The 111,107-nt window shown below is 38.6% G+C and overlaps 3 protein-coding genes, 2 non-coding genes and 1 pseudogene across 22 annotated transcripts; 3 read left to right on the forward strand and 3 right to left on the reverse strand.

Moving 5' to 3' along the window:
• The first annotated feature begins 20,689 nt into the window (after positions 1-20,689).
• On the forward strand, positions 20,690-20,878 carry LOC131508274 (U2 spliceosomal RNA). Its single transcript, XR_009259970.1, has one exon. It is a non-coding gene; the product is annotated as a U2 spliceosomal RNA (small nuclear RNA).
• A 2,046-nt stretch (positions 20,879-22,924) lies between these two features.
• Positions 22,925-24,340, reverse strand: LOC131506172 (vascular endothelial zinc finger 1-like; annotated as a pseudogene).
• Positions 24,341-25,835: 1,495 nt separating this feature from the next.
• LOC131508161 (U6 spliceosomal RNA) lies at positions 25,836-25,942 on the reverse strand. The gene has a single exon (XR_009259872.1). It is a non-coding gene; the product is annotated as a U6 spliceosomal RNA (small nuclear RNA).
• Positions 25,943-37,155: 11,213 nt separating this feature from the next.
• Positions 37,156-57,501, forward strand: ABRAXAS1 (abraxas 1, BRCA1 A complex subunit). Of its 5 annotated transcripts, none has more exons than XM_058722025.1 (9): positions 37,156-37,342; positions 39,528-39,618; positions 43,772-43,808; positions 44,894-44,960; positions 46,480-46,673; positions 48,034-48,153; positions 49,102-49,186; positions 51,800-51,914; positions 52,303-57,501. In XM_058722025.1, the coding sequence occupies exons 1-9, from the start codon at positions 37,256-37,258 to the stop codon at positions 52,734-52,736; spliced, it is 1,230 nt and encodes a 409-aa protein (XP_058578008.1). In that variant the 5' UTR covers positions 37,156-37,255; the 3' UTR covers positions 52,737-57,501. The 5 variants fall into 5 exon arrangements, with proteins under 5 accessions (XP_058578008.1, XP_058578012.1, XP_058578010.1 ...); XM_058722026.1 differs by lacking the exon at positions 37,156-37,342 and adding an exon at positions 37,490-37,508; XM_058722027.1 differs by lacking the exon at positions 39,528-39,618 and having other exon boundaries at positions 37,199-37,342.
• On the reverse strand, positions 56,488-61,425 carry MRPS18C (mitochondrial ribosomal protein S18C). 3 transcript variants are annotated; one of them, XM_058722030.1, is made up of 6 exons: positions 61,293-61,425; positions 60,002-60,054; positions 58,613-58,696; positions 57,287-57,344; positions 56,707-56,766; positions 56,488-56,621 (listed from the first exon to the last, which is right to left on the reverse strand). In XM_058722030.1, exons 1-6 carry the CDS (start codon positions 61,390-61,392, stop codon positions 56,545-56,547), a joined length of 432 nt encoding a protein of 143 aa, XP_058578013.1. In that variant the 5' UTR covers positions 61,393-61,425; the 3' UTR covers positions 56,488-56,544. The 3 variants fall into 3 exon arrangements, with proteins under 3 accessions (XP_058578013.1, XP_058578014.1, XP_058578015.1); XM_058722031.1 differs by lacking the exon at positions 58,613-58,696; XM_058722032.1 differs by lacking the exons at positions 57,287-57,344; positions 58,613-58,696.
• Positions 61,426-61,580: 155 nt separating this feature from the next.
• On the forward strand, positions 61,581-105,140 carry HELQ (helicase, POLQ like). 12 transcript variants are annotated; one of them, XR_009259471.1, is made up of 19 exons: positions 61,581-62,006; positions 63,740-64,454; positions 68,436-68,614; positions 69,653-69,853; positions 70,317-70,389; positions 72,862-72,959; positions 74,665-74,763; positions 76,042-76,187; positions 78,503-78,742; positions 83,131-83,272; positions 83,712-83,816; positions 89,915-90,137; positions 91,646-91,803; positions 93,015-93,113; positions 97,278-97,451; positions 100,264-100,377; positions 101,541-101,675; positions 101,939-102,116; positions 104,870-105,140. XR_009259471.1 is itself a non-coding variant. In XM_058722016.1 (18 exons), the coding sequence occupies exons 1-18, from the start codon at positions 61,584-61,586 to the stop codon at positions 104,972-104,974; spliced, it is 3,429 nt and encodes a 1,142-aa protein (XP_058577999.1). In that variant the 5' UTR covers positions 61,581-61,583; the 3' UTR covers positions 104,975-105,140. The 12 variants fall into 12 exon arrangements, 8 of the variants coding, with proteins under 8 accessions (XP_058577999.1, XP_058578000.1, XP_058578002.1 ...); XR_009259473.1 differs by lacking the exon at positions 100,264-100,377 and having other exon boundaries at positions 97,342-97,451; XM_058722016.1 differs by lacking the exon at positions 101,939-102,116.
• The last annotated feature ends 5,967 nt before the right edge of the window (positions 105,141-111,107 follow it).

Genomic DNA, 111,107 nt, shown 5'->3' on the forward strand with positions numbered 1-111,107 from the left:
GGTCACGTTTGTGTGGTTGTAAAACAACCTCTTTAGAAGAGCTTTCAAGAAGAGGGAAAGGCACAGAGCGCCGCTGAGCCGCGTTTTGTGCCGCTTTTGCAGGTCTCCCACGCCTCTCTGCCCTCTCCACTGAGCGGCTGTGCGGCTCTCTCTTGCTCCCCGGGAGAGGGGAAAGCTCTCTCCACGAGTCTCCTACTCCACTCAGCCGCCATCTCCCTGGCACAGGAATCCTTGGGCTGGGGGGTCCCTCTCTTCCTGGGGGAAGATTCCAACCAGTTTGCCCAACCGTTCACCCAACACCCTGAGCGCACAGAAGCTGCAGAAAAATGCCAGGCCGGCTCAAATCTTCACCACGCTGACGCGCGCCTCCTGGGCGTTCTGTTCCCCTCCGTACAGCCGCCTTGCTAGCCCTTACTGGAACAATGAAGGGCAAAACCCTATGTGGCTGTTTGCTTCACTGCAGCTCATGTCTCTTGGGGACCTACTCTGTTTTTAAGAACGAACCTGAGATGGGATGTCCAGACTGTAGGAGACAGAAAATCAGGCTGCCCAGGGCTTCCAGATCATTACCGAATGAGACCAAAGTCTCCTACAGACGGGTCTCTTTCAGGTGTTATTTCAAGCTGGAAAAACTGGGAGGGCAAGCGAACTGAATTGAAGCAGTATTGATAGCAAATACTGTAAAGAGAGCTGCCCTTGCCTAGGGTGTGGAGGAAGTGGGGTGCAGAAAGATGCAGAGAAGCCCCAAACCAAAGAATGTAAATGTTTGCCCTCTGCACCTTCTGCCAGGTGTGTATCACAACCTCCTCCCCAGCTAAGAAAGAAAAAAAAAATTATGATTTGGTCATGAGAACCAAGTTATGAATAAAGAAGTTTTAGGGGCTTGGCTTCTCTGTATGTTCTGCCAGTTTTCAAAAACAAGGAAGACACAATTGCCAAAATCTGTCCAGAGTCCTTGCTGAAAATAAACATATATTTAGCATAAAACCTCAAAGATTATTCTGAGGTGCCTGGGTGGCTCAGTCGATTGAGCATCGACTTGGGCTCAGGTCATGATCTCATGGTTAGTGAGTTCAAGCCCCATAATGGGGGGGGGGGGGGGGGGGGCTCTGTGCTGACAGCTCAGAACCTGGAGCCTGCCTTCCATTCTGTGTGTATGTCTCTCTCTCTCTCTGCCTCTACCCCACTCATACTTTGTGTGTGTGTGTGTGTGTGTGTGTGTGTGTGTGTGTGTGTGTGTGTCTCAAAAATATATTCTATTAACTCATTTAACAAAGATTCTATTAACTCATTTAACACTCCAGGCAAAATCCTTACTCTCCTTATATTTCCTCCAAGGAAGGTGACTAAGGAATGCTGAATGTTTATACCAAAGTTTACCCAACAAAGTCCCAGTGCAGGCAACTCAGTGTAAGGATGGCTTTTTCTACCCACCCACACACAGGTGCTGACTGCCTTCAATCCCTAATAATTTCTGCTGCTCATGACCAAACTCCATGAACTGGTTTGGGTTTTTTGTTCTTGGGTTTGTTTTTTTTTTTTTCACTATTGTGGAGGAATTACTGTCCCCCAACGGCATGGTCGAATCATAATAACATGGGATTTGTAGTTTTAGGTTGAGTGTCCTTCTGTGTTTCCGCTTTCTCATCAGTAAAATGGATCATTTTTAGGGTCAAACATGATTATGAGCCTGAAACTACTTTTTTAACCACAAAGCTCTGTGCAGAGATCAGATGGCAAGTTGGTGCAAGTGCAAAAGCTCTCCATTGTTTTCTTGCCTAAAACACACAAGAGCCAAGATAGGCTCGCCTTTGCAAGTGATGAGGAGAAGGAGAGAAGGGAAGAATGGGTGAATGGTTCCAACGTTCCCTTTCACTCCCTTCCTCGCACTCACCTCACCTCTCCCCTCTCCTGCAGCCCTTGAGTCGCTTTCAATAAAACCTAAGTAGGACCCTTCTCCCTTTCATGCATTTAGGACTCCTTCACTTACTCCATTCGTTTCCTGAGCCTGCCTTAACAAATGATCACAGACTTAGTGATTTAAAACAATAAAAATTTATTTTCTCAGTCTTGGAGGCCAGAAGTCTGAAGCGAAGGTGTCTGAAGGGCCAAGCTCCTTCCACTGGCTCTAGGGGATGATCTTTCCTCATTTCCTCTAGCTTCTGGTGGCTCCCAGCATTTGCTGGTTTGTGGCAGCACGACTACACTCATAGCCTCTGTCTACACATGGCCTTCTTCCTAAATCTCTTCTTGCCTTCTCCTCTGTGATAAAGACACTTGTCATCCTGGATTTAGGACCCCACCCTAATCCAGGGTGATCTCATCTCCGAGATACTTCATGTAATTATACTCAATCGGCAAAGACCTTCTTTCTAAATAAGGTCACATTCACAGGTTAGGACTTGGGTATGTCTTTGGGGAGGCTACACTTCAATTCATGACACTTATCATCTCTGTAAACTGGGGATAATGACACCCATTTGGAGAGGTTGGTATTGGGATTTGAGATTGTATTTTTAAAATTTAGCCAATAGTAAAATGCTCAATAATGAGGTTTTTCAGGACAATCCTTTTTCACCTTTTGTCCTGGCACATATTTTAATAATGCTTCCTCTTACTCTCAAAAATATCCTGGCTTGAATGGTAAATCACATGGTTTCCTTTACATAATTTCTAAGAGCCTTCCCAGTTCTAAAATATTAGATTCTTTGACAAAAATCACTGTCGTGTCCATGCTTGACCCCTTGTCAACAACGGAGGCCAAATGAAATTGTGCTGGTGGATGAAGAAAAGGGATTGCCATCTCATTCAGATTTTCTCACCTGTTAATGTGGGTAGAAATCCCTGGGGCTCTTGTTAAAATGTAGGTTCTTAGTCAGTAGGGTTGGGATGGGGCCTGAGATGCTGCATTTCAGTGTGTTCCTAGGTGATGGTAATGTTGTTGGCCTCGGACCACACTTGAGTGGCAAGCCCTTAGAGTATAGACAAAGGATGAGTTTCACATTTGACAGATAATAAAAGATTGCAAGGGTTCAGGTAAGTCTTTGGGATCCAACACAAAAAAGAACTGATTCTGGGGGCACCTGTGTGGCTCAGTTGGTTGAGCATCCAACTCTTGACTTCAGCTCTGGTCATGATCCCAGGGTCAGCTCGCTCTCTCTCTCTCTCTCTCTCTCAAATAAAATTTAAAAATACATATATATTAAAGAAAAAAAAGAATTGATTCTGAAGAGCTGGCCCTTATCTAAGAACTCCTTTTGTGATTTTGCATCTTCTTTATACCCTTGCTTTGACAGCAAATGGATAATGTGAACAGAGGAGTTTATGCTAAAAAACTTTGACCAATTGTCAATACTCTCATGAATAGATGCCTACAGCAAATAAGATGCCATAGTTGAAGCCAAATGATGAACATTGGTTTAATATAAGAGGTAGGATAGAACAGAGAAACCTGGGGATGAAGCAGATTGCTGAAGCATTTTATTAAACAGACAAGTTTTGTATTTCTCATCTCCAGTCAGTATGAGACTTCTCTTTTCTCAGATTTCACACCTTTCTTGGGCCTTCATCATCTCCTGCCTTGATTCATGTATTTGCTTTATTGTCCCACTGTAAACTGTTTCCTGTCAGGGATTTTTTCCTTCTTCTGTATTACTCCCTGCCCTCTGTTATCCACTCCTCCACCTGCACAGAATTTTATTTCATGGCACACTGTTAGTCAATGCCAGCAGTGTGACCCTAATGGTCACAAAGTTCAAATATCTTTGGCTAGTTCTTGAAGCACTCTAACTTTAACTCCCATTATGTTCTAACAAAACTTTCTCATCTTCCTCTGGTTTCTGCAGGGTTGCTTCTTCTCTGGGTCTTTGATCACATCACAGTTCCCCCTCCCTGTGCCCCCCACCAATATCCCTGTCCAACTCCCACCCCACACCCCTCTTCTGATCTCTCATCCAAATCCCTCACTTCATAGGTTAGGGATCCAACATGGGGATCCCACCAGTTGCTGAGTATTCTATTGCAATTATGCATTTCAAAACTGGGGAAATACCCACAGGATGGATTTGAGGACTTATTGGGCTCACTGTTTGATGGACCTGCCCTAAAACTCCATCATTCACCTGACCTCCATAAACTCCTAGTTTCACTGATAAACCAAAGTAATGTTCTAGGTCTCCAGGAGTTAGTGTCAATTCAGAAACAGCCTCCAGTATTCCCTGGGAGTCTGATTACTACCCTTTTTTCAATGGACAATCACCCTGATAAGTGGCCATAGGTCTTTTGGGGGAAGACAGATGAACAGTTTAACACTTGTCGGTCTTTAAGAGGACTCAGTCTCCCCTTCTTTGAAGTGATTCAGGGTCTGTAATCTGGCTCAAGTTGAGGAATTCATTGAGGGACTAAGATTATCTCTCTGTGATTCAAAGTAGACTTCTATTGACTAAACCTAGAACATCTTCCACTTCTACAGAATACAAGTGAGAATCCAGTAGAAAGCCCATCTGGTTTTTTTTGTTTTTTTGTTTTCATTTTTGTTTTTTTTGTTTTTGTTTTTTTTTTTTTTTTGGTCAACTGGTCAACACCAGAGGTTTACTAGATTCAAACTATTCTGATAACTACTCTGATTTTGCTCCCACTATAGTCATCATACTCACCATCTGTGGCAATTAAGTGCAGCCCCTGTGTTCCTAGTGTCCCATGATCCCCATTACACTTATGGACCCCAGTTCCCACTGTAAATTCTAACCTACAGAGAAAAGCAACCACCAACCTCTTTGAGAATGCTGGGGACCACTTTCACAAATTTATTTCTCCCAGTTGAAGTGAGGGGTACATCTTTGGATCTTCCTAAGATGAGTGACCTTACATGACAAATCCGCTCTAACATTCCAGTCTCCCTAAGCCTTTGGATACTTTCCTCATACTACACCAAGGTAGTTCTGCCTTTTCAACTTCTTTCATGGAGACCATCTTTGGATTCATGTTTCAAGCCACCAATCATACTGTTAGAGTCCTTTCTGACCCCTTGAGCTGAAACACCAAATCTGTAATTTCTGCTTAGCGGGCTCATTTCAATAGATTTCACCTGATCCATACTCTTATAATCCTTCCTTATATTCCTTATATAAATATAAATTCCTTATATTTATATTCCTTCCGCCATACTCTTACACCCTTAATATCCATTCCCACACATAGTCCACAGATTTCTGCCCATCTAAGTTTTAAAACTCATGAAGTTCTTTTGGAGTATAGCACATTTCCTCATGGCATATACTTTGTACTTTACCTTCCAGGGCTGCTAAGACTTGAGTGTAGTTACAGGTCTAGAAGCCAAGAGTGATGGAGAGTCATCATTGTCTTTCAAGGCAAGTACCTCAGGGGAGGCCATTACAGGTCTTTCAGGCAAAGGAGGACTGAGTTCTTCAGGCAGAGGTAGAAAACTGCTTCCTCTGGCAAAGATGACTCAGCAGAATTTAAGGGCTCAATGTGTCCTGGCTTTGTCAAATATGCCCATATATCCACTTTTCAGTTTTCAGGATCCTGTTTGTTCCCAATCAATGCCATAGCTTTCATGTTGCAATTCAGTCACTCACAGAATGAGGCTCTAGGTTTGCTTTTCAGACATATTGGCCCATGGGTCAGGTTAGGGTTCCTTTCAGGGCACATACAGAAGAAGCTGTCAAGTCATCTATTTGGAGTGCCACCCAAGAATTTGAAACCCTAAGCTCACCCTTTTCTTTCCCTACTACTCAAGTATAGTTAGGAACGAATACCAACCTCATAATATTCCTTAGTTTAACTAAAATGATCGAAAATAGTAAATATAGGGTCACCCAAAATCTTGCCTTATATTAATATTGATTAGGAATATCCCATGGCCATATTTTGCATGTCTCCTACCGTATCTTGAGGTGGACCACCAGTGTCCTCTTTATCCCTGAAAATAGAGGCATTGGTGCATTTAAATCTAATCAGATTAGAAAAACTACTCCAGAAACTCATCCTTAAGATTCTGAATGAGTAAGTCGTGGGAATAAAAGGCATGGCATAGGAATATAGTCAATAATATTGTAATAGCCTTGTGTGGTGACAGATGATAGTTACACTTGTGGGAAGCCACAGCATAATGTATAGACTTGTCAAATCACTATGTTATACACCTGAAATTAATGTAACATTGTGAGTCAACTCTACTCAAATTAAAAAAAAAAAAAAATTTAAAAACCATCAATCACACTTATGTGAAAATAAGGGGAAAAAGGAAAACTAATGCCTTACTATTACCATAAAAATAGTTGTGACTTCATGTACCCCTGACAGCCTCTCAAGGACCTCCAGGAGTCCCTGGGCTATGCTTTGCAAACTACTGAAGTATACACAAGTATTTGTCCAACAAAAAAAAATAATAGTGCGGGGCGCCTGGGTGGCGCAGTCGGTTAGGTGTCCGACTTCAGCCAGGTCACGATCTCGCGGTCCGTGAGTTCGAGCCCCGCGTCAGGCTCTGGGCTGATGGCTCAGAGTCTGGAGCCTGTTTCCGATTCTGTGTCTCCCTCTCTCTCTGCCCCTCCCCTGTTCATGCTCTGTCTCTCTCTCTCCCAAAAATAAAATAAAAAACGTTTAAAAAAATTAAAAAAAAAAATAATAATAATAGTGCATGGAGGTACATTATTTATGCCAGAGTTGCCTAATACCTCATGCCTCATTTTTACTTATGTGAATTAAATTATATGACTAAAAAATGAAAAGAGAAAAAAATTAAATGATGGCCATTCCACTCAGGTAGCATTTTGAGATGGGGAGCATAAATCTTTTCCTTCTCAAGGTGTCAGTTCCTGGATGGGGGATGAGGGTCTCTCAAAGTGTGAACATTTCCCTTGCTGGGTATGATTCTAGTGTTAAAAACTAGAATGCACATTTTTCAAACTGCTTAGCCCTAAAAGCCAAGCAATTTCTTCATCTGTGCTCAGTCCAAGGAACAATGAATCTATTCCAATATTGGAAGGAAAACTGACATGGTAAGAGGTAGTCTCTCAGTTTCCATGATGGAGAATTTCTAGTGAACTCTTCAAGGATGATTTTGACATACTCAACTTCTTTTCTTTTTTCTTTTTTAAATGTTTATTTATTTATTTTGAGAGAGAGGGAGAGCACATATGAGAGAGAGGGGCAGAGGGACAGAGGGAGAGAGAGAATCCTAAGCAGGATCTGCCCTGTTAGCCCAGAGCCTGACTTGGGGCTTCATCTCATGAACTGTGAGATCATGATCCGAGCCAAACTCGAGAGCTGGACACTTACCTGACTGAGCCACCCAGGTGCCCCTCAACTTTTTCTTTTGTGGGTGGGCTAAGAAACTAACTCTTGGATCTAGAATGTGACCCCACAGATTATAATCTACAATCTGATTGGGAACCACTATCATAGGACCTGATAGCTGAACCTACTATGTTTAGTCTCCAAATGTAGGAGCAACAACTAGCAGTTAAAATTTTTCATGCCATGGAAAACTGTTATGATATAGTGATATACTCAGTGCACGTTTGCTGAATTGAACAGAATGTCCCAAAAGGGCAAGAATGTAGCTTCAAGGAGTATGTACATAGGGAGAAGGGAAGTCTCTGCCTAAAAAGTCCAAGCTCCCCTTTTCCCAAGCCATTTATTCATTGATTTTATGTAAATTAGCCATCAGAAATTACAGCGCCTTTATAAGACCCATTCAATGCTTTTTTAGAAAATTTGAATTGATAATCCACGTATTAAAATATTCACGCTAAAATTAAAATTTCTAGACTCTTATAATCAGGCAACACTGAGCTCTTTAGAAAGCTTTTAGAAAATTTTAGAAAATTTGAATTGATAATCCACGCATTAAAATATTCACGCTAAAATTAAAATTTCTAGACTCTTATAATCAGGCAACACTGAGCATGCTTCCTATAGGCAGAACCTCTCCATCTTCATCCCTCTCATGGTCTTTTGTCATAGAATGCCATTGATGTGTTTCTTACAGTAGAACAATGACTTGTACTTTGTACCTAGGGAGTTAGCAAAACTTGTCTTAACCTCAGCCTATTTCTTCATTTTCATTACCTACCCAGCCTCTTCCAGTAGGTATTTGAATTTGAAAGTAGACAAACCTCAGTTAGCCCCGTTTGTCAGAATTTCTTCCACAGGGAATTTTATTACCCCATTGCTAGCAAAGCTTTAGAGTTTCAGTACTCCTAAGAGCTGGATATCATGAAGAAATAACTTTCTTTTTATTTTCTTTTTCTTTCCTTCTTTTGTTATTTCCTTCCCTCTTTTAAATTTTTGTTGTTATTGCTGTTGTTGTTGTTCAAAGATTAGAGATCTTTGTTCAAGATTAGAGAAGGAGGGGGTCACCTGGGTGGCTCAGCTGGTTAAGTGTTGACTTAGGCTCAGGTCATGATCTTGCTGTTTGTGGGTTCAAGCCCCGCATCGGGCTCAGCACTGACTGTTCAGAGCCTGGAGCCTGCTTTGGATTCTGTGTCTCCCTCTCTCTCTGCCCCTCCCCAACTTGTGCTCTGTGTCTCTCTCAAAAATAAATAAACATTAAAAATACATTTTTTTAATTAAAAAAGAAAAAGATTAGAGAAGGACTTTGATGGTCAAGTGCCCTGTGTCCCCAAGAGACAGAAGACCCCACTCTAGAATCTGGCCAACATTTTTATTATCTTCCAATTTTATTCTCCTTTGTCATCATCTCTCTTCCTTTCCCCAGAAATTTAGGGAGAGATGATGACAAAGGAGTATAAAATTGGGGGATAATAAACATTTGGGCAAAAGTTTCCATTAAGGAACTGGTCACTTAGGGAAGATCTTCTTCCTCAGGCAGCTGTAATCACTTTATACCCAGTAATATCCACATTTACATAATTTACCAATATTCCAGGGGCACCTGGGTGGTTCATTCGGCTAAACATCTGACTCTTGATTTCAGCTCAGGTCATGATCTCACGGTTTCATGAGTTTGAGCTGCGCACTAGGCTCTGCACACTGACCTTGAGGAGCCTGTTTGGGATTCTCTGTTGCTTTCCCTCTCTGCCCCTCTCCTTCTCACACTCTCTCTGTCTCTCTCTCAAAAAAAAATTTTTTTACCAATATTCCCAAAATATTTCCCCAATTTTGGAAGAATCAAGACATTATTATAATAACCAGTAAAACCTTTAAAAGATTTTGTTTATTTTTCTTTAACAGATTTTAAAAATTGACTTTATATTCAAAATTTCTGGATAATAGCAACAATTTGATGAGATGCTAATACTACATCTAGCCATCTGAACTTACCTGAGAGTAAGTAAAATCCTCATCTCTCCGGTGAAGTATTATACCATACCTGCACACACATGTGCACATACATAGTTGCATGTACATAGGTCTTGGTGGTTTGGTGAGTATAGGCATGATTTCGTGATTTACCGTTCTCTGATGACGTAGTCAGGGACTGAAATTCATTCATGACTGGAAAACTTGTCATGGAGATTGATTTTCTGTCTTTTGTCCTTAAAATATTCACATTTCAGGGAAAATTAAGAACTTACAGATAAAAATTTTCAAAGACCAAATGCAGTTCTAAATTATATATTTGGACAAGTGGTAATAAATAGAAACTGGTATTTTAAATATTATTTAGATGCATACCTTCCCTTTTCTAGGGCGGAATAAAAATAAGTAGATTAGTAGTTAAGAAGAACAGTCAAATTTATCCCAGGATTAGTCCTAGAGTCTTTCATTCTGCAAGTTCATAAGTTAAAAACGTTTTCAAATCACGAGAGTTGCCTTTAATTAATGGCTTGTTGTCGCCGCCCTATAATATATAGTGCTAAAGTTCACTTCTGCATTTTGAGCAGAAAGCAACTAGCTGATAACAATTAAAAAGAAAATAATTTGCTGACTAATTAGTAGCTTCAAATGCACTCTGACCTCTTAAAAATAAAATCTCTTCAACTATCGTGATGACTGTTATAACACACTCCTGTTATTTATAATACTTCACCCATTTCTCTTTATTTGTCTCCTCCTGGTGTCTCCTCCCTGAAGTTGGAGGAAAACCACTCTTGTCATCAAAACAGAGTTTAGTTGAGCAAAGCTTAAAATGAGGTAATGATGCCAAGCACATTCCAGTGTGATTTCTATGCTTCAATTATTTCCACCATTCTTTTTTGTTATTTTAACAAATGAAAACTTTTTTTGTTTTACTTACTTTAAAGCTATCAGGTATTGCTTTCACTAGAAAATGACTAACAATGTTTTGGGCAGGACCTCAACATCAATGCAAAGAAAACTGGTTAACCCAACATTGTCCACGAGTAAGTCAGGTGAAGACAATCATCCCTCCAGTTCCTCTCAAAATGGGGTTCCTGGAGCCACAGGGACACAGACATAGTCTGGGGGATCCATAAGTCTTCTGTGAGTAAGTAGTGACCATCTACTCTTTCAATTCAGTATTTCTTAACTTAGAGCATACAAACACATTAGAGATCTGAGAATACTCTGGTTTGAGCATCCCAGGAAGATGGTGATATGATTCTGAATCTGATGAACTTAAATCTGTAGGAAATGTTCTTTCTTTGGAACCACGAAAATCCCAGCCTATGGCTCTGTTTCCAAAGACCTTAAAAAACAGATGGTTCATCCACACGTTGGTGTTGAATGAATTAAGGAAAACATCAGCTTCTTCACTGTTGACTAAAGTCTCAGCCTCAAACTCTCCTATTGACCTGCCTTTACAAAAGTATGTTGGGGGCATTTTCTTGGTGACTCCTACCTGGAAAATACCATGACCCAATCTCCCCAGCACTCCTAAAGCCAAATGCAAATGACTCCACAGCAGAGATTTTGCAAGATTGCCTAGGAATGAACTACCCTGAGTTGGCAGGTTCTTCCCGTAAAACTCCTCTGGGATTAGAGAGGGTGAAACAGAATATCAAAAATGGGGACTCACAACTACCTTAGTGTAATCATCTCCACTTGAGATAGCTAAAATAGCCCTTGGGTTTAAGATCTAAAACTTGGTTTAGTCAAGCTTTTGTGGCCGATTCATAATAATCAAATTCAGAGGAGACTGAGTTATGAATCATGGTGCTTAATACCATATATATGGTGCTGTATATATTTTTCTAGTAGCCAGAATATCTTCAAAATATAGTACCTCCTCCTTCACTCTGTCAAAGGGATGAAAGGCAAAATTCACAAGCAAAAGAAATGAGAGCAGGAGAGTTGTAGTTAGTGTCAAGGGTTCTTTCATCCATGGCCCAATTCTACCCGGACTCTCATCTTCTTTAAATGGGTTTCTTGATCGTCAGTGAAGTCATGGTTCCTTTTGGGTTAGTCATATTCTGGTGGTTCTTCTGGGAAATGTACTCTAGTCACTTTCATGGGTATTTCCCACATCTCTTCCACAACACATTTGCCAGTTTTTTCTGATTTTTTTTTTTTTGCTACAAATGACTCATTATGCATAGTTGCATTCATCCTCTTAAATAAGTAATCCTTAAGAAATAAAGAAATTAAAAGTGATGAACAATAAATGTAAAGATAATAAATGTATACCTTATTTTAATTCTCAATGGATGTTCTTATTTCCAAATTCTGGTGATCCAGGGATATCTTACTCCATTCTCTATATAATGACTTTTTTTAGTAACTCCTAATGAAAAAGTCCATTCATTCAATAAGTAAATATGGAGGACATACATTTGTAAGCCAGATATTGTGATAATCTCAGAGGTTTGAAGAAAAATAAAATTGTCCAGTGCATGTGAAGAAATTAAGTAAGAGGGTTCATAAATACAGAATAATCTAGAATGAATCCACTTTTACCCCTTCTAATACATTTTCCACTATGCTATTTGAGCAGTCATTTTGAAAGCAAGCATCAGCATGTTTTAGCTTATTTGGTCTTACAGCCATGTATAAGATATCAACAATCCAGCATAGATTGGGTTTTCCAAGCCCAGTCCTATTCCTCATTACTCTCTTCTAGTAGAGGTAAGGACCCTGGGTTCTTTGCACTAATGCAAGAGCTCTGGAGCTCTGCAAGCAATTCTTAAATAATCCCACATCTGCCTCCCCAAGGATAAGCCTCCTTTGCTGTATGTAGCAGGAACTGTAGGCATAAATAAAGCCAAGAAACATTTCCCACCACAGAAGCAACTGAGTCCCAGTGTAGTAATAACTCAAGCTGTGAAAATTAACAAAAGGAATCCTCACTAAAATAGAGTCAGGAGGCCAGAAGGGGGAGCTCTCATGCTGTGACACTCAACATCAATTAACTCAAGAATTGCCAATTAATTAGCTATAGACCCCCAACAGAGGAACCGTCAACAGGAGAGAATCATCAGTTATAGGCCCCAACAGGAAAAGATGTACATTGCATCTCCGACATAAGAAATCAACTTACCCCAGCCACTCATCCAGATGAGAAACCATCATCATCCTGAACTCTTGCTTTTCTCCAATGGACTTTCATTCAGAACCACCCCTCCCAACATCCTCCTTCTTCTCCACAAAATAACATTTCTCTCTTTTGTTTGTTGGACTTGCCTATGGTTTTTGCTGTAGCTTGTTTGCCCCAAATTTCAATCCTCTGCTATTCCCAAATAAACCCATTTTTTTGCTGGTAAAATAAAGGTTTTAACCTTAAGGTCAACAAAGCATGTACAACTATTTACAATCCAAACATGGCATTGATTAAGACTTAATGTCCAAAACATCTCCATTCCTATTTTCCTTTCAGATTTCTCCTAAAAACAAAGCATAAGCACTTGCTTTACGTTTGTATAATTAAAGAGTCTATTTACAGTTGACTCAAAATAAGATTGCAAAATGTATTCTAATTTTCTCTCTCAGCTGAGGTAACGCTTTCCTCAGGTTTCAGTCCTGTCTTCCACACCTGGTGTTCCTTTCCACCCCTTCCTCCCTGGCGGTGTTTAGGTCCTTAAACAGACATTTCCTGATCCCAACACTAGGGGGGGTTAGGTACCTTAATTATCCTTGCTTCTAGCTTTCTATCTTTCCTACGAAGTGTTTATCAGCATTGTGTAATTATGTCATCACATAAGAGATTATGTCTTTAATGTTTTTGTCTCACATTAGATTATAAATTCCGTTAAGGCAGGCACTGACTAGCCTGATTTAAAGTACATATTCACGAGTTGTGAATTCATGAATATGAGGAAAGTATAAGGCCAGGATTCCTGTCTTCTAAGAATTTAGAATAATATTGAGGGGGAAAAAAATCCAAGAAACACTATATCCAGAAGTTAAAAAAATTAAGAACCAGGGGCTCCTGGGTGGCTCAGTCGGTTAAGCAGCCATCTCTTGATTTTGGCTCAGGTCATGATCTCACCACTTGTGGGTTTGACTCTAAATCTCTATTCATATGAAGCTCACATTCTAACAAAATAATTGATGTTGGTTAGAAAAATTCCATAGGAGTAAAACTAACTTTGTACAATGGTGAAGGATTTAAGGAGAAAGTGGAACTCTAACAGGCGAGATGCAGATTTGTAGAAAAGAAAGAAGGAATGAAAGGTCTGAATGCTTGTGTCTCCCCCTCCCCCACTCATATTTTAAAATCCTAAGCCCCAGGTGATGGTTGTAAGAGGTGGGGCCTTTGGATGCTAATTAAGTCATGAGAGCAAAGCCCTCAAGATTGGACTTAGCGCCCTTGTAAAAGAGACCCCAGAAAGTCAACTGCCATTGAGGCTACTATGAGAAGCCCTCATCAAACACCAAATATGCCAGCACCATGATCTTGAACTTTTCTAGCCTCCAGAACTGTGAACAATAAGTGTTTGCTGTGAATAGACCACCTAGTTCATGATATTTTTGTTGGAGCAGCCCAAAGAGACAAAGACAGAGCTATAAGAAAGTAAAATTCAGTAGAGAAAGCATGATTTTAGTGGGGAGTGGGGAAAAGGCTTAGGGCAGTGGAAGATTAGGTGGATCAGACAGTGACTTAGCAGCAAAGCAATCTGCTATTTTAGGAAATGCATTAATTTGCTTCAGCTGCCTTAACAAAGTACCACAAACTGGGTGACTTCACAGAAAGTCATTGTCTCACAGTCCTGGAGGCTGAAGTCCACGCTCGGGAGGGCAGGAATGGATTTCTGAGGGCTGGGAGGAAGAATCTGCTTCTTTCCTCTCTCCTAGCTTCTTATGGTTTGCCTGCAGTCTGGCATTCCTTGGCTTGTAGACACATCACAACATCTCTGCCCTCATGTTCACATGGTGTTCTCCCTGCATGCACGTCTGTCTCTTTACATGGTGGTCTTGTTACAAGAATACCAGTCATACTGGAGTAGGGGCCCACCCTATGATGTAAGCAATGTCCTTATCTCTAAAAGTTGGTAATAAAAGCATTTACAATCTTCTGTAAAGTAGTGGTTTACAACCCTGACAGCTATCATAACTACATTTTTCAGAAATGACAATAGCTGGGCCCTACCAGCCTTCCTAGCATTTTTGGAGGATTTTCCAAAGTCTAATGGCCTTATATGTGAGGGTACCTCTTCTCACTCAATCACCTCTTCATTCTTTTTGGTCTAGTAAGAAGGGTATACATAGCACTGGGAATCAGGACCCCAAAGTTCCGGTTCCGACTCTGCTTCAGATTAGTATTTACAGTTCGTTGCAGCATTATTAATTAATAGTTAAGATATGGAAATAACCTAATTATCCATCAAAGGGTGATTGGATAAAGAAAATGTGAAATGTATAGGAATATTATTCACCTTTTTAAAAAGGAGGAAATCCTGCCATTTGTGACAACATGGACGAAACTGAAAACACCATGGCAAGTGAGATAAGCCAGACATAGAAAGACAAATACTTCATGATCTAAATAATCATAATCATAGAGACACAGAGTACAATGGTGATTGACAGGGGTTAGGGAGTGGAGAAAATGGGGAGATGTTGATCAAAGAGTACAAACTTATAGTTATTCAAGCTGAGTAAGGTCTGTGGATCTAACATACAGCACAGTGACTATAGTTAATAATGCTGTATTGTATACTTCAAAATTTGCTAAGAAGGTAAATCCTAACTATTCTCACCACACACACGAAAAAGGTAACTATGCGGGGTGATGGACATGTTAACCAGCCTGATTGTGGTGATCATTTCACAAAGTGTACAGATATCAAAACATCAAGTTACATACCTTAAATATATACAATATCTTTCTGTCAATTATACTCCAATAAAGCTAAAAAGAGAATGAATCTAAATAAATATTAACCATATAAAATAGTTTGTAGAAAATAACTATTTATGAATTTGGATGATTTGATTAATTGCTCTGGGCTTTTAGTTTCTGCATCAATAAAATGAGAAGGGACTAAATAATCTCTGAAGTTCCCTTTAATACTTGTATTATTTGATGCCTGCAACCAAGGAGAATGTTCAGTAAATCTGCATAAAATAAATAAGGTGAAGTGCTTTAGAACATGCCAACCCAAAATATACTGCTTTAGCATATTGATTATTTTGAGCTGAAGACATCTGAAAAACAGCAGAGGCAGAAAGAGCACTCGAACCTACTGTTTCTACCAAAAAATAGGTCATAAAATTTCTCATGAGAGGGGCGCCTGGGTGGCTCAGTTGGTTGAGCATCAAACTTTTTTTATTTGAGCATTCAACTCTTTTTTTTTTAAGTTTTATTTATTTATTAGAGATGGAGAGAGCACAGGTGCAGCAGGGGCAGAGAGAGAGAGAGAGAGGGAGAGACAGAATCGGAAGCAGGCTCCAAGCTGTCAGCACGGAGCCCAACACAGGGCTTGAACTCACAAACCGTGATCATGACCTGAGCTGAAGTCAGACGCTTAACCTACTGAGCCACTCAGGCACCCCTGAGCATTCAACTCTTAATTGGAGTGTCCAACTCTCACCCTGGGGTTATGATCCCAGGGTAGTGGATTGAGCCCATGTCAGGCTCCACACTGCTTAGGATTTGCTCTATCTCTCCCTCACTCCCTCTCTCCTACTCATGTTCTTGCTATCTCTCACTCTAAAATTAAAAAAAAAAAAAATTTTTTTTTTTTTAAATTTCTCATGGGAAAAAGGGCCTCCTTGACCAGGAAGAGAACGAACTTTTTTCAATAATTTTTTTTTCCATTGTTTTTCTATTTTCTATTTCATTTATTGCTCTAGTTTTTATTATTTCATTCTTTCTACTAGCTTTGGGTTTAGTGTGTTCTTCTTCCTCTACTTCTTTAAGTTGTGAATTAGGTTGTTGATTTCAGATCCTTCTTGTCTTTGAATGTAAGTATTTATAGCTATAAATTTCCCCCTTAGCACTATTTTCAATGTGACCCATAGCGATGTTATGTCATGTTTTCATTTTCTTTTTTTTAAACACTGATTTATTTTTTGAGAGACAGAGAGAGACAGAGCACGAGCAGGGGAGAGGCAGAGAGAGGGGGAGACACAGAATCTGAAGCAGGATCCAGACTCTGAGCTGTCAGCACAGAGCCCGATGTGGGGTTCAAACCACGAGATTATGATCTGAGCTGAAGTCAGACTGAACCACCCAGTCGCCCCTCATTTTTTTTTTAAATGTTTATTTGGTGGGGGGGAGGGGCAGAGAGAGAGGGAGAGAGAATCCCAAGCAGGATCCCCACAGCCAGCACACAGCCTGACACAGGGCTTCATCCCACGAACCTGTGAGACCATGACCTGAGCCAAAATCAAGAGTCAGACACTTAACTGACAGAGCCATCCAGGCAGCCCCATGTTTTCATTGTCATCTCTAAGTATTTTCTAATTTCCCTTGTGATATCTTTCTCTGATTCATTGATTGTTTAAAAGCATGCTGTTTAATTTCCATAATTTTGTGAATTTTCGACTTTTCCTTCTGTTATGGATGTCTCTAACTGCATCCCACTGTGGTTGGAGAAGATACTTTGGTACTTACCTTTTTAAATCTCTTGATTTTTAAGTGTGGCCTAACACATGGTCTTTCCTGGAAAATGTCCCGTGTGCACTTGAGCAGAATGTGCACACTGTAGTTACTGGGTGAAGCGTTCTGTACATGTCTGCTGGATCTACTTGGTTTATTGTGTGGTTTAAATCCTCTATTACCTCACTTATCTTTCGTCTGGCTGTTTCATCCATTATTGTGAGAGGGTGTTGAAGTCTCCAGCTATTATTGTAGAACTGTCGATTTTTCAGCAGTTAATTTCTTGAATTAAAAAATTCAACTCTATCCGTTTTTGCTTCTTGTGTTTTGCTGGTCTGTCATTGGGTATGTAAACATTTATAATTGTTATATCTTCCTGCTGTGTTGAATTTCAATTCATATATGGGATTCTTCCTTGACTGTTGTAAACTTTTTTCATTTAAAGTCTATTTTGTCTGGTATTTACACAGCCACCCCTGCTCTCTTTTGGTAACTATTTGCATCGAATATCTTTTTTCCCTCCTAGCTCATGCAAGCTGTGTGTAAGCTGCTCCAGGAACATATGTCTATCTGGCTACTATGGGGCTGGGAATGGGACAGGGTAGCTGCCACTGTGCTAAGAGCCGAAATTGACTGATTACTCCAGGTAGATGCTATCAGAACTGAATTAAATTGTAGGACATCTGGCTGGTTTCAGAGAATTGCCTGATATGTGGAAAATCCACACATCTGGTAACAAAAGCATTACGTATCAATAGTGAGAGTAAATGAGAAACACACAGGATGAGCGTATTTTACCTATCCATGTGAGTGTTATGGGTTGAATTTTGTCCCCCAAATTCATGTGTTAAAGTCCTAAGCTCCAGTATCTCAAAATGTGACTATATTTTGAAATAGGGAATTTAAAGAGGTAATTAAGGTTAAATGGGGTCATCAGGATAGACCTTAATCTAATATGAAAAGGAAATTTAAATGCAGACACACACAGAGGAAGGACCAGGTGAAGACACAGGGAGAGGGTGGCCATCTGCAAACCAAGGAGAGAGGCCTCAGATGAAACCAGTCTTACCAACACCTTGATCTTAGACTTCCAGCCTCCAGAATTGTGAAGAAATATATTTCTGTGTTTAAGCCACCAAGTCTAGTATTTTGTTCTGGCAGGCCCTAACAAACTAGCACTGTAAGCACAGACCATTTTGAAAATTTGGGAAACAGTCATAGAAAATAGCATAATTATGGCAAAATTCTTTGAGCCTACCAATAAAATTCAACAATATATTGTAAGCTAATAACAGTCTATACTTGCGTGTGATTAAAACTTTTTTCTGATACATTGTTTAGATATTTTATAATTCCATTTCCATATTGTACTGTATTCTATGTAGTGACTTTATCTAAAGAAAATTTAGTGTAGGGGGTGCCTGAGTGGCTCAGCCCGTTAAGCGTCTGACTTCAGCTCAGGTCATGATCTCACAGTTCATGGGTTTGAGCCCCAGGTCTAGCTCTGCGCTGACAGCTCGGAGCCTGGAGCCTGCTTTGGGTCTCTCTCTTCTGCCCCTCCCCACCTCTCAAAAATAAATAAACATTAAAAATTTTTAAACAAAGAAAAGAAAATTTAGTGTATATTCAGAATGGAATATTATTCAGCCATAAAAAAGCAAATGAAGTTCTACCATTTGCAGCAATATGGATTAATCTTGAGGGCATTATGCTAAGCGAAACAAGACAGACAGAGAAAGATAAATGCCATCTGATCTCACTTTTTGGAGCACCTAGAAACGTTGAGCTCATAGAAACAGAAAATAGAATGGTGGTTGCTGGGCCTGGGCAGTGGGGGAAATGGGGTGATGTCAGTCAAAGGGTACAAACTTTCACAGTTATAAGATGAATAAATTCTAGGAATCTCATGTATGACATCATGACTATAGTTAACAATACTGTATTGAATACTTGAGACTTGCTAAGAGAGAAGATCTTAAATGTTCTCACCACACACACATACAAAAAGTCAAATATGTGAGGTTACGGATGTGTTAATTAACTTTATTGTGGTAATCATTTTACAATATACATGTACATGAAATCACATTATATACCTTAAATTTATACAATTATATTTTCGATTATACTTCAGTAAAGCTGGGGACAAAAAGAATGACTTTGTTTTGACCTGTAATTGTCAACATGAATATTTATATTGGATCACTGATGGGAATTTTAAAATAAAAAAGATTGGGGTGCCTGGGGTAACCCAGTGACTTGACTGGATAAACAACCAACTCTTGATCTCAGCTCAGGTCATGATCTCACAGTTCGTGAGTTCGAGCCCCGCATCAGGCTCTGTGCTGACAGTGCAGAGCCTGCTTGGGATTCTATCTCTCCCTCTGACCCTCCTCCATTCCCGCTGTCTCTCTCTCAAAATAAATAAATAAATAATTTAAAAAAAAAGATTGGGGTGCTTGGGTGGCTCGGTTGGTTAAGTGTCCAACTCTTGATTGGCTCAGGTCATAATTTCGTGGTTCATGGATCGAGCCCCACGTTGGGCTCTGCATTGATAGCTTGGAGCCTGCTTGGGATTCTCTCTTTCCTCTCTCTTTCTGCCCCCTGTCCCTTGCACACATTTGTGTGTGCGTGCATGCTCTCTTTCTCTCTCTCTCAAAATAAATAAATTAACATTTTTTTAATAAAATAAAAAACACTGCCACAAATTGAAAATGGGATCTTTATGGCTCAGGAAGACCTTCGTGGGTGACATGAGAAGGCAAGCACTCTGTCCATTTGGATCCTGAGAAGTAGACACAAAGACAAGGTTAGATGTTCAAGAGCCATATTGGGGGAAATATCTGTGAATGATAGGGGAAAGACAGGTGAGTAAGGAGGGAGAGGCTTCACAATGTCATGCATGTCTGACACCTGGAAAAGGATAAAGGGAAGGAAGGAGAGTTGTAGAGGAGTCTCAGACTACAAGGCAAGCTAAAAAAATCTCCGCCAGGCTGATGGAGACTCTTTGAGCAAGTCCCCTGCTAAAGGAATGTGGTTTCTCATAAGGATGGGCCTTCATTAGTACCTCCATCATGTGCACTGACTGTCTGGGAGCAGCCAGGGTGGGGGAGAGTGGTCACAGCTCTCATAGAAGCTGCAGGTGAAGGTTTTCAGCCAACTGTGTCCCCCAGTAGGTTCCCTGGAAGACCTGAGTGGAGCATATCCATGGCCATACATACTCAATTTCCTTTGAAGAAACTATAATTGGTGATAGGCTGTTAAGATAATTTATATTATCTTGGGGTACCTGTTAAGCAGTTAAGCATCTGACTCTTGGTTTTCGCTCAGGTCATGATCTTACAGTTCATGAGTTTGAGCCCCACATCGGGCTCCACGTTGACAGGGTGAGCCTGCTTGGGATTCTCTCTCTCTCCTTCTCTCTTGCCCTTCCCCTGATCATTCTCTCTCCCTCTCTCTTTCTCTCTTTCTGTCTCTCTCCCCCTCTCTCTCTCAAAATAAACTTTTTTTAAAAAGATAAACTTATATCTTCCTTTATGATACTCATTTATTTTCAGGCATATTTATTCAAAATTTGGCCCTCATCATAATTGCAATCATTGCTTTTTATATTCTTTTTATGATCTTTTTTTTTTGGTTATGATCCTTTTTATGGGAAAAATAGATATATAAAAATGCGAATAAAGAGGTAAAGAAAAAAAAAGCATGGTTTTCCTTGAAATGATTTGAGTTTGCATTAACCAACCTCTTTTAAATGCCACAACTATTGCTTCTCGGCCTTTTGGCTTAGATCAAGTGTAGTATCTGTTCTTACAGGTTTAATAAAATGTTGCAACTATTTTTTCTCTACATTTTGTTTATTGAGACACACTAATTAAAAGGCACAGAGGGCATGTTTACATGGACATTATAACAAAACATATACATTAAAAGTGTAGGAATGTGTTGCCTTCCTGCTAAACAGAATGTTCCTAAGTTTTTATATGTACAGAAGTTGTACAACTTAATGTCCTAAAGTACAAAAGATAATTTATAAAGTTATTTTACACTAAGTACTGTTTTATTTTTTACTATGTAGTTCAACCCCCTCAAACTGTTTTGTATAATGACACACAGATATCTGTCCATGATGTAGGAAGTCTGCCTCAGATGTAAGGTGTTTGATGCTTGAACTGACACAGTGGGGTATAAACTGAAGTCATCCAATTTGATAGTCAGTCCTGCCAACATTCTGCAAGATTAATACAACTAAATTTCATTTCCTTTAACTGCAAGATTAAAAAGGGGGGGGGGAACCCCAAAAACATATTGTAACTTAAAAAAAATCACAGCATCTTGGTTTTAGGAACTTTTTTTTTTAACACAATGCTTTAAAAACATTAATGTGTGGCTTAATGGTGTAAAGAGTATCTGTTTCCCTAACTTTTGGTTTCTACTTTACATACAGAGATAAAACATCCTGCTAAGAAATAAAAAGCACATGTCTTAACATGCAGAATCATTCCTGGGTTCCTACAGGAAGTACAGATAAATGCCTCCCTGAAAACACCACCAAGCTGATACAAGTGTTTTTTCAAAGAAAAAAAAAGTGATGTCCATGTTTACAAAGTTGAACAAATCTGCACAATACTTGATTAAGAAATGGAAGGAGAAATTAAAAAAAAAAAAAAGATAACACTCTGCTTGTTCTGAAGGGGCATACTACCTAGTCCTAGCTGGTGGTTAGAATACAAACTGTATACAATTTAATATAAGACATAAACTGCAGTGAGCAACTAACACATCTTTCCCTATCATAGCATCAACAGGTTCTGATTGGGAAAGAGAGGGGAGGGGCATATCACATCCCAGTGCCTCCAGCATCTTCCAATTTAAAGCAATATATTTTGGCTGTTCTAAAGTACTTCTTGGCCCCTGAATAAGAGTCCCATGGCCTCTGTTTGTTAGGGGTCTGCCTGTTCACACACTTGACGTATCCACTGTCAGTTGAGGCCTTTTCTTACCAAAACAAAATTTGTATATTTTGGTTGTTGTTGTTGTTTTTTTAAGTCAACTACAATGCTATGTTCTATCAGGATTAATATGCTGAGTGATATTTACATCTCCAAATATCAGGTCACGATCTCTATTATATGCTGAAAGTAGAATCATAAATTATTACACGCTTTGCATATCAGAGCTGCTATCACCTTTCCCATAAAGAATGCTGCCTGAAATTAACATATTCTCAAAGGTAAAATGCATATTCTCCGAAATGCATTTTATTATGACAATGCATGTATTTACCCATAAAAACAATGAGCACAGACAATTCTATACTAGCTCTCACAAATTCTAAATTTGTGGATTTAGGACTTCAGGTTAAAATCAGCCATCCACCTTGTATGGGGAGAAGAGTTCTGCTAGTGTTTAGAATAAAATGATTTCTTGGGATTAGAAACAGTAATGCTGTTTTTTTATTTTGAAATGGGTTTTGCTTTTTTATGATTGGTTTTAATTCTGGCATTTCATCTTGCCAGCTACTATCCTGTTTAAGCAATGCTGTCAGCTAAAAGGAATTTCTGATTAAACTAAAGTGGTCCAGTGATAAATTACATACACACCCTACTTTGAATAATCCCAGCCAAATTGGAGAAAAATGCTACTACACTATTATTAACTAATGTAATGAAATATCCCCATTTCATGGTTTACTTTTTACAAATTTTTTAATGTTTATTTATTTTTGAGAGAGAGAGACAGAGCACAAGCAGGGGAGGGGCAGAGAGCAAGAGACACAGAATCCAAAGCAGGCTCCAGGCTCTGAGCTGTCGGCACAGAGCCCAACGCAGAGTTTGAACTCAGGAACCGTGAGATTGTGACCTGAGCTGAAGTCAGCTGCTTAACCGACTGAGCCACCCAAGTGTCCCCATAGTTTACTCTTTGCTTTAATAAATTAAAAGTAAGTTGCTGGGAAATATTTACTTTAACCCCTTTTTTTAAATTTTATAATGCTGTCTATCAAGGTGGTGATGTGGGTAAGGCTTGGGGTAAGAAAGGCATGCCCTCTACGGGCCTCACTGCTAACGTCACAGGTGTTGGCAGGTTCACTGGAGACATGATCGTGACAGGGTGGGCTATATTCACTGGAGCAGTGACAGAGGAGAAGGTTGACTGGGGTAGTGAATGTTAAAGGAGAGGTCATGGATAATGGGCTGGTTATAGTTACAGGGTGCCCTCTGTTCGTTGGGCTGGTTATGGTAACTGCACTTGAAACATTTACTGGATGCTTCATGCTCGTTGCTGCTGCCACTGTGATTGGGTTTGACATCGCCCCAGGTGACACGCAGGACATTACATTGAACGGAGCAGTGAGAGTCACAGGTGTCATAGCAGCCACGGAGGTCTGGCACGGGTTGGCAGCTTCTTGCTTGCTTGCTTTGACAGCTTCTTCCCCCAGTTTCAGTGTCCCCACCTGCTTCCCCGGTCATCTATCACATGTTGTTGTTGCCGCTGCTGCTGCTTCTGGCTGCCGGTCTCCACTCATGCATGCATGTTCTACTGACGCCTTCTTCACATGTATTACAGCTGATACCTTGACTCTGCCCGTGTGTCTTTAAGTGGCTGGTGATGTATGCTGCACTCAGAAGCTTCCCACAGACGTTACACCATACCTTGCCTTCGTGGCGCCCCGTGCGTGTCCGCAGTCTGTCTTTGGTGGTCAAGGCAACAGGGCACGTCTCGAGAAGCCTTTCCCACAGACACTGCCAGTATGGGGTTTGGTGCTGCCTCCTTCGTGAGACCTCACATGAGAAGTCATCGGCCCTTTCTCTTGAAGCGCTGATTGCAAACAGGACACTCGAAGGGCTTTTGGTCCGAATGGGAGAGCCTGTGCCGGTTGAGGTGGTACACATCCCGGAAGGCCTTCCCACACATCTGGCAGGCATGGTTCTTGACAGGCTTACTGGGTTTCTTGACGGCCGGGGCCACGGCCATAGCTGTGCTCCTGGCACTGCCGCTGGGGTTGGTGCCCGAGGAAGACACAGTGACTGTTGATAGGATGCCAGCAATGGTAGAGACCAACGAAGTTCTGCTGCTGTCCCCGGCGATGGTGGAGATGAGGGGAACCACCGTAGTGGGAGTTTTCTTTGACCGGGACACCAGCTTGATCCCTGTGTGGCAGGACTCGTGGTGCCTCAGATGACAGCTGTCCCTGAAAGCTTTACTGCAGTTAGTGCACACAAATGAAGTTTGGGGTGTTTCTTTTTTAATCCTGATGGCATCCTTTCATGTTTCTGGTGCCACTTGAGGTTTCTGAGTTATGGAGATTGGAAGCAATGGTTTCTGATCAGGGGTCTCTGCAGCAGGGCTCTGGAGGGGCAGCAAGCCGTTCTGTGCTGCCTGCTCGTGGCGATGGGAGGCTTCATGGGCTGCCATTTTACAATTTCAGATGTCTGTGGCAGCATAAAGTATTTTTACAGAATTGCTGAAGCTCACTCTCACACACGGGTCACACCAGGTCTCTGCTTCTTGAGTGAAATGCTGTAGAATGCCTCGACCACCACGGGAATCACTTTCTCAGGATTCTTAGGATCCCCACATTTCTACAGGAAGCCTTCTTTTTTTTATATAGAATTTTTTTAAATGTTTATTTTTGAGAGAGAGAGAGAGCAAGAGCGGAAGAGGGACAAAGGATCTGAAGTGGGCTCTGTGCCGAGAGGCATGAGCCCGATGTGGGGCTCAAACTCACAAACCGTGAGATCATGAGCTGAGCCCAAGTAGGACATTCAACCGACTGAGCCACCCAGGCGCCCCATTACATGAAGTCTTCTAACAGGGGAACTGGGTTTCCCCAACTTGTTCTCTGAGGAAGAGACAGAGTAAAATAACAACCATCGCCTGCCTTCTGTTAAGTGATTAAAAAAAAAAAAGAACTTCTGGGGAGACTTTTGACTAGTATCATCAAACCAAAGCTTTAATTTTGTCTCCCATCTCTTTCAACTTTTTTTTTTTAAGTTTATTTATTCATTTTTGAGAGGGACAGAGAGAGTGAGCAGGGGAGGGGCAGAGAGAGAGGGAGAGAGACGATCCCAAGCGGGGTCTGCACTGTCAGCGTGGAGCCCAACGTGGGGCTTGAACTCATGAAACATGAGACCGTGACCTGAGCCAAAACGTAGAATCAGATGCTTAACCGACTGAGCCACCCAGGCACCCCCCGCCCCCCATCTTTTTCAACTTTAAGGCTTTTTTAATCCTGTGCAAGCTTTCCTTTTTCTGGGGTTGGCAAAAACAAAACAGAAATGCTATTTCATCACCCAGGGTGGTAGGATGTAGCAACGTGAAATCTCCAGTGCCAGAGGGCACAAAAAATTGTACTGAAACAAATTAGCATCAGTGAGTCATACCTTGAATGTCTTGTTAGGAGAATCCATCAAACATCTTAACAGCTGTGGCTTTTGCTTTCCACCAGGTTATCTGGAAAGCAAGCAGGTATTAAATTGTTTTAAACTATAAATTCAATAGTATGCTCTAGGAAAAAAAACAAGAGAATTTAACACTCCCATTTCTCCAGGAAAATCTACTTAAGACTGAAGCTGAGTGAGTCTACTCATACCTTTCCATAGAAAAGACTGAAATAGTCTCTTTACCCATTCAGCTATCATGGGTTCTAAATTATTTTTCCAACAATTTTCACTGCACACATCGCCAAGCCCAGGATCAAATATTAGCTTTCACACTTCTCCAGCAGGTGGAAAAAAAAGATTTTAATTGCTGAAAAAAATTAAATAATAGAAAACCTAATTAACGAGTTGATCAATAAATGCTTGGCATGTGTTTTATCCAGGAAAAGAATTAACACAAGTATTCCAAAAGATTGTTCATCTAGCTTTCCAAAAATAAGTTATAGGTTTTTCTTTTACATAAAGATCTCAAAAATATGGAACGCTTCTCGAATTTGCATGTTATCCTTGCGCAGAGGGCATGCTAATCTTCTCTGTATCATTCCAATTTTAGTATATGTGCTGCCGGAGTGAGCCCTACAACTATTTAATAGAGATGAATATTATTGGATCCCAATTTTAGTAAGCAAGTACATCCCTCTGAAGCATCAAGTCTCTAACTAACATGATTCTAATAGAGCAGCTGAACTGCTTTTCTTATACTGTTATCTTCTATATTCTGGTATTGAACTACTACGTCAGTATGCTATATTATTCACGAAATTGTTACAGTGCAGAGGGCATAAATCTTTTTCTCTTATTCAAGTAAGATACCTACTAGTTTTCACAGGAATTCCAAACATAGAATGAGACTATACCTCATTATGGGTTTATTTCCCTAGAAGAAAAACTGTAATGTTGCTGTTGATTACTTTATAGACCAATGTGTAGATGAATTCCCCCATTTCAAAAATATACATCAATATAATATTATTATTAAAATATACATCGGGGCGCCTGGGTGGCTCAGTCGGATGAGTGTCTGACTTTGGTTCAGGTCATGATCTCATGGTTGAGAGTTCGAGCCCCACGTCAGGCTCTGTGCTGACAGCTCGGAGCCTGGAGCCTGCTTCAGATTCTGTGTCTCCCTCTCTCTCTGCCCCTCCCCTGCTCAAAGTTCTGTCTCACTCTGTCTCAAAAATAAATACAAACATTTTTAAATAAAATATACATTAATCTGTTAGTTTTGTCCTTTCTGTACTCTATATTTATTTACTTGTTTTCTCATTTTCCCTGACATAATTATACATAGAGTTCAATAAAAGAAAAGTTTCAGTGTTTGCATTTCTTTTCTGGACTTCATCATTATTCATTTTATTTTGTTATCATTACTGAAAATAACTTTGTTGTATAGAAGAAAGAAGGTCAAAAAAAACCAATATGCTTGTTCCAGGTGTCAAATACACTAGACTCACCACTGGAAGGCTATACTCTGGGGTAGGTTATTTCCTCAGCCTGGCAATCCCAGACTCAAATATTAGGTCTACCAGCCTCAAAATATTAATTTCAGAAAAATTAATTTACAAATTGGCTTTGCTTAGGTCATGTCACAGAATAATTCAGAGATTTTTCACATAAGTAGCATATTAGGAATTTACTTTTGTTTACAATCAAACAAAGGTAAAAAAAAGATTTTAAAAAAAGATGATAAAACAGGAAGAAAAATGATAGTCTAGGAATAGGGGTTCTGTTTTCTTTCACTGAAGTCTCTGATTGACTGGAAGTTACCCTTGAGAGCCCATCCTGGAGTCTGCCCTAGAGCATGCTACTGGGTCCCAGGGAAAACAATTTCGGTTGCTTGCAGACTCTTTTGAACAGTGGTTCTCCAAAGTTAGCAGGTTCTAAGAGAGCTTGTTAAAACACTGAGTGTTGTACTGATTCCTTAGGTTTGAGGTGAGGCTGGAGAATTTGCATGTCTAACAGCTTCCCAGATACTCTTCCTCTGGGAACCACACTTTGAAACCATTGCTCTGGAAAGCCATGAGAGTCTTAGCTATAGTGTACCACGTCTGCCTTTGCTCTCCTGTTGACAGCTCTATCTAGTTAAACCAAAAGTGCATCATTTTCTTCATCAGAAATTCTAGTTACCCGCTTTTGGTTACTGTCAGCTCTCAAAGGAACAGAGGTGTACATAAGGGCTGCTTTTTGACACAGTATTTAGTTGGCTTTAACCTTGAGATAATGGCTGCATAGCAACACTTAAACACCTATATATCAGACAATGGGGAAAGACAAAAAGATGAATGCAATCATGAATATCATAAGAAATATTTAGAACCCACTTTTACATTCAATTCTTTAGTCAGCCTAGAACTATCCAATTTGGGTCATGGTTAAATTATGTATCACAGGGCGCCTGGGTGGCGCAGTCGGTTAAGCGTCCGACTTCAGCCAGGTCACGATCTCACGGTCCGTGAGTTCGAGCCCCGCGTCAGGCTCTGGGCTGATGGCTCGGAGCCTGGAGCCTGTTTCTGATTCTGTGTCTCCCTCTCTCTCTGCCCCTCCCCCGTTCATGCTCTGTCTCTCTCTGTCCCAAAAATAAAAAAATAAATAAAAAATACATATTTAAATTATGTATCACAGATTTTTGTTCAAGAACTTGCAGTTAGGTGAAACAAAAAATCCTTGTATAAACCAGTGACATGCAGCGTCTCAGACCATTCCTGGTAATTTATCATCCTAATAAAATAAAGAAACTGGTGGGTTTGTTTTTGAGTATTTGGAATCTAACTGATCACTGATGTGTGTTGGGTTCGCTGAAAGCCAACACTGGGATGGAATTTTGCCTATAGGGCATTTATTAGGGATGAACACTTGGGAGGTAGATAGGAGTAGGATTAAGCAGAAGGTGAAAACAAATGGTCATGCAGACCTTGCAAATCCTTGGCCAAACCACAGGGAGCTCTGGGGCATATAGGACTCATCAAACTTAACCTTCTTTGGGCCAAAATGGCCAGGCCTTTATACCCCTGCAAGATCGGTTAGATGTTGACCATGAGGTGACTTCTGGAGCTAAGGCAAACCTTGGCAGCTGAGAGTAAATCCTGTTCACCAGAATCATGCCCAAATTACATCCTGCATTTTGATGAGGTAAACACAGGGAGAAATGTCCCAGGGATTCTCATTAAGTAGACAAATGTGCAGTTTAAGGTAACTTGAAGGTATCAGTTGCTGCTTTGATTTAGTTGGTCTGATTATTGAGGACACATGCCCTGAACGGAGTTAAACAAATCACATAATGGGTTCTATATGACTTTGGGAGAAAATAATAAGATAATAGCTTCCATTATCAGCCCCACATCTCTTTTATATTCTTGATGTCTTCTGGGTTTCTTCAGGGCCCTGGAAGATAACAGTTATAGCAGTTAATTATTGGAGGCCTAGGGTGTAATTAAGGCATGTAGATGTATTGGGACTGATAATATTCTAGAGGGTTCCAGTGTCAATTAATCCAACAGTTGGAAAGTCCAATGGTTAGAAAGTCCAGTGGTTGGAAAGAATTGCAGTCATTCAATTATTTGAGAATGATATTTAGGGATTTTAAAGCTCATTGCCAGATCATGGATCTTGATCCATAGAGGATGGGAGAAAGATGTTTATACCAAGGACTATAAAAACTCTCAGCACAAATGATTCCAATCCAAACTCATACACTAAGAGCCTTGACCAAACTTTAACATGGTTCTGAGCAGACTAAGGCCATGTCCCTGGGATGACTGCCCCTCCCCCTACCTTGCATTTCTGAGGGGAAGAGCTCAAGACTGCCAAAAGAACTTGCTATTTGTTTCAGTCAATATCTGATGATAGGCCCCTGACCTTCCTTTCTTAGAGCACTTACTAAAAAGGGCTTACAATCATAAATCCTTCCTCTGCCCCTTTGAGATATATTTGTATTTCCTATGACCAAGAGTGTCTTTCCCAAGGACCAAAAAGCCATACCTTTGAAATGTAATAATGAGAAAGGATAGGGTCTTTGCCTCCAGTCTTTTGGGGGAGGGTAGAAGCCTAATTTTGATAGATGCTAGTTAGCAGAAACAGATGGTCTAATCACATTTACGTCGACCAACTCTCTTGCCCTTTTTATGTAATTTTTCACTTCCCTGACTCTGCTTAAGCCTATGCTTGCTCCCCCCTCTCTCATCCCTCATACTCCCTTTAATATGCCCTATCATCTCTGCACAAATTGGAATGGATTTCACTTCTTTCCCCTATGGCAGTAGTTACTAAATAAAAGCTGCTTTTACCACTTTATCAAATGTCCAGCTTTGTTTATCTTTGACAATACCCAATGGTATCTGATTGATATATTGATCGTTTGGAGATAGCTTTCTACTTTTGGAAGCCTTCTTCTTAGGGAGACCACTTAATGAACCTCAGCATCAGATCTCCAGTGGAACTGGATGTCTGGAATCCCAAACACATCACGCTGGTGGTGTGGACTGAATTGTGTCCATCCAAAATGCTTATGTTGAAGCCCTTACCAACAGAACCTCAAACTGTGACTATATTTGCAGGTAGGGTCTTTAAAGAGGTAATTAAGTTAAAATGAGGTCATTAGGGTGGGTCCTAACCCAAGCAACTGATGTCTTTGTAAGAAGAGGAAATTTTGATATACAAGAAGATATCAGGGATACTTATGCACAGAGGAAAGACCACGTGAAGACACAGAGACACAGCGAGAAGGAAGCCATCTGCAAGCCAAGGAGAGAGGTCTCAAAAAAAAAAAAAAAATCTTGCTGGTACCTTGATCTTGAACTTGTAGCCTTCAGAACTGTGAGAAATAAATTTCTGTTATTTAAGCCACCAGGTCTGTGGTGTTTTGATATGGTAGTCCTAGAAAACTAATACAGCTGGAAAGCATATTTCCACAAGAGTATGCATTGGAACTTAGGAAACCTATTTAAGGTTGAAATTTCCTTTCTAGTATGTTCTAAGGCTGACTTCTATTGGTGTCTCTTCTTATATCTTATGATGGTACATGAGGGAGGAGTATGTCTAGAAATGCTCCTTTTGGAAATGTATCTCATACATGTTGGACATATACTGTGAAAATGGTATTTTGAAAATACTTGACAATATTAGAAATGTACCAGGAGGAATCTGTCATAGTAGGAGTCAAGCCAAGCTTCATGAGAACTTCCTATAAAATTTTCATATGGTGACAGTTTATGAGTATTTTGAGGTAAAGATTGTATTATTATTATTATGCTGGAGTAAAACTTTAAATTAAGGAAGATTATGATTTTTGAAAAATTCAGACTATTCTCTTATAATAGATCATCTCATTTTATTTTCTTAGAGTTTGGGGAATGATATGCACAGTGACATTTCTGAAAGTCTCTTCCTCAGTTCCTTAAGTATTTCACCTGTAGAATAGGGTGTTTAATAATTATTATTAATAGACTATATTAAAGGAATTCCTTATGTTGGAAAAACAAATGTGTGTGCGTATATATATATATATATATATATATACAGAAATGTTTCATATATATATATATGCATATATATATATATGCAGAAAAGTTTCAATATGACCAGAAAATTTACAAACTATTATTTAAACATACTCAAAGATTTGCAATTTGGGTAACTGGAGGAGGTCTTTCTATAAATTTTTAAAATAGTTCTTAAAGTGGAGATTCCAGGGGCGCCTGGGTGGCTCAGTCGGTTAAGCGTCCGACTTCGGCCCAGGTCATGATCTTGCGGTCTGTGAGTTCGAGCCCCGCGTCGGGCTCTGTGCTGACTGCTCAGAGCCTGGAGCGTTTCAGATTCTGTGTCTCCCTCTCTCTCTGACCCTCCCCCGTTCATGCTCTGTCTCTCTCTGTCTAAAATAAATAAATGTTAAAAAAAAATTTTTTTTTTAAAAAGTGGAGGTTCCAAAGTTGCTCTATTTTTCAGGTTTTCCTGAGTTATCATATGCTAATGATGGAAAAAAGCAAAGAAAAATCAGGTAAAAGTAGTTTTCAACAATAGCTCAATATTGTTTGAACCAATTTGTCCCTGCCATTGTGGGTTATTTCTTATAGCATTTAGTTGTCCTGTTTTTTAAGTTTTCTTTAATCTAGAACAGTTTCTCAAACTTTGTGTTCCATGCCTTTGACATTTATGAAGAGTACAGGTCAGTTATTTTATAAAATGTTCTTCAATTTGAGTTTGTCTGATGTTTCCTCATGGTAAAATTCAGATTATGCACTTTTGGCAAGAATATCACAGACAGGATGTTCTCTTCTCGGAGCATCATGTCATGAGGCATCTGATCTTGATTTGTCTCTTTATTGATGATGTTAACTTTCATTTTTTGGTTAAGGTGATGTTTGTGAAGGTATATTTCCTCCAGCCATTCATAAAAATCTTTGGGGAAGATACTTGGAGATTACATTAATAGCCTATTACTCAAACATTGCCCAGTGGTGGTATCAGTTGCCAGTAATTGCTTTTTTTTTTTTTTTTTTTTTGAGAGAGAGAGAGAGAGCATGTGAGCAGGGGAGGGGCAAAGGGAGAGGGAGAGAGAGAATCTTTAAACAGGCTTCACACCCAGAGCAGAACCCAACAGGGAGCCTCATCTCACTACCCTGAGATCATGGCATGAGCAGAAATCAAGAGACCGAGGCTTAAGCAACTGAGCCAGTCAGGCCCCCCTGTTGCCTGTATTGATGATGAGGAGGAGGAGGAGAGAGTTCCCAAAAGAGATTTTCTAATTTCATAATTTCTTCTACATTTATTAGTTGATATTTTACTGAAAGTAAGAGTTCCTCTTACCCTAATTATTTATTCATTCATTCATTTACATCAGTATGAACTCAAATATTCTTACTTTATTTAGTGGGACATAATCCATTATTATTGTTATTTTAATACTCAAATTGCCTCAGATTTGGTTAGTATCACCCTTTTCCACCTGACTCTTAGGCCAAGGTGACATGTTTACATCATTCTTTGAGCCCATCTTTACTATCTGGCACCCCCCCAAAAAAATTAGTGAAGAAAGGCAACAATTATCATTTTTTAAAGTCTTTTAAAAACAGTACTATTGTTTGTGTGAATCTAGTGTTTAAACTTTTGGTAAATGATCTCTATTATGGTTCCATGCGGCCAATGCCATTAGTGATTAGTCATAACTAATAATTGCCTCTAATTCCAAATAATGTTTTTTTATCATAACATAGGGAGGTGTTCCTAAACATGATACCTTAGAAAGATTAAAGACATGAATGGAAGTTTTAAATACAAAGCTTTCAATTTTCTGTATTAAAATTAAAAATTAAAAACCATCTGAGAAGAAAACACTTTCAACATTTGACAGACAAAACTTAATATCTTTAATGTATAAACACTCTTTTAAAAATTTTTTTTAATGTTTATTCATTTTTGAGAGACAGAGAGAGACAGAGAATGAGCGGGGAAGGAGCAGAGAGAGAGGGAGACACAGAATCTGAAGCAGGCTCCAGGCTCTGAGCTGTCAGCACAGAGACCGATGCTGGGCTCAAAAACACAAACTGCGAGATCATGACCTGAGCCAAAGTCGGATGTTCAACCGACTGAGCCACCCAGGAGCCCCTATAAATGCTCTTTTAAATCAATAAGATGTAAGCAACAATAGATAAAGAGCAAATATACATTGATGTAATTCATGAGAGAACAAGTAAAAATGGCCAAATAATGTCTCAACTTCATGAGCAAGCAAACTACCTATCATAACAACTGAAACTACCTAAGAGAAAATTTTTGACATATAACCTTGGCAAAGATTCCAGTTAGTGACAATTTATTTTTTCAAGGTAGTCATTTCTCATGGAATTATCAATTACAACAGTTTTACTCTAGGACAATTTGATGGTGTAAAGCAAAAACCTTAGCAGATTTTTGGTTTTACAGTACTAAGTTTAGAGGCCTCTTTTAGGCAACCAACCTGAGCAATGAAAACCTGAGTGAAGTAAAAGTGCCCACAGTGACCCCCAGGCTGAATACAAACAAGCCATTAGGCAACCCACCTCAAAATGTCCATAAACCCTAGCTGACCAAAAAAGGAAAATTCTATTCGTTCCCATACCTCCCATCCTTCCCCTGTTAACTATAGCCCTGCACCACTGCCTCCTGGCAGACAGTCTCTTTGCTGCCCTGCCCACTGCTTCCTTGCAGTGTATTCAATAAACTTCTATCTCCTTTGTTCTGCCTTGGGTGAACTCTTTCATCTCCTGGACGACTGCCTCCACCCAACTGGATTGCCCCACACTAAGTAGGAAAAGTGTTCCCTAGTCAGTTATAATATAGTTAGAAAACAAAATTCAACAGAGTAAATTTTATTTTATTTTTTAAAATTTTTTTTAACGTTTATTTATTTTTGAGACAGAGAGAGACAGAGCATGAATGGGGGGAGGGTCAGAGAGAGAGGGACCACAGAATCGGAAGCAGGCTCCAAGCTGTCAGCCTGGAGCCCTACGCGGGGCTCAAACCCGTGAACCATGAGATCATGACCTGAGCCGAAGTCGGACACTCATCCGACTGAGCCACCCAGGCGCCCCTCAACAGAGTAAATTTTAAAGATTTTATTGGCTTTATTCAAAGATGCATAAATCGGGCAGCATTCAATCTAGCAGACAGAAAGGAGATCCAAGGAGCTGTACAGAATGAAAGACTTTTATAGGCAGAAGGGAGCAGAAACAAGGAAGTTATACTAGACAAAAAAAAGGTTGATTATTGCCAGATTGCTTTCCTTTAGGGGGATGGCAGAGCTCTATCAGGCAGATTACCTAACTAGAGCTAATTAGGCACTAATGTAAGATTCCATCTCTGGGAGAGAAGAAACTCTAAGTTAAGTCTCAGTTTGGTGGCATGGGACTTTGCAGAAGTGACTCCACTTTAGGCCTGTTGTCCTGTTTTTACCAGTATCTATCCCTCTAAAGCATTCAGATAAAGGAGACAAAACCTCTTCACATAAAGCCTGTTTGAACATTACAATTTTCACTCAAACTTTCACCTTAAGCCTATCAACTCTTACATTTCTATATTCTCTCAATCTAATTGTAGCCCCTGGTAGGGCTTCACCAACAGTTGTTGATACCACCAGGCATGCATCTCCTGTGTCCAGAAATCTTGGAAACTTCTTTTCTTCATCCTCTGACCATTCTACCTACTCCTGAGTGTTAGGCTTTGGGTCCCCAGCCAAGGGACCCTGCCCTTTTGTCAAATTTTATTTTGCTTAATCTGCCTATTGCCCCGGGTGATCACAGGCTAGGTTTCTCATTGTATTCTTTGCCTTCCAACTTTTTTAATTCCTCCAAGTTGGGGTAAATAGAGCAAACTCATTTGGGGCATTTTAATGTTGGGGAACCAGCAGGGGGTTCACTTGGTCCACCCAAACTTCAATAGTGCTGTAGTAAGTACACTTTTCAACCCCATCAATGTCCGTTTTATTTATCTTATTTGTTAATAACCATCTAAAGATTTCCGCCTTACTGGGAGAGTTCTTTGACTCTTCTCTGTTCCCTTCCCCATTTCCTTGTCAGCTAATTTAATTTTTTTTTTTTTTTAATTAGTCTCTGGAAGACCCATGAGAGGAAGCCCAGGAAACAAATTTGGTAAGACTTCTCAGACATTTGCTTGCTTTTGCCCAGGGAAATCCCATTCTTCAGGAGTTTTAGTGGAGGTTTCATTACTTAGGCAAGATTGATCAAATCATTGGCCGTTCACAGTTAATCTCTAGTTAATCTCTAGTTCCTGTCACCTAAGAGGTCTGGAGTGGAGCTAAAAATTCCAATCTAATTAAGGCTTGGTCTTTCTGGCAACTAGTTCCCATCCTTGTGCTATCCAGCTCCCCCAACCCTAGAGCACATTAGCAAAAAGATACTTTTATCACTTTGGAGACTCCAAGAGTTATAGGAGCATTGTTCCTGGATGCAGGGACAAAGACCAAACGTATTTTTTATTATACCGTTGCCATCCTGATGCATGTGAAGTAATATCTCTTTGTGGTTTTGATTTTCATTTCTCTAACGACTAGTGGTGGTAAGCATTTTTTGTGTGCCTATTGGTCATCTGTATATCTTATTTGGAAATGTTTATTCAAGTTCTTTGCTCATTTTTTAATTGGGTTATTTTACTGTTGTTGAGTTGTTCCTTATATATATTGAGGATACTAATCTCTTATTACATATATGGTTTCCAAATATTTCTCCCATTCTGTGGGTTGCCTTTTCACTCTCTTGATAGTGTTCTTTTTTTTTTTTTTTTTTTTTTTTTTTTTTTTTTTTACATTTATTCAGTTTTGAAAGACAGCGTGAGCAGGTAAGGGGCAGAGAGAGAGAGGGAGACACAGAATCAGAAGCAGGCTCCAGGCTCTGAGCTATATCAGCGCAGAGCCTGATGCAGGACTCGAATTCACAAACCATGAGATCATGACCCAAGCCAAAGTAGGATGCTTAAACGACTGAGCCCCCAGGCACCCCTTGATAGCGTTCTTTGATGGACAAATGTTTTTAATTTGATGAAATGCAATTTCTATATTTTTTCCTTTAGTGTCTGTGCCTTTGGTATCATCCACAGCATCATTGCTGAATCCGACATCATGAAGCTTTCCCCCTATGTTTTCTTCTAAGAGTTTCATAGTTTCAGGTGTTACTGTGACATCTTTGATCCGTTTTGAGCTAATTATTGTCTGTGGTATAGGGAAAGGGCCTAACTTAATTCTTTTGCATTTGTTGAAAAGACTGTCCTTTCCCTAATGAACAGTCTTGGCAAACTTACTGAAAATTACTCGACTTTATATTGAGGGTTTATTTCTGATCTCTTGGAATAGTGTTGCATTTTATTTTTTAATCCTTTAGATTATTACCATTCACAAAACAGAGATTATGTGACAAATCTTTTCGTATTAACTGATTTTGCTAAACTGAAGGCAAGAAACTTAATTTTAGGTAATAAACATATAATTCTACACATCTGTCTTCAACGTGTTACTCAGCCAAACACAGCCGCCACATAACAAAACCCAGCAATATGCAACAGTAACTCAATTCAGTAGTCTGATATCTTGCTGACTTAATAATTTAAGAAACATAGCTTTACATATTGTGTGTGGAATATCGTCAAGCCCTGGTCTTCCCACTCCCCTTACCATTTATATCAAGTGACTCAACACAACACGGTTATACATATCATTAAACAATATTTATAATCAGCATATTCTTTAACCTGATTCTTTAGTTTTCTAAAAGATAGCAAATCCTCAAAGAAACCGAAGCGGCCACCCCACCACACAGACACGCGCGCGCACACACACACACACACACACACACACACACACACGATGTAACATCACCGAAGAGTTCTAGAAGAGACTATGAAAAGGGTGCCAGTATGCTAGAGGTCTCAATGGGTAAATGGCAGTATCACGCACTTTGAAATCCATACCCAGGGTATTTCCATTGTGCTATTACAGCGACATAAGCACTGTTTCTATTCTGTCAGCATTGTTCATTTATTATAGTTTGCATATACGCCACAGGGCCCTTGGCAGCAGCTGGCCACCCAAACGCACTTCGTGGTGGCCAACAACCAGCCGCCTTTACTGCGAAGCCGTCAGCGGAAGCCACGATGCTACCGGGACCGCGCCCCAGGTGAAAAACCCACAGCGCCCCGGCCCCGCCCTCCACAGCCGCCTGGCCGCGCCCTCCTCCACCGGGAGCTCCCTCGCCTCCCCGGGCCCGCCCCCTCGGCGGAGCGCGCAGAGGCCAGTGCGCCGGCGCAGGCACCACCTCCTCGCTCGGCCCCGCCTCACCGCCGCGACGCTCAAGGAGCCGGGCCCGGGCCGCTTCTCCCGATCCCCCCTGCGCGTTGAGCCTGCGGAAGCATGGAGGGGGAGAGTACGTCGGCGGTGCTCTCCGGCTTTGTGCTCGGCGCGCTCGCTTTCCAGCACCTCAACACCGACTCGGACACGGTGAGCCCGAGGGGCGAGGCGGGCTCCAGCGTCGCCTCGGGAGAGGCCCCGAGCGCGGGCACCCTTCGCCACCGTTACCCCGGCCCCCGCCCATGAGCTTCCCGACGGCGCCGCGCTGGTTCTCTGCCCTGGGGCTTTGCCTTGTCCTTCTCCCGGGCGGTCGTAGGTGTGTCTCCCGTCCGGCAAGTCTCCAGGAGTAGCCATTCCTTTTCTAACCAGTGTTTATTTCTTCGCCCGGACCGGAGTGTCCCACACACACGCGTTTCTTTTTCAGCAGCCCCCCTTTTTTTCTGATTAAACTTAGTTGTGAAAGGATGGAGAGTTCACATAGCGTTCTCCCACTACGGTAGGAAAGGTGTTGCGGGTTAACTTTACGTTCCTCCTAACTACCGATAGTGGTTTTCAAAGGCCGCTGAATTTTTTCGTGCAGAGCAGCTGCTGTGCGCGTTTGTTGAAATTGTAGGCCAGTGAAGGAATAGAAGATGCATCCAGTGGCTGTTCTGGGGCAAAGCTTAGTGGATGGGAAAGCCTAATTTGGAGTATGTGATACCTGATTTTTGTTTGCATTGGTGTCAAGTTTATGAAATTGTAAGGCCTCAGCTAGTTCCTTTTTGATGCTTTCAGTTACAATAGAAACATTTAAATTTGTCCTCAAATTTAGATATTATTATTTCATACTTCTGCCAGGTTCAAAAATCTCCGGATGAAGTAGTGAGGTAGTTTTTTAAATACAATACACGTTTTGAAAAACTTACGAAATCAGAAAAATACTATAAAACTTTGAGCCCAAGAAATACTGGCTTAGATTTAAGAGCTTAGTATGCTAGTACAGTTTAGAGAATACCATACTGAACACAGCCTACTGATTTCTGCTAAATATTGTGTATTTCATTTCATGTTGTTTCCAAAATTGTTTTTTGTCACAATCCTAATAAGGTTGGAGTTGATACCTTTCATGTATACAGTTTTAAAGTGGGGGGGGGGGGGGTTCTTTCTTTATTTTGAGAGAGAGAGCACAAGCAGGGGAGGGGGAGAGAGAAAGACCAAATCCCAAGCAGGCTGGGTGCCATCAGCTCTGGAACTCAGGAACAGTGAGATTGAGTTGGACACTTAACTGACTGTGCCACCCAGGCACCCCTACAATTTTAAATAACTTTGTAGATTAATACCTAGCTAAGAGCAAATATATGACAATTTATAATGTGTGTGGCTGTGGAAATTATTTTGGAAAGTCTTTGTGTGAATATAAACAAAATGGGTCCTTAAGTCTCTGTAGGATTAGCCCTTGGGAAATAGCATCGTGTTAGAGAGGCCATTACTCTTACATCTTTTTCCTAACATCTTTAAAAGGTGATTTTCTGGATAGCTATTCTTGCATTGACACTGCTTCCTTTCCCAGGGTTTGTCTAAAAAACTGGACTATAGAGTTCTGGATTGTTCCCCCTAGATTCCAGTAAAGATTCACATTATTGAAACATTTTTTTTTTTTTTTTTGGTCATTTTTTTTTAATGGAATGGGAGGGGGCATTCTTACCTAATTATAAAGAAGATAAAATCTTTGTCCATCAAGCATATTGGGTCTTTAAATGTGCCAAATGAAAATATTGAATTCTCTGAAATTCAAAGACATCACTGCTGTTGTGGCAAAATGCCTGCATTTTAAAACAATTAGGGCTCCTAGATCCCCTTTTAGAAATTAGACTTTGATACTGAATTCCAAATCTTTAATATTTTTGTATAACTTTTAGTCTAAAGCCACTGATAATTGTGTCATTTCATAGCTCAGAAGCACCCACTGGCTCCCAGAAGCATGTGCCATTAATCCAGAGTCCTTGGCTAGTTATTTGGGATGTTTCATTATTGGCGCTATTCCCATCTATCCATAATTTCATTACTCAGAAAGGGGAGCCTTCTGTTCCAAGACAAACTACCCTGCTCTTCCTTCTTCAGACATTATCTACTCATTTCTGGCTTTAAGCCTTTTATGTTCTAGGTGTGCTAAAATCACAGCAGTATTTACAATCTCTTCTATTCATTTTTATTGAACTGTTCATATTTCCCAACTAAACTGAAAGTGTACCTGGTCCCTCACCAGGGACCCTCACCTGATCTTGGGATATATTGGTTAAGTGATTGAGTAGTAATTCTATCATGATATTCCATAGATTGCTTTTTACCTTTATAGGAAGGTTTTCTTCTTGGGGAAGTGAAAGGTGAAGCCAAGAATAGTATTACTGATTCCCAAATGGATGATGTTGAAGTTATTTATACAATTGGTGAGTCACTCAATTTCTTTTTTTTCCTTAAACTTTCTTTATACATTTAAAAAAAATTTTATTTTTACATTTATTTATTTTTGAGAGACAGAGACAGAGCACAAGTGGGGAAGGGGCAGAGAGAGAATAAGACACAGAATCCAAAGCAGTCTCCAGGCTCTGAGCTCTCAGCACAGAGCCCGATGTGCGGCTCAAACTCAACCCCTGAGATCATGACCTGACCTGAAGTCGGACGCTTAACTGACTGAGCCACCCAGGCGCCCCTTAACTTTCTTTATATATTTTGAGAGAGAGTGAGAGCGCAGGGGAGGGGCAGAAAGAGAGAATCCCAAGCAGACTCCACGCTGTCAGCATGGAGCCCAATGTGGGGCTCAGTCTCACAAACCGCAAGAGTATGCCCTGAGCAGAAACCAAGAATCAGATGCTCAACCGAGTGAGCTACCTAGGCGCCCCTGTGATCACTTATTTCTGTGTCTACTATAGTTGATGGTTTATACTAAATGGGATCAGCATAAATTAGTTTGTAAATTGTTTTAAAAAATAGATAAAACCTTTTAATGCAGATCTTAAAAGATGCATTGTATTCATTTCTCAATTAAAATCATGGCTCTGGCCTAAAGCAAGAGTGTGGAACATAAGATGCCGTAAGATTACTGTGGGGAAACGCGGCTGAACTAGCTCCTGCATGTATTTAAGTGGTAGGAAGGTGGCCTAACAAAAGGAGAAGGAACCAGTAAGCAAGACCACTAAAAAAGATAAAACAGTTTGGACAGAAACACTAAGTGCTACAGAAAAATTGGCAGATGAGAACTGAAAAACTCCGTTTTTTCGACTCCGTTTTAGATCATTGTAAGTAACTTCTGGAGTGTGATGTGGAAAAGGCAAGACTGAAGGGTTTGACGAGTGGGTGGTGAAACACCTGCAGCAGATGGCAGCTGTTCTTTCAGGGAAGAAAGGGAAAAGGGAGCTTTAAAATATATGGGGGGTGAGGGGGAGGCTCTGATTACCTAACAGAGTTTTATCTAAGTATATTTCTAAAAACAAAATTGGTAGTATGCTGTATAAAAAATGTGGCATCATGACATCATACTGTGTCATGACCACTTCCGTATGTTAAACAATCCTCTAAATATCATTTTTTATAACTGCAGTGTATTCTGTTAGGTTTCTTACTCTTAATGGCTCTATGTGATTTCAGCAGTCCTTTAAATTATAATCAGTAGTTTCCAGTTTTTCATTATTATAAATTATATTCTGTGACCATCCTTGTACATAAATATTTTCCTACATTTATTATGGATAGATTCTTGGGGGTGGTATTATAGTGTCAAAGGGTATGAACATTTTTAAGGTTCTTTTTTTTAAAAATTTTTTTTTTTCAACGTTTTTAATTTATTTTTGGGACAGAGAGAGACAGAGCATAAACGGGGGAGGGGCAGAGAGAGAGGGAGACATAGAATCGGAAACAGGCTCCAGGCTCCGAGCCATCAGCCCAGAGCCTGACGCGGGGCTCGAACTCACGGACCGCGAGATCGTGACCTGGCTGAAGTCGGACGCTTAACCGACTGCGCCACCCAGGCACCCCGAACATTTTTAAGGTTCTTGATCTGTATTAGCAAATTGCTTTCCAGAAATACTTTACCAGTTTATATTCCTACTGTATGTCATTTTTTGTTTGCCACTTTAAAAGGTTAAAAATGGAAGTATATATGTAGATTTATATATGTATTTAAATGTAGTATATATGTGTAAATATATTAAGTAAATTTAAATTCACTCTCAATAGAGTCTTCTCTGGTCACCACTGTTTTATGAGTATTTTTTTGCTCATTAATAATACACATGTATATAAATGTGTATTTTTATTTACACGAAAGGGATTATACTATAAATGGGTAAATATCTTCAAGATAAATATCTCCATTGATACTGTTCTGTTAGTGTAGAATAGTATCGATGTGTATAGTTTGCCATTCTTTCTAATGGCTTTATATTCCCACTGTATCTACTTACCAGTTACGAATGACTTTGTTTTTTTTTAATACAAAACAATATAATAACACTTTGTAGTGCATGTATCTCTATGACTTCGAGTCTGTTGGAAAGTCAAATTCCTAGAGGTAGACCATTGCCTTGGGAAAAGTCATGTTCTTAAGACTCTTTCATAATATGTAAAAGTGCCTGGGTCCCCATACTGGTGCCACCACTAGGTATTTTCCAATCTTTTCATCTTTGCCAATTCGATAAATGAAAAGAAATTATATTAATTTGTATTTTTTAGCTTTTGTTTGTTGAAAAGGACAGCACTGTTGCATACTTTGACTATATTTCTACTCTGTTTTGCTTTTTCTTAATTGATTTGTAATACCAAATTACAACTTAGGGAAATTGGCCGTTTGTTATGTGTTACAGGTGTTTATACAGTTTGTAGCTTTACTTTGTTAATGTGGTTTTTTTCCTTGTCAGACAGAAGCTTTAAAAACAAACCTTTGGGGCATTCCCCCCTCCCCCCACATTGTAACTGGCATACCACCCAAAGTAAGCAAAAGTATTTTGAGGAGTTTAAGCAACCACTTACTAGCAACTCCATCGTGCTGGAACAATGCTAAGCATTAAGGTATTAGGCAAATGCTATAGGAACACTTAAGTATTTGCTCAAATTATTTTAAAATGTTGGATTATTAGATGATAACAAGTAAAATCCAGGATCTACAAATTACTACATTGCTTTGGTTAGTGAGATTTTCTTCATTTTTGTATTTTCCCATATCTACACCAGAGTATGTTTGACCAGTTATCAGTTACAAAGACTGTTTCTGTTCAGTTGTTGTGGTTTTTTAAACAGGGATTTGTCTGAGGGTAACATACATTTTCTAGAAGAAAAATGTCTCAAGAGGATGATCACTTTTCCTTTTTTAAATAGACCGAATAATGACTTTTATTAATATACACATAAAGTTATTGAAATGGTGATTTCATGTAGTTTTCTCTTTAAAGATGGCACTTGCAGGTATAAAGATGCAGAGATGTCTACAGCCTTCAGATGTTTACTTGAAGAGATTCAACAGCAGTTTGATAGTGGGTTTCCTCACCTTGCTGAAGATTCACAAATTCTCTGTAATCACACTGATGTCTTTGATTTAAGTAACTAAAAAAAATTCTAGTACTCTGGCTAGGATCTGCCCAGCTAAGAGATATGCAAAGAGGACATGTCACAGGAACTATCTGAAATAAGTGATTGCTATTACAGTAATCCAGTAAATGCTGTCTGGTAAAATTTGATTTTTGACACAAGTTACAATTAAAAGTGGGAAGCCCAGAAGGACTTGTATTCTCTTTTTCTGTAGTTGTTTTTAAAGTATTCTCTGCATCCAGTGTGGGGCTCGAATTCACAGTCCTGAGATCAAGAGTCGCATGCTCTGTCAACTGAGCCAGCCAGGTGCCCCCGGACTTGTGTGCACTGGATAAGTTTCTTTGTTATCAGATGTGGATGTTTCACTCATACTGCTCCTTGAATAATTTTGAGAGATCTGGAAGTTTGGAATAATAGAGGGGACACCATATTCATCTGGATATTTCTTACAAGACTTATAATAATGTCTTATGCAATAGAATTTATTCTGTTTTGCACAGCATCTGTAGCTACCAGAATTCAGATGTATTTTGATGTATTTCTACTGGAAAGAGAATAAAAGTTACTTCCTAAAGGATACTAGCTTTTTTTTTTTTTTGTAGTTAACATTGACAAATCCTTTATGAAGCAGCTGCTTGGAACAACAAAAGATAATCCCTTTAACAGCTGTAGTTGTCAATAGGGTAGAATTAGAGCATGACCTTTTTAGAACCCAATGAAAATATAGCAACTTTAAATTTATCTCTTGTGTTGCCATTATTAAACCTATTGAGAGTGAGTGTAGTGTTCTAGTTAAGACCGAGGCACGGGCTTTGAATTTTGGCCCCCCACTCTCTCTACCTGTTACCACATCTTTAAAATGGAAGGAACGATTGGTCTCATAGCTTTGTGGTGAGGATTAAATGAGATCATGGTAAAGTACTTCCTCCCTCAGTATATGCTGTTCATATATGAAGTGCTTGGTGTATGCTATTCAAATGATAACTTATATAATCATAGCAAAAAATTCCTTTTTTCCAGACATCCAGAAATATATTCCATGCTATCAGCTCTTTAGGTAAGTAGCAAGAGGAAGTAAATGATCTATTGTGAAAATTATTCTGTGTGAATGAAGTAAATTTTAAAACTAACAAGATATCTTAATTGTCAGTTATACATGGTGGTACTGATAAAAATGAAAAGACTTTTTAAAGAAAATTCACTTGTTCATTTCAACCCTAATAGTTCTTTCTCTGTATTTATATGCTTGCTTTCGCTGGTCTCCACTGCCTCTCCCAGGTACCAGTTTACCTAGAGGGTTTTTCTCACACCCAGTCACCTCATTGCATATTCTAAACTCAGTGACACATTCTCATATGTCAACAGCAGCCCTTTTTTCTACTCTTTCATTCCAGTTTATTTGATCATTTGTGTCCTCACTTACCATATTCTAATGTAATCTTTTGCCTGGTTAGGTTCTTTATCCAGCCTGCTTCCTATTGCCTTTCTATGGTGAAAACTTGTGTTTTTAGTCCTACAGATAGTAATAGCACTGTAGCCCTAATAGGCTATGATATTTCTTAAAACTTTTCATTCAGGTATAACATACATGTAGAAAAATACACACATAAGTTAGATACATTTTCATAAAGCAAACAATTACAACATGGTGTAGTTTTAATGAAATGGCTTTATGATTTATGTCAATTGTACTTGAAAAATTAACATTACTATCTTACAGTCACACTGTGTGTACACATAGCTAAGGTTGTATAAGAACTGCAGTGGAGCATATGGTAAAGGTGAGAAAGATCTGTGGTAGGGGATGATAGAAATAAAGGCTTTTGTTTGGTCTTAAACTGCTCTGCCAGAAAAAGCTAGAGCTTGTATAGTGTTCTACGTACAACGGACGTACAGAAATATTTGTTGAATGAAGGATCCCTGGATTCTCCACTCCTTTGCCTTTTTCATTGCTTATGGATCTCCTGTTTCTACCACTTTAAGTCTGTTAATTTGAGAACTTTATTCTTATTTTTAGAACTTCATATGACCAGCAAGTAGGTATATGGATTTTGGGTGGGTAAGGAGTAACTAAAGTTAAAAATGCTAATAAAATCCATTTTTTTAGCCTATTTGAAATGCCTTTAATTTTGGCTTTTACAGCTTTTATAATTCTTCTGGTGAACTAAATGAGCAAGCACTGAAGAAAATATTATCAAGTGTCAAAAAGGTATTCCCTGACTTGTTGGGGGTTTTTTGGTATTATATCCTAAAACTGTGTAATACTTTAACGGAAGTTTTTGGCAACATTTGTCTTCACAGTGTTCTATAAAGCAAGTGAAGAAAGAAAGGCTTTTTCCTTCCAGAAGTTCAAAGGGATTGCTCTGAGAGCAAAACCAGTCATTAAAAATATTAATCTTGTTCTCATCTTTGGCTATTCTTTTTTTTTTTAATTAAAAAAAAATTGTTTTAACTTTTATTTATTTTTGAGAGAAACAGAGCATGAGCGGGGCAGGGGCAGAGAAAGAGGGAGACACAGCATCCAAAGCAGGCTCCAGGCTCTGAGCTGTCAGCGCAGAGCCCCTGTGGGGCTTGAACCCACAGACCATTGAGCTCATGACCCGAGCTGAAGTGGGATGCTTAACCGCCTGAGCCACCCAGGCACCCCACTTTCTTGACTATTCTAATTAGCATTGATCTCTTCCTCTTCCACATTCCTATCATACCCCTTCCCATACCGTTTATTCCAGGACTTAACTCATTACTGTTCTTTTACATAGCTGCAGTTAAAGCGCTTTGCTATATAGCATCTAACCTTTACTAGTATACTTGGTGTTTAGGTAAGACTTGTTGAATGATCAAAACAGGTTTTTTTCCCCCCAGATACAAAATTGGGGGGGGGGTACTTCTTAAAACTTTTTGGTCTCTGAGTTGAGAATAAAAGTAGATTCAGTAAGTTTCTTATAAAAAACTTCCTTTGTTGAAAATGCTTTGGGCTTGCCCCTGATTATATTTGGGTATTTAAAAATGTACTTACAAAAATTTTTTAGTTTTAAAAAGAAGAAAACTTTTAATTTCCTTAGTTTAAATGTGCAGATACAAAACTTAGTTGCTGACATTGTCATACACAGACCTTTAAGCAAAGTAGTTGCTCTTTGTTATAATTACTAAACTATAATTACTAAATGAGATTTTATTTTCCAGTTTTTAAAAAAAAGTTTAGTAATACTAACAAATTTGTTCAGCAAATGTTACAGTTTGTAAAACCATTTCATATGATCCTACTCAATTTTGAAACCCACTTTCTAAAGGTGGTATCATTCCCATATACATTTCAGTTAAAAGCTATTGGGTTCAATTTATTTAGCAAACCAAATATCCATATAGGAAGTAAATTTGTTTTCATTGACATTTTCTTCATTTAAATTTTGACTAAAGACTAAGATTTTAAAATAGCAAATGATATCAAGAAACTAAAAGAAGTTAGGAATTTTTTTTCTCTATATGAGTAAAATAGTAGCTCCATAACTGAATGGAAGATAATTTGACTACACAAGTCAGTTTACATACTTGATAAATATAAAGTATATACTTAAGTATGTACTTTGTTTCTATATGCCAAAATCTTGCTAAATTTAAGAGTGCCATTTTAAAGGTTGTCAATTTTATTGCTTAATTATGACAGTAAGACAGATAATAATTGTAACCACTAAGGTCTACACCTGATATCTTTCTGTATTTTCCCTCAGGCTGTGGTTGGTTGGTACAAATTCCGACGTCATTCAGACCAGATCATGACATTTAGAGAGAGACTGCTTCATAAAAACTTACAGAAGCATCTTTCAAGCCGGGAACTGGTTTTTCTGCTGTTAACACCAAGTATAATAACAGAAAGCTGCTCTACTCATCGGCTGGAGCATGCCTTATATAAACCTCAGAAGGGGTAATGTTGGCCAGCCATTGGCTGTTTTCAGTTAATAGAAAAATATACTCAATGTTTTCATTGTACTTTTTGCAGCCTAACAAATATTTCAAATACTGTTGCATTTGTTACAGTAACTGTCTGAAGTTAGTGTACCATATTTTCTTATAGATGGGGAAGATGAAGGTTACATAAGGAAATTAGAAGCCCAGTATGGAATGATGACTTGTGTTTTTGCCACAGAGGATTTGTTATAAGGTGGAAAAAATATGTGTACTTTGGATATGATTCCTAAAGGACGTAATATAGAACTAATCCTAGGTACTTGAGCAGCTTTTCTATAACCTCTGCAAAGAAAGAAGCAAGGTTGTTCTTGGTGGTCCACCAAAATGAGTTAACAGAGACTCCCAACAGGTTATGTAAACAACATTCTCATGGGATATGAGGATTAAGTGAAAAGAGTACCAACTAAGATTAATTTTATTATTTTTTTTAAGTGAGCTTGACACCCACCCCCAGTGCATGGATTTGAACTCACCACCCTGAGATCAAGACCTGAGCTGAGATCAAGAGTCAGAGACTTAACCAACTGAGCCACTCAGGTGCCCCTAAGATTAATTTCTTTTAATGTTTACTTATTTTGGGGGGAGAGAGAGAGAGAGAGAAAGAGTATAGGAGGGGCAGAGAGAGAAACAGAGGATCTGAAGCAGGCTTTGCACTGACAGCAGAGAGCCTGATGTAAGGCTCAAACTCACGAACCGTGAGATTATGAGCTGAGCTGAAGTTGGATGTTTAACGAACTGAGCCACCCTGGTGCCAAGATTAATTTTATTATTCACGGAAGACAGGATGAATCTCAACAATACTGCCTATTTTTACATGTTAAAGTAGACATTACAGTCTTCTTTTAGGGGCGCCTGGGTGGCTCTGTCGACTGAGTGTCTAACTCTTGGTTTTGGCTCAGGTCATGATCCCGGGGTTGTTGGATTGATCCCTATGTCGGGCTACATGCTAAGCATAGAGCCTGCTTGGGATTCTCTCTCTCTCTCTCTCTCTCTTTCTCTCTCTCTCTGTCTCTGTCTCTCTCTCTGCTCCTCTCCCCAGTTCATGCTCTCTAAAATAAAAAATTTTTTTAGAAAGGTATTGTTTTCACAAAATTACCTTGCACGATGCACATTTCATCACTTTTAAATACCATTTGCTTCAAGTCAATAAATTTCATTTCAGGTAAGTAGTATGGAATGGGGTTTTTGTTTATTTTTTAATCTTGGAGGGGAAAGGTATTCTATATATAATATGTATAAGTATATATAGGTATAATAAGGAGAGGTTAATATTTTACTTTATTCTAACTTTATATTTTAAAATTTTATTATTTCAGACTTTTTCACAGGATACCATTAGTGGTGGCCAATCTAGGCATGTCTGAACAACTGGGTTATAAAACTGTATCAGGTTCCTGTGAGTCCACTGGTTTTAGCCGAGCAATAAAAACACACAGGTGAGATTCTTCAGCTGCTTTCCCACTAAATTTCTATTCATTTTTTGAAATTAATTTTTATTACACAACAAAATAAAAATTAAAGGAAAAGTAATAACCACATATTTCAAATAAACTAGACTGTTTTTTACTGTTTCCGTATTTCTTTCTAGCACTTGTCCATTTATAATACACGGAAAAGAGAAGGGTTGTTGTATATCCTGTGTATGTCAACATATATATTCTAAGAGTAAGTAGCTGGCCTGAAAATAATTTTCTAAGGCAGCAATTTAGATCATAAAGGCATAAAATTAGATTGGATATTAAGTAACAACAAAAATATGAGGCTTTAGCCAAGACTCACTCATACTATAGGCTACAGCTATATAGCTAGAACTGTTGTGTGTTCGTTAAGGGAATAATGTCAGAAATAACAACACTGGTACTACAGGGTACTTACTGGAGAATAAGAGACTAGATTTTATTTATTTTTGTGTTCCACAAGAATTAACAGTTTTAAAGAAACTGAATACATTAATTCTGAGATGCACAGTTTTACATTTATCTCTAATTGGGATAATTTACAAACTATGCCTTACCGGGTTTTTTGTTTGTTTTTGTCTTTTTGGTATATAAAATAATGTTGCCTCTTTTAATCAACGATGACTTAAATTCAGTAAAATATTTTAAAAATTGAAAACCTTTCTCCCCCTCTCTCCTTCAGTCTTTATTTTTCTTAACATCTTTTGAGTCTTGGCAGTAGTACGTAAGAGGCTTTGAAGTTCGCTAATGTGAAGATACATGAACTAAGTTTTCTGATTGGTTTTGCTGTGAACAAGTAGGTTGACAAAATGTCCCTGCAAAACCAGTAAAAAGAATCTTCTGTTGCTCCTCAACTACAAATAAGTTTTCGTCATAGTATTAAAATGACTTCTATACATTTGCTTGACAAAATGGTAATTTTTACAGCTCTGAATTTTTTAAAGAAGATGGATCTTTAAAGGAGGTACATAAAATAAATGAAATGTATGCTTCTTTACAAGAGGAATTAAAGGTAAGTTCACATATCAAACACTTTTAAAGACTACTTCTAGAGTTCATATCAAATTGAAAACAAATCTTTTAGGGATAACTTGACATTTGATTAGATTCGTATTTTTCTAATGGTTTAGTTTCAGTAACAAAGACCTCAATCTCAGTGGCCTACAAAAACAAAGGTTTAGTCTCACTCACATTATATCTTGGCTGCAGCTCTGCTCCTGTTCTAAATGTCATCTTTATTCTAGGATCCACACTGAAGGAGCAGTCCTTATATGGGACATGCTCTTCTCATGACAAAGGGAAAAGAGCAAGAGCTGGTGGAAATTCACAACAGCTTTAAAACTTCTGTTCAGGGGCACCTGAGTAGCTCATTCAGTTAAGCGTTCAACTTCGGCTCAGGTCATGATCTCACAGCTCCTGAGTTCGAGTCCCGCATCAGGCTGTGTGCTGACAGCTCAGAGCCTGGAGCCTGCTTCGGATTCTGTCTCTTGTCTCTGTCTTTCTTTGCCCCTCTCTTGCTCATGGTGTGTGTGTGTGTGTGTGTGTGTGTGTGTGTGTGTGTGTGGATGTCTCAAGTATAAGTAAACATTAAAAAAAAATTTTTTTAATTAAAAAACCAAAAAAAACCCTTCTGTTCAGAGCTTACATGACACATCCACTCACATTTCATGGGCCAGATTATATATCCCTATTTCATGGAAGTAGGCAGGGATATATAATCCTTTTACAGGATAAAAAGGGAAGCATGTATTTGAGAACAGAATAATCTACCACAGGACTAAGTTCTGTTTCATTGTATCAGTTGAGAAGTAGACTTCAGGATGGGATTAGACAAGTAAGAGATTAGGTCTGAGAAGGATAAAAGGGAGAGGAACAAGAACAGGCAGGGGGACTTACAATGCTGAGTCTGACACCTGAGAGAAGAGACAGGATGGGAGGACAACTGGGTAGAGAGAGCTTTAGACTACAGGGCTAGAGGGGCGCCTGGGTGGCTTAGTCGGTTAAGCATCCGACTTCGGCTCAGGTCATGATCTCACGGTTCATGGGTTCAAGCCCCACATTGGGCTCTGTGCTGACAGCTCAGAGCCTGGAGCCTGTTTCGGATTCTGTGTCTCCCTCTCACTCTGCCCCTCCCCCACTCACACTCTGTGTCTCTGTCTCAAAAATAAACATTAAAAAAAAAAAAAAAAAGACCACAGGGCTAGAGAGGTGGCTAAGCAAAGTTGTCCTACAGGAATGGATTTGTACTAATACCCACTGTGTTTAGTCATTGGTTAAGAGTGGCTGAGGGAAAGTGTGGCTTCAGTAGCTGACCTGAAAGTTTGGTAGCTAGGGCTGTCAGTCAACTATGCTTCCTCCAGTGGAGATCTGAGTAGTATATTCCATGGCCACCGTACTCCTCAATATAGCACACTAAGGGAGAGCACCTGGTGGCACAGTTGGTTAAGCATCCAACTTCAGCTCAGGTCATGATCTCGTGGTTCATGAGTTTGAGTCCTGCATCGGGCTCTGTGCTGATAGTGTGGAGCCTGTTTCAGATCCTCTGTCTCCCTCTTCCTCTGCTACTCCCCCGTGTGCTCTCACTCTCTCTCTCAAAAATAAACATTAAAAAAACATATACACACACACACACACACACACACCACGCTAAAAGAAATAGGGTTAATACATTTTATAGTACTAATGCACACTGGTTTTTAATGTGAATGATAATACAGAATTTTAGAAAACAGACATGTCCAGAATCCCAACTTGTAACATAACTATTTTCACTTTACCATATTTTCTGGTTTTTCCCTAATATATATACACATGCTTTTATGTAGTTGATGATGTTGGGGACTGTCATGATTTTTATTTGATGTCACTAAGCATTTTTCATGTTGCTACATAGTCTAGTTCTTTTTAATGGCAGAATATTTCATATAGCAATATATTAGAACTCTTATGTCAAAAGTACTAACTTGGGCTAAAATAGGGGATATAGAGGTATGTTACAGGAGCTGTAGGCAGAAAGCAGCTGAACTTCGGGAAGGAATTGGAACCAGGAGCCAAAATGCTACCAGAACTTTCTTCCCTTTGTGTCTGCACATTGGTTTCTTTCATAGTACCAGTAAAACATAGTTACTTGCTACTGTCAGTTTCTTTTTCTTTTTTTAAGATTTTATTTTTAAGCAATCTCTATGCCCAGCATGGGGTTCAAACCCACAACCCCAGACAAGAGTCACACACTCTACCAACTGAGCCAGCTAGGCACCCCTATTGTCAGTTTCTTAAGGTTGTGTTTGGAGTAAATATGCATCTCAAAATACTACAGTATTTTTTGTTTCAAAGTAAATGACTTAAATATTTTTGTTTTTTATTTCTGTGTATTACCATGCAGATAACAGGTGTGATAAAGCTGTGTGTGTATAAATGGGAAGTTAATACATCTGGAAAGCATTTTATAACCTATAAAGCACCATACAAGTGCTTGTTGCATTCCTTCAGAAAATAGCAAAATAAAAAAAAAAATTTATAAAGGCTAATAATAATATAAAATCCACAAAGGGCTTTCTGTTGTTTATGAACCTAGGCTGTAGTACACCACTTAGAATTTTATCTACGCCCTTATTTTATTTTGCAGAGTATATGCAAAAAAGTAGAACACAGTGAGCGAGCAGTAGAGAAACTACTAAAGGATGTACACAGATTGAAGTGGGAAATTAAAAAAAGAAAACAGGCACAAATTCAAGTAGCACGTAAGTAAAAGGTTCACACATCACTGCCTTCTGTGCTTTTAAAAAAAAAATCCTGACTGAACTATGGATGAGCCCACTAAACTAACTGATGAACTTATGTACCTTAGGATTAAAAATAATTGTTTTATTAATACTCTTAAATCCTACTTAACAAAGAACTCGGTATTATTATAGCTATACTATATTGTTGATATTAAAAAATACAACTTAAATTCTCGTTTAGAATATAGTGGCCTGTAAATTAGAATTTGGGATTATGCACACTATTTTTCTGAGTTTGGAGGATAGAAATATTCAGTTAAGCTCTTTTTGACTTAACAAATAGATCACTACAAAAGCTTTGTAAAACAAATACCGCATGTTGAACTGTTAATTTTATTTTGTTTAGGGGAGACCGTCGAAAAAGACCCTCAGGAGAACATTTTTCTTTGCGAAGCTTTACGGACCTTTTTTCCAGATTGCGAATTTCTTCATTCATGTGTTATCTCTTTGAAAAATAGGCATATTTCTAAAAGTAGCTGTACTGCCAACCACCATCTTGATGTGATAGACAACCTGACCTTAATGGTAGAATACACCGACATTCCTGAAGCTAGTCCAGCTAGCAGTACACCGCAAATGATTAAACATAAAGCTTTAGATACTGATGATGGATGGCAATTCAAGAAGTCACGGCTGTTAGAGACACAAAACAAACCATCTAAAACAGATACTGATAGTAGTAATCAAGAAAAAGCATATACATTGAGCAGCCCTGAAATAGATGAAGAGATTGAAAAAATGAAGGGTTCTGGTGAATATCCACAGTCTCCTACATTTTGATCTTTTTAGGCCAAAAGGAGAGCTTTGGCTGAAGGGTAAAGCCAGACATTTATATTGTCTTTACTATGTTCAACAATTTGCAGTAATACATAAGTTCTAGTGCATTTATTTTTTAAAGCACTTTATTTTAAAACCATAACGTTTTTCTGCCCCCCACCTTTTGAAAGATTTTATTTTTAACTAATCTCCTACACCCAGCAAGGAGCTTGAACTCACAACCCCAAGATCAGGAGTCACACACTCCACTGACCAAGCCAGCCAGGTGCCCCTTTTACAAAACTGTTGAGGGAAAGACTTAATTTAAGTAGATGGTTCTTTTAAACTTATATAGCATACTTTAGAATTGGAAAAGAAAGACTAGCATTAGAACACAATAGAAGAAGATGTCTAAAAATATGAAGAGGTATTTCATTTTTATTTAAGTCATTACAGTTTCTACTCCTTAAGTTATAAGTGGCTAGGGTTGCCAGATAAAATGCTGGAAACATGCAATATTAGGGACATTCATTAAAAAATTATTCATTGGTTACCTGAAATTCAAATTTAATTGCATGTCCTATATTTTTATTTGCTAAATCTGGCAGTTCTGATTATGGCACAACTAAAACACAGCACAAATAATCTCTTCCTAGTCTAGAGTCCTCTACACAAAATTGAGTGAATCCAGTATTTGAGTACAGGAGAAGTCTGGTAATGGTGTGTCTGAGGTCAGTAGCTGGTCAAGTAGCTAAAAACACCAGTTAAAGTGGGAACCAAAAATGGTGCATATGTGTATATATATTTGTATATACATGTCTATCGCAGATTTCATTTTAACATAAAGTGGAGTTGTACATTCATTTTGTCAACCTTTTGTTGGACAAAAGGTAGGAACTTTTCTGTGAGTATACTGGTGTTCCTATATAAGTCACATCCATTACTTAACTTTTATAATTCCCAGTTTTAGTTTCTTTATAAAGAATTTAAAGAAGCTTGCAAAGCAACGTAAGTACAAAATGCTACTACTTTTTTTTTCCATTTCACAGCATCCTCCTACTTCCACCCTTCTTTAGTTGTCCTAACCACACCTAACTTGACAACTTTTTTTTTTTAAATGTTTTATTTTTGAGAGAGAAAGAGTGCGTGCACATGAGCGGAGGAGGGGCAGAGAGAGGAAACACAGAATCTGAAGCAGGCTCCAGGCTCTGAGTTGTCAGCACAGAGCCTGATGTGGGTCTTGAATTCATGAACTACGAGATCATGACCTGAGCCGAAGTGGGACACTTAACTGACTGCACCACCCAGGCACCCTGACAACTGTTTTTAAAGCTAGTTATCTTTATAAGTTTTTGGAAAGCATTTACTTAGTTTTCATTGCAGTAACTTTTTAATGCTCCTACTTCATCAATACAGTGACGAAACTGACACAGACTTGGGGAACAAAATAGCTGACTCTTGGCAATGTAGAACTCAACAGGTTTGAAGAATTATGGGCTTCAGTTTGATATTTGAGGATGTAAAGCTCCAGTTTAATCCAGTGAGCTGGTTAAATGGAAGTTGCCTAAGAGAGCTTTTACTGTGTGTTTTATTTCTTTTACATAATTGTGAGAAATTTCCACAAGGCCTACACATTATATGAAGCCTTCATGTTTCACTCACTGGATGAAATGCTGAACACAAACTTTGAGCATAGCTTTTCCATCTGCTACTTCCTAGTGGCAGAACAAATTCCTAGCTACTATCAAAATTATCTTTTATCTATGTTAACATGTATTAGTTACCCACGGGGTGCTAATGAAGCCCACATAACAACTGAGATGTTTTGTATAAAGAGTTTCTGTTGGGGCTGTTTAACTGGTTACCTAAGAAGCACTGTGGTGTAACAACACAGGGCAGAGGGAGGGGAAATAGGTTGGCAGTCTGAAACCTGACTTAAAAATAACCACAAATGGGGCAGGTGGGCAGCTGGGTGGCTCAGTCGGTTGAGTTTTTGACTCTTGATTTTGGCTCAGGTCACGATCCCAGGTTTGTGGGACCAAGCCCCGTGTTGGGCTCTGCACTGAGCGTGGAGACTGCTTAAGATTCGCTTTCCCTCTGCCCCTCCCCACCCCACTCACACACACTAAAATTAAAATAACCACAAACATCACTAGAGCATATAGAGCATCACATAGAACATAATGACTAAATGCAGCCAACAAATGATTTGCTGGAGGTCACTGAGCACACATCACCTACTTTACCTGCATGCTGGACTGAGACAAAGGTTTCTCACCCCCTCCCATCCTTGGAATGTACACTTTGCCTACTGTTACCACATTAGGAGTGTTCCAAGGACATGGACTTGAGAAAGCTGTTAAGACCATATGGATTGTGTGTGACTAAACCCAGTTAAGACCTCAATATAAACTTTTAAGACTCTTGACAGGCAGGTGCAGAGATCTGTTTTTCTGAGATCTGTCTTGTGGTCACCCAAGACCAGCTTTGTAAGTAAGTTCTCTTGCTTATTTACTACGCTGCTACTTACCAGTCTGGAGTCATCTGCCTCTTTAGTGTTTTCCTGCCCTCCATGTACCAGTCTACTAATCAACAGATAAAACAAGCTAGACTAGGACCAGCAGAACCAATAAGCAACCAACATATGCAAATGTCTTAAGACAGTAACTAAAGATTTTTCAGACTCCTTAAAAGAAACAGGCCTTCATACAAAGTTCAGTTTCCTAAAGCACTATAGAGAGGTAATGTATTTAGTTCATACTTTGGCACAATGATCCATCTTGAAGAAAGAAATGCTAAACTTCCAGTCATAGAGAAGCATGCTAAGGTCAGTACCAGCTGAATTCCCATAATTAAGTTTGATGACCCACCTTTTGGTATTAAATGAAAAGAAGGAAAAGGGTCCTTCTATATCATTTTCCCCCAGTTACTCTCATCTTTTGGCAATTAGTTACTAGACCATTTGTTTATGGATCATTTTAAATTACGCTACCGGGACACCTGGGTGGCTCAGTTGGTTAAGTGTCCGACTTTGGCCCAGGTCATGATCTCACCATCCATGAGTTTGGGTCTTGTGTCGGGCTCTGTGCTAACAACCCTGAGCCTGGAGCCTGCTTTGGATTCAGTGTCTTCCTCTCTCTCTCTGCCCCTCCCCCATCCATGCTCTGTCTCTTATCTCTCAAAAGTAAGTAAATGTTTAAAAAAAAAAAAAAAAAAGTACACTACAGTTTCAAGATAGACTAGCCCAGGAATAAATGTTAGGGCCTATGACTGCACCACTAACCATTCCCACGTAACTAATGTCTCTATAAAGGGAACACCCACTGTCCTGGCCAGGCATACTTAAATATTGGTAGTTAGAAAATTTAAGCAATTTCAAGTCTACACTCTGTCACATGGAATTTGGGCATTAATAAAAGCATTCCACCTTGATGCAACCATATGCCTAAAATCCCATTTACAAGACAAAATCTGGGATTAAAGTAAAATTCCAAGTCCTCTATTCCATACTTAAAATCCCACTATGAGTTGTATATGGTATGAGCTAAGTGGGGACCAGATAAAATGACAATCCTACAGTACCAATTTTTAAAGTTTGTATGTATGTAAAATGTGATGAGTATTAACATTTTAAATAATGTTTCTTTAATGAGCAGCGGAAGCACTTTTTCCTTTTAAGATCTCAATTATTAAGAATTTAAAACTTACAAGCGTTTGGCAAGATTTAGCCTATTTTCTACTCAAAGATTACTAAATCTTCTATTTTGAGTCAATATTAAAACCATACAAGCATTTATTGTAAAATACATTTACTGATGATAAGACATGTAATTTACTCCCGATACTTGATGTTACAAACTTTAGGGTCTTTGAGATATGCAGGATCCTTGTATGTAACTGGCATAAACCCTGTAAAAAAGAATGAAAGTTCTTCACAAAAGATAACGAGCAAAAACTTTCGATTAGCCCAATTCAGTTTTTCAGATGCTCTTACCCATTATTTGAGCTCTCTTAATTGCTTTCGTGATTTCTTTCTGTTTCTTCCCACAAAGACCTATGAAAGAAATGCTTTCATATTCATAAAAAAATGTCAGCACTCAAAATGCACAACAACTATCTTAAGGAGAGGCTAGAAAACCTGTAAACAGCAAGGTAGTAAATATTTTAGGCTCTGTGGGCCATACAGTGTCCTAATTTAGTCTGATGTAGTCACAAAGTGGCTATAGACACTACGTAAAGTAAGCTATTTACAAAAACAAGTGGTAGATCCAACTTGGCCTAGAGGCAATTGGCCCCAGGTTTAAATAAATAGGAATGATTATAGTATACTCCAAAACATCAATGCAATTTTCTTAAGCCCTAATTTTTTTTTACATGTCCGCCTGTAGTTAGCTCTGAGCATAAGAAGACATGTAAAATAATAGCCCTTTTGGCCTACAAAGAGGCTTTCTCAAAGTACTGTCATATCTGGACTAATAGTGATTTATAGCACAATCTGAATATCTGCCATTTTTCTTAAATAACAAGTAGATTTATCTAATTTTTATAAGTTGCTATAATAGAAAACAAAATACCTGTTATGTGCCTTCCATAAATGCATCCAGTAAATGGAGATACAAACTGGGACAAAAGCTGTTGTGAGTTTTATTTGGAGAAGAAAAAAAATTTATATCAATACATTTGTTCAACCTTGATTGTGTAAATTAAAAAATGTATATATCACTGTCAAGTTATGTAAAGGCTTAATTTCAGGCAAAATTCATTAAATAAAAATACTATGTCCATTCTATTAATAGATCATCTTTTTATTTTTATTTTATTTTTTTTTTTTAATTTTTTTTTTTCAACGTTTTTTATTTATTTTTGGGACAGAGAGAGACAGAGCATGAACAGGGGAGGGGCAGAGAGAGAGAGGGAGACACAGAATCGGAAACAGGCTCCAGGCTCCGAGCCATCAGCCCAGAGCCTGACGCGGGGCTCGAACTCACGGACCGCGAGATCGTGACCTGGCTGAAGTCGGACGCTTAACCGACTGCGCCACCCAGGCGCCCCTAGATCATCTTTTTAAATGAAAAAGCTAATTACCAAAATTAACATCTCTTATCCAGTGTGTCAAAAAAGTCTATACAACAGCTTAATGAGCACTTGTTTTCAGTGCTAAAGCTGTTTCCTTGACCTCCACAGATACTTTCCTAAAATACTATGCTTAGCATTAAACATTTCATCTATCATGACAGGCTATCACATTATTCTATCAGACTACAGTGAGGTCTTCAACAGGTACATCAAGCCACTTGCCATAATTTTGTGTTTTATTAATTTAAATTCTTCTTTAGTACTTTTCAGGTCACAGGCACTGTGCTGGCACTATGCATAATCCTCCTGACGTGCTTTAAATTTAATGGTTTTGCTCCTAAGGCAGCTATCACTTTATGCTACTGTCAGGATACTTAACTCCAGAACCATTCTTGCCTGTGATTTGCCACTTTTAATTTGCTGAGCCCTGGACAACAAGTAAAAATACCTTTGAAGCAGTGATATTGGTAGTGTATCAGTACAGAGATCAACTTCAGCAGAGGGGCTTTTTCCAAATTGTTAACTCTACCAACTAAGAATCCCTGCATAGTAAGCTACTGGTAAGACCTTTAAGGCAGAGGGGGGGGAAAAAAGGAAGAAAACACTGAGCTGAAATAATAGATGAGGGAGAGCCAAAGGGCTCTCATTTTAATAAAAGGGATGCCTTGTACATAGAAAACCAGATTTGAAATTATGAAGTTACTACAACAGGTGCCTCTACACAAAGCCTGTTATAAAACTGACTTGATTCTCTTTAGTTATGACTAACAAGGGAGCAAAAATCCTAAAATCAAGTATCATAGTGAAGTAAAACCATATCTCACCTGTACATTCTTATAATCTACACGTTTTCCACACAAAATACATTTTTTAAGAGGCTCCTTATAAGGATTTTCCATTGGAATGGGCTAAGATAAAGGAAAGAAAAAAATCTAATAGTTTAATGTGTTAATATTAAAATAGAATTAAATCTTAAGGTTACCACATTTGAATCTATCCAAAGGATTAGTTGTACCTTTCTTAATATGAAAAAGAATAAATATGACAGCTTGGCTTGTAGAAGAAAAATCAAGGTTTCTAAAAAAGAGTCACCATTTTAAGGATTTCAGTGTGTTTATAAACGTTTTGTATGCATACTTTGGTTTGGCTGAGGAGGAATTAAATCATGGAGGATGATTCTGGGATAGAATACAATCTCTGTTTATGGCAGGATACCTTTCATGGCCCCAAACTGCTTTATATCTCAACCTTTTTGGTTTTTCTGTCCTCACTACTACCTCCAATGCTTCTGTCACAATGCCTCCCGTCTATAATCAGTACAGGCATGTCTCCAATCAAGATATTCTTATCTAGAAATGGCTTTGAAGACCTTAACCCCCTGTAGTTGTATGCAAAATTTCAAGTGAATGAAATTGTGAGCTTTTTTCTGAGAGCCCATATTTTATTAGCATCTCAGGGGAATTTATGACCTATAAAACAGCTCTAGTAATGTCCTTTACTCTCTTGAACTGTGGTGTGCATTAAATGACCAAGAAGGATGCTCAAGGGACTAGAATTCTGTTTTCCAACGCTTCAGACTCTTAATCCAATTTATATGCAGCTCACATGTAATGATTACAATCCTTCTCTACACTGTGTTAAAATGTTTTGTATGGTTTGATTAGTGTCAAATCATCTTTGCATATAGCAGGAAAAGCTATACTGGCCAAGCCCAAAGCTAGCACATGAAACCCATAAAAATACATCTACAGCTAAAAGAAACTATTGAACATCCTGGTTGTAAAACTTTAATTTTGATCACTCACTTACTAAAACACCAAACCCACTCCCCCCCAAACTCCCCCAGTAATGAATGGCACAAAGAACTGAATCTGAAATGGAGAAGAGACTTTGTCCAATTCCTCTGTTGGATATTCTGCAATTACTGCACACACCAAAACTACCTTCTTTAATTTCTAAAGCACATATATCTTTAAATTTAAGATCTAGGAAGAAAAGTATGGTCTTACACAATTGATGCTTCTTGGTAGATCTTTAGAAATTCTCTTACTTCCAAGCTCTCTTGAGTGCTGATTCACCAATGAATTCTAATTTTCAAACTTTGATTATTTTCTTAATTGTTTTGTCGTCCAGCTGAACTTTATTCAAATAGCTAAAATGTAAGAATTTGCTCATATTTGCAAATGCGTTAAAGGGAAGAAAAAAAGCCTTACCAGGTCCTCATTGCTGGCTACCTGCGTATATTGTGAACAGCTTCTCCACAGCACTGCAATTAAACAAACAAACCAATTCTTTTTGTTAGCTCTGTAACTAAAGAAATATTTTTGTTTTTATGGAAGCAAGGTGAACCAAGGGATACAATATAAAAGAAAGGTTTGGGGGCACCTGGATGGCTCAGTCAGTTAATCCGATTTCAGCTCAGGTCATGATCTCCCGGTTCATGGGTTTGAGCCCCAGGCTGGGCTCTGTGCTGACAGCTCAGAGCCTGGAGCAGATTTCTGATTCTGTATCTCCCTCTCTCTCTGCTCCTCCCCCACTCACACTCTTTCTCTTTCTCTAAAATAAACATTTAAAATTTTTATTGAACAAAGAGATTTTGGGGCGCCTGGGTGGCTGTTGAGCGTCGGACTTCGGCTGGGGCCAGGATCTCGCAGTCGGACTTCCGCTCAGGTCAGGATCTCGCAGTTCGTGAGGAGCCCCTGTGTGGGGTTCTGTGTTGACAGCCCAGAGCCTGGAGCCTGGTTCAGATTCTGTCTCCCTCTCTCTGCCCTTTCCCCACTCATGCTCTGTCTCTGTCTCTCAAAAATGAATAAACATTAAACAAGATTTTTTTTTTAAGAGGTTTTATATTTACAAACAACGACAAGATAAAAACCTCTAGAAGTGAGGCAGAGTAAGATTTATGATGAATGTGCTTTCCAAGGCTTTGGGGAAAAGGCATATTATTTCCCTACCCCTACAACCTCTCACCTGCTCTCTTCCTGAAGTTTATTTTCCCTTCACTCAACGGTTAGAGGCAGATTTTGATGGAAATACCGGGAAAGCAACAGAAAGGCATTGTTATACCATAGGGAAAATGTAGTAACAGACCCCCTAAAGAAAGTATAGACAGAAAAGATAACGTGCAGAAATGACAGATTCGAGAGCCCATGTCACCATTTCGCCCTGATCTGGAACGTTAGACATCCCCTATAATCTGCTGCTGGGTGACTCTGGAAATGTACTTTCCTTACCAACTCTACCCAGAGCTCTCAAGCAAGTACTCTGAGAATCAGGAGATCACTCTCTTCGTGTGGTTAAAAAAGTGTACTCGACGACAATCACGCACCCTTCTGCCTTAAAACACTAGTCACGGGCCATTACAGATTCCCACGTATCCTGGAGAAGCTCTTAATCGCCTAGAAACCGGCGTCGTTTGGCTAACAGTGACCACTCCACCAACCTAATTAGGGCCAATGCAACGGCTGCAATGCCACAAAAGAGCATAGATTATGGAAACTTTACCCGCGTGAGTCTTAGGATCTCTGAGGCAGAGAGCTGGCTTTATGAAGTACGCCAACTTTTTCCTCCCTAGATCACTGCAAACAGCAACCAGCGCCGCCATGGATCCTCGCTCCTCCTCTTCCTTATCCTCTTTCCAAATAGTCCTGACGAGTCGCCTCCGGGGTTCCTCCCTTGGTGGCCCGAAAACTCGACTCAAAGGTTCCGCTGGCGAACCGAAGTCGGTAAGGTTTTCAATGCGCCTGCGCAGCACCTTTTCGTTCAACCCTTCACAGGCACAAACCTGGGACACCTATGATTGGACAAGGAGAAGGCGGGCCCCTCTGCGCGGGCCTCCGCTTCCGGTTTGAGTGCCGCCCCCCCAGCCTCCCGGCAATTGATTTGCGATATTACCCTAAGGTGGGTGGACAGGCGAGCGCGGTTTCCCGTCAGTTGCTACCCTCGCCCAGTGCTCCACTCCCTCTTCCACGGGGGTTTGGCGGCTGGGTCACGCGGGACGAAGTTCGGGCAGGGTCCTCGGCCCCTGCCATGAATGAAGGTGGTTCCCGCATCCGCCGGCGGGTTGCTGTCCGCAAAAGGAACCGGCCTAGCTTAGAGAGCATTTTTGCCTCCCCCACCGCCGCCGATCTCCAGCCAGGCGATGAGGAGGAGGAGGACGAGGAGGAGATGATGGCTGGAAGTCGGCGGAAGAAAACCGCGGAGGTGCAGCCGGTCGAGGTACAACCGCCTCAGCTCTCAAATTCCCCAAGGTCCTGGTCTCATTGTCCACTTTTGGAGCGATGATGTAAACCCAGGTCTCCTAGCGTGCATGCCCACTGAAAGAACCCTGGGAGACCAGCTGTAGAAGTGATGGAATTTGAAACTTCAAAACTTCGGCAGTTCCCTTCTTAGATGCAAACAATTGACCAATTATCTACTAGCCTTCATTTGCTTACTTCGTCTTTGTTATCGCTGTTAGTCCTCACTTGTGAGGTATTATTGCTTTGCTATCCTCATTTTTTTATAGGTATGAAAGTCATACTTGCAGCAAATAAGTGGCATGACTGAGATGAAAATCTAGATTTCCAGGTTACTGCTGTTCCTACTGTACTAATAGAATCTGCCATTTATTGCACACTCATTATGTGCGGGGTATTTTGTTAAGCTATTTGCATTATCTTGATTTTACAATATTAATCAGGCCCTGAGAAGTTAAACACTTATTTCTTCTTAATGTTTGTTTATTTATTTATTTATTTTTAAATTTTTTTTTCAACGTTTTTTATTTATTTTTGGGACAGAGAGAGACAGAGCATGAACGGGGGAGGGGCAGAGAGAGAGAGGGAGACACAGAATCAGAAACAGGCTCCAGACTCCGAGCTATCAGCCCAGAGCCTGATGCGGGGCTCGAACTCACGGACCGCGAGATCGTGACCTGGCTGAAGTCGGACGCTTAACCGACTGCGCCACCCAGGCGCCCCTTTATTTATTTTTTTGAGAGAACATGAGCAGGGGAGGGGCAGAGAGAGAGTGGAACACAGGATCTGAAGTGAGTTCCTTGCTGACAGCAGGGAGCCTGATGCGGGGGATTGGGGAATCAAACCCACAAACCCCTGAGCTGAGCGGAAGTCAGACACTTAACTGACTGAGCCAGTCAGGCGCCCAAGAAACTGGGTTTCTGACTTCAGGTCTTGCTTTTTTTTTTTTTTTTTTAAACATTTATTCATTTTTGAAAGACAGAGAGTGAGTGGGGGAGGGGCAGAGAGAGAGGGAGAGAGAGAGAGAGAGAGAGAGAGAGAGACAGACTCTGAAGAAGGCTCCAGCTCTGGGCTGTCAGCACAGAGCTCCACATGGGGCTCGAACTCACTGACGATGAGATCATGACCTGAGCTAAAGTCGGTAGCTTAACCGACTGAGCCACCCAGGTGCCCCTTCAGATCTTGCTTTCTTAATCACTTCACTGTACTGCTACCTCTAAATGTACATCTCCTCTGTTTAGTAGGTCATCCCAAGTCAGTATGCAGACCCTCCCTTTCAATTCCAAATTCCTAGGAACAGAATTTCCTTGGAATGTCCAGTGGTACAAGCATGGTTCTGTTACAAGCTGGTCTTAGATTGGAGTATGGGAGGGGAAAAGATAGTGCAGTTATCAGAAACTTCTAGTGAGATGACATTTCAAGGGATGTCGGTTGGTCTTGCTACCTTTTTAGGATTACCTTTAAGGATTTAGCACTGACTAAATCAGGATCCCTGTATCACCATACACTAGGAGTGCAGTTTAGGCAAATCACTTACACACTCTGGGCTTCCATTTCTTCATCTGTAAAATGGAGACGATAATACCCATTTCATAGGGTGATTTACATTAAGGTCTATGATCCATATAATTATACCCTGGTATAGCCTGAGACTGAAACTTTTATTTATAGTGAAGCTAGAATTGACCATAAATCTTTTCATTTTCTTTCCAGAATAATGACAGTGAAGAGGACATGTTTGGTGACTATGATAGCTTTGCTGAAAACTCTTTTTTAGCTCACGTTGATGACCTGGAACAATATATGCAGCTTCCTGAACATAGGAAACATGCCTCAGACCTTGCCACTGACGATCTTTGTTCAGAAAGCGACAGACACAACAAACTCAGCGTTACTACCATAGACAACTTTACTGAATTAAAAATGGATGAGCACACAAAGAACGAGAGTAGGCAGGAAGATGTCTGTATTGAACCTGAACCTGATCTTTTGTATGATATACCTTCCTCCCAGGTTTTATATTTTGAAAATTTGCATAATTCTTCAAATGATTTGGGCGATCAGTCTACCAAAGAGAGGGATTGCAACTCCTCCTCCCACAAGACTGTGAATGAGGAATTACCCCAGAATAGCATAGAACAACACCAGCAAACTGATGATTCCTCTTCTAAAGTCAGAACTAGCTCAGAGGAGAATAGAAGAAAAAGTCTTAAAGAACATCTAAAAAGTGCCATGACTGGAAATGCCAAGGCCCAAACACCAATATTTTCTAAGACTAAACAACTCAAAGAGACTCTCCTATCTGAGGAGATTAATGTTGCCAAGAAAACAATTGAGTCATCATCAGATGACCTTGGTCCTTTTTATTCATTACCCAGCAAAGTGAGAGACCTTTATGTTCAGTTCAAGGGAATTGGAAAATTATATGGTAATGCTTTTTGCTGAAATGAAAAAACATTTACCATAATTACCATAATACTTGTGCAAATCAATAGAAAGCAGATGCTCCCATGGTCACATATCTCATCTTAAGATGAATCAAAATACCAGTTCTCTCAAGCCTTCCATTCCTATCCTGCTGCTACTGAACCTCTTCCCTTCATGGTCACACTTCTCAAATCTGTTATCTTTGCTGTCTTCCTTTCCTCACCTCACAATTCTCAGCCCACTCCAACTCTGGGTTCTGTGCTCTCACTTGAGATATGACTAGGGTGTCTAAATCCAATACTTTTAGTTCTTTCTAACTTCTTAGTAGCTTACCAGACACAATTAACCAGACCCTTGAAACACGGACTTCTTGACTTCTTGACATTCCACTCGTTTTTATCTCTGATCGTCTAGTTGCTTCTCAGTTTTCTTAGCTGGTGTTTCCTTGGCTGGCTCTGTCTTCTCTACCAAAACTCGAAATTCCTTTTACTACTCATGTCTTGAGTGACAGCATCAATATTAGTAATACCACTGATTAAAACTAAACATCTCTGAAGACAGCTGAAGTTAAGAGTTAAGTGCAAAGAGATAGTATTAATAACAATAAATGTTGTAATGTTTTTCAAAAATCCTGGGTCTTTGCATATATTTCAGATATGTGCCACTTTAGGCAAAGAAGGGACGGTTGCTGCCATCCTCAAAAGATGAGCCTATCAACCAATCACTTCATAAGTGTTTCTGAAACTCCTGTCTTAGTACCTTACGAACCATATGAAAACACGGTTCTCATCTCAGGGAGAAGACAACCAGGTGGAGAAAGGACACAAAGTCTAATGTAAGACTAAAAGGGTCTAATAAATTCTAAATTGTGAGGTTTGCAGTTAAAGAGCTAAAGGTGTGTATTGCCCTTGAAGCAGGCGTTTGCTTTCTTCCCTCTGCTTTTCTCCTAGCTCCTTGTTCTTTGTTTAATCCGCATCTTCTGCCAGAGCGAGTTCTCTGAGGACAGGGCTATCTCTGACTCCTCTTTTTCTTAATTAACTACCACTGTGCCTGGTAGGCTCCGGTTGGTTCTCAACTGCTGGGGCTTGTCAGCCTAGTTGTGAATTCTGATCCTGTCACATAAACACAAGTTTTGCACTCTGAGCCTTAGTTCCTGGTCTATTAAAAAGTAAGTAACAATCGTGGTTGTTTTGCAAGCTATGTTCTGCATCAAGGACATGCGAAATGAGACTTGGGTAATGACTGTCAGTCGTTATGTTGGTAGCTTCTAAGTAAGAACTTGAGTAAATAACAAGTTTTTAAATCTCTTTTTGCTTATCAATCTGGTTCAATGACATGACCAATCTAAAGCATAAATATGTGTGTCACTTTTCATTGGGCTAAAGTAGTAGTTTTGAAAGTAATTGTTGGACAGCAGCAGCAGCAGCACCTGGAAACTCGTTGAAATAAGTATTCTCAAGCTCCACTCTAGACCTACTGAATCAACCTCTGGGGATGTGACCTGGCAGTTGGCTTTAACAAGCCCTCCAGTGGATCCTGGTGTGCCAAAAGTTTGAGAACCACTGAGCTTGAGAACCTCAACCTTACGCTGTTATTATTTTTTTGCCTTTTTATCACAGAATTGCATGCTTAATGGGTTTTCCATAAATGTCGAGAACTAAGTTAATCATTTTTTAGTGGGTGAAGATAAGTGATATTGCTAAGTATTTGTTATTTTGGTCATTTTATACTTTAAAAAAATCTGAGTTGGATGAAATGCAGATGTGGTCAAGGTGTATTTTTGCACAGATACCTGCAGTTTCATATATAATGGGCAATACCAGCCTGAAATATTTTTAATATGTAAGTATTAAATATTAAACATAAGTATTTAAGTATTTTTGAGACATTTTTATTCTTAAATGTTTATTTCTTTTTGAGGGGGAGAAGGGAGGGAGGAAAGGGAGAAGGGAGGGATAGAGAGGAAAAGGGAGACAGAATCCCACGTAGGCTCCATGCTGTTGGCACAGACATGGGGCTTGAACTCATGAACCATGAGATCATGACCTGACCCAAAATCAAGAGTCAGACACTTAACTGACTGAGCCACCCAGGTCCCCCCTTTGAAATATTTGTAAAGTGAAAAGAAGTCATTTGCAAATATTTGGGAATCACCAAAATGTAAGAAATTAGTCATTTGGCTGTTATTCAGATGTAACTTTTTAAAGCTTTGCAATATATCATATTAGTAGTCACCTTTTTTTATTTAACTTTTTTTGGAAAATGTAATACATTCAGGTACAACTTTTCTATGTATATATTAGTTTCTAATAATCTGTACATAATTGGTTAGTTACAGTCTAACACACATTTATAATCTTTCATTATATATTGAGCATGTATAAATCAGTCTACCACCTGCTTTCAGGCTGCAAAGAATATCATATGATTGCAATAATTTATCCCACCTTTACCCTTTGATGGCTCTTTGTTTTATATAAATAATGCTATGATGAACATCTTGCACATAATCTTGTTTTTATTTCTATAGGTGTAGGGGCGCCTGGGTGGCTTGGTCGGTTAAGCGTCTGACTTCGGCTCGGGTCATGATCTCACAGTCCGTGAGTTCGAGCCCCGCATCAGGCTCTGTGCTGACAGCTCAGAGCCTGGAGCCTGCTTCCGATTCTGTGTCTCCCTCTCTCTCTGACCCTCCCCCATTCATGCTCTGTCTCTCTCTGTCTCAAAAATAAATAAACGTTAAAAAAAAAAAAATTATTTCTATAGGTGTAGAGACCTAGAAGCAATACTACTAGACCAAAGACAGTGTGTAGGGTTGTTGTTGTTGTTGTTGTTTTTTAAATTAATTTATTTATTTTGGAGAGGGGAGGGACAGAGAGAGGGAGAGAGAGTATCCCAAGCAGGCTCTACACTATCAGCACAGAGCCTGATGCAGGGCTTGATCCTACAAACCGTGAGATCATGACCTGAGCCAAAATCAAGAGTTGGACACTTGACTGAGCCCCCCAGGCACCCCTAAAAAGATTATAGTATTTTATGCTCTCATCAGCCACACATAAGAATGTCTCCTTGTCCCCAGTCAGCTCCAGAATTTCTATATGTGGGGCTATTTGTTTTTAGTAGTTACTTGTATTTTATTTCGCCAACCGAGTAGGTAACAGTTGAGCGTCTTTTCACGTATATATTAGCCATTCATATTTCTTCCTGCTGTGAAATGTCTTATCATATCCTTTGCCCATTTTCCTAGTGATAAAGTACTGATGCACATTTTGAAGACTTTTGATGGTCCACATTGTCAGATTATCCTTGAGAGTAGTTACTCTAGTTTTCAAAACTCTAGTTTTGTTTTGGATCTGATTTGGTCCTTTTAGTGCATTCCACCTTGCTATGTTGTGGAATTCCTAGATGTGCCGGTTAAGAATCCTAGTCCTGTGGTTTAAATATTCTTACAGCTCAAAATGGTATTCAGGCCAGAGTTCAGCTCCCCATAATAGCCGGTTGAATAGTCTTTCTAACCATGTATAAAACCTCATGGTTTTTTTTTCCCCCTCCGTCCCATTTCTCTCTAGGATGTTGTGTGGGTAGATGAGAAAGGGAAGCTTACACAATCTCCTTGCAGAGCATAAGAGCAAAGCATTAGAATTCACACAGGTCTTTGTACTGTCCTTTAGCTCCTCTGATGGCTCAGGTGATACCCGAGGTCACTACCTGCTCTGTTAGAATCTTACACCTAAGTGTGCAACTGGCGAATAGGTGGCCTAGTCACCCACTTCTTTGCCCAGGCCTGAATTAGAATTAGACTCTCGCTGGCTTGCCCATCAAGGACTGGGGATGTTTGACATTTAACAAGCATGTATAATTATACTTATTATTATGAGGAGATTGATACACAGAATGGAATTTGGTTTTTCCTTCTTAGAAAACTTTCTTAAGACTGAATCGTAGAAGGGGAAAGGAATGCTTTCTTTTTTTTTTAATTCTGTAGAATGGCAACATACTTGCTTAACACTGAATTCTGTGCAAGAAAGAAAAAACTTAATATATTCCTTGCCAACGAGTGGTGGAAAAACCCTTGTGGCTGAGATTTTAATGCTGCAAGAACTGCTTTGCCGGCGGAGAGATGTTCTAATGATCCTACCATATGTGGCAATTGTCCAAGAAAAGGTGTGATTTTTTTTTTAACAAGCAGTATTTGTTAACTGAATTTCATACTAAGATAGAAAAGGTACCATAAATGTAACAACTATTTTTTTTAAGTTTATTTATTTATTTTTGAGGGAGAGGGAGAGGGAGAGGGAGAACAGACAGGTGAGGGGCAGAGAGAGGGGGAGACACAGAATCCTAAGCAGGCTCCAGGCTTCAAGCTGTCAGCACAGAGCCCAATGTGGGGCTTGAACTCACAAACCATGAGATCATGGCCTGAGCTGAAGTTGGACACTTAACCAACTGAGCCACCCAGGCATTCCTGTAACAACTTTTTGTTGACTAAGAAGAGGTACTTCTATTAATGATGGAGAATTAATATTTTTGGGATGTGCAAAGCAGTATGTAGAACCTACCAAAAGTCTTTTCTAATACTAATTGCCTCTTAAAAGAAGAATTTTATTTTGTTTCTAAACTGGTGGGTTAAATTCCATTTTAAAAATTCCGTTGAGGGGCTCCTGGGTGGCTCAGTCGGTTAAGCGAATGACTTCAGCTCAGGTCATGATCTCACAGTTTGTGGGTTCGAGCCCCACATCGGGCTCAGTACTGACAGCTCAGAACCTGGAGCCTGCTTTGGATTCTGTGTCTCCCTCTCTCTCTACCCCTCCCCATCTTGTGCTCTGTCTCTGTCTCTGTCTCTCAAAAATAAATAAATATTTAAAAAAATGTTTTTTACGTTCTGTTGATATTTAGCCTGCCTCTTCAAGCAGAAAGTAATCGATTATTTTATCAAAATAAGTGAGTTATGCTGATTTTTTTTACATTAAGAGGAAACATTTGAAATTTATTTTCACATTGATTATGTAATGTAAAAGTTGCATTCATTTTGCAAAGAGCCACACGTGAATTATGACATTTCTTAGATATATGTGTCTTATCTGTGACTTTGTTCTCATTCATTGGTATTATGTACTATTTTAGATTTTTAAAAAATAGATATGAGCTCTTAATAATCGAGTTAATTATCTAATTTTTTGCTTATTTTAACTGATATTCTAGATTTCAGGTTTGTCAAGTTTTGGTATAGAACTGGGTTTCTTTGTTGAAGAATATGCTGGAAGCAAAGGAAAGTTTCCCCCAATTAAAAGAAGGGAAAAAAAATCTCTCTATATTGCCACTATTGAAAAAGGGCATAGTCTGGTGAACTCCTTGATTGAAACTGGAAGGATTGGCAGTCTGGGTCTGGTTGTTGTAGATGAGGTTAGTAAGTACTTTTATAGTTTATCATTTTATTAATAATTGTTTAATAATTATATTTTATTACTAATTAATTAATATAAACATGTATTATTATGTAGGTCCACTAATACCTCTATGAGGATAAGTAATTTATTTTAATATGTAGACAATACAGATGAATACATTTCATGCTTAGTAATCTTAAATTCGGTTTTATGTTGTGTTTTTTGAAGAGTGAATATATGTGTATGTGTATATTCAATTTTATAATGGTGCTTATCAATTTCCAGGTGTGTCAGGATGTTGCCCCCAAGCCTCATTAACATAAAATATCAGTGGTACAATGCATGTGTACTCTAATTGCTATATCCAAAATGCTTAAGAATTCTAAAGCAAAGATTACTTGATTTCATATAAATACATGCGTGTTCTATGTAGGCATATGCAAATTTACTTTTCTCCCATTTTTTTTTAAATCTCAAAGTTACACATGATTGGTGAAGGAAGCCGTGGGGCTATACTGGAAATGACCCTAGCAAAAGTCCTCTACACTAGCAGTAAGTATTTTTTCAAGTAGAATTGATTTATACTCAGGAAGCCTGTGAAAGACTTGTGTCATTAGTTAGATTATGTAACAGAATAAGATACTCAAGCATTCTGCATTAGCTTTTTACTTCTTTCCTTTTTTTTTTAAGTTTATCATTCTGCATTAGTTTTACTTCTTTCTTTTTCTAAATCTACTTATTTTGAGAGAAAGAGAGAGAGAGAGAGAATAAGAATGAGTGGGGGAGGGGCAGAGAGACAGGGAGAGAGAGAATCCCAAGCAGGCTTCGCTCTGTCAGCAGGCCCAACGCAGGCCCGAACCCACGAACCGTGATATCATGACCTGAGTCGAAATTAAGAGTCAGATGCTCAACCAACTAAGCCACCCAGGCACCCCTTAGATTTTTTTACTTCTAAAGTAAACTTATAAACTTTTGTTGGAGGAAACGGTATATGAGTAGAGCTGTGAATATGAAGGAAATTAACATTTGAGGACATCTTGTTCCACTTACTAGTTGTGTGTACTTAGTCGTGTGACTCAACCTATTTCTTCATCTGTAAAATGGGGATGATGGTTCCACCCTGATGGGATCGTTGTGAAGATTATATGAGTTAACCAGGTAAAGCATTCAACAATTACCTAGCACATAGCACTCGATAAACGTTTGTTGTTGCCACCACCATCAGTATCCTCATCATCAGACCAGTGAATATAAGTAGTCACTTTAAGGAGCTATTTGCAACATCAAATAGTCTTTCAATGTATATGAAATATTTATTCTAAATGTCTTCTTTCCTATTCATAGATGTGCTGTTGCAATGACTTATTAAATTATATATTGCAAGAGCTAATATATGGAAAAGTGATTCATTATAAAGGTCAAATATTAAGAATTATTTTACAATTTTTGATAGCAATATTATTTAGGCAGGTTGCAGCACTTATAATCATTCATTAAAAACAATTACTGAGTTCCTACTTTGTGCCAGACACTATTTTAAGTGCTAAGGCTCTAGCAGTGAATAACACAGAGTCCCAGCCTTCACTGAACCTGTTTTAGTGAAAGTGAGCAGACAGTAAACGGATAAAGAAGAAAACATATGGTGTATCAGATGGTGACAAATTCCATGGAAAAATATAAAGCAGAGGAAGAGAGACAAATCATCCCCTGCTTGTCAAATCCAGTGCATACTGACTGTCCTTGTCTTATTTTTCTTCAGCATTTGGTTGTTTATCATTCCTTTTTCTTTTAGGTGCCGAAACATTCTCTCTTGATTTCCCTACTGTCTGTCTATATAGGGGATCATGTGTTACCACATGGCTGAGGACAGACTCTGGAGCTGGAATAAAATCCTGACTCACTTTTAACGACACATGTGGCCTTGAGCAAGTTATATTAACTGTGCCTCTGTTTCCTTATGCACCAAAAATAGTTGATAATGGGATGGGTGAAATAAGTGAAGGTACAAACTTTGCAGTTATAAACAAGTCATGAGGTTGAAAAGTACAGCATAGGGAAGATAGTCCATGATAATGACAGATGGTAGCTACACTTACCGTGGTGAACATTGTATAATGTACTGAATTGTCGGTCACTGTGTTATACACCTGAGACTAATATAACACTGTATGTCAGCTATATTTCAATGATAAAAAATTTTTTAAAAATGGATGATAGTCATAAAACCTGCCTGACGGAGTTGCTTTCCTATGGCAAGCAGCCTTTTTATACTGCCCAGGACATGCAGCCACATGAGTTTCACTCCACCTTTATTTAAAAAAAAAAAAAAAAAAAAAAAAAAATTGTCAACCTGATAGCAAGATCCCATAAAGGGCTTTATATGACAAGAGTTCAGGACCTACTCAGCCCCACATCCTACGTTATTCATCTGCCTGTAGCCATACCTGTGGACCATGTCATAACTCTTCCTAACAATGGTCCAGATTGTCAGCAACAAGCATATTTATACTCATTATTATTGTTTAGAAGTTCTTGATAAAGATCTGACTTTTTGACAAGTGTGAGATTCTGTAAAATTCCAAATAGTAGCTGTCAAGATACCTGAAAGTTTTCAGTCTTTGACTGCCAGAATAATACTCTGGTAATATCTTTGTATTTTTCTTACTTCCTTCCCTCCCTCCTTTCCCAGATCACTCAGGAAGAATACAGAACTCAAAGAGGTTGCTAAGGGCACGTGGGTGGCTCAGTCAGTTAAGCATCTGACTCTTGACTTTGGCTCAGGTCATGATCTCTTGGTTCATGAGTTCAAGCTTCACATCAGGCTCTGCCGTGACAGTGCAGAACCTTCTTGGGATTCTGTCTCCCTCTCTCTCTGGCCCCTCCCCAGCACACTGTCTCTCTCTCTCTCAAAGTAAATAAAAATAAACTTTAAAAATAAAATAAAAATTTTAAAAGGTTGCTGAAATTACTATTTTGATACACTAAATAACACATTTTCCTCAATCCTTTGGATTTTTTTTTTAGAAACAACTCAGATTATTGGCATGAGTGCAACACTGAACAATGTTGAAGACCTTCAAGAATTCCTTCAAGCAGAATATTACACCAGTCAGTTTAGACCAGTATGTACCTAAGGTTTGCGCTGTATGGATTTGTTTTATATCATCTTACTCAGAAAGAAAAGTAGCTGGGGCGCCTGGGTGGCTCAGTCGGTTAAGCATATGACTTTGGCTCACATGATCTCACAATTTGTGAGTTCGAGCCCCACTTTGGGTGAGCTGGATCCACACTCTCTCTCCCTCTCTCTCTCTCTCCCTCTCTCTCTCCATCTCTCCTCTCTTTGCACCTCATGGGATTCTCTCTGTCTCTCTCTCTGCCCCTCCCTCACTCATGCATGTGTGTGTGCCCTCTCCTTCTCTCTCACAGAAATAAATAAATAAACAAATCATTTAAAAAAAGAAAAGTAGCTAACATACCATATAAAAAATACCATAGAGTAGGTATTCCATAGAAGGGGTATAATTCCAGTCACCATAGCTACATGCTAATAAGAGTTTGTGTATAAAGAACATAAACTCCATGGGGTCAGGATCTTAGCTTGGGTCACTTGCGTGTCTGTAGCACCTCAACAATACTTGGCTTATGGGCCTTCAATGAATATTTATTGAATTAAATTTTCCAGATACATTCTATTTTTCTACTTCTTCTTAAAAATTTTTTCATTTGCTCAGAATTTAGTCATTCATATTTTGAATCATTGGCATATAAAAGCATTTAACTTAAAAGTTAAAATATTTTCATATATTTATGCATTGGTAGTTACAATGCTTTTTTAATAAGCTAAGACTTCATGTGGATTTAAATTTAAACTCCCTAATAACGGTATTCCCAAAAGACTTAACAAAGTAAATCTATTTCTTAATTATCTGAAAGTAGCTTATAGTGAACATCTGCTCTGTCTGCAGTACTCATGTGCATATTCAGTGTCTAAGTAGCTTTTCAGAAAATAGTTATTGAGAATCGCCAAGTTTAATTTTAAAATTTGATGTTTTTACATTTGCATCAAAGAAGAGAATTTTCGAGACACTTGGCTGACCTTAATAGTCAAATTAGACACTCTTCTTTTAAAAATGCAATGAACTGTATTCATAAACATCTTTTGTCTACAAATACTTAAATTAAAGAGAATATGGTGGTATGTAGAATTAAAACTGATGACTGATGAGACAGAAAATTTTAGATCTTGAGGAATAACACAAATAACTCCTTAATAAAAGAGTGTGAACATTGGCTTATTTATACTTCTTGTGACGAATAACAGAAGTGTCTGGTTTCCTTTTAGTGGCTATTCAATTCAGAAGTATTTCTTTAAGGGTATTAATCCCTATTTTGATTGAAAGGGAAAAGAGACTCAAAGAAATGGTAAAGAAAAAACTTTTATTTATTTTTTTTTTATTTTTTATTTTTTTTAAACGTTTATTTATTTTTGAGACAGAGAGAGACAGGGCATGAACGGGGGAGGGTCAGAGAGAGGGAGACACAGAATCCGAAACAGGCTCCAGGCTCCGAGCCGTCAGCCCAGAGCCCGACGCGGGACTCGAACTCACGGACTGCGAGATCACGACCTAAGCCGAAGTCGGCCGCTCAACCGACTGAGCCACCCAGGCGCCCAAGAAAAAACTTTTAAATTGAAGCATGTTTTGCATACCTTAGAAAAGCGACAGTTTTTCTATAGCTGTCCTTTTTTGCAACATACTTCACAAAATTTTAAACTTGGAAAGAGGAATTTATATGTGGTATTAATTGCAAATGTCTTTTTAATGCAAGGTTGAATTAAAAGAATATTTGAAAATAAATGATGCGATATATGAGGTTGACAGCAAAGCTGAGAATGGCATGACTTTTTCACGTCTACTGAATTATAAGGTAACATTTTCATATCCCTTGAATATGAGGTTCCCAAACTTTGTGCCTAGGTGCCCTGGGGCACCACATAAGATTCACATGGGTGCCGTAGGATAGTTTAGATTTTTGAGAGAAACAGTGGATGCTTGACATCTGTTGGATACCATACAAACTACCACTTTGAGGTAGTTTCCAGTTTTAACATTAGATCACACTGTATTCCTTTCTATGATATTATATCTTAGTGAAGTCTTGTTTGTTTGTTTTTTGTAGTTACTGTAAACAAATACTGTGTGACAATCAACGTGGGACAGAAAAAAGAGTAGCCAGGTCCAATCTGATTCTAAGATTTGGAAGACTGTGGGGTGCTCAGTTGTGCGCACATCCTGTTCGTTAGCTATTATGGTTAAAAATGAAATAACAGTATCTTTTTCATTCAACTGATGTGTATTATTTATTCAAATGGCTACAAAATTGTGAGGAAATACGTACTTCAGTTGTTTGCACCTAAATACCTAATAAACAAAACTGTTAGGTATTTCTTTTGGCCCTGGGGCTCCATGAACCAAGAAAATCTGGAGACCTCTCCCTTAAATGTTTATTCATCCAGTAACAAGCACAAAACAAGAATAAACTTTTGTGGGCTATGTAGTTCAGATATTGTATATAAAATGTTAATGTCTACTACGTTAATGTTTTGTGACTTATGTAAAGTATATTAAAAAGAGAAGAAAGGGATTTTACAATAGTTTAGAATTCCATAAAGATATATTTTAAATCTGTATCTTAGTTTTTAATAAAGTTGAAGCAAGTGAGATTTTTAAATAATTTTATATTTTTCTCTATGTTGAATTCCTTATGTCTACTTGATGAATACATTTTTTATTTCTGAAAATATATCCTGTAATGTGATTGAATCTGTGTTTTTGAAAACTGTTAGTGAAAGGCATGTCTTATCTATATGGTCCTTTGATCATTATTAGGCTCAATCTGTGTTTCTCTCTGTGGACTTTTTGTTTTGCTCCAGTGGAGCTGAACGTGCAGTGGGGTTATTAAAACATTTACTATTTTCATTTTTGTAATTTAAAACTAAATATGCCTAACAAAGCCCTAATAACCTAAAAGTGGGACTTAATGTTTTAAAATTTAATCTGGGTCTCTTCTTTTCTTTTAAAGGATGAGATTTATTAAATGAGAACTTCAAAATTAAGTATGGTTTACTTACCTTTCAAAGCACATTGGTAAAATGACAGGTTTTCATGGTTGCTAACTACCTTGTTCCTGCATCTTGTTGTACAGTATTCTGATACTCTGAAAAAGATGGATCCTGATCATTTGGTAGCATTGGTGACAGAAGTTATTCCCAATTATTCCTGCTTAGTTTTTTGTCCCACTAAGAAGAACTGTGAAAACGTAGCAGAAATGATATGCAAATTTTTAAGCAAGTATGTTAATCTTTAAAAAATATTCTGTTTTGTCATGATTTACATGCTATATATTCTGTTTATTCAACAAGCACTGATTATTTCTTGTAGAACATCATAACTACAGTCGATTTTAAAGGTCCTAACCTTGAAGAAAGTTTAACTGTGAGATTCATATATGTGAAATAGGCAAAGAAAAATTCTAAGGTTACATGGAAGAAAATGCTGGCTGATATAATGGTTTTAGATCGATGATTCTCAACCTTGACTGCAAATGCATCCTCTCAAGGGCTTTTAAAAATCTCAGTGCCCAGGTTACATCCCAGAAAATCAGAATCTCTGCAGGTGGGGCCCAGGTATCAGGATTTTGTAAAACTTTCCAGGCAGGTTCAACCTGCAGCAAGTTCACCCACTGGCTATGGTAGTCAGAGGCCCAGGCACTAATCACTGTGGATATGAATCATATCTTCAACTTAACCTTCTCTTTAATTAAATACTGTTGCCTTAGTTTTCTTAGTAAACTTTACACTAAAGTAAATAAATTTGAATTTGAATTGAATTTCTTAAGTAATTAAGAAATTTATTAACTTGTAACTTTATAGTATTTTAATATTGGCTCTTTTATACTCATAGCAATGGGTATAAAGTGACCTTAAGTATGAACAGTTCAGTTTTTTTCTGTATCTTTGTCCCATGTGTAGTTTTATCGTATTTTTCAGACTTCTTTTTGGCCCCTTAGCCGGTGCTGTATCACCATTCATAGACAGTTATGGATTCTAATTCAGCCCTCACCTCCCCATCCAGTCCTACTGTCATGGATTGGTCTAATATAGTTAATTTACTGACCAGCACAATGATGTAGATGTTTAGGATAAAGTCAAGGAGTTTCCATTTTGGTAACTAATAGTCTGCCTTTACAATGATGATGTTGATTATAAAAACCTGAAGAAATTAAATTATCATTGAGGTAGTCTCAGTAAATCATTTGTTTTCATAGAATAAGGGAATATAGCACCGGCTAAGCGATATGGAAATTTATTAGAGACTGACATTTCCTGGGAGACATGAGACTTACTAATTTTACCCTTGATTTATTTTGCTTTTGGTGATGATAGGTTTTTGGGGACATAAATGTTGGTGTTTAACACTGAAGCACTTAAAAATTTGGTTTTCTAGAATCCTTAGTTAATGAATTATAGTAGATACTTGATACTTTCTGAAAGAGATAGGACTTAACATCGTCTGAAAGAAAATTTCCTGTAAAATATATTTTGCATATTACTTGCTGCTTTCATAAGCTGAATGTTCTGAGTATAGTTCAGTACCCCTTTTTGTGGCTCTTGATTAAGAAATGGTGAATCATGTTTTGAGCATACTTTCTTTATTCTGTAATTTATATGTAGATAAAGTAAATCTAGAGCTAAATGGGTTCTAAATGAGTATCTTTAAAACATGATTTCTTGAGGGGTGTCTGGATGGCTCAGTCCATTAAGCATGTGACTTCAGCTCAGGTTATGATCTTACAGTTCGTGAGTTCGAGCCCTGCATCGGGCTCTGTGCTGACTGACCTCTGCCTCTCTCTCTCTCTCTGCTCCTCCCCAGCTTGCAACCTCCCTCTCTCAAACATAAATAAACATTGAAAAAAAAAAACTTTTTACATGTGATTTCTTGAGAGTCCTGTGATATCCACTTGTATCTTAATTATGTGCCTCCTTATCATAAATGTCACGGGAAACTGGTGTAATGAAATCCCCTGGGCAGTAGAATCTGGCTCTATGTCTGTTTAAAATAATAGGTACTCTTAGATGCAGAGACATTGTGGGATATTATTGAAGCTTCTAAAATGCTAGTGTTTAGACCCTTGGTGTTTTACATAAGTACATATGATTTGATAACAAATATGTTTCCATCTTCACAGAAGCAAATGACTTAAAATTTCTTTAAAAAGCCAATAAAAATGTATGTTCTAATGAAAAAACTAATTGTAACATCTACAGCAAGTGTCTTAACCTGCCTTCATAGGCAATACAGGAATGAACTTCAGCAAGTCCATGAACTTATAAGCAAAGTGTTATGTTGGATGTTTATTTTATGGTTTTTTTCCTTAGTCTTAATCATATTTTCATAGGACTCTGTGATATACAAAAAGATTGAGAGTGGCTCATGATTGATGAACTCAGAATCAGAATTCTAAGAACATCTTATGTACTTCTATTAAGGAAAGCAATATCATTTTTAATAAAGAACTTTTACACGCATCTACTAAAGTTAAAGCAGTAGGCACTTTGTTCCCGTAAGATCAAGGGTTCATATTTCTAACAGATCGTTTTTCCTAGGGAGTATCTGAAACACAGAGAGGAAGAAAAACATGAGGTGATTAAAAACTTGAAGAATGTCAGCAGTGGCAACTTGTGTCCTGTTTTAAAGCGCACCATCCCTTTTGGGGTTGCTTATCACCACAGTGGTTTAACAAGTGATGAAAGGAAACTCTTGGAAGAGGCCTATTCCACGGGAGTTCTGTGCCTTTTTACCTGCACATCCACCCTCGCAGCAGGCGTTAATCTACCAGCTCGAAGGTAAGACACAGTAAACTATTGGCCAGGCTTGAAACTTTTTAATTCTTAGCTTGCCAGGAGTTCTGTTGTTTTGTTCTTTCTCGGTAGTGGGTGAGAATTTATCAAATGTTTTTCCTCATTTGCTGAGTTAATTGTGTGGTTTATTTCCTTTATTTTGATGAAGAATAACTTTAGTAGATTTCCTGGTATTAGAATTCCTTTTTTTGGTGCTCTCCCTATCTGGTTTTGACATTAAGGTTTATTTTTTTAGTTGTAAACAATTGGCAAGCTTTCTACCATTTTTATGATCTGAAAGAGTGTATTTAACATAGGGATTTCGTTGAAAGCTTAGAGAACTCATCCATAAAGACTTCTGAGTCTAGTATCTTTTTAGAGTAAGTCTTTGATTATCTTTTCAGTTACTACCAAAGCTATAGGCCTGTATAATTGATTTATGATCTTTATAATTTGTGACTTTAAACTTTGTGACATTTTTTCAAATACATGTATTTTCTGTTGGGTATGCAGTTTTGGACATCTCCATGAGACCACAGTTAATCTTGTTACCAGCTCCTCTGTTTTCTATTTGTGATTCTTTGATCGGTCGATTTCAGAGAGCTGTGTTAGTCTCCCACTGTTATTACAGAGTTGTCAATTTCTCCTTTTTGCATTGCTAGAAGTTTTTACTTTGTATTTCAAAACTTTTGAAGTATACAAAGATTTACTTCAAATATCTTATTGTTGAATCATACCTTTTATCAATTAATAGGTCCTTGTTTTTCTCATTGAGTGATTTTACTTTGAACACTAGGACTGCATTTTCTTTGCCGAGTTTATCTTTTTCCATTCTTTTATTTTCAACCTCTGTCACTGATTAAATTTTCCTTTTTTCAGATAATTGGAGAATTAAAAAGGAAATTATATATCCTATTTCTCTTATTCCAGTTGTTACTCTTAAAATTTTAAGTTATAATCAAACATGCTTTTCTGCCATTTTAGATTTAATTAATAACTTTGTCCTCTCCTGAACATAACAAGTCTTAGCATTTGTATATTCTCCTATACTGCCTCATGTATGTTGCAGCTTCTAAAGTTTTAGTTTCAGATTTTTAATTTTCTTTCATCTTATAGTCCATAATTATTTAAACTATCCTATTAATTATACTTGTGTTTTGTTTACCACTACCTCATACTCACATATTCCTTCTGTGGTTTACTTTTAATTTTGCCATCATTGAGTAGTTATTTTTTTTTAAGTTTATTTATTTTGAGTGAGAGAGTTCAGGGGAGGGGCAGAGAGAGAGAGAGATAGAGAATCCCAAGCAGGCTCCATGCTGTCAGTGCTGGGCCCAAAGTGGGGCTCAATCTCACTACCATGATTTTATGACCTGAGCTGAAATCAAGAGCCTGATGCTTAACCTACTGAGCTACCTAGGTGCCCTGAGTAATATTTTTTTTAATGTTTATTTATTTTTGGGAGAGAGAGAGAGAGAAAGAGAGAGCACATCCACATGCACACACGTGAGTTAGGGAGGAGCAGAGAGATAGGGAAACACAGAATCCAAAGCAGGCTCCAAACTCTGAGCTGTCAGCACACTGCCTGATGCAGGGGCTCAAACTCATGAACCATGAGATTGTGACCTGAGCCGAAGTCGGATGCTTAACTGACTGAGTCACCCAGGCACCTCCTGAGTAATTTTTCTTTCTTTTTCTTTCTTTCTCTTTCTTTCTTTCTTTCTTTCTTTCTTTCTTTCTTTCTTTCTTTCTTTCTTTCTTTCTTTCTTTCTTGTCTTTTACTTTCATTCTTTTATTTTTCCTTACAGGCAGACTTCTCATCTTCTTCGTTTTTCAATTTTATTTTTTAAATTTACATCCAAATTAGTTAGCATATAGTGCAACAATGATTTCAGGAGTAGATTCCCTAATGCCCCTCACCCATGTAGCCCATCGCCTGTCCCACAACCCCTCCAGTAACCCTCTGTTTGTTCTCCATACTTAATAGTCTCTTATGTTTTGTCCCCCTCTATGTTTTTATATTATTTTTGCTTCCCTTCCCTTATGTTCATCTGTCCTGTATCTTAAAGTCCTCATATGAGTGAAGTCATATGATATTTGTCTTTCTCTGACTGCTGAGCAATTATTTTTTAAATGCTAGATTGGGGGGTAGAAATTTTTGAGTCTTTTTATTTTTTTTATTTTATTTTTTTTTTTTTTTTAATTTTTTTTTTCAACGTTTTTTTATTTATTTTTGGGACAGAGAGAGACAGAGCATGAACGGGGAAGGGGCAGAGAGAGAAGGAGACACAGAATCGGAAACAGGCTCCAGGCTCTGAGCCATCAGCCCAGAGCCTGACGCGGGGCTCGAACTCACGGACCGCGAGATCGTGACCTGGCTGAAGTCGGACGCTTAACCGACTGCGCCACCCAGGCGCCCCATGAGTCTTTTTATAGCTGAAGGTATTTTTATTTTAGCTTCACACTTGAACATCTTGCTAGGAAAAGAATTCTAGTCTCAATTTTTTCCCTTTGGGGACTTTGTAGTATTGTTCCATGTCTTTTAGGAGCCACTGTTGCCCATTTTTGTTTTTGCATAGGTTTGTTTTTTCCTCTCCAGAAACTTAGATTTTTCTCTGTTACCTTAAAATTTCATCATAGTGTATAATTATAATTGCAGCTATTACACTCCCTCCCCTGTGTCATAACAGCTTTACATGCATTGACTTAATAGAGCTTCATGACAACTCTGTGAAGAAGGTTATATTTTATTGTCCACATTTTATAGAACAGAAAGCTGAGACACTGAACAATTAAATAATGTACCCAACTTCATACCAACAAATGAGTTTCAAAAACCAAGGTTTGAAACCCTGGAAATTTAATTCTTAATCCCAACTATCCCAGTTTAGCTACTTTTTATTCATAGGTCTTACACTTGGGAAAATGCTTTCAATCTAAAGTTTTATGCCTTTTATGCCTCTGGCACCTGGTGGCTCAGTCGTTAAGCATCTGACTTTGACTCAGGTCATGATCTCACAGTTGGTGAGTTCGAGTCCCACATCGGGTGAGCTCATGCCCTGCTTTGGGTGAGCATGCGTGCTGTATCAGGTGAGCAAGAGCCCCACTTCAAATTAAAAAAAAAAAAAACAGAAACAGGAACCCCGGGTGAGCCCCGCTTCTCTCTCTCTCTCTTTCTCTCTGCCCCTCGTGGGATTCTCTCTCTCTCTGCCCCTGCCTCACCTGCACCCTCTCCCCCCTTCCCCCCAAAAAAGTTTTATGCCTTCATCTTACTTTTTGTTTGGCTTTTTCTTTTTTTTTCCATTATCTCTGTTCTCTGTTTTTGTAACTTCCCTTGGACAGGGTTGAAGCCTGGTAGATTGGGCTTTCAAATCTCTCAAGTTTTCTTACACAGTTTTCAGTCTATATGAGCTATGTGATTTCTTCAACTTTACTTCTATGTGACAAGATCAGTTTTTTATTGTATCCCACTAACTGTGTTCATTCATTATTAAGTCCGTCTTTGAATTTTTTAATGAATTTAAAATTTTTTCTTAATTTCCAAGAACTATCTTCTCTTATTGCTCTTCATTTGTAATAGTCTGTTCTCATATTGTGAATATAATACCCTCTAGAATTTTCTGTGAATACTGATTAGAATTTTTAAAAATTCTTTCTGTTCCCTGTTTCTGCATATTCTTGTGTTTTTTTTTTTTTTAATGTCCTTAGTTTTCTTCAAGTGTTTATAATCTTGGCTGTCCATAGAGATTTATAAATAAAAGAGTAGGTTGGTTAGTAGATAAATGACAGATTTCCTCTCACTTTTGAGCAGGAAAACTAGCTACAGACTTTTATATACATGAGCAGGATTGAAAGTACCATGTTTGTACATCAAAAATGGTTGAAACTTGTAATTTTATATAGTTGACAGTAATATAAATATATACATACATACATACAAACATACATACATAAGCAGGCATATGTTCATAGTGCATGGTCAGATTTTTCATTTATGAAGTATAGAATCAAAAATCTTTGGAGACTGTTGTTCTAGTGACGATCATAAGCTTTGTAGCTAGGCCAACATGTTCAGACCATAGTTCTGGTAATTACTAGTTTTGTGGGTTGAGGTAATCCACTTAGCTTGTCTGTGTTTCAGTTAGCCCCTTTGTAAAAAAATAAGATAAAATAAAATAATAAAGAATATTATTACCAATAATTTTGTAAGAATTAACTGATAATGTACATAAAGAATCTAGGACATCACAGGTTCTTGGTAAATAGTAGTCACTTATTAGTTTGAGTTAACATGTCATTAAATTTAATACCAGATAAATAATACAGAATTTAAAAGATAGATGCTATTATCATAGATGGAGTATCACTTTTAATTAATATTATCAATTCCATAGAGTTATTTTAAGAGCTCCCTATGTTGCCAAGGAGTTTTTAAAGAGGAACCAATATAAACAGATGATTGGCCGAGCTGGCCGTGCTGGGATAGATTCTATTGGGGAGAGTATCCTTATACTGCAAGAAAAAGACAAGCAACAGGTAATAATCAATCCAGTTGGTGGTTAATCATTTTGTCTCATTTTGGTCTTTGGTTGTAGCTCTTTTATGATATATATCATCCTTTAAAATGTATTAATTTTATTAATATTTATAATATCAAATATATCAAATATTAATATATTATAAAATATTAAAATTTATTAACATTTATTTAAATAGTGTTTCTTTCTCCTCTATGATTAAGAACTAGAACAAGTAGTTTGAATACTTTTGTATTTCAGACAAGCAATAAAAGGTATTTTTCCTATTTATCTTTCTTCCATTTTCATGAAAACACCTGCTAAATTCTTATTTGTTTGTTTTTATGTCTTTAAATTCCCCCTACTTCTACCAGATCTATGCAAAATAGAAAATTTTATGTAGAACACTTTATTTTTTTATAATAACACAAAACATAATATTGCTTTAACTTTTGTAGGTATTGGAGTTAATAAGCAGACCATTGGAAAACTGTTATAGCCATCTTGTTCAAGAATTCACTAAGGGAATCCAAACTTTGTTTCTCTCTTTAATTGGTTTGAAGGTATTTTTCAATATTTTTAAATCTTATTACTGTTATGTGAGATAATAGAGATTTAAAAGTTATGAGAACTGTAAAGTAGAAAAAAATGCTAACCTCTAATCTAATGTGGAAAAGAACAGCCTGACATGCTAAATCTGAATCTAGATTTATATGTGCATTTTTAATGCTTTGAGTTGTATGAAATATGAAAAATCAACAAATCATAACTGGGCATCATTACAAGTGAGAGACTTTTTGGAGACTCTGGGGATTATAAGAAGCCGTAAAGACATGGGTCCTGATGTGGGGTAACCCATCATCTCTGCCTTTGTAAGGAATAAGGTTCACCTGTTGTCCTGTGATCATTCTAGGATATTATAAACATTTGTGAGATCAGTATAGCCTTTATCAGACAACAAATTTAAAAAGAAAAGGCACACTAGGAAAACACTCCTTTTCTTAGAGATTAGCTCTCTTTTAGGGTTACTCTTGAGTTAAAATTCTTTTTTAGGGTTATTTGTAAGTAAATTTTAACTTTGTGTCTAAGGGCACATGGCCATAAAGAGGCAAAGCCAGGGTTTGAATTCAGCTTTGTTCAACTACAAAACCAGTGGTCTTAACCTATCATGCAGTATATCTTTATTAGCCCAAACAGTTTGGGTGAACATACAAAAGATAATTAATAAAAAAAAAATACCATAAGTTTTGATTACCTTATAGATGAATAGTGGAATATTATAATATCCCTTAGCAGTTCAGAATAGTGAAAGGTTATAAGGACGAAAAGAAATCAGTGCTAGGTAGTGAAGGAGATAGAAGTTGTCAGGGCACCTAGGTGGCTCAGTTGGCTAAGCATCCAACTCTTAATTTTAGCTCAGCTCATGATCTCACAGTCCTGAGATTGAGCCCCACAAGCCCCACAAACCCCACATCAAGCTCCACATTGACCATGGAGCCTGCTTAAGACTTTCTCCCTCTCTCCTCTCCCTCTCTTTGCTCCTCCCCTGCTCGCATGCTCTCTCTCTCTCAAATAAAAAGAAGAAGTTGTAGAAGTTGTAGACAAGCAGAGGGAAAGAATAAGCCATTCCAGGTACTTGACATAGAATGAATGATGAGAAAGCTAAAGATGATGTGGGGTATCAGTCAACAGACTAGATTCTGTAGCTCTAGAGAAGGCCTACAGATCCTGAAGAGGTGAAGGTTGGGTGGGAAAAGTTGGGCCAGATTGTGTGCTATAAATTGGGGAGGATATGAGAGCATGCTTAAATACTAGCCTAAAGAGTTGTGACACTGTCACATATCAGTGGAGCATTAGTAAAGTGTGGTGGTTGAGAGCAAGAGCTCTGATATCACACATACCTGTGTCCCAGTCCCAACTCTGTCTCTTATTACCCTGGGTAAGGTATCAGCTCTCTCGTAAACCTCGCTCAGTTGCCTTATCTGTAAAATGGGGATAATAGCATGCAGAAGTATTGCAAGACTTGTTTAAAAGTAATTGTAGTAATCCATGTATAATGTAATAAATCCTTACAATAGGGAGGTTGCTAAGGAATTAGTAAAGGAGGAAGAGATCATAAAGATCATCAAGTCTTATTCCATTTATATATTAGATAAGGTAACAGACTCCGAAAACTGGTGAGTAGTCTAAGATCATTCAGTGAATTATGGTTTAGATGGGACTATAATTTAGTTTCCTGCCATGCTGGCCTGTACTCTTTCCAGTGTACCATTGTGTGTGTGTGTGTGTGTGTGTGAAATATTTCTCAAGTGCATGGGAAATATTTCACCAATGTAGACCATATTCTGAGATCATAGACAAGTCTCAATACATTTAAAAGGATTGAAATCCAATATAGTATTGTGTCTAATGAAAGCAATTATAGTATACCAGCAATAATAGAAGGATAATAATAGAAGGATTTAGGGAATTTCCTAAATATTTGGAGATTAAATAGCACACTTGACCAGTGGTCAAAGTAGAAATTCCAAGGGAAATTAGAAAATATTTACGATGGAATGAAAATGGAAACAGATATACCAAAATTAGTGGCATGAAGCCAAAGAAGTGCTGAAAAGGACATTTATAACTTTAGATGCTTATTAGAATATAAGAAAAATCTAAATTCAGGGTCTAAGTTTTACTTTAGGAACGTGGGGGGAAAAAAGCCCAAGTAGAAAGAAGGAAATAATTAGTAAAAGCAAAAATGAAATAAAAAATAGACTAGAGAATAAAAATAATGAAAACACAAGCTAGCTCTCTGAAACGATCAGTAAGATTATTGACTGATTTGATAACAGAGGGAAAAGAGAGAACACATAAATTACCAATATCAGTAATGAAAGGAGGGTCATCACTAAAGATCCTAGAGATATTAAAAGAATAGTAATGAATAATCCTGAAATAATTGTATCCTTGAATGCTGAAAAATGAGTTCAATTATTTAAATGAAATGGGAAAATTCTTGGAAGACACAATTTTTGAAATTGACTGAAGTAGCAGCAGAAAGTCTAAATAGTCCTATATCTATTAAAGAAATTGAATTTACAACTTAAAACTTACCACAAAGAAAATTCCAGGCTCAACTGACTTCACTGGTAAACTCTATCAAACATTTAAGGAAGAAATAATACCAATCATACATATATTCTTCCAGAAAGTAGAGGAAGAGGGAACACTGCTCATCTCATCTTTTGAGATCAGCATTACCCTGATACCAAAACCAGACAAAGATATTACAAGAAGAGAAAACTACATATCTATAGTAAAAATAGATAATAAAAATCCTTATCAAAGTATTAGTAATACAGCAACACAATCAGAGTTTATTCCAGTATTGCAAAGTTGTTTAACATTCAAAATTCAATGTTATTATTTTTTTGACAGAATTCAACACCCACTCATGATAAAAACTCAGCAAATTAGAAGAGAACATCATCAACTTAATAAAGGGTGTTTATTTAAAAACAAAACAAAACAACAACAACAAAAAAAAAAACCACTGCTGGTAACATCACACTTAATGGTGAAAGACTACATATTTTTCCCTCTAAGATCAGAAAAGAAAAAAAAAAAGGTCTACTTTCACACTGCTTTTCAGGATATATCAGAAATCATAGCCAGTACAAGACAGGAAGAAACACAAGGGTACATAGATTAGAAAGCAAGAAGTAAAACTGTCTTATTTGCTGATAGTAGGTTCAAGAAAAACCCAAAGGAATGTACAAAAAAAGCTAGAGTGTAGTCAGCAGTGTCATAGGATACAAAGTCAGTGTACAAAACCCAATCGTATCTGTATACTCACTACAAATAATTGGAAAAACAACTCCATTTACAATAGCATCCAAAACATGCAACACTTAGGGATAAATTTAACTACTGTGTGTGAGACCTATATACTCAAAACTGTAAAACTGCTGAGAGAAATTAAACAAGACCTAAATAAATAGAGGTACCATATTCAAGAATTGGAATTTTCAGTTTTGATCAGATGTTACATCCCAAAGTCTATAAATTTAGTGCAATCCCAGTCAAAATCTCAACAAGCTTGTTTGTGGAAATTGAAGGCTGATAGAATTTATTTGGGAATGCAAGGAGTGGAATAGCCAAAATTTAATTTTGTGAAAAAACAAGTGTTCATACTACTTCAAGATTTACTATAAAGCTTCAGTAATCAAGACAGTGTGATATTGGTGCAAGGATCATATAGAACAATAGACTAGTAAGTCCAGAATTAGGCCCACACATATATGATCAAATTTTTTTTTTTTAAGTAATCTCTATACCCAACTGGGGCTTGAACTCAGGACCTCAAGATCAAGAGTCGATGCTCTACCAACGGAGCCAGCCAGGCATTCCTCATATATGATCAGTTTTTAACAAAAGGTGCCAAGATATTTAAATGGACAAAGGATAGTTTTTTTTTTTCAACAAATGGTGCTGTACTGACAAGATATCTGCATAGAACAACAACAACAAAATAACCTTTACTCTTACCTCACTCTAATTTTGTCCAAAATAATGAACTCAAAGTGGATCATAGACCTAAATAAAAGCTAAAATATAACTCCTAGAAGAACATATAGGAGTAAATTGTTTGTTTGTTACCTTGGGTTAAGATTTCTTACGAGGAAACAAAAAACATAAACCATGAAGAGAAAAAAATGAATGAAATAGACTTCATCATAATTTTTTAAATTATCTTCAAAAGACACTGCTAAAAAATGAAAAGCATGGAGGAAATATTCATAATACATACCCTGACAAATACGTATATGAGTTAGGACTCAGCAAAAAGCAGTGAAATTGGGAGGGAGTTGGGACTTCACTTAAGACAAGCACACTCAGGTAACAGGGAGACTGGGAGACCTGACTTGGCCACAAGGGTGTGGTTTTATGGGCCTGGCAATGCAAGATCTACCGGGAACAACAGTTGCGTTTAAATTCTGTTTTAACAGCTGGAGTACAGCAGCAAGAAGTCCAGGCAGCAGTTGGTTCAGGAGACTAGCAGGTAGGCAGCTGTTGTTCCACGCCTGCCCATAAGAGGCAGAACTCAAGAAACTGGACCCAGTCGTGAGAGGGACAGGTCATCAGGGGTCCTCTTACACCTTGGGGAAGGGGTTCACAACAGGGCTCCAGTTGTGAAAGAAGGCAGAGAACAGGAAAACCTTTAGAGTTGGAATTGAAGCAGAAATCAAGTCCTCTGGACAGGAACAACCAGGTAGAAGAGGGGTGAGAGGCAAGAAGGGCAAGGTCTGTGACTTGGGCAGCAGGTACAGGAAGGTACAGAGGAGCAGCCCTGGAGAGACTAGATCCATGCTTTAGTGGAAGAGAAGGAAACTCCAGGAATTAATGAGACGACATAACAGTGGTTGGGCCATCGCATTCAGGGAGCCTCTAGGTATCATTTATTTATCACAGCCATATTTCAGACACCTTGTATGTTTTATCTCTGATTCCTGCATACCTTTGAATTAAGTAATAATCTACAAACTGAGTATCAGTTTTGAATATCTTAAAACTGCAGTTTTGGCTTAATTGAATACTATATTAAGAATGAATTTTATTAAGGGGTGGCTGGGTGCCTCAGTCGGTTGGGCGTCAGACTCTTCATTTTGGCTCAGGTCATGATCTCATGGTCTGTGGGTTCAAGCCCCCCATTGGGCTCTGCACTGACAGTACAGAGCCTGCTTGGGATTATCTTTCTCCCTCTCTTTCTGCCCCCTCCCAAATAAATAAATGTTTAAAAAAAAAAACAATGAGTTTTATTAAAAGGAAGAAAAGCAATAGGAAATGTCTGTGCCTCATATTTTTTTGTTAACCCTCATATTGGTTTACTATGAAATAACTAAAGTTTTCCAATTGAAACTATCACCAGAATTGTGAGAAAAATATGCTTATTGATTGACTATATTTTAGTATAATATGCTGATTTCATTGAAATTGGCTAATATAATATTATTCTAATTTAGCATCAACTCTACATCTGAATACCAAATGGAGGGTTAAGTATTACTTATAATTGCCATTATAGATTTTAAATAGTGACTACAAGGGGGAGGAGAGACAGGCAGCAAAAGAGCAGGGGTAAGAGAGACAAAAAGAAAACTGTTTATTTTTAGGTGATATGTTGGAAGTATTGCCTGATCCTGTTTCAGAGGAGACTTTCAGTTGTGTTTTACGTGTGTGTGTGTGTGTGTGTGTGTGTGTGTGTGTGTGTGTGTGTGTGTGTTTTAATACAATTTTTATTGCTAAAGAATAACAGGTGGCTTGAAAGGAAGAGGTGAAGGGATTTCTGAAGGAGGTTGAGTGGGAATTTGGGATAATTGGCTGGAGAGTAAACAGAGAGCACAGCTTTGGAGATTACTGTGAAAAATTATTCAAAAATCTGAGCAGTTTTTTAATGAAAACTGTAGATTTTCATAAAAAGTATGAATATGATACTTCTTTAACTTGTTTCATGTTAATTTAAAAATCCCACTATAAAATTATCTTTATATATGTAAGTATGTTGACTTTATATAATTTATTTCAATAATTTTGAGGTATGGAGATTAACATGCATTCAAAATGATGCCTTGAATTAAGGACAATGTCCCAATGATGTCCTGAATTCTTTCAGATTGCAACAAATCTTGATGACATCTATCACTTTATGAATGGTACATTTTTTGGTGTTCAGCAAAAAATTTTGTTGAAAGAAAAAAGCCTGTGGGAAATAACTGTGGAATCACTTAGATACCTGACAGAAAAAGGACTCCTACAAAAAGACACTACAGATAAGTCTGAAGAAGAGTTCCAACATAGTTTTCATATTACAAAACTGGGACGAGCTTCTTTTAAGGGTAAGAGTTTCCCTAACTTTCTGACGAAATGTGCTGGGAAAAAAAATAGAAATTACATCATTCTGTTCCTTTAAATTGGAATTGTAAGTTCATATTAATAACATTAAGTTTATAAACTGTCAAACTACTTTAGCTTTTAAAAGTTGAAAAATATGGGAGCCTGTCTGGCTCAGTTGGTAGAACATGCGACTCTTGATCTTGAGGTCATGAGTTCTTGCAGGTAGAGCTGACTTTTAAAAAAAGTTTTTTTAGTAAATAAAAAGTTGAATTACAAGTAATTTAGGGTACTGCAGAAGTATTTGAGGGAAAAGATGGTCATCCCCCTTTCATATCCCTCTCCCCTAGCAATCATACAAATCTGAATATCCTACCAAGAATAGCAATTTGGTGTATGTCTTTTCAGACATTTTCTGTACATTTCATTTCAAAACATAATATATACATATATACAAATTTAAGATTTTCTTAAGCTTTTGCTTTTAAATAAACAATCATTTGTATTCCAGAATTTGCTTTTTTTGCTTAATATAATATCTTGTAAATTATTCCATGGTATGACAGTGAATAGTTTTTTCTTAATGGCTACATCATAATTTACTTAATGAAAAATAATACATTTCTATTGTTTACAAAAATCCTTAGAACTTAGAATTATGTAAAGGAAAATCCCATTCTCCTGACCCATTTCCACTCTCCCAGGGGCAACCACTGTTAATAATTTGATGTGTATCCTTCCATGTATTATCTTATATATAGATTAATATGTGTATGTGTATATATGTGTGTGTGTGTGTGTGTACATGTGTATAGATTATTTTATGCATCTGTTTGTGCATATAATTTACATATTATTTTATATTTTATTTTTAAGAATGAAATCATAGCTGGAAGCATTTTTTGGCAATTGCTTTTCTCACTTAAAATATTAGGAGAATCTTAACATGTCAGTCCCTTTAAATATACCTCATTTTTCTTTTTCTACTGTAATCATTCATACTGTGAATTCTGTAATTTAATTAGCCATTCTCCTGTTGACGGACATTTACACTGTTTTTTATTTTTCTCAATTATAAACAAAGCTGCAGTGTGCATTTCCATGTATGTATTTTTGGTATGTGTGGAAATGTTTTTCTGGGTTAGATTTCCAAAAACAGAGTAGTTGGTATGTACTTGTTAAATGTTGGTATATACAATCAAAATGACCTCCAAATGTGCTGAATTAGTTAAGAAGCGGTTTTGGTGGGGCAGATGGGTGAAACAGGTGAAGGGGATTAAGAGTACATTCATCATGATGAACACCGAGTAATATATAGAATTGTTGAATCACTACATTGTACCCCTGAAACTAATATAACACAGTTACTATACTGGACTCAAAAAACATTTTTTAAAGAGATTTTAAAGACTTTTTGCTATATTTAGGTAACTTCTAAATAAGACCTTTTTAAAATTCACCTTTTTTCCTCTTTGGCAATTATGAGATATAAATGTGTGTATCTTTCTTTTAGGAACTATAGATTTGGCTTCTTGTGACATTCTCTACAGAGACTTGAAGAAAGGTCTCGAAGGACTTGTACTCGAAAGCCTTCTTCACCTAATTTACCTAACAACTCCCTATGATATGGCTTCTCAGTGTGACCCAGACTGGATGATATACTTCAGGCAGGTGAGAATACAAGGTTCTTCAATATAGACTATTTTATTTATTAATGACGATGTAATTTTTGTTAAGTGATTATTCACTTTTTTTTCTCTGCTAAAATATATATGAAATTGGGCCTTTCATGTTTCAGTTTTTAAAATAGTAATATGGCCATAGCATTTTTGGTTTATTTAACTTAAATAGTACTTTTCTGTTAAATATGAACATGTTCATTATAGAAAAAATAAAGAAACGTCCAATAAAGAAAAGAAGATCATCCCTGGTCCCATTCCCCAAAGATAGTTATCGTTATGATTTGGTGACCACTCCATTTTATAATGCCTAGAATGTGAAGAAAATTGTGAAAGTTGTTTTTTGAGAGTTTAATTATATGACAGCTCTATCAGAGCCAAGCATGATGGGTCCAGTGATGTTAACACCTGAGAAGGAATGTCAGTTTTATCACCAATAGCAAGGTGGAACTGATCCTGCTTGTCACAAAACCAGGTGGTCGAGTATGGTTTGTTACGATTCTACAATAACAGGGCAGAGACATGAACATGTGTGAGGCAGAGGCAGTATGTGGCTTTTAATTGCAGGAAATTAACTTTCTTTTTAATGTCATATTTTTAAATTGTAACTAAGTTGTTTTTTTTGTTTGTTTGTTTTTTGTTTTTGATGTTTACTTATTTTGAGAGAGCGAGGGCACACGCTCATGAGCAGGGGAGGGGCAGAGAGACAGGGAGAAAGAGACTCACAAGCAGGCCTCTCGCTGTCAGCACAGAGCCGGACGTGGGGCTCAATCTCCCAAACCATGAGATCCTGACCTGAGCCAAAATCAAGAGTCTGGCACTTAAGCCACTGAACCACCCATGCATCCTGTAACTAAGTTTTTTTAAGTGGTACTATACAATGCATTTACTTTCAAAAGCTTAACTCTCTTCTCTCTCTCCCCCAAACATCTCAGTATTAAACATAACCACATAGTCCATGGAAACCGTAGTCCATGGTCATAGTGCTTGTGACTCTGTCTTCAAATGTTCTACTAATATATGTTATATTTTAATAACATTTTTTGAGCTTGAAATATGTGTTAATAAAATTTGTGTCGTTTCTTCCTATCCTTTAAAACCATGACAATGTAATATCACAGGAAGTACTGGATTTGGTTCAAATGGTGGATTTTTTAAAGTTACAGTTTGATTTTTCTCTATGTTTACTCTTTTTTAATGTAGTTTAGCCAGCTCAGTCCAGCAGAACAAAATGTAGCTGCTCTTCTTGGAGTCTCTGAAAACTTTATTGGGAAGAAAGCATCAGGTCAAGCTATAAGGAAGGTACCATAGTTTTTTTTTTCTCTTCCTAAATAAGTTGATTTAACAAAATTAATGCTGTTATATCATCTCTTTTGTTGATTTGATCTTTTTGTTTCATGGTTTTTTTTCCTTAAGTTAATATAATTCCCAGTTTATTTTTTAAAACATTCTCAGGACCAGAAATTTGGGCATTTTTTAAAAATAGTATTTATTTTTGGATGATGTGATGTTCTTTTTTTGTGGGTGTACCTTTGTATTTCTGAAACACTGTCATGCACATATAAGCTTCTTGTCATAGGAGAAAGTAAGCCTTATTTTTCTTAAGCTACTGATGCCTTACATTATAAAAATTGTAAAATACTTATAAAATGTTTTTATCATAGTATATAATCCTGAAATAAGTTCAGTTCAAGGGAGAAAAAGGTATTTTCTAGAAGCTTTTTTTTTTTTTTTTTTAAATAATCTCTATGCCCAGCATGGGGCTCAAACTCACAACCCCGAGATCAAGAATCAAACACTCTACTGACTGAGCCAGCCACGTGCCCCTCTAGAAACTTTTTTTTTTTTTATACACCCCTAGAAACTTTTTATTAGGCCTTCTGCTTGGTGTCAGGGCTTCTAAGACAGGATGGGTTTGAGGTTTTGTTATTGTTGTTTGTTGTCCTTAAAGAACTCCCAGTCTAGTACTTGAAGTATCTTCTGTAGAAGGTTGAAGTGGATAAGTTAATACTTTTTGTGCAATATCTTATATTTTGGGGTTTTGAAGTTTAGTCAACACATATGAAGCAAGTGTCTAATACACTAACTTTAAGAGGAATGGAAATGATTCTCTGGCAAATATACCTTCAAATTCCTTAAGTTAATATCATTTTCCACCGTATAATATACTTTTTTTCATTTTTAATTTTTTCTGGTAATCCAATCTTTATTGAAATCTAATTATCTTACCTACCATTTCCCCCTATATCTTTGAATTTACATAAATATTACTAATTATATTTTGCAAAGTGAAAGTGGTGTTCACTCACATTTGAATTAACTGATGCCCTGTCTCAGGTACTGCTATATCATAAAATTATAAATATATGTTTCAGGGGATGGAGAACTATTTATCATGCTACTGGAAGCCAAAAGAAAGCTGGAGTAGCCATACTTATGGCTATATCAGACAAACTAGACTTTAAATTAAAGGCTGTAACAAGAGATGAAGAAGGGCATTATATAATAATTACAGGGTCTATCCACCAGGAAGAGCTAACAATTATAAATGTCTATGCGCCGAATACCGAAGCCCCCAAATATATAAAACAACTACTCATAAACATAAGCAGCCTTATTGATAAGAATGTGGTAATTGCAGGGGACTTTAACACTCCACTTACAGAAATGGATAGATCATCTAGACACACGGTCAATAAAGAAACAAGGGCCCTGAATGACACATTGGATCAGATGGACGTGACAGATATATTTAGAACTCTGCATCCCAAAGCAACAGAATATACTTTCTTCTCGAGTGCACATGGAACATTCTCCAAGAGAGATCATATACTGGGTCACAAAACAGCCCTTCATAAGTATACAAGAATTAAAATCATACCATGCATACTTTCAGACCACAATGCTATGAAGCTTGAAATCAACCACAGGAAAAAGTCTGGAAAACCTCCAAAAGCATGGAGGTTAAAGAACACCCTACCAAAGAATGAGTGGGTCAACCAGGCAATTAGAGAAGAAATTTAAAAATATATGGAAACAAACGAAAATGAAAATACAACAATCCAAACACTTTGGGATGCAGCGAAGGCAGTCCTGAGAGGAAAATACATCGCAATCCAGGCCTATTCAAGAAACAAGAAAAATCCCAAATAAATATATGTTTCAGTGTTCATGTTATCCCAGTATTTTGATTGGGTCTTTTACCTCAGAAATAGCTACATTGTTTTAAATGTTTAAAATGTTAAATAAAAATATTTCTTTTTTTTTTATTTTTATTTTTTTTCAACGTTTTTTATTTATTTTTGGGACAGAGAGAGACAGAGCATGAACGGGGGAGGGGCAGAGAGAGAGGGAGACACAGAATCGGAAACAGGCTCCAGGCTCCGAGCCGTCAGCCCAGAGCCTGACGCGGGGCTCGAACTCACGGACCGCGAGATCGTGACCTGGCTGAAGTCGGACGCTTAACCGACTGCGCCACCCAGGCGCCCCAATAAAAATATTTCTTAAAACAAACCTTTTATATCCAACTTTAAAATATAAAATGAAAACAAAATCATATTAATTTAGAACTCATTACCAAATAATAAACATTTACAAAATCCTATTAGAATAATACATCTTTTAAAACTTAAATCAGAATTTATTTTTGTTGCATTTTAATGAAACATAGTCAATAAATGTTCAGTTGATTTAAATTCTAGAGAACATATTTACTTAAAATCGACTTTATTTCTCCACATTGAAAATGACATCTCCACTTTTCTTTACACATTTCTTGTAAAAGATCTTGAAATTGGCATAAAACATCTTATCTTACCATGTAATATAATTATATCACTTTTCTTGGCTTAGAAAATCCATTCTAAGCAAAATCTACTTTGACTCAAATTATAGTTAATAATGAAGGTGCACTAAAATTGGAAATTAAAAAGCAATCTCTCCCTACTGGCAATTCAGCTATCATGATTTTTCAGCTTAATGCTTTTTAAAAGGTGATCCAGTATCAACATGCAGAATCTGTAATTCACGCAGCCTTCGATATGCCACCCTAAATTCTCATCCCAAACATTCTTTTATTATCATAGAGGATATCATTTTATATTTTATACTGACTTTTTCTCTCTCAAGTTCATCCTTTCTTTACTCTGATTTTAAGCATGAGCTACTCAGTTTCTAAGGTAGCTTGATATTGACTATGAAATACTTTACACATGAACTGGTCCCTAGACACTATAGGCAAAAGCAGGTACACAAATTGTCAACTATAGGAGGCATTTTTTTCTGCCAGTGTTTTAACTTTGGAAACATTAATTATCATAACCATGTGGAAATCATAGAATCCAACATTTACTCTTAGTTTACAATGTGGGCAACTTATTAACATACCTTTCTTTTTTTTTTTTTTTTTTTTAACGTTTATTTATTTTTGAGACAGAGAGAGACAGAGCATGAACAGGGGAGGGGCAGAGAGAGAGGAAGACACAGAATCGGAAGCAGGCTCCAGGCTCTGAGCCGTCAGCCCAGAGCCCGACGCGGGGCTCGAACTCACGGACCGTGAGATCGTGACCCGAGCCGAAGTCGGACGCTCAACTGACCGAGCCACCCAGGCGCCCCTAACATACCTTTCTAAATAAATGCATTTGTCTAATCACATTCACACTTACATACAACCTACAAATAGCACAGTAAATGTAAAAGCCTTCCCAACTCCTTCCCTTCCTGTACTTTTTTTCCTGGGGCTACTGTAACAATTAGCACAAACTCAGTGTGTTAAAACAAGAGAAATTTATTCTCTCACAGTTCAGGAAGCCAGACATCTGAAATCAAGATGGCTCCTTCTGGAGGCACTGAGGAAGAAAACATCTTTCCTGTCTCCTAGCTTTTGGTGGTTGCTGGCAATCTGTGGCATCCCTTGGCTTGTAAACGCATCCCCCCACCCAGTGTCTCCGTTGGACAGTGCCATCTTCACATTGCCTTCTTGTCTGTGTCACTCTGTGTCCACTCCTCTTTATAAAGACCCCAGTCATTGAATACAAAGCCCCAAAGGTAGTCTACCGTAAATCCAGGATGATTTCATCTCAAGATCTTTAACTAATGACATCTGCAAACATCCTATTTCCAAATAACATCACATTCACAGGTACCACAGGTTAGGACTTAAACATATCTTTGGGGGGGGGGGGGGCGGGGCAGGGAACAAACACAATCCAGCCCACTCCAGCTTCCCTGTAGAAGGAAGTTTAAATTGGAAATAATTTGGCACATTTCTTTTTTTTATACATGGAAAAATGGTAATTTGAATTACTATAAAGTACATATGTTAGAACTTAGTTTTATTTCTGTGGAATCATTCTATTCTTACTTTCCTGTAGTGTAACTTCATTCCCATTACCTTTGTCCAATTTCAATATAATGTACATTTTTAGCAGGTCCAGTACATAAATGTATTTGATTGTGTCTTTCTAGAAGGTGGACAAGGACATTGTCAACAGACTATACCTGTCTTTTGTTCTTTATGCCCTGCTCAAAGAGACCAACATTTGGAGTGTGTCTGAAAAATTTAACATGCCTCGAGGATATATACAGAGTCTTCTTACTGGAGCTGCCACGTTCTCCTCTTGTGTGCTACATTTCTGTGAGGTAATTCCGTTAAACAGATGACACATGCTTTGTGCATCTTTTTGTTTTAACTGCTACCAAACTCATAAACCATTTAGTCATTATTTTCTCATTGTTGACCTATACTTGTTTTTATCTGCTTAAAAAGTACTATATATACTAGCTTATAGTAAAGATACAAAAATGACAAAATCAACTAAAATATATAGTGAACAAGTAGAAAGCACCTAGTTATCCCTACTCTTAGAACCGCTGTTAATAGTTACAAGTATTTGGGGGCGCTTGGGTGGCTCATTGGGTTGAGCATCTGACTCTTGGTTTCGGCTCAGGTCATGATCTTACAGTTTGTGGGTTCGAGCCCCATGTAGGGCTCTGCTCTAACAACGCAGAGCCTGCCTGGGATTTTCTCTCTCTTCCTCTCTCTCTGCCCCTCCCCCAATTGCTCTCTGTCTCTCTGTCTCTCAAAATAAATAAATAAACTTAAAAAAAGTTAAAGGGGTGCTCGGTGGCTCAGTTGGTTAAGCGTCTGCTTCGGCTCAGGTCATGATCTCACAGTCTGTGAGTTTGAACCCTGCCTCACACTGTGCTCACAACTTACAGCCTGGAGCCTGCTTTGGATTCTGTGGCTCCCTCTATCTCTGCCCCTCCCCCACTCACACTCACTCTCTGTCTCTCTCTCTCTCTCTCTCTCTCTCTCTCAAAAAATAAAAATAAACATTAAAAAAATTTTTTTTAATAGTTACAAGTATTTGAAATCAACTTTTAAAACAACAATTCTCCATTGATGTAGAATCTGTGGGAGAATCCTTCTCATGAGTGATAACCATGTAAAGTATTTCATTAGTGTGTTACCAATATCCGGCAGCTACTTTGTGACTCTGTGGGACCATGCTCTCTTGATTTCCATAGTATTTTGTCATTTTTGATTCCAGCATTTGGCAGCTGCTTTAGGTTTCTATGTCAAGTGTTTAGTTTATAAGATAATTCAAGAAGAAAGCTATTTTGGCCATATGCATTTGGGTGACTTTCCTAAAAGAAGCTTTCAGAGTGTCCTTAAATAACACAACAAAGCTTATCAGATTTTTCTTCTTGGATAATTTTTTTGATGAATTTATAATATTAGCCTTTTTTTGCTCATTTAAATTTCTTCTAATTGAGCAGTGTAACAATCCTTTCCATATTTGTTCCTATACTCAATTTTTTAAAAACATTTTCCTCCCATGAATTTTATTTATTTTTTAAAGTATATATGTTATGGTTTTTTTTTAAGTTTATTATTTTGAGAGAGAAAGAGAGAGCATGAGAGTGATTGGGGGAGGGACAGAGAGGGAGGGAGAGAGAGAATCCCAAGCAGGCTCCACACCATGAGCACACAGCCCAATGCAGGGACTGAATTCATGAACCATGAGATTGTGACCTGAGCCAAATCAAGTGTCAGACACTTAACCGATTAAGCCAATCAGCTGCCCCATGAATTTTATTTTTAAATTTAAAATCTTCACTTTCCCCATCTTAAATCCCCATATTCTGTGTATGTATAATGGCAATTAACTCTATAATACATACTAATGAGTAAATAATCCAAAATACTTGACTTTGGGGTGAATGATAATTATTTTAGCAAATTCACATTTCTAAATATCTCCTACTTATGCTGAGTTTTAGATATTAGCTCACATTCTCTAATCACATGCTAGCTAAGCTATAGACAAAAACTATGGGTAATAAGGAGAGGCTAGCCTTTAAAATATGTTTTCTTGAGTTTTCTATGTTTGTTGTTCTTCGTATATAAAGGCACTTCCCCTAATATTCCATCCTTAGTTTACTTAGGACTATAAGGACTTCAGCTGCATAGAAGTGTTCAAGTAAAGGAATCTATACATTGAACTTGAAAAACAACTATAATTGGATGTTTGATCCTGGAAACAATCTACCCGACAACTTGTGCTCTCATGAGTGTATTTTCAGTATTTTAAAGTGTTTTTTTTTTTCTTTTTAAAAAGTTACGTAAGTAGTATAAAATCAATAGTATTAGCTAAGGCACCTTTAACTACAAGTAATGGGAAAGCCCAATAAAGTTTAGTGAGGAAAAAAGATTATCAAATGTAACAGAAAAGCTAGAGCAAAGGCGGTGCCAGGGTTTCTGGATCCTAGTTCTGTCCAAGGTTTTCTTCTCTTCACTGTGTCATCTTTAGTGCATGGACTGCTTTTCTAGGGACCACAAAATAGCCAGCTAATGCTGTTCCACGTATCACATGTGCTCACAATGACACTCCAAGGTTAGAAAGTGACCTTAAAAAAAAAACTATTCTAGAAAATCTCAAACATAAAATTAGACAATGTAATAAATACCCACCCAGCTTTAACAGTTATTGACCCAGGGTTTCCATTATTTTTATTGTCTTAAATATTGCTTCTGATATTTTTGCTGCTTTAAATATTGCTGCATCTTGCATCAGAATTCTTCCACATGTAATATTCTGTCTACAGGATAAATTCCCAGAGGTGGGAATTGTTTTCAGTCATTTGGGAAAGAAAAACTATCCATTCACTCGCTGGTGTTTTGATAAAAATGAACAGAATTCTTCTTACTGACCTATTTTTCAGTTTTTAATCTTCTTCCTCATCCCAAAACCACTTCATCAGATTCCTCTGTCTCTGCAGTGTTTCTTTAGAATAATTTTGCCTGGAATTATTGTTCATCTCTGGCTTACCCCAAGTTTCAGAACTTATATAAGGAAACATCCTCTCTGAGCCCATTACCACACCAGCCAAACTTTGAAATAACTTGCCAGATTTAAATTAATTCTGTATGTTTCTTTGTGTTCTGCAGGAACTTGAGGAGTTTTGGGTTTATAAAGCCCTTTTGGTAGAACTTACCAAGAAGTTGACTTACTGTGTAAAGGCAGAGCTCATTCCCCTCATGGAAGTGACTGGAGTTTTAGAGGTTAGTAGCTTCCCATCCCAGTTTCCCAACTGGGATGATTTCAACTAACAGGAAAATCAGATTTTACTCTTTTGTGAAGTGTTATCATGAGGTAAGTCATAATAACGGACTTATTCCTCATTTGCCATGAGAGTTGATTGTTTTTCTTTTTAAATAAATTGCTGCCATGGCCTCCCAGAAGTCCACTGTTAATCTGGCAGCAGCCCTGATGAAAAATCACATTTGTGAAAATAGAGTAACAGTAGGGCTAAAACTGATACTCCCCAAGTATATGTGTGCTTCCATTCGTCCTTAGCCATCTCTCCCTTCCTCCACTCTAATGACGAATTACCTTCTGTCAGGTTAGACTAGATGCTTGTTTCAGGAAGGGGTGATTTGGTGGCAACAAGGCTGATTTCCATTTCCTAAGAGGGTGAGAAGAAAGCATCCTCAGCTGGTTTCTCAGCTCTGTGTTTTTTTGGTTTTTTTTTTGTTTTTTTTTTTCAACATTTTTTTTTTAAATTTATTTTTGGGACAGAGAGAGACAGAGCATGAACGGGGGAGGGGCAGAGAGAGAGGGAGACACAGAATCGGAAACAGGCTCCAGGCTCCGAGCCATCAGCCCAGAGCCCGACGCGGGGCTCGAACTCACGGACCGCGAGATCGTGACCTGGCTGAAGTCGGACGCTTAACCGACTGCGCCACCCAGGCGCCCCGTCAGCTCTGTGTTTTTAACCAACTCTTGGTTTCAGCTTATTCTGTTATTCAATCAGAAGCATTCTTCTGCTCGGGAACACACATGCGCGTGCGCACACACACACACACCCCAGTGGTCCCCTGAGTAGATAGATGGTGAACACATTTTAAGGCTATTGGACTAGAACATGTTGATGGGGAGTCTGAACCAGTGCCCCTCACCTGAGTGCCTTAATGGGTTTCTCATTCCTGATTGCAACACACATCAGTTGACTTAAGCCACACAGAAAGCTATCTTGCAGTTTGGAACCACCCAAATTCATCTTTTAAAATTTCTCAGGGTTCTGTTGTGTTATCTCTTCATATTTACTTTATTACCTTCGTCTGTTTCTGTCTCTTGCATGTGAAATTTTTCCCTTCAGCAAGACACTTAATTGTTTTTCCTAATCCCAAATTCTGATCCTACTGATTTTTGTAATACCTTTTAGGGTCGAGCAAAACAGTTGTACAATGCAGGTTATAAAAGTCTAACGCACTTAGCTAATGCAAATCCTGAAGTGCTAATAAGAACAATCGATCATTTATCAAGACGCCAGGCCAAGCAAATTGTTTCATCAGCAAAGGTAAGCAAACAAACCATTTTTTTAACCTTCATGATATTTTGTAGTGTTATCGCCTTATACTTTGGACATAAAAACAAAAACATCTAACTACAAGACACAAAGGCATATACTCACAATATGTGGATAAAAACTGCATCTGTTATGATACAAGGCTTCCTAAAAAGAGAAAAAGACCTCCTGAAAATTAGACAATCTCAAGAGTTCACTGAAGTACAAGGAAGGCTGGATCTCACGGAGTTCTGCCTCCTCATCTTTTTTCACAGAAATCCTTTCCTCAGCATCCCCGACATCTGGCCTTCCCACTTTGAGCACCTACATTGGCATGGAGCTTACAACCTCAAAAATTAGGCAGTTCTATTTTTGGACACTTGTAGTGTTACAAAAAGCATCTCAAGATAATGAGGCTAAATGTTGCCTGCTTACAATGTCTACCATTACATTGTAAGTACTACCCTCTAGAACTGTTCTGTTATCTTTGTTCATATGGTGGTTTTTCACATATTTGAAAACAGCTCTCTTTGCCTCCAAAGGTTTCTCTTTTCCGTTTCTTTCATCCATATTAAATAATCTTGTTTTAGGCGATTTACTATCCTACTTACCCTTTTCTAGATGTAGGCCAATTTGTCTTTTTGACCTGTCCCCATCGTTATTGGACTTTCTTATTTTGGGGGGTATATCTGTCAGGCTCTAATTATTAGGAACGGAAACCACACAGTAATTTGAAGAGGAACGTTTAAAAGAAAGAATTAGTAACTAGTAACAAAGATTACTAGTTGGTTTCTTAGGGGTAAACAGAACTTTAACAAATATGGGAAGGAATCATGAGGAGCGTGTCCACCCTCACCACCCCCTGGGGATGGGATTCAGACTTCATTGGAGAGGGTGTGGCTGTGGCTCACTGGACAGCAGATAAGTTCCTTCGTTGTGTTGCAGCCGAGGCTGGCAAGCAGGAAACTGCCCGCTGGGATGCTGACAAAACTGTCCGGAAACTCCCAAGGGTGTGCTGTTGAACTTGCTTGGAAACTAGCTTGAGTAATCGTGATCTCAGGGTCATGAGTTCAAGCCCCACATCAGGCTCTGCACTGACAGTGCAGAGTCTGCTTGGGATTCTCTCTCTCCCTCCCTCTCTGTCCCTTCCCCACTGGTTCTCTCTCTCTCTCTCTCTCTCTCTCTCTCTCTCTCTGTGTCTGTCTCTCTCTCAAAAACTTAGTGGCTTAAAACAGCTATTTTATTTTGCTTATGTTTCCAGAATCCTAATTCTGGAAAGGTTTAGCAGCATGATTCGCACTTGGAGTCTCATGAAATTACAGTCAGATTTTGACTGGGGCTGTAGTCATCTGAAGGCTTGACTGAATTGGAAATCCAAGATGGCGCATTCACTTGGCTAGCAGTTGAAAAGTGGCTGTTATCTGGGGCTTTCAACTGGAACAGCTACATATGGCCTTTCCATGAGGCTTCATTTTGTTATAGCATGGCAGCTCAGTTTCAAGAGGAAATGTCCAGAGAGTGAACATTTCAAGAGATCAAGGCAGAAAAGGCAGGACGTCTTCTGAACTAACCTCGGAAGTTGTGTAGTGTCACTTTTGCTGTATATTGTTTGTTACTAGAAGGCCATTAAGATCAGTCCAGACTGAAAGGAAGAGGAATTAGAGCCCACCTGTACATGAGGGGAGTGCCAGATAATCTGCAGTCATCTGTAATTTCTGCTCTCTGGTCACAGATAATTTACATTTCTCTCACATGCAAAATATACTCATCCCTACAAGATTTATTCCTTTATGGCATCAGACTCAGGCTCAAGGTCTAATATTCTAAATCAAGTCTAGGTGCAGGTGATGTTCCTTGAGCACAATTTCACCGACAGATTCTGGGGCACCTGGGTGGCTCAGTCAGTTAAGCGTCTGGCTCTTGACTTTGGCTCAGGTCATGATCTCACAGTTCATGAATTCAAACCCTGCGTCAGGCTCTGCACTGACACTGTGGAGCCTGCTTGAGATTCTCTCTCTCTCCCTCTCTCTCTGCCCCTCCCTTGCTCGTGCTCTCTCTCTCTCTCAAAATAAATAAGCTAAAAAAAAAAAAAATTGTAAAAAAAAAAAAATGGTTCTGCTGGAAATTGGCAAGTATTTTTAACTACAAGTAATTTGAAGCTGATAGTGTTCTCTGTATTCTAGTAATGATGACCCGTGAGTTTTGGGCAGTTTACTTGGTCTTGTTGATCTGCATCGTTTTTAGAGGATCTATTGGGAGATTAGTTTTACATGGTCACCATTACCTCACCTACTGGAAAGCTTACCTGATTGCATTTTAATCTCTTCTGTATATAATGCTATGTAATGCCACGCTTGGAGTGGGTTTGTCGTATGATTTTTTCCTCCACTTGGTTTTGCGGAACTTTTTATTATAAAACTTTTGTAACAGAAGTGATGCAAATACTACACCCCAGTATACACAAAACCCAGCTGCACAAATACCAACACTCGATTTCTGGGCTTTTGTTCTTAAAGTTGTTGTTGTTTGGGTTTTGGTTTGGGGTTGTTTTTTTTAAACGATCTCTATACCCACTTACAACCCCAAGATCAAGAGTTGCACGTTCTACTGGCTGAGCCAGCCAGGCGCCCCTACTTGTGGTTTTTAAAAGAAAGAGGGAAAATCATTACTCAGCAAATATTCATTGACGTTTACTATGCGCCACGTTTAGAACTACTTTCTTGGCTCTTTATGTTTCTTTTGAAATTAGCCATGTTAATTTTAGAGCTTGAATAAAATTTTTCTTTGAAACACTGATAGGTTTTTAAAAGATCGCATACTAAACTTTGAGGAATAATAAAAAGCATATATAAAGGATAACATTTTCGAGAGCTAATTAAATTTTTGCAAAATTGTCTTACATTTTATAGATTAAAAGTTAATTTTTAAGTGGCTGAGTCTTCAATACAAATCTTTGAGGGTCTTAAACCTCCTTTATTTTTGGTGTACCAAATGCAGTGCTCAGCTAAAATGGCTTTAACTCAATGCCTCAGCTTCATTTACTATAATCACTTGTTCTTAAGTGGCTATTTTTCAGTCTCATTATTAGTTTTAATGTCTACATCGCTGATGTATTAAGATTCAAGTATCTAATAGACGGTGGTAAAAATGTTCACAATTCTCTGGCAATGCATATTTTGGTCTCATGCCTTGATTTTTTATTGCAGATGCTGTTGCACGAAAAAGCAGAGGCTTTGCAAGAAGAAGTGGAAGAGTTGCTGAGATTGCCTTCTGATTTCCCCGGAATTACCTCTTCCACCGAGAAGGCATGAAGCCATCTGACAAGCATTTTCTAAGATGACTGACTTATTAGACATATTTTTCTTAAAGACTCTCTATAATTTAAAAATGAAAAAATACATTTTAATTACACATTAAGAACTGTGGATGATGTTTGAATATACCTCTCACCCTTCCCACTAATAATCCATCTTCTTCGATACCTGCACATTATTTCTCTGCTCAGAAATCTAGTGTCCTCCACAAAATGAGATCCAATTGCCTCAGCGTATCTCCAGCCTGCCTTTGCTGCTAGACCTTTTATTATTCTCTTAATACCTCCTTTCTTCAAACTAGACTAAATCCCCAAATTTTCCCACGATTTCCAAACTCTTCCTTTCCTAATTGCTTTAATGCTATACCCAGTGCATCTTTAATATGTACGGTATGCCCCAGCTGTCAACTAAAGATGCGCAAATACTGCCTCCTGGCTGAAATTGTCCAAGCACGTCCTGATCCCCACCCCATACGTGCTTCTTTCCCTCCTGTAAGTATTCTGAGCCCTTCATTATGCGCATGTCCTTTTTCATGCTGCTAGTTTGAAACCTCCTGGAGGACCAAGACCTTTTTTATGCTCTTTGGATGCCACCCGGCACTTAAGCCCAGTGTCACACACCAAGTAGGAACCTGTGCAAAGAATGAGTACTACCCGAATTAACAATTCAAAGATTCTCTTTAAACACAACTTAAGTCGCTCCTCATCAGGGAAATACAAATCAAAACCACACTCAGATATCACCTCACACCAGTCAGAGTGGCCAAAATGAACCAATCAGGAGACTATAGATGCTGGAGAGGATGTGGAGAAACGGGAACCCTCTTGCACTGTTGGTGGGAATGCAAATTGGTGCAGCCGCTCTGGAAAGCAGTGTGGAGGTTCCTCAGAAAATTAAAAATAGACCTACCCTATGACCCAGCAATAGCACTGCTAGGAATTTACCCAAGGGATACAGGAGTACTGATGCATAGGGGCACTTGTACCCCAATGTTTATAGCAGCACTCTCAACAATAGCCAAATTATGGAAAGAGCCTAAATGTCCATCAACTGATGAATGGATAAAGAAATTGTGGTTTAGGGGCGCCTGGGTGGCTTGGTCGGTTAATCGTCCGACTTCGGCTCAGGTCACGATCTCATGGTCCGTGAGTTCGAGCCCCGTGTCGGGCTCTGTGCTGACAGCTCAGAGCCTGGAGCTTGTTTCAGATTCTGTGTCTCCCTCTCTCTCTGCTCCTCCCCTGTTCATGCTCTGACTCTCTCTGTCTCAAAAATAAATAAACGTTAAAAAAATATTTAAAAAAAAAAAAAAAAAAAAAAAAAAAAAAAAAAAGAAATTGTGGTTTATATACACAATGGAATACTACGTGGCAATGAGAAAGAATGAAACATGGCCTTTTGTAGCAACGTGGATGGAACTGGAGAGTATGATGCTAAGTGAAATAAGCCATACAGAGAAAGACAGATACCATATGGTTTCACTCTTACGTGGATCCTGAGAAACTTAACAGAAACCCATGGGGGAGGGGAAGGAAAAAAAAAAAGAGGTTAGAGTGGGAGAGAGCCAAAGCATAAGAGACTCTTAAAAACTGAGAACAAACTGAGGGTTGATGGGGGATGGGAGGAAGGGGAGGGTGGGTGATGGGTATTGAGGGAAACTTTTGGGATGAGCACTGGGTGTTGTATGGAAACCAATTTGACAATAAACTTCATATATTTAAATAAATAAATAAATAAATAATTAAATAAATAAATACAACTTAAATATCACCTGTCTCCCATCCCTTGTTAGATTTATAGCTTGAATGTACTTAGCTGGTTATCTGTAGGAAAAAAGGTAATAAGTAGCAATGATTTTTTTTCCTTCTAGCTTTTTTTTTTTTTTACTGTTTATTTATTTTTGAGAGAGAGAAAGACAGAGCATGAGCAGGGGAGGGGCGGAGAGAGAGGGAGACACAGAATCTGGAGCGGGCTCCAGGCTCCAAGCTGTCAGCACAGACCCCGATGCGGGGCTCGAACCCACGAACTGTGAGATCATGACCTGAGTCGAGGTTGGAGGCTTAACCGACTGAGCCACCCAGGCGCCCCTAGCAATGATTTGGAGTACCGGACCAGTTTAAAGTTTTATTCACCTGAGGTATCCATTGGAAACTTTGCAAAAAGACCCACATTCTAAGTTCTTCGTGCCTTAACATCTTCGACTATTTTAACAGTCATTTACCTAGTAATTTCTATGTGCCAAGTACGTTGTAAGTCTTTCATGTGACTAATTTAATCCCAACAACAACACTGTATGACTCATACTATTATTTCCATTTTACAGATGAGTAAACGGACACAGAGAAAACTTTCCCACAGACACTGGAAGTTTGAAGCCCTAACTCTGAGGAGTTTTACAAGCCATCTAGTCTATGGCATCTTCCCAAACTTTTTTTTCTTTTTTTTTTTTTAATGTTTATTATTTATTTCAGAGTGAGAGAGAGAGAGAGATGGAGTGTGAGTGGGGGAGAGTTAAAGAGGAAGACACAGAATCTGAAGCAGGCTCCATGCTCCTAACTGTCAGCACGGATCCTGACATGGGGCTCGAACTCATGAACCATGAGATCATGACCTGAGCCGAAGGTGGATGCCCAGCCGACTGAGCCACCCAGGCGCCCCTTTTTTTCTCTCTTAAGTGGGCATAAAGTGTGTTATCATAATTAAGAGATCTGTGTACAGCTATGAAAATGTAGGCTACCAACAATGTAAATGTAAAAGCCTAGCTGTTACAATGCTACATGCTAAATGATTGTCTTTTTATAATATTGCCTGATCACACACAAAATTGGAAAAACTCCACAGGCAATAGACAGTCTACTCCATATAGAGTGCAGTAACAGGCATTTGATTCTGTGTAACTTTGTAAGCACTTTGAGCATTATAATAACAGCCCATCCTAGAAGCTATGAAGGAATTCAACCTCATTTTGTTGAGATTTGTCAAAGCTGTTCGAAAGCTCAATGAAAATATCTAAATGCATTTAACTGATCGGTTTCAATATACTTAGCCTGATGCTCCACATGGATGGAAAACAAAAGGTGGAATGTTGGGTCCTTGTTTCTTACACAGTTACATGAACCGTGAGCCACTGACGGTAACAGAATGAGACAGTGTAGCAAAGATAAATGCTTATAGGCACTAGAGGCAGAGAAGTGGGAGGTGGAGTTTTTGAGAAAGACCTGGTGAAAGAGGCAGACCATGAGCTAGATGCTAAAAGGGCAAGGCAATTGGGAATGTCTAACACAGAGGGACAAGGGCGTTTGGCTGAAGGCAGACATGAAGGTGGTCTTCTAGCTGAGTGAAAGCTGCAAGCCACACCATCTGGATATCTGAGCTTTTAAAGCAGTAATGAGATACCAAAAAACAAAAAAACAAAGCCAGCAGTAAATGGTTTGTGCTGGGCCATCTCTACTTTCTAATCTGGTGTCTCTCCTGATCCACGAGAGGCACTCTTGAAACATCTGATAGGGGGGCGCCTGGGTGGCTCAGTTGGTTGAGCGTCCGACTTCGGCTCAGGTCGTGATTTCGTGGTCCGTGAGTTCAAGCCCTGCGTCGGGCTCTGGGCTGACAGCTCGGAGCCTGGAACCTGCTTCAGATTCTGTGTCTCCCTCTCTCTCTGACCCTCCCCCGTTCATGCTCTGTCTCTCTCTGTCTCAAAAATAAATAAACATTAAAAAAAAAAAATTAAAAAAAAGAAATACCTGATAGAGGTGTGCGCATACGGCCATGATATGGACAGAGCCATACAGAGATCAAGTTCATAACCTTAGCCTTGTTAGCACTGCTATCTAACAACCCTTGCTCCCTAGGGCAAGAACATGTGGATTTGACTGTAGCAGGATTCTCGCACAGAGAATCATGACACCAAGGCTTTTTTTTTTTTCCCCCCAGGAAGCAACTCTTTTCGTGCTGGTAGGGCTCAGTTGGGTCCACTGAAGAACTGAGCCCTGAATGCCACATGGCGTAGTATTTTATACATTTTCTATTTCTTTGTCTCTCATATATGGTAACACACAAACATGCGGCCTGATTAGGTGGTATCATGTTACAAGGTCGTGAGGGATGTTGTCATACATATATGCATATAGCCAGGTTGCCTTGAAGGTTTTTTTTCTCCCCTCAGGGAGGGGACCCTACCACCTGACCTTTGTCAAAGATAAGCTGGCCGCTAGTTGAAGTGGCAAGGATAGACTTTATTCATTAATAACCACTGCAGTGGGGAAGAGGGCCCGTGTGAACTGAGCTCAACTTCTATCCATGCAGAGGTGACAGACGTATTAAAGCCAGAATGAAGGAGTAGGCAGGGGACCAAGCTGGGGTCCCAGCAGACTGAGATAACTCACTCTTGGGTGCTTATCTGGAGGAGAAGCAAACTCCTAGTATCTTTGTGACAGGAGGTAGTGGTGCAAGTTAGAGCAAGCCGCCCAGTGCCTGGGAGGGAGAGCCTGAGTTGTTTACCTGACGGTTTGCTTTTCGACAGCTCTGGGTTCCTGAGTCTGCAGTTCTGGGTGGTGGAAGGTCTGCATCTCAAAGCTGGAAAGAAAGGATTTACAACTGCAAGCTTTCTAAAGTAACTGTTTTGGGTGGGGGTGTTCCTGGGGCCTCTTTGTTACCAGGTTTGGGCTGAAACAGGAATTCCTCAGGCAGATACTTTAAAGGGGGTTGGGGTCATCCTAAGCACGCAGCTTCCAGCAATTAGAAACTATGTGTATATTCAAGTCTGTTGGCAGGGGCTTCTGCGGGGCTGGGAAATGGATGGAATCATTTGTGCTGGGAGCCTGCAGGTTCTAGAGGTCAAAGTGCAGGCCTGGTCAAAAAGAGGGCTCAGAGGAGCCTGTCTAAAGCATGGTCAAGGAGAGGATCTTTATCACTCTTTAGTTATGTTCAAATTGCACCACTGAGCCCACCTAAAAAAACTGCCGTCACTAAGGTTGGTATTTGGGTTCCTTCTATCTATATTACACAACCTTAGTTCTTTTTCTCAGCGTGACCACAGGGGAGGAGGAAGAGGGTTTTGCGTAAGTAATCCCAGCTCTTCGCATAGCTTTTTAGTTATCTTTCAAGACACCTGCAGCAGGAAGAAGCCTTTAGAAATTGGAATGACCTTGAACGGTGTCCTCTCCCCCTCGCTTGGGCCTGAGCAGGTGCGGATCAGACTGACCTCAAAGGGGCTTGAACTTTTATAGGCAACAGGCTGCACTTTAGTTGTTCCAGCCAGTGCAGACATACTAAATCAAAATTAAATGTTAATGATGGTGGTGTCTGTGCCACTCTGCTGGGGAAACTAAAATGCAGAGAAACGAGGCTCTAACAGCTGTCAGTAATTGGGTCACCGCCTTCCCCTGTGCCCTGGTTCCTAGATTTACACCAGCTCCTACTATCATTAATGGCCCTGCTGCAAAAAGACTCATCTTTGCCAAGATGTTGGGCTGGAGGAACATGTGTTCCTGCAGGAGAAGCTGAAAGTCCTTGAGAGAAGCACGAAGGACACAAGCCCACATCCACACACAGGAAAGGTAAGGACGGAAGCAGAAGGAGAAGAGCGAGCTGGGCAGTGGCGGCCTCTGCTCTTGCATTAGTGAGGGCAGGGCATGCTTTGTTATCTCTTCCTGCAGAATGAGCAGGTTCTAGCAGATGCTGCCAAAACTTCTTTCTTTCGGCAGAGAGCCTTTCCCATTATTTATTCCAATGCATAACTGGGATATTTCTGATTCATAATGGCTGGTGGTTTCATTCCCAGTGGCTGGTTGGATTCCTATGTCAGATACAAGCCACTAAGCAGGCTAAGACTGAAGAATCCCGTTCCAGATTTCTGCTCCTCCCTTGTGAACTTCAGTGATCTCTGGGGAAAGAGAAGGTGGAATCCCACCTTGAAACAGGTACCCTGGCTGGTCTCTGCTAGAATTGCAGGGCAATTGTCCCATAGGTACGATGGTTTCATTCCGTATCTCAGGGAACACTTGTCACATCTACACTGTGAATTAAGAAGCTTCCAAGTGTTATTCGGGTGTTTCATGAAGACCACTCAGTTTGGTGTTGCTTATAAACCAACGTAAGTTGGTAGTTTTCATGTATATGATTGTTGGGGACATGG

This window comes from Neofelis nebulosa, chromosome 3, assembly GCF_028018385.1.
Source record: "Neofelis nebulosa isolate mNeoNeb1 chromosome 3, mNeoNeb1.pri, whole genome shotgun sequence".
Taxonomy (NCBI): Eukaryota; Metazoa; Chordata; class Mammalia; order Carnivora; family Felidae; genus Neofelis; species Neofelis nebulosa.

Excerpts from the sequence above, each read along its gene's own strand:
- ABRAXAS1 (XM_058722025.1), top strand. The coding sequence starts at position 37,256 with ATGGAGGGGGAGAGTACGTCGGCGGTGCTCTCCGGCTTTGTGCTCGGC. Across the intron at positions 37,343-39,527 it reads TCAACACCGACTCGGACACG|GAAGGTTTTCTTCTTGGGGA; the intron begins GTGAGCCCGAGG and ends TTACCTTTATAG. Across the intron at positions 51,915-52,302 it reads GGCACAAATTCAAGTAGCAC|GGGAGACCGTCGAAAAAGAC; the intron begins GTAAGTAAAAGG and ends TATTTTGTTTAG.
- MRPS18C (XM_058722030.1), bottom strand. The coding sequence starts at position 61,392 with ATGGCGGCGCTGGTTGCTGTTTGCAGTGATCTAGGGAGGAAAAAGTTG. Across the intron at positions 60,055-61,292 it reads AGATCCTAAGACTCACGCGG|TGCTGTGGAGAAGCTGTTCA; the intron begins GTAAAGTTTCCA and ends GTTTAATTGCAG. Across the intron at positions 58,697-60,001 it reads TAGCCAGCAATGAGGACCTG|CCCATTCCAATGGAAAATCC; the intron begins GTAAGGCTTTTT and ends CCTTTATCTTAG.
- HELQ (XM_058722016.1), top strand. The coding sequence starts at position 61,584 with ATGATTGGACAAGGAGAAGGCGGGCCCCTCTGCGCGGGCCTCCGCTTC. Across the intron at positions 62,007-63,739 it reads CGGAGGTGCAGCCGGTCGAG|AATAATGACAGTGAAGAGGA; the intron begins GTACAACCGCCT and ends TTTTCTTTCCAG. Across the intron at positions 93,114-97,277 it reads CAGGTCAAGCTATAAGGAAG|AAGGTGGACAAGGACATTGT; the intron begins GTACCATAGTTT and ends GTGTCTTTCTAG.